Below are 144,179 nucleotides of genomic sequence, written 5' to 3'. Positions count from 1 at the left end.
GGCAGCGGTGGGGGGCACAGGTGGTACAGGAGCCAGGAGAACTCCTACACAGGCCTCCTCAGGAGGGGGACTTGGCAAGGGGGCCAGGGTCGCCTCCGTCCGCTGCCACGACTTCCATAGTCAGCGCCTCCTGCTGGGCTCCATCTGGGGTCACAGCTGAAGATTTAGTAGCATCAGCCCCCTGCATCTTTTGGGGGGGCCTCCTATCCCTCCTCATTGGAGGGAGGGATGGAGCCCACGATTTGTGGGCGCTGCGGTTCCCCCGGACGAGCACCCAGCCCTCCAATATGGAGGTGGAGGGCTGGTCAGCAGGAGTAGGGCCAGGGGGCAAGGGCAATGGTTCTGGGGCTCGGGGTGGCAAGGGCGGGACAGCGGGGAGAAGGGAAACTTACACCTGGGGCAGGCCCTCTCCCTTGGCCACCCTCTCCTCTCCTCCATGGGCCCCACCAAACTGCAGCTGATGAAGGTGAGGCCCACCCGCTCCTCTGGGCGTCATGGGTGACCTGTCCCCACGGTCCGATGCTGGGCTACGGCAGCAGGAGGAGGGGCGGCAGCAGCGGAAGCCAGGCCATCAGGGTCACCAGTGATAACAAGGCCGGCGCCCTCCTGGATGCCCCTCTGTGCCGGGCCAGGGGGCAGTACCTCCGAACATGTTCCATCACCTGGCAGAGAAAGCACTGGGCCTCCCCCATCATGTAATGGACCCGGTAGTGGGCCCCCTGGTAAGACATCAGGAAGGACCCCTCGAGCGCAACCCTGTCACTCACCACCGGGGGCAGTTGGAGTTGGACCTGCCAGCAGAAGGATAGGATGTGACGGAGTCCTTACGGTCTAGCAGGAGAGGGCTGACGATGGAAATGGACTTCCCCATATATTTTGGAGGCCACCGCGATGGCCGTGGGCCCCACCACCCGTGCCAACATCCGCATGTACATTTAGACATGGGGCAAGGTGGGCACCAGGAGGCAGCAGACGCTGTGCCTCCTGGTCAGCAAAGGGAAGGGACCCCAGTCACCAGGGATGATACCAGAGGCGGCAGTTGGGGCGGATGGTGCGGTGGCACGTGGAGAGCCCGCAGCCTCCTGAGCGTACGCTCTAGGCCCTGAGATGAGCGCCCCCAGAGCTGGCAGAAGGAACGGCAGGGAAAGGAGGGCCTGTCCTAGATGTCGGGGCCACTGCAGGGAAGGCGGCCCTGCCCGCAGCCAGGAGAGCAGCCCCACCAGAAGGAGGTTTTGCTTTCCGGGCAGGGCCTTTTCCCTTCTTGTTCCCCTGGCCCTTCTTGCTTCTGCAAAAAGTCCGGGGTGGGGAGGGGGCATAGCAGTGGCGGAGTCTGGACCAGTAGTGGCATAGTGGCTGAGAGGTCAGCCGCAGGGGTGGGAAGGGGCGGTGGCAAAGGGGGAACCACGGGGTCAGCAGGGGTAGGGGTAGGGGCTGGAGCAGGGTCCTTCTCCATTGTGGCAAAAAGCAGGAGCAGCACCTAATATGGGAGCGGGGCAATGGGCAGCTGCTCCTCCCCGCTGAGCAACAAGCAGGGGAGGAGGGTCGAGGAGGAGGGGTTGGAGAGGAAACTGGGTAACCACTCCTCCCTGCTAGGCTGCGGTCAGGGAAGGAGCGTACCAGTGGACAGGGGACTACAGGGGGGACCGGAGGAAATAGAAGAAGCAACCACTCCTCCCCGCTAGGCTGCAGGCAGTGGAGGAGGGCACCAGTGGTGGGGGAGATAGGGGCAAAATAAAAAAAAAGAAAAAAAAGAGTACAAGGTAGGGATACAGGCTGCTCCAGCTGCACTGGGAAGGGGAGGAACTACAATATTATCAGAAGGGCTGTGAACAGCGAGGGGGGCAACTTAAAAGGGGGGCACAAGTGCTTATGAAGTGGGCATGGGCACACAGGTGAGAGGGGCTGAGCTGGGGGGGAGCAAGGGAAAGTAGGGGCCAGGCAACCAAACCAAACCCCAAAGTTTGGGGTGGGGCAGGTAACAAACACAAAGGGCTGGGGCGGGGCAGCAAATTAACAAAGGAAAACTCCCAGAGGGTCTAAACAAAGTGGCAGGCTGCACATGGGGAGGGGTACACTAACACAGGGAGGCTGGGGGGCACAGCAGGGAGGGGGTCCCCACCAGCCTAATGCAGCTAGGGGGTAGGAAAGTCCAAGGTGGGGAGGCACGTGCCCCGACGTGCACTTGTGTAACTCAGTCTTTGCTGCTCACTGCTGCAAACAATCCCAGGTGGTGAAAAGGTGGGAACAACAGCCACAGCAAGGGGCAAAGAGCAGGACCAGTTGGTACATAGGGTGGTGGAGGGGGCAGTGGTGATGGTGAGGGGGGGAACAGATGGGTGAGGGGGAGGGCTCACCACCTCTCCCCCTTGCTCCCCACAGCAGCAAGAGAAACCTCCCCACCCTCAGGAGCAGAGATGTCAAAAGTCACCCAGTTCATGAACAAAACCCCTCCACAAAGTCCCTCAGCAGGAGTCCTCTTCTTCTTCCTCCTCCTCGATGGTGGTGATGGCTCCAATGCAGCGGCAGCAGTTAGCCGGCCAACCAGGAGGGACCCATAGGTGGTGGGGTCCTGGCTTCTCCCTCCAGAAGGGGGGGGGTGGGCAGTATGCTGGCAATGCCCCCCCGCAGCAATAGCGGCAGTCTAGGGAGAGAACTCCAGCTAGCAGCAGCAACCCAAGGGAGGGAGGAAGTGCCCTAGCCATCAGGGTAGCCAGAGAGGGAAAGTTCTAGCCAGAGCAAAACTGACCAGTCTCCGTAGTGAGACAAGAAGCCTCCTCCCTCCAGGCCAGAGGGGAAGGTAGGGAGAACAGCCACAGAAGGAGTAGGTCCCCGTTCCTTGGATAGTCAAACAAAGACTACCCCAGGCCAATCAAGACACCTGATGCTAATTAACCAGTTAAGGTTGTTAGGCTAATGCTAGCACCTGACTTCCATTTACTGGCAAAGGGTCAGGTTAAGGCTAAGGGAGACAGTTGGAACCAATCAAGGTCTCACTCATACTGCTTAAAAGCTCTCCTTCCCCTTGAGAGGGGAAACAGAGTTTGGTCCAGACAGGAGGCCAAACTACACCTACTGAACTCTAAGGAGTAATAGAGACTGTCTGTATTCCATCTTCCCATCTCCCGTACTGGCCTGTGATGAAAGTAGCTCAATAAGGTGTGACCTTTGCTGCTATATTGAGAAAGGGAGATCATATTGAGGGCCTTAGCGTGCTTCTGAGGCCACTGAATCTGCCTGCAAGTGTGCAACCCACCAGTATAGGCTCGGAGCTTTGTCACAACACCTAAAAAGAAAATAAAAACACAGAATTGCATTTTAACAAATATTTTGAATAATCAAAGGATAGCTCAAAATAATAAGTTTCTAACAACCTACTGATCTGCGTTAGTATGAAATTAAAGGGATTTTCAATTCTATATATTTTGTCAACTGGTGGAGTTAAAATTATTGCATTCAGTATTAATATATTGTAATATATGTCTGCTCAGAGTAGTCTAATATTTCTGTATTCTCTAAAGAACAAAAAAGGTGCAGTATAGAACTTAAAATGACATTTGAAAATCTGTTCAAATGTTAACACCTAGGAACAGATAGAACACAGAATTGAAAGGTTTGTTCATATGTATAACTAGAGATAATCTTAAATTGCTGGATTTTACCTTGATAACATGTAGTGGAAACAAATTATGTTTACCACCCCACCCTCAAAAATCCCAAAACCACATTCTGAAGTGACATTTTTGCCTCATTTTCTCTCTCATTAATTTTACGGTAGTAATTTTGTGCTGATTTTTTTTTCATTGTGACATGAAAGGAAAGATTTATGAAACTGCACCAACTTTTTCATCTTTTCACAAAAATTATCCAGAAGCCAAAATTCATCACTTTCAATTCAACTTTTTTACTAAATTGTGTTGAACATGAACCTGATAATTTTATATTATGCAGCCTGACATTTCCCTCAGTAATATTTGAAAAGTAGATATCTGACTGAATACTTTCTAACACAAGAATAGACAGATCCATTTAGAGGTTTCATGCATATCATAATACCTCCACTGAACCTTCTATTACTCAGTGGATTCACAAGTTATCTCCATATTATGCAAAATGCAACATGCATCACAGGTGACATATGCTATTTTGGGCTTTATTACAGTATACCTAATAAACTGGAAGGACACTCATGTCAAAATGAGATTTCAGAATATAAAATATACCCTCCAACCGGTGGCTCATCTGACACAGTGTTCTATTATATGCTTGTTCTGTTGCATTTTGAAGATGCCTCATGAGAGTCAAACATAAAACAGAACACTAAGCAAGACTCTTAGTGAGTACTGCCTGTACATTTGTGAGTCTAATCACATTTTCAGTGTCACTAGCAAATTGAGTCGTGCTGTGTGGATAGACTCTATCATCTGCAACAAAATATGCAATTAAATAGTATACAAATCACATGGCGAAACACAACTAATGCAGCTAGGTGAAAGTAGATGCTTATAAGCTTGCCTTCTGTATCATCTCCTTTTTCATCCATGTGGCTCAATGTATCAACATTCTTAGATTACATCTGGTATGTTAAAGGTGATGGAATGCCAGCACTGGAAACTGAAGTCCTGTGTTTAACAGGTACACTATGGAAAACAGCCGTACATGATTTATGTTGTTGTTGTTTATATGGATTCACTATCTACCCAGGATTCTCAGCAATGAGCTGGAGGGACTGGCTCTCAGGTGAAGAGGATAGTGCAGTTTGCACTGTTCAATGAAACTGCCAGCAATAGTGTTAGTTGTGAAGTGGACACCTGCCTACAGTGAACTATACTTGGATTCAGACAAACTCACTTCACATAGAAAATCAAACACCTCTCTGACAGTAATAACCCTCATCCTATAATGTTTGGGTAAGATTTTAACCAGTGGCATACACAGGGAAGGTTCTATGTCCTTATAACCTTGGGATTAAAATAATTTCTGGGTTGAAACATCTCATGTTAAGTAAATTTCTTTTTGCTATATACTCCAGATTGGAAAGGCAATGAAGGAGAGGAAGGAAGCATTTAATCTAGCTAGTTTTTTCGACTATATATTCTATAGTGTATACAAACAAGAGTGTAATACATTGTGCCTAATCTCAGATGTACCAGAATGAAATAGGATTAACTCCATTGTAGCTAGTGCAATAATTTGTATATATATATTGGTGTCACTGAAAGCAGATTTTTATCTGGTTTGTGTTGTACTGGAGACTCTTTACTTTTTAATTTGTTCTCTTGTTTTGGCAAGACAAATATGATCCAGTCAGAGATTGGGATTTGGGAAAAGCATGGAAGGAGAAAATGGGGGGGAGGGGGAGGAATAATTTCTGAAGTTCAAGTACAATCTCTTTCCATAAGCACAGAACTTCAATAGACATTTTAGGAGGAGGAGGCAGCAGTATCTTCCTTAGACTCAACAAAAATACAGGAAGAGTCAGCAATGGTGCCAGCAGGTTCCAGGTAGTAGTAACTAAACTGTGCCACTGCCAAAGAAACAGTTGTAACTGTAGAAGCAGCACACCACAACTTAATATAGAATTCTGTATAATCAATGCCACATATCTGGCTGAAAGGAATATCAGGAAGGTGGAGGAGCATGATACAAATTCAGGCAGAATGAGTGGAGGACCTGATTGCAGAATGATGTGCTATACCCCTAGCCCTAATTGGTGCCATGCAACAAAGCCTGCCCAAAAATGTTACAAAGGAAAATCATATTGGTCAACAGACAACTTGTCAACTTTTTTGAATTTAAAAGAAGAGACTGCTTTACAATTTAAGAAGGTACAAAACATTTATAATTAGAAACCTGAATAACATAAAGTACTTTGCTAACAGAATCGTGGACTTAAACACAGCTGATGAGTTAGTCACACTTGAATCTGAATATAAAGCACAGCCCCTCCCCTATCTCCCTAGTGCACAGGGATGATAAGCATGCTGCACCATCCACTAGGAAGCTTCTACCTGTGAGTCACTGTGTGCCTAGCCTGTTACACAGGATTGTGGGGAGAGGTCAGGATCTGTGTGTCGAGTGGGGGTAGGGCCATGGTTTTCCCTTCATTATGTATCCTTTGGGACAATGATCCCCTACAGGCTCATGTAGAAAGTAATTATTGAGGACAGGAACTGTGATTCTGTCTCTTGTATGTGGTGTGCAAGGGTGGGAAGGGGCCTGCTTCTCTCTCCCTTGTGCACCCACAATTACAACCTGGCCCCAAATGCTGACTTTAAATGACATTTAGAGAACAGAAACTTATTCATATTAAAGTAAAATTTTTTTTAAAGCCAGTTTGATGTAAATATTTGTACTTGCATCTATTTTTTTTTAACAGTTGGATGAAAAGGAGGAAGTTGTGGAGCCACCCATATTATCTAGAAAAAATAAGCAGAGGGCTTGGAGCCAGGAAGTCTCAAATTTTATTCTTCACAACACCCCTGTAAAGAAAGTAGAGTAAATGTCATTGATCCATTTTAAATCAACCTAGTTCCTTGACTTTAGTTGCTCAATGCTGATTTACCCCAACTGAGAATCTGTCCTTCTAGTTGTAAGAACACAGCTTCTGATTTACAAGGGTCTGTGGTCTCAGTCCTGCACCAATTGAATTCCATTTACATCATTGGATGGTTAGATCAGGCCCTGTGTGAGCTATTACTGAGCATTTGTTCTTACCATGTAAAGAACAGCTATCAATCTTTGTGCTTTACAATATAAACAGACAGAATATTATGATCAGAAGATTTTTCCCACCACTATTATTCTATCTAACTCATGCCAGGTGCATGATTACTTTTATACTTGCTTTTTAATGTGGCCACTACCAGGATACCATAAAAGATTAATATTGGCATCTATTGTGTTCTTGTTGATTGTTGTCAAACAGGAGAAACTGCTAGTACCAAACTTAGTGGGTTTTGGTATGAACAGTACAAAACAAATATTATTTCTATTCAGTATACTATGTTTAATTATGAAGGAAGTGTTAAATCTTTCTTGATTTGTATTGTATTTAAAACCCCTTACGCTTCTCCGAAGATCACACAGTGACACTTACAGACAATCTCAGGCCAAAGCCATAGGTCAATTCACTTCTGTGTTAATAGAGATCAGATGTTGTCTGAATTGTTTTTGCCTATCTATATCTTGTTGTTTACTCTCAATTATATTTACATTATGCATGCCTGGTAACTAAATAATCCTAGATCAAAATGTATGCTAATGTAACAGTGTGTTCAAGTGTTAGAAGTTCATGAAAACTAGTGGAATGTTACCTGTATTGTTTTCACTTATCTATTCCTATTATAATGTAATGGCAATCATTATATATACCTGTGACTAAATAACTCATCGAATGCAAATTAAGATGAATACTCAAGTCAAAGCAATTGGCCGTTGTGTGGGTACAAACACTGATCAGATTGTTGTCTGGAGAAGAAGCTGTAAGTACTGATTCAAAGGAAGATCCTTTATAGACTGTTTGGATTATAACAGGGCAGAATAATTTAAGGAGAAGATAGCAGTCCCCAGAATTATTCTGTGTAGTCCCAAAAAATTTTGGGAAACTGGCAGATTACTACACCTCTGTTATCATTTTGGACTTACAAACTTTGAGTCGCCTGTTATATTTTACCTGCTTTAACCACTCAACTCTCATTCTTTATTCTTAGTGAATAAACCCAGTTAGCTTACTCTTGAATTGGCTGCCAGTGTTGCCTTTTGTTGTAAGATCTGGAAAATAAATTGATCTGGGGTAAGTGACTGGGTTCTTGGGACTGGGAGAAACCTGATGTGGTGTGTGGGGTTTTTTTTAAATAACCTCTTCAGTTTGCCTGGGTGGCAAGATACGGTGGAGAGGCTAAGGGGACAGCCTGTGACTCCATAAGACTGATATAGTGATCAAGGAGTTAACATTTTGTTACTGGGTTGGTGAAATCTAATGATAGAATATATCACCTGTTTTGGGTGTCTGCCCTTTTTTTCCTGACAGTCTGCCCCAAGATAGGCACTCACAGTTGTGAGCTACTCTGAATGGTGAGACACAGACATTCTATTTTGTTGTTGTTTTCAGTAAATTGGTAATATGACCTAGAGTCATCTTACGTCAAATTATCTTAATCTCTATCTTTTTTTTTCCTTTCAATCTTTATGCTAGTAGTTTGATATGTCTTCATGAGAGAGAATTGGGACCTCAGGCTGCCTATCACATTTGATGGATGCATCAAAGATGAGAATGTTGCACTGCTATAGCTTTATAGGGAGATTTAATTAGAGCTTTAAATAGTTATTTATAAACAGAAAAGATGCATGCTAAAAGTAATCCAATTTATATTAACTATATATTGTAAAGTTTTTAGTCCCCCTATGGGTCAGGGCATGAATTCCTAGCCCCCTAGGCATGTTTATACTGCATTGGGAGATGTCATGGAAATACTTCTGACAGATAAGTGAATAGTCACATTGTAATAAAAAAAACTTGTAATATTTTTGAGACCACACAGGACATTTCTGTTCTTACGTATTAGTGCCTCTAAAGACTAGTGTTTTGGAAAAGCTATAGACTTGGAATCATTATTTTATTCATGAGTGTTATGGAGATAACTTTGATTTTGACAATCTCCATGATCATTCTAAAATTACTTAAGTGTCTAAACAGAAGAGAATTGTAGATGATTCCAATAACTTTTCCAGGCACGTTTACGGTCTACGATCCAGTAACTCTTTAAGAAAACAATTCTGCAGTAACTTAAAAAATTGAAAATGTGTTTTAAGCAATTACCATAATATCCCAGCACTTCTATTTTCATAGTTCTCCTGACAGCAGCAGGCCTTTCTGTTTTCACCAAGTGTCTTCTTTCATAACCATCTGGGCGACAGACATAACTACAGTCGAAGGAATTTATGATTCTGTTATGTTTGGAATCAGAAAATAGGATACTTTTTTTTCCCCCTTAAGAGTTTCCCCAAATATCACTGCATTTTGCTCTTAGCAATGAAAGATTTGTCCTCTTGATGATGTGTTTTTTTTTTTTTTTGCAAGTGGGCTGCAAATAAAATATTTTTGAGAAAAGGAACATTGCACACAAATGTAAATGCTAATTAGCTGGCCCCATTGTTACTTGTTTTTTGTTTTAAAATGTATTCCACCCTCAAATGGAAAAGATATTGGGACATCACATAGCTGCTTTCCATCCCTTCTGCATAATACTAGTAGAGATGATTTGAAAGATAGGAGGGGATGCTGATTTGATTTTTACTGTACTTTTTACTGTACTGATCATTATCTGAAAATGCCACTCCAGGAAAAAAAAAAAACTTTTGTCTATCTTATTTTAAAACTACCTAATTAATTAAAGTGCTGTTCTTATGAAGTACAGATTGTCTGCAACTCCCTAAGGCCTCAATCCTGCAGTGAGCTGCATGCAGGCAGACCCCTTCTTCCCACAGAGACCCAATGAATTCAATGCAGCCCCACATGGATGAAGGTGGTCTGCCTGCCTATATCTTGTTGCAATATCCAGGCCATTGACATCAATGGGAACTGAAGGGGGGGCAGGGGGGATGAAAGAAGTAGAAAATTCCTTGTGATATTGATGCTCTGTATATTATAAGGCCCGTGTAATTGTAATTCATCACCTGACCTGACCTCTTGTGCATCTGTGATATATTGTCTTTAATTACATGCTCAGTTACTAGTATTTCCACAGGCCCCCATTTTCATTCAGTACACAGTATAGATGGTGCTCAGTGAATGAATGCCAATGGTGGCAGGTCACTGAAGTTCTGTGCTCACATTAACTGGGGGATAAAATATGGAGAATCTCTCTCTCTCTGATCTCCAAAAAGCTCAGTGAAGATATGTTTTTGTTGCTGTTGCTGAATGTTAGATGTCCCTGAGGTTGCTCATTAAAGAAAAAATATTTGAAACTAACACTTTGTATTTTAACTTCAGTATTTTGGTTTTATCCACAAACTGCTTGCAGTGAAATCATCCTTGCTTAAGCTTTTATTTCTCATTCATTTAAAAAAAAAAAAAAAGTAGTGCCTATAAAAAGTGCCGGATGGATAGAAGGCTGAAATCCGCACACAAGATGTACAGTACCAGTACCATAAAGTCAGTGGCATGAGAACTCTACCCTTCTCTTTTTCCTTGTCCCTGCTAGTGTGTCTCAATAGGTTCTGGAAGGAATTTTCTATGACTGGCTGGGTATTTTAATTCTTATCCATACTGGTTTAGCCTTGCTTTCTTCACTGAGATTGCTAAATAGTGCCAGTTATGATATCTTCAAAAACATTATCAAACACTGGACTGAGGCTCATTTCACATGGACTACTTCTAACAGGGTGCTGGGCAAAGGATTGCTGATTCAGCCCTCTTTCACACCAGCTCCCATTTAGGGGGATAACCAGATCCTAATTGGGGAGGCAGAGGCTACTGCTGCTTAATTAGCCTGGAGCTGTGTAAAAGCCTCAGGGGAAGGAAGCTGAAGGGGAGCAGAAAGAAAGGGAAAAGGCAAGGAGTGGAAGCAGGGAGATAGTTCGTCCCTCCTTGCAGATGGTGAAGGGCCAACTGTATATGGTGAAACAAAGTCTGTGAATAAACTGCACCTGTGGTTACTAACCCTCAGGATCTCAGAGTGACTTTGTGAACCTAGAAGAGGCAGGAGCTAAGGGGACCCTGCCACACTTTACTACACTACTGAACAGCCATCCAAGTTTAATAATTTTGTGATAACTACTGACCCTGACAAGGCTCAAACTAGTAATCTAGAGGTGAGATTATCTGAATTTGTCTTGCTAAAACACTGATTAATCCATCTTCTTTCTCTGTCTAGTATTTGTATGTTTTTAAAATAAATACTGTTATGTTTACAGATACCTTTTGTTTATAGCTAGATAAATGTCACTGGTTGATTTACTTGGTTGGCTTTGATTTTTTTTTTTTTAAAGTCTGCCCAGAGATTATTTTTATTTTCTTTCAATTTCTGGGAATATTGCCCCAATCTCTGCTGCCCTCTGGTGGCCAGTTTAGTTAGGTAGTTCAGGAAGAAGCTGTTATCCATTTCAGGATCAGGATTAAATTGATGACAAAATATGGGGGAGAGAAATAACAAGATAGTAAGAAGAGGTGCATTGCTGATCTTATCTTATAGCATCACTTTTTAGTCAAACAAATATTTTCTGAATTGCAGGGCTGGAGTAAATTTGCAGATCATACATTGAATGACAACACCCAAAACAATGGGGCCCTGATTCTGATTGAGGCCTCTGAGCTCTGTAATAAAAGTAATTAAAATAGTGATTATGATGATGGAGTCCATGCTAAAAATAATTAAATTTTGTTTTGGAAGAAATCACAGTGCTCTTATGGTGGGGTAGTCTTTTACCTTCCTCCCCTAATGCATTGTTAACTGTTGCTGTGAGTTATTAAACAGCTATCACGTACTACTCACAAAAGTTATTGCCCTTCATTAGTAGGTAAGGTTCTGAGCACCCTCAGCTACCATTGCTTGCACTGGGTGTTGAGCACATTCAGTGCCCAGGCTTGGACCTTAATATCCTACAGCCATTTGGCCAACACGAAATACAGACGTGTGAATATTTCTTTAACCAGTTCTTCAATACACAGCTCAAATAACATTTCCACCACTATCAGATGTGTCTTTTTTTCCACCTCAATTCTTGGCCAACCAAGATTATTCTTTAATTATGATTTGAGATGTTAAAAATGAAATTAGACACATTTTGACCAAAAAATTAACCAAAAGTTTGAATTTTTACAAAACTCTCCCCTGAACAGTTCTGATACATTGATTTCCCTGCCCCCTCAATTTTTCTTCAGATATAAATCTGCTCAGAATTATTGGATTTATGAAATTAGGAACATTGGGGGGGGGGGGAAAGCAGTAAAATATATTTTGAAAAATCTTTTTATTTTCTTAAACTGTTTTTCCAACCATCTCAAATTATGGCAAATGCAAAATCCACTCTCCCTTCATGTATGAGTTCTGCATCTTTCCTGCAGCATTCAAGAGTATAGCTACAATAAAACATTCAACTTCTTTACAAAATTCCCCTGTAACACTATAGGAGAAGATGGTGGTTGTTAGAGCATTGGAGTAATACTCTGGAGATCCCTGTCTATTTTCTGTTTCTACCACAGACTTTGTGATCTTTAGCAAGAGATTTAATCTCCCGGTATTTCAGTTCCCCTATTCCTTGTCTTGTCTATTGAGATTGCAGACTCACCAGGGCAGGGAAAAAATCTCTTACTATGTGTTTTGTTTCAGAGGAACAGCCGTGTTAGTCTGTATTCGCAAAAAGAAAAGGAGTACTTGTGGCACCTTAGAGACTAACCAATTTATTTGAGCATGAGCTTTCGTGAGCTACAGCTCACTTCATCAGATGTTTACCGTGGAAACTGCAGCAGACTTTATATACACACAGAAATCATGAAACAATACCTCCTCCCACCCCACTGTCCTGCTGGTAATAGCTTATCTAAAGTGATCAACAGGTGGGCCATTTCCAGCACAAATCCAGGTTTTCTCACCCTCCACCCCCCCACACAAATTCACTCTCCTGCTGGTGCTAGCCCATCCAAAGTGACAACTCTTTACATAATCAAGTCGGGCTATTTCCTGCATAGATCAAGGTTTTCTCACATCCCCCCCCACCCCCATACACACACAAACTCACTCTCCTGCTGGTAATAGCTCATCTAAACTGACCATTCTCCAGGTTTAAATCCAAGTTAAACCAGAACATCTGGGGGGGGTGGGTAGGAAAAAACAAGAGGAAACAGGCTACCTTGCATAATGACTTAGCCACTCCCAGTCTCTATTTAAGCCTAAATTAATAGTATCCAATTTGCAAATGAATTCCAATTCAGCAGTTTCTCGCTGGAGTCTGGATTTGAAGTTTTTTTGTTTTAAGATAGCGACCTTCATGTCTGTGATTGCGTGACCAGAGAGATTGAAGTGTTCTCCGACTGGTTTATGAATGTTATAATTCTTGACATCTGATTTGTGTCCATTTATTCTTTTACGTAGAGACTGTCCAGTTTGACCAATGTACATGGCAGAGGGGCATTGCTGGCACATGATGGCATATATCACATTGGTGGATGTGCAGGTGAACGAGCCTCTGATAGTGTGGCTGATGTTATTAGGCCCTGTGATGGTGTCCCCTGAATAGATATGTGGGCACAATTGGCAACGGGCTTTGTTGCAAGGATAAGTTCCTGGGTTAGTGGTTCTGTTGTGTGGTATGTGGTTGTTGGTGAGTATTTGCTTCAGGTTGCGGGGCTGTCTGTAGGCAAGGACTGGCCTGTCTCCCAAGACTTGTGAGAGTGTTGGGTCATCCTTTAGGATAGGTTGTAGATCCTTAATAATGCGTTGGAGGGGTTTTAGTTGGGGGCTGAAGGTGACGGCTAGTGGCGTTCTGTTATTTTCTTTGTTAGGCCTGTCCTGTAGTAGGTAACTTCTGGGAACTCTTCTGGCTCTATCAATCTGTTTCTTTACTTCTGCAGGTGGGTATTGTAGTTGTAAGAAAGCTTGACAGATATCTTGTAGGTGTTTGTCTCTGTCTGAGGGGTTGGAGCAAATGCGGTTGTATCGCAGAGCTTGGCTGTAGACGATGGATCGTGTGGTGTGGTCAGGGTGAAAGCTGGAGGCATGCAGGTAGGAATAGCGGTCAGTAGGTTTCCGGTATAGGGTGGTGTTTATGTGGCCATTGTTTATTAGCACTGTAGTGTCCAGGAAGTGGATCTCTTGTGTGGACTGGACCAGGCTGAGGTTGGTGGTGGGATGGAAATTGTTGAAATCATGGTGGAATTCCTCAAGGGCTTCTTTTCCATGGGTCCAGATGATGAAGATGTCATCAATATAGCGCAAGTAGAGTAGGGGCTTTAGGGGACGAGAGCTGAGGAAGCGTTGTTCTAAATCAGCCATAAAAATGTTGGCATACTGTGGGGCCATGCGGGTACCCATAGCAGTGCCGCTGATCTGAAGGTATACATTGTCCCCAAATGTGAAATAGTTATGGGTAAGGACAAAGTCTCAAAGTTCAGCCACCAGGTTAGCCGTGACATTATCGGGGATAGTGTTCTTGACGGCTTGTAGTCCATCTTTGTGTGGAATGTTGGTGTAGAGGGCTTCTACATCCATAGTAGCCAGGATGGTGTTATCAGGAAGATCACCGATGGATTGAAGTTTCCTCAGGAAGTCAGTGGTGTCTCGAAGGTAGCTGGGAGTGCTGGTAGCGTAGGGCCTGAGGAGGGAGTCTACATAGCCAGACAATCCTGCTGTCAGGGTGCCAATGCCTGAGATGATGGGGCGCCCAGGATTTCCAGGTTTATGGATCTTGGGTAGTAGATAGAATATCCCAGGTCGGGGTTCCAGGGGTGTGTCTGTGCGGATTTGATCTTGTGCTTTTTCAGGAAGTTTCTTGAGCAAATGCTGTAGTTGCTTTTGGTAACTCTCAGTGGGATCATAGGGTAATGGCTTGTAGAAACTCATGTTGGAGAGCTGCCGAGCAGCCTCTTGTTCATATTCCGACCTATTCATGATGACAACAGCACCTCCTTTGTCAGCCTTTTTGATTATGATGTCAGAGTTGTTTCTGAGGCTGTGGATGGCATTGCGTTCCGCATGGCTGAGGTTATGGGGCAAGTCTCTATGTAAAAGAATAAATGGACACAAATCAGATGTCAAGAATTATAACATTCATAAACCAGTCGGAGAACACTTCAATCTCTCTGGTCACGCAATCACAGACATGAAGGTCGCTATCTTAAAACAAAAAAACTTCAAATCCAGACTCCAGCGAGAAACTGCTGAATTGGAATTCATTTGCAAATTGGATACTATTAATTTAGGCTTAAATAGAGACTGGGAGTGGCTAAGTCATTATGCAAGGTAGCCTGTTTCCTCTTGTTTTTTCCTACCCACCCCCCCCAGATGTTCTGGTTTAACTTGGATTTAAACCTGGAGAATGGTCAGTTTAGATGAGCTATTACCAGCAGGAGAGTGAGTTTGTGTGTGTATGGGGGTGGGGGGGGGATGTGAGAAAACCTTGATCTATGCAGGAAATAGCCCGACTTGATTATGTAAAGAGTTGTCACTTTGGATGGGCTAGCACCAGCAGGAGAGTGAATTTGTGTGGGGGGGTGGAGGGTGAGAAAACCTGGATTTGTGCTGGAAATGGCCCACCTGTTGATCACTTTAGATAAGCTATTACCAGCAGGACAGTGGGGTGGGAGGAGGTATTGTTTCATGATTTCTGTGTGTATATAAAGTCTGCTGCAGTTTCCACGGTAAACATCTGATGAAGTGAGCTGTAGCTCACGAAAGCTCATGCTCAAATAAATTGGTTAGTCTCTAAGGTGCCACAAGTACTCCTTTTCTTTATGTGTTTTGTATAATGCTTAGAACAATAGGGCCCCAGTTTTGTTTGGGACCTCTAGGCACTACTAGAAGATTAATAATAGTAATATGTTTTGCTTAGAAACGTTCAATACCAGTGTTCCTGTTAGTTTTCCAGTAATTCCAAATTAATTCAATTTCCAAAATGAAGTAAGGTTTATATGGGGGGCAGGAAAAGTACTACATTGGAAACATAATTATGGAGGAAATGAAGTAATTTATCTGCATAATGCTATGAAATTAGTCCCTTTCTGGGTCTGACAGAGAGTACTCTTTAGCTCCTGTCTAACCTTTAGAGTGTGCAGTTTTTTGCATAGTTAGTGCCTTATACATTTTCATTATGTGTCGCTGATTAACCTTGCCACACTTCCCTGGCAGCCTCAGAGGTGGGGAGACTTTGTCTGGACTAGGAGGGGAAAGAGAACCATTGACTTCTTTAGTGACTGCCTTTCCTGTCCCCTCATGGGTCCTCAGCTCCATTGTGGGATAAAGAGGGAGGATGTTCCTTGGTTGATTGCTGGATAGAAGAGTGTAGTATAAGCTTATTGGCTCCTCTGCACACAAAGTATTTATAAAAACTTCACACTTCCCAGGTGCCATTCTGCACCCTGAGAAAGAGCTGGGGTTAGAGCAGGACCAGATTTTGGGCTATGCTGTGGGCATCCTGTTGGTTACCTCTTGGTGGTAGGAAGGCATTTTCCCTCACTAATGGATTGGACTGGGTGGGTGAGTTGTTTTTGTGTTTTTGTTTTTTTTTCCCCCCATCTTCCTCAGGAGCCCAGAAACCCAGTGGGTAGGTTAGGTTGTAAAATTCATGTTGTTGCAACTTGGCAGGTGCCCAGTGCAAGTACTCAGTGAGTAGGGCTTCAGTGTCTGGATGAATTGGAATTGGAAGCCGAGTAGGAGAAGGCATTTCCTAAAGCAGTTGAAAATGGGTTTGTGTCCTAATGTCTCTGGTGCAGTGAGGAAACAACCCTCCTATATCCCTGTATTTAATCTTCTTATGAGGGGAGGGAAGTGGGCTCCTAGCAACAGTGCTGGGACCAGATTAACAGGGTGTGCAGCGAAGGGCATCCCTCCGCCAGGTGATACGGATTACAGAAGGAAGGATGACCTGAACTGGACAAGTTATTCACTGAAGGTGACCGTATTTGTTATTTAATAGAGTTGTGGCCTACATAAACCACATTCCCACTGTCCTGTCTCTTCCAGCAGTGAGTGGGACAAGTGTTCCAGATACTAATGCATACATTTACAAACAGGATAGTTTATTTAAATCTGTAACAAATAAGTAGATCTGTGGTTTCTAGTAATCAGAAGAATTCTGTTTTTGCTATAGATGACTATAACATATATACAACACTTTCCATTATCTCTCTTTCTCTTTCTCACTCTTACACATCACACACAAACAAAATGTAATTTTCCAGGTATCTGAATTATTAACTATCTATGGCCAAGGCAGGAGATCTTAGTTGTTATCCACAGATTTCTTATAATGCTCACAATTTTTTTTTTTTTTTAAACCTGAGCTTGCTGTGGCTCTGTCACTGCAGGTTGCTTACAAAGGTACCATGGGCCAAACTGCTGTCCACTTAGCGAAACAATTGAATCACTGCCTGCCCTGTCCCTCTAAGAACCACGGAATTGGGCCCCAAATCATAGACCATCATGATCTAAAAATGGGGCAACGGTAATAGATTTCATGGTTTTTGTTTTGTTTTGTTTTTGTGTATGGTAAAATTTCAGATATGTGGGTATGAACAGTTTCCGAATCATTTTTGTTAACTTTTTTCTTTATCTGATCTCTTTTTAACATAAGAGGAGGAATATAGTAAATATAATGCACTAATATATATAACACCATACATGAGGATGTGATGTGGGTTAAAAGTTCACTTGGCATGAATTTGGATGAATACATCACTCACAAGTGTTAAACTATGAGTGAGTTATGCAGGTCATCACAAAAGTACAACACTTAAACCTTCATAGCATTCTTATACCCCACACATATTGTGTACCTCTTTATAAACTATCTTATGGACATCTTACAGAGCTTATACAAATATAAATTAAGACTAATTTTTTTTAGCCACTTAATTGTGAAACCAACTGTGAACTGTATACAGAGCTCAAATACAGGTCAGAGGTATGTGCTAAAAACTATTTATCACACATTCCTCTAAATTATAACATGGCCATTACCTTCAGGGATATAATGCCCAGTGTGTGTACATATAATAAAATCTGACTCTATTTCTTCCATTTTTGTGTCAATTAAACTAAAAGTATTAATAATCACTGGTACCATACAAAATATAACTATTATTCTAGTTATATCAGTGTGTCTTTTGTACTTTTTCTAGATCAGCAGATTAAGCTATCATACTGTATATCTTTAAAAATAATGGACCATATTTTCTCAATTTCCTTGCTTGTCATTTAAGCTAAAGGTGATTTTCTCTAAATTTGTCAGGTCACTTAATTCTGTGAGCCATTCTACTGCGTTTAATCCCTGTGCAGATTTCCATTTCTGCAGTATCATCCTTTTAGCATTTGTATTTGCTCTTAATAGGAGTTTCTTTTGTGGTTCATTTAAATTCAAGGGACTATTCAGGTCACCTAGCACAAATATTTCTGGATCACTAAAAATGTCACTACCCATAATCATATTCACTCTTTCTTTCTTTCCTCTCAAAAAGAATACAATGGGACACTGCTATAACATATGTAGCACATTCTCATCTTCTTTCTTACAATTCCAGCAGCTGTCACTTTTATGCCATATTTCAGCATCCTAGTTGGTATCCAATATGCCCTGAAAATGACTTTGTTGAATATGTTTTAATATGAAGTCTCATATGGATTTTTAAACTATTCCATCATATTTTGCCCACTTCCTGATTCCATTATGATTGCTTATAGCCCTAGCCTATTCAGTACTTATCTGTGGAGTATTTAGAAAATATTAAATGGCAAACTATATATTAATAATAGCTGAGTAATAATTCACAGAATTTTATTTTGTTCAGTGATCTCCCCCTGCCCTTATTTAAAAACATTCAATTTAATTTCTTGAGTTAATCAAGCTTGATCTTCATGTATTAGGAATTATAAACATTATGACTAAATATTAAGTTTAAAATCTGTTTTAATTATTTTTTCTTTTCCTGGACCTACACAGTGAATCAATACAGCACAAAATTTATATGTTTAGATACATAAATCATCCAGCCAGGGATTAGAAACAATAATGTGTGATTTTCATAACTAACACAGAAAGAATTGCAAATTTTAGTCAAATATTCAGTTCAAATATGCTTTTGGTGAATATTAGGAATCCATACTACAAAGTTGTCATGAGTATTTACAGTAGTACAGTACAAGCTCTTAAATGGTTGTGGAAAAGTGAAACAAGTGTGTCATGAGCATCAGGTAGACCTTATATAATGTGGTGAATATATATTTCCTGTATTGATTTAGGTCCACATCATTTTTCATTTAAAAAACTGGGTTATCTCAGATAGTGACTTACTCATGAAAGACTGGACTAAATTTGAGGAGCTTTTTGTAAAGTGAAACTTGTGTATTTCTAGTATGTTTGTTTTGAAAGGGGAAAAAAGTTTGTGCCTTTTATTTTAACACATGCTTCCTAATAAAACAAAAAGGGAAAGTGGTTTCAGACATTCTACCTCAAAACCTGCTTATCCTGGTATTACTTTGTCACCTAATTCTAGTTTTCCCAAAACATATATTTCCTTTCTGCCAATACACATAGCCACCACAAAAAGACAAAAGCACACTCAATTTATGGTTATAAAATCTCTTCTAATTGTTGTCATCACAATATCTTTCTGGTTAGGAGCGTACTCTTTTGTTATGTTTTACAAAGCCACAAACATCAGATCACTGCCTATGCAAAGTTTGTAACTTTTCTTTGTGTCAGTGAAATCATCTCATCTCCATTTTCAAGAGCTGCTAATTACATACAGCATATTAAATCAAGTCTGCTCTGGGATAGGTTTCCTTAATTAATTTAATTAGCAATAAGGCAGAAGAGGGAGATGTGGTTATCAGGAGATAATCATACTCTTGGGATGCTGCATTGCAAAGATGAGCTTTACTCATCTTTGTATGGTAGTGGGGTAACTACTTTTTATGTAGTTTTAACAAGTGACACCTAACCCTGCAGTTGAAAAAGAAAATTGAAATAGTTGATGTCTTCACATACATCTTTTGAGAGAGCCATCTATAAAATTTCCGAACTGAGGCACATGGACACCAGAACTCAGATCCACCAAGGCATTTAGGCTTCTTGCTACTTGCACAAGGTCATACAGGAAGTCAACAGTGGAGGTAGAAATATAACATAGATATCTTGTTTCCTATTCTTTCAAGGAGGTATAGTGTAACATCCTAAATTCTGAAAAGAACTTGAGTGGTTTATGCAGTTGCCAGAAACTTCTCAATGTATCTAAATTTCAGATCCATGCTAGCTCAGACTACCAAGTTCTGTCCTACTCTGCAGTTTCCATTTTCCTCCTCTACAACTTTTCTCCTTTCTACACTGTTTACATTTCATTCACTGTCCTCTGTCTGTACTGAAAGAGTGACTCTCATTTCCACCACCCTGGCCTTACTGCTAGTGTAACTTACCTTTACAACACTATCCAGAGCTGACTGAGCAAACCTCCAACTGTGCTTTAGTTTGAATCAAATAATTAACAAAAATGTGACTCTCTTTATAATGAATCGTGAGCTTTTTTTTGTTGTTGGGTTTTTTTGGTCACTTGCCAGGGTATTTAACAGTGCAATCTCTATATTGTCATCTAAAGGATTTTAAAGTAGGGGTTCCTCTTCCCCTCACAATAGTACTTATTTTATCCTATTTAGGCAGATTCTAACCTTTCTTGCTTATTTGCTCCATAGAATCAAGCAATAAGGTGGAAGTGTGTGGCCAGTCAGTTCATATCATTAGGACCTTTATTCTCTTCTTAAAAGCACAGTGCTGTGTGTGAGTCTCATTAACATTACTGGGAGATTGAATACTTCATGTGTCTTAAGAAGAGACAAGACCACTATTGCAGATACTAGCAAAAACAATATTGTTTTGGTTTCTGCTTTTGAAAAGCTGGCATGATTTCTTTATATATCTTGCTGCTTGAATTCCTTTTTTAAGTTCCCCATAAGTTAACTGAATGTGTGCCTACAGAACTGCAGAAAACCAGAAAGTCCTGGGAATGGCCTCCAACTACCATGAAATTACAATCTTTGGAGCGTATCAATAATAGGTTAGGTCATTATAACTTCTCACTCTAGTTACATGGTCTTGGTCATGACAATGAGATGTCAAAATTTTAATGCCTGGTATATTCTGTGATTGATGCTATTTTGCTTACTCCTTTAATCTTTTAAATTTATTGTCCACCCTTCTTGATAAGACAACTAAGTAAGATAAGTAAAACTTCAAAAAAGGAAAAAGCCATACTGAAAATTGTTTGTTTGAACTGGTTACTTTATATGGGACTCTCTGTGTGTGTGTGTGGTTCTGAACTTAAGTTAAAATTGTGGGTTGTTTTGTTGGAGAATCCGGTTGAGAGACAGCACCTCCAGTTCAGTTTCCTCCTATTACACATTACTTTAAAGCCTAGTAAATAATCTGAGAATGATTTACATACTTTTAAAAAATATATTTTCTGTTGTAATACATTATATCATTTCAGCACTTGATTCTGAAAATCCTTATTCCTGTGAATATTTTTTTGCTAATATGTGTAGTCCCATTGTACTCAGTGGATCTATTCTTGTGAATTTGCATGAGCATATGGTTATGGTAGGTGTCAGTAGGTGCTGCTGTTTCATATGGTCTTCAGGTGTTTGTGTTGTGTGTGTTCTTTTTTTTTTTCTTTTTTCTCTTTATCTGGGCGAGTTTTTGACACTTTGCAAGATCTGCTGTAGTGTTGTGAGTTTGGGATTATGCAAGGTTTGTTGCAAAGGCAGCTCAAGAGAGAGCTGTATGAGTAGCAGAGAGTATGTTTGCCTTAGGTGCTGATTCAAGTCAATTACTGAGGCAGAGTTCCTCATTGGGGATTGGTCAAGGATTTTGTTTGTGTAAATAAAGTAGGTTATACACACAGTGGTCGACTCCTTGTCACTATGGAAGCTGACCTGCAAGGTCCCTGACATATGCCACCCCTTGGCAGAGAAGCAACAGTGCCATAAAAAGTGGACACAATACTTTATAGTAAATAAATGCAGCTGTGATGAAGTAGCATTGTCATGGTGCTTAGGGTCATCAGAGACACCAGGTCAAGTCCCATACTGTATGCAAAGTGAGTGGTTTACTCAATTGTGCATTAGTTGACACTTTGTATTGTACTATTCAGGGAACTGACTCTACATTCCTGAACTCATATATTGCAGGGTACTCTTTGGTTTGGGGTCTAAAGCCAACAGCTGCTAGGGTTCTGGCCCTATTCTTTATACAACTTGTAGCAGACATTGATTCACCAGTTAGAAGTGAGCAGTCATAGTAGTGCTTCTTAGAAGTGCTGTGAAAAGTGCAGTAGGAAAATAGCCACATAGCACATGTCCATCTCCTGAAAACCAACATCCCAGTGCAGTAGCCCACAGGAACGGGCCACAAGCAACAATGTGTTCTGGATACACAGAAGCAAGAAATAACCATAGCAGCTCCACCTAACTGGAAAGGCAAGATATTCCAACAAAGTGCCCATAAGAGAGATGCTGGTGTCATCAAATGGCATCCTCCAAGCTTTCCTAATTCTAAGGGTACAAAGTAATGGTTACATATGGTGCATATTGGACTGGCAGCAAATGGAGGGTAGCAGGGTGATTAAAGACTTGGAGGGTGCTTTTGACACATTCTTAGTCTGGATTAGACTTGTGTTTATAAATTTTAAGCACATGCTTCAATCCATTAACTTCAGAATTTAGCATGTATTTTAAATTTAAGCAGTCTTAAATACTACTTAATTGGAGCCCTGTAGAGTGTGTCTCATTCCTGTTATAAATCAAACATCGTGTGTATCCCAACATGAGATGAGAGCCACTGCTTTACAGTAGGGCTTGTACTTCAGAATGGGAAAGGTGTGTAAGTCCTATTAATACAGTGTGTCTGTGTATTGGGGTGGGGAGGATGTTAACTGTTTTAAAGCAAAGGCTTTAAATTTTGTCACTTTACTTTAGATCCTCCATAATGTTTAAACTGGCTACTCTTCTTTCCCCCCCCCCCCAAACTGCTCACTCAGTTCTATATGAAGTTTTTCTTGTTCTGAGTGCTTTCCTCTACAATTCTGTTTGTTTTTTACTAAAGCAATCAAACATTATGTAGACTAATAATTCATAAGGCCTATTTTTGTTTCAGGCATTAACTCTGGCATCTTTGGTGCCGTTCTAATTTCTTAACAAGCTTATCTATCTATTTGAATATAAATTCATTTTGTAAAATTAACACATTAAAAGTCTAAATCACTCATATTGAAAAGCTAGCAAAAATGAAATACAACATTCATTTTATCCCAGTTTATAAAGAAAAATGTCTTTCCAGAACAAGAAAATTACATTTTTATATAAACAAAAGTCTGGACTAAAGTGAATTGCCAAGGTATTTGTGAGATTCTCTGTAACAGAATTTCAGGAAGCAATAAATTCCTTATAGCATATTTCCAATTCTGTGAAATGGTCCAAAATTATTTTAAATATGCGTTTTACTTATTCAATCATTGGTATATCTTATATTTTGTATGTCAGTCTCTTGAGGAAGGGAGATATCTAAAACATAAGTTTTTTGGACAGTAATTTTCCATATGTTTGTTGCAGCTAACCATTTTTTCATAGAAGTATTTTTTATCAGGTAATATATGCATTAAAACCTTAAGAGAAGCTTAAGAGAACATGTTAGAAAAACACACAAACCTAAGTCAGCTTCCTACCTTGATTCATCTATTGACCTCCATCTATTTATAAAGACCATCTGTTCTCTGTGTTTTCTGGAGAAAGGGATAAGTGGCTGGCTGGAGATAGCAGGATCCTTGTGTGACAGAATGAGCCTGAATTATTGTTGTGATTTTATAATATTTGTATATTGTCCCAGAACATTAATGGATTTACAGGTTTCGTTTATAATGAATAGCGGTAACCTTTTGGCTGTGTCTCGCATTGTGTCTGAGGTACTCGCATTGGGCCAGACAGTAGTCTGGCATTTTATGTGTTAATTTCAAGCAGTAGTCAGTGAGGAGCTAATTAGCTGAGCCTATTTAAGCACAGGCACTTAAAGAGGGACTGGGTTACTTAAAGATTAGGAAAGGGGAGTAGTTAAGGTGGAGTCAGCATAAGGAGTGCTGTTTTAGTTTTCTGCGGAGTTTACTGTTTGTGAAGGGCATGTGGTGAGGGAGATCTTTCTGTATCTTAGACAGGTTAAAGGGAAAATGAACGGCCATTGCTTAGTAAATCCTAAACCCACTGAGAATTCGGGGAGCAGAACTAGGGTTTGTTAGTAGAAGAAATTCAAACCAATGGGGAGCAGTTTTGCCTACTTAGTTTATTCCACTTTTTAAAAATGTGGACGTGGGGCAGGGCCAGACTAAAATGTGTTAAGAAAGAGAAGAAAAGAAATAGAAAAAGCTTGTTTGAGGCTCAGTTTGGACACTATCAACTTTCTCTAGACTTTTAGCTTTATATCAGGGCTCCGTAGTGAATAAAGTTGAAAAAAAACAAGTAGCTATGTGACTGGATGAAATAATTCTGTATAATAGCCTTAAGCCTTTATTTAGGATTTGATTGTGTCATTTAAAGATGACTTACAGTAAAATGAAGTGCAGGGCTGAATTATCTCCAAGGAAGCAGAATTCCTCCTTGAGCAGTGGTTATGTACCTGCTAGTTCATTTCTTTGGGGGTACTGATTACTTCCCCTTAGGAGCAGCCAGCCAACTCTGCTTAAACCCTAGCCTTGCTGCCTTCTAGCCCCACTTTCACTTCTCTGCAACAGGCTGTTTTGGAGCACCATGCAGAAGAATAGGGAAGAAGCAGTCTGTGCTCTCATGACTTTCCTGCCTAATGCAAGGAAAGGGAGAGGCTCCAAATGCTCCATTCACACCACTCAGCACCAATTTAGGAGCAGGCAGAATCAGTTTTTCACTTAATTGTTTCAAGTACTAAGTAAAATTTTTGTATGGACTTCAAGATTTGGCTGAGAAATATATTTTGCAGAAAAATCAGATTTACAGTAGGGCTGTCGATTAATCGCATGAGTTAACTGCGATTAACTCAAATTAACTGATTAAAAAAATTAATCATGATCAGCTTTAATTGCACTATTAGAATACCAATTGAAATTTATTAAATATTTAGATGTTTTCCTATGTCTTCATATATTCTTTGTTGTAATTGAAATCAGAGTGTATATTTTTATTACAAATATTTGCACTGTAAAAATGATGAAAAATCATTTTTCAGTTCACCTCATACAAGTGCAGTATCTTTGTCGTGAAAGTGCAATTTACAATTTTTTTTTGTTACATAACTGCACTCAAAGGATAAAACAATGTAAAACTTCAGAGCCTACAACTCCACTCAGTCCTGCTTCTTGTTCATCCAATCACTAAGAGAAACAAGATTGTTTACATTTACAGGAGATAATGCTGCCCTCTTCTTGTTTTACAAATCTCACCAGAAAGTGAGAACAGGCATTTGCACAGCACTTTTGTAGCTGGCATTGCAAGGTATGTACGTGCCAGATATTCTCCCCCAAGAAGTTCAGTCAGAAATGTAATTAATGCATTATTATTATTTTTTTTTTACCAAAAACTAAGTAGCAAAGTTAAGATATACAACCTTTAAGATGATCAGATGAACTGCAAATCAAGAATACAAATCTCATTTGCCAGGCAGTTCTGGAGAAACTCTGCAATAATTGAAGAGAACAACCCTATTTGTTAAATTGTAACAATGAATGTTTATTATAGTGAAAGCTATAACAAAGGCTGTGTATGTACTTTCATTATAACCATGTCTCTTCAGTCACTCATAACTTTCTGAAACTTTCTGGCATTTTTAAGGCCTGGTGTCGGCCTGCAGGTGATTAGTTATAAAGCTGGAGCAAAAATGGTTCAGCCATTTTTTTAAAATGTGGAAGTTTAAATAATGAAATAAAATTTAAAATAAAGTAAAACCCTCCACCACTTTCCCCATTATAAATGAGAGAGAGATTTGAACATCTGGGGTTAGCCATTTGTAACTTGACACAACTCATTGATAAAAATGTTCTGAATGTTCTGGTGACAATTGGTTTGGTGCTTGCTGAGTTATTTGGGTTTAAAAATCAGTCCACATAATCTGTTCTCTTCAGAATGACTTTTTAGCCCCATTAGCCAATATTTTAAGCAAAATCTTACCAGATCTGTGCTGTGGATGTTTGAATGTATGTATCAAACTTTTTCAGAAAGCTGTGAGTGATTGTAAATAACAGTTTAAAATGAGATCACCTTGATTCATTGCACAGTAAAGGCCTGATACTGCCCCCAATAAATCAATGGTTTTGCCATAGACTTGAATGGGAACAGGATATGGCCCTTTTCAAGATGAGATGCTGTGAGGTTTATTCATTCCACAGGAAATCTGCCTCATTCCCTGAAGATTAAGGGTCATATTGTGCCCCCATTGTCAGTGAGAGCAGGATCATCCTTAAGTGTCTCAGTATCCCTTTTAGGAAGATAAATATTTGCCCCATGCTTGTAAAGATTTGTTCCTATAGTTTTAACTTTGTCTTAAATATTTTCCCTTTTGGGACTATATATCCATCTGTGAGTGCTCTCTTATTGTCTCAGATACTTTGCACCACTTTTGGCTTACAGAAAGACTAATAGTATGTAAGCAATTCCATTGTTCAAATAGCAGAATGCATGAGATGCTGCCTATAATCTTAATGAAAAAACCCTGTAATTTGCTTTATTTTATGCTCATAAGAGTAGCTGTCATTACTTACCATTTTAATCAATATAGGTATTTTGGGTAATAGCATGTTTTCAAGGCTGTCCTATTCTCTTAGACGAAAGATGCTAATTAATAAATATTCAGACTTCTGAATGAATTTCCATCATAAAAGCATCAATGCCTATGGTATTTACAGTGAAAGTAATATCATTATAGATATTACTCTAAAAATGTAAACACTTGAAATATTTATTAGGATTATGTTTACAGTATCCTAGCCAAACTTTGGTTGTACGGAGAAAGATTGTAAAGGGGGAAATTTCAAATACAAGCTGATCTAGTAAATAATATATATGTTTTCATTGATACGTCCACTCATGAGAGGGAAAGGAGGCAGCCCATGGAGTTCTGCCTCTCCGCTGTTCCTGTCTGAAATCTTCATCTTTCTCTCAGCTCCCTCCTGAGAGGGAGTCTTCACCTCACCAGTCCCCAGCCCAGCTAGCAGTGTGAGTATTTTAAATATCTTTAAATAGAAAAGCCTAGCCATGTGTCTGGCCAGTTTAGGAAAGAAACTTGACTTCCCAGCTTTCTTGTCATGTCTCTGAATAAACATGAAGCGTCTGATTCTCATTTATTCTAAGCCACCTTTACACTGCTTGTACACTCACACTCACTCAGACCAGAGTAAATGGGCCACAGTGTAAATAGAACCAGGCCCAAACTGTAACAGTTATAGGAATTCCTTCTTTCCAGGTGTTAATTGTAACAAGAAGTTTGTTTTTAATTTTTAGGAAAAAAAACAAATGTTTTAAAAATATTGGGCTTCATTTAAACAAAGTATTTGCAGCTACAAACTTAAGGAATCTCTCAGGACTGTCTTGCTTCAGACCATAAAAGCTAATTATTAGGCATTGCATGCTACCTCTTCCTCTGGGAGTAGAATCTGATTGTTCAGGCCATTAGGTTCACATAGGGCATAGCTGTGTGCATGATTCTTGTTTCTAACATATGCACTCTACATAAAAGTTGTGTCAAAACCAGAATCTTGAAACTTAGCATCTTTTTAATATCCAAGTGAGTTAGACAGGCGTTTCAGATTGAAGTCTTCAGATTCAAACTCATCCCTATGGTTAGATATCTAGTTCGGATTAGATTTATTTTGGGGAGTAGATGCAGCCAAAATGTCACAGGGACAGCGCATTGTCACTAGATTCGGGCCCAAAATTGGAGTAAACTTACAATAACAGCTGATCTCAAAAAGATTACCTAAAAGCTCTGCCATTTTGAGTGGAAACTGTGTTTAACAACAATTTAATCTTAACATAATATTTTATTTGGACATGAGTTCTTACCTAGTTGGGATCCCAACACTACTTCTTTGTCCATATCTACTTTTATCTCTCCATCTGTCTAACTTAGATGTCTAAAACATATATTTCCATTTCCGTGCTTGGCCTGTGCAAGTTTCAACAAAATATCTTCTGCCACTTTGGAATTAAGGAAAAAAAAATACACTTTTTTATTATAAAAATAATTCCAGTTACATGCATATTTGAATATGACTAGAAAAAAATGTCTGAAGCTTAAAATTTGAAAAGGACTTTGGGGATTTTTTTGAGTACTTTTCCTGGTTTATGGGGAGGAAAATATAATCGGTTGAAAAATCAATTACAAACTCAACATGCTTAGATCTGGTAAGATTTTTAGAGAAGCTAAAATCTCTCAATCCCTTGGTGATGTCACTTCACATTCTCTTAACCTGGGTACTTAGGCATGGTCATGAGCTGCAGCTAGGATAACATTTGTGAGGAATGTTATAAATGAATATGAATCCAGATACTGATCATCACTACAGACTGAGGGAATGTGAGAGAGATCTCTGGATCTACAGATAAGGTTATAGGATGAAACACGAAGGAGGATTTACATAATGAAGGGATGGGAGCGAAGGACTGTAGATGGATAAGGAAGGAGTGTGGAAGGTAAGAATTGGAAAGCTCATTCATATGAGCTCTCCACTCTGTCAACTTCAATGTTTGTTTGTTTCAAAATTGTTACAGACTTATGAGGCATGCCCACATTATGACCATGTAGGTCATCCTCCCACAGAGCCAGAATATGCTACTTTTCAGACGTGAAAAAGTCTGAGCTGGAAAGACATGGCTATTTACTTCTGAATACAGGCCTAAGGGTGTTTGTACTCCAGAATTTCAGTTCTCAGAAGGAACAAGAAGTATTTCAAGTAAAATTAAAAAAAAAAAAAAAAACCTTTGTGGAGGAACAGGTCCATTTAAAGTGTGTGTGTGTTTTAAATTAATCTTTAAGAAAGTAAAATACTGTTTAGTATTGTATGTAGCGCAGATGGTCTTGAACTGTCCAGAATGAGTAATGAATGTGATAACCAAACTATCACTTTTGCATTGTATTTGACATAAAAGCCTTTTTTTCCTATCCAAACTCCACAATGGCACCATATTTGATTTGAATATTCATATGCTACACTCTAAAATTATTAATTTAAATATACATTTTCTTCATTTGATATTGTAAAAGGATTCACAGTGGGAAATGGAGTATGAAACATAATGAGAAGCATCAGCCTGATAAATTATGTAGGAAGACATCACAAAAGAAAACCCCACACATCCATTTTCTCCATTTTGTGTTTATGCCACATTTACCCATATGAGACAGAAAATAGCTATGTTATTAGCTAATCTTGATTATATATGTATATAAAATGAAAATATGAGGTAGATAGCTTATCTATCTTATCTGTCTTTGTTTAGAGGGTTCAGAAAATTCTGTCTGCCTATTTGTTATGCTTCATATTGATATGCCAAAAATCCACAACTAAAAGTGTTGGGATTAGAAGTCTGATGAAGGCAGCATGCAGAGAAGGGCTAGCCTGATGTGAATTTAAGATAATCTAGCTTGATAAAGCGGATGCTCGAAGACCGGCCTCTTTGAGAGCAGAGATAAGGTTGTGATGTATGCTCTGCAGTTTACACCACAGCTACTGTAGAGACCGTTAAGGTACGTTTCTGGGTGGAAAAGTAGAGGATATGTACTACAAGATAATTTAACTTTTCATTTCCTTGTTTTCATGGCTTTTTGTCAGGTATGTAGTGTGCAGCAAGCTGTGGTGGGCTGTGTACCCCCACAAGGGCCCTAAATGGGCTAATGTGGGTCTGCAAGGCCAATTACATTGCCGGGCCCCCGCAAAGCGTGGAACTCGGAGTGGTTGCCCTGATTCAACGTACCCTAGGGACGTCTCTGTGCAGGGTAGAACAGTCAATGGGTGTCCTAGAAAAGTCTGCCTGAGATTTGGGCGGTGCTGTGCCTCTGCTGGCACCCAGCGAGCTACTGTTGGGCACGCTCTTCCAGCATGGCCAGGGCTTCCACATGCACGCGCAGCTGCCTTTGCTGCCGCCAGTACCACTCTGCATGCACCTAGGAGGCCTGAGGCAATTTAAAAGGGCCTGAGGCTCCTGGCCTTCACTACCACGGCAGCGGTGACAGCCAGGGACTCCTGGGCAATTGCCCTCTTTGCCCCCCATCCCCTGTTGGCAGGCCTGATAAGAGGACACTGGTTAGTATAAAGAGAGGCAGTTTGTAGCATAAAGGAGCTGCAGGGAGAGTCTGCAGTCACTATCTGTGATTAAAGAGATAATGAACATGAAGCCCATGGGGGGGAAAGTAAATTCTGGTCTTCTAGATAGGCTAGCTGAAGTCTGGGAAGAAATGACGGGCTGCAGGACAAGAAAACACTCCAAGGCAGCAGGCCCTGATAGAACAGCAGGATTGAGTGAAGGCTTTGAAGAGAGCTAAGGCTAGGAAAGCTGGCCTACAGAAGAAGGCCCAGACTGAAGGGGAAAGGAGCAATATAGGGGCTTGCAGGAAGAAGGTTGTAACCTTGGACTGTCCCAGAAGGAAGAGGGCATGTGAGGAAGAGGAAGACTCCTAAAGCAGGCCTGGGAGAAGAGAGGTTTCAGAGAAGAAGCCCTGATTGTCAACAGCTCAGGAAGAGCTGGGCATCTAGGGAAAAGTCCCTAGGAAGCAGCCATATGTGATAAAGTGAGAAAGAACTCTGCAGGGAGTGGGGCAAAAAGCTTGCAAAGGATTAGCACTAGGAAGGCTAGAAGAGGTTTTTTTGGTTCATTTGATTTGGGATATTATTACCTCAGAAGGGGACTAAACTGTAGGTGACTTGGCTGCCAGCCTCAGCCATGGAAAAACCAGCAAGAGACAGCCAGCCAATAGGAGGTGCTGGAGAGGAGGATCCTTTGCAGCATAGAACCTAGACCAGTGGGTCTCAAACTTTTTTACTGGTGACCCCTTTCACACTGCAAGCCTCTGAGTGCGACCCCCCCCCCCAATAAATTAAACACACTGTTTAATATATTTAACACCATTATAAATGCTGGAGGCAAGTGGGGTTTGGGGTGGAGGTTGACAGCTCGTGACCCACATGTAATGACCTCGCAACCCCCTGAGAGGTCCTGACCCCCCCCCCAAGTTTGAGAACCCCTGACCTAGACAAAAGGGGCCACTATGCATACACTATCTTACACAAGCTTAACTGGTTTACAACTTTGGGTGTATGTATTTGTATTAATTTTAAATCTATATTATTAGAGGCATTTCTTAATTTTTTTTTTTTTTTACTTTTTAACAATTTACTGATAGGGAAATTTAACATTTTGAAAGCTAAAGTCAATAGAATATTTCTCTGTAACCTGCACTGCAAAATTAATATAAATGTATTATAATATTGTAATTAAACAACCACTTTACATCAACTGACAAGTGAGTGGTCTGAATGGAATTTAGAATGATTACACTAATAATCCACATATGTTCAGGAACTTTAAAATGTTCTAGAGAATAAAACAGAAAACACTCTTCGTTTAACCCTCCCACCCCACCCCCTGACTCCTTGGAAATAATTGACACACACATTTGCTCTTTTTAATTTCAAAATTTTCCTGGGGAAACAGCTTAGGAAGATATGTAGAGATGTCATAAGTTGCATTTGTGAGTGTGGTTGATGACTCTATTTGAAGAATAGTAGGGAAAAATAACCCTAAAAGTAGTGTGCTTTCTCTGAAGTGGTTATTCACATAGTAATTCTTTTTCATTTTAAAATTGATTCTGCACCCCTGCTGTATGACAGCAGTCATTTCTCAATGCAGCTAGCCCTCTTAACCTTATTGTTGCATTTGAAAGATAACAGTAAGTCCTTATCAGACCAAAATTGATTATTGAGTAGTAATCCAAATATAACGTGGGCTGCACATGAAACAGCAATCTGTAGTCATTATTATGCACAAGAATCCATACAATATTTATTTGTATTAAGAAATTGTATTTATTTTGTATCTCAAAATGTATAGCTTAAGGCCTCAATCCTGCAAAGGGATGCACATTGGTATAGGGCTGCTGACATGAATTCCTTTGCAGGATGTCTAAGAGTTTATTTTACATTTGAAATCACATTGCTAATATTTCTAGGTTTAAAAAAAAAATCCCAAACATTTCAGGTGCAATTAATTCCAATAATTATGATGTGTAAATAAGCAGCTATTAAATGTACTAGGCCCAGTTAATACTTCCATGTAAACAAATAACATCATTAAGATGTTACACTCGGTGAAGCTGAGGCTAAGGAGGCAGGAGAGACAATAGCAGACCTAACCTTTCTGTTCCCCCAAACCTGGGGCCACTGCATGTGCTCTGTGAAGTGTATTTTCATCAGGAGCAATTAAAATAAAACATTTCAAAATTGCTCCAACACTTTCTTTCAATCCAGTTTCCGCCCCCGATTTTTTTGTGATTTTTCTGACTGTCCTTATTCAGGATGGATTTTTTTTTCCTCCCAAATCTCAAATTCTCATGGAACAGGAAAATCATTTTCCATCCAACTTCACTGACACTTCTCAGTTGCCTGTTTGAGGAAGCTTAAACTGCCTTCCAATTCCAGCGTCTCACAGGGAATTTAAGAAGGACCAAGGGTCCAGGGCTTTTAGTTTATAGATGGATAGAGATATCAGATACCGGGAGACAAATTCAAACTTATATCCAATGTATAGGAGAGCCCCATGAGATAAAAGAAATAGAACTCTTTCCCCTTAACGTGATTCAGTTCCTTTCCTTAGTTTAAGCAGTGCATATTGTTACATTACTGTCAATTCCTGCCTTTATAAATTAGTGTGCGGGTATAATTCATGAGTATATGGTTGTTTAAAAAATGAATGAGTGACTGGTTTCCCAGGATCTTTACCGACTTTGGATTTGAACACAAACTAACAAAAACAGTCATAATAGTTTCCATGAGGCTTCTCAAAAATATTAAGCCATATATTAACATGTTGAAAAATAAGTTAGGACAGACCATAACTGCCTTTATTCTAATTCTCCTGCAACAAGAACTTTGAAAAATGAACATGTTTATGTAAATTGATTGATATTTTTTCATAAACCAGCAATCCTCCTTGCAGGATGATAGAAACCAAATCTTTTAACTAAAATATTTGAACAATAATAAAAATGTGGAAGCAAATTCATGATAGGCTGGCTACAGTTCAAATAGCAAATGGCTAAGGACGTGCTTGGAATAAAAAATTCTCAATGAAGAAACAGTCAGAGACCACTTCCATAGCACAACCACAGTAAAACTAGCCAATTTGAAACAATGTAAGGATTAAGGGTCCTAAACCTATTGAAGTCTATGGCAAAACTTCTCTTGGCTTCAATGGAATCAGGTACTATTATTTGGGAAAAATGCTCTCTGGCCCTATACATATAAACAAAGGGGTAGGGAGAAGAATTCCCCATTATGCACAAATAGCCACAATCTTAGCCCGTGAACTCACCGCTGTTACTAAGTGCCCTTCTCAAAGATCGGGGGAGGGGGGAGTGAGAGGAGGCTGGAGTAGGGAGGAATGATTCCTCAATTCCCCTTTTCAAAGAGCAGCAAAGATGGCTCTATGTGGGAGGGAACACACTCTACAAGTCTCTTAAGTTTTACAGTGGTTCTCAACCAGGTATGGGTATGCCTGGGGCTACGCAGAGGTCTTCCTGGGGGTACATCAATTAATGTAGATATTTACCTAGTTTCATAACAGGCTCCATAAAAAGTACTAGTGAAGTCAGTACAAACTAAAATGTCATACAATGACTAGTTTACACTGCTCTATACACTGAAATATAAGTACAATATATGTATATTCCAATTGATTTATTTTATAATTATATGGTAAAATGAAAAAGTAAGCAATTTTTTCAGTAATAGTGTGCTATGACACTTGTGGTTTTTTTTTATATCTGGTTTTGTAAGCAAGTAGTTTTTAAGCGAGGTGTAACTTGGGGGTACGTAAGACAAATCAGACTCCTGAAAGGGGTTCAGTAGTCTGGAAAGATTGAGAGCCACTGTCTTAAAAGACATGGCACAGGGAATTTTTCCTGTGCTCTGAGAAGCATTGCACTGCCTGAAGGATACCACCTATGATGGTTCATCTCTGCACTGTCCCTACAGCAACTGAATCCATAATCCTGTCTTTTATTGGCTACAGAAGGAAAGAATGAGTTTTAAAAATCTAGGACTGTTTTGGAATTTTTTTTTGTAAAATATTCTGAAATTTGGCAGAAAAACCTGACAGCTCTATAAACTGGTCAACAATTTTCAACACTTTTTTTTTTTCCATTTTTTAAAATCCCCTATTTTTGACCATTTTTAGAGCTGTAAAAATTTTCCAAAAATTCAGATTTTTCACAAAAAAAAAAAATCCCAAAACTGTTCCTGTATTTTTCAACCAGCTCTCCCCAGGTTAAAGAGTCAATGGCAGTTTTACCTAAGTAAGAAATGAAGAATCAGTCCCCATCTATTTTTAACGGCATACCAGTAATTAACATGACATGTTTCCTTCCTTTTTCATGCATTGGTATCTCCCATACTGTCAGCACAGTTCTGATGATATATGCTAGTTTTATTAAGTAACTTGTATTCCTTCTGCTGTCTGTGGAAGAAAAACAACAACCCTATATATTAAAATATTGTACTTAAACAAGGACTATGAATTTACTTTTCATTTAATATCTAAAGGGAAAATAGTTTACTGTTTAAAAGAAGATATATATTTATCATCCAAAGTATCTTCTTCACTGGTGTGTAACAAATTTTAAAGACCTTTTGTGTTAATCACACAATATTGATGTTTATAAAATGAGCAAAGAATTATGGAAGGAATCACATAGGATCTGTTGCAGAACATTTCCACAGAGGTAAACTTTAGCTTACAAGAATGCTTACCAAAGGATTTAGACATAACCATAAAAAGACACTGTACACTTTAATAATTTTCATGTGAGGATATCTAATCTTTTTCAATGAGTTAAACCTCTGTAGTTTACTACTGTAGTTAAGTAGTATTGCTCCTTCTATTTTACAGATAAGTGAATTGAGGCACAGAGAGCTTTAAAATAAAGCTAAAACTTTCAAACATGGATGAAAGCAAACAGGAAAGAAAGGAAGGGAAAGAAAAAAAAAAGGCAAACAATGTTGGGAATCATTAAGAAAGGGATAGATAATAAGACAGAAAATATCATATTGCCTCTATATAAATCCATGGTACACCCACATCTTGAACACTGCCTGCAGATATGGTTGCCTCATCTCAAAATAGATATATTGGAAAAGGTTCAGAAAAGAGCAATTTTTATTAAGTTATTAGGGGTATGGAACAGCTGCCATATGATGTGAGATTAATAAGACTGGAACTTTTCAGCTTGGAAAAGAGATGACTAAGGGGTGACATGATAGAGGTCTCTAAAATCATGAGTAGTGATGAGAGAGTTAATAAGGAAGTGTTGTTTACTCCTGCTCATAACACAAGAACTAGGGGGCACCAAATGAAATTAATAGGCAGAAGGTTTAAAACAAACTTTTTTTTCTTTTTAACACAATGCACAATCAACCTGTGGAACTCATTGCAAAAGGATGTCGTGAAGGCCAGGACTATGACAGGGTTCAAAAAAGAACTAGATAAGTTCATGGAGGATAGGTCCATCAATGGATATTAGCCAGGATGAACAGGGATGGTGTCCCTAGCCTCTGTTTGCCAGAATCTGGGAATGGGTGAAAGGGTATGGATCACATGATGATTACCTTTCTGTTCATTCCCTCTTGGGCACCTGGCATTGGCCACTGTCAGAAGACAGGATACTGGGCTACACGGACAATTGATCTGACCCATTATGGCCATTCCTATGTTCTTATGGATGTCAAAAGATAGGCACCTTAATACATATTTAGGTAGCTAAATCAGTTGAATAACTTCCAGATATGTTGAACACTCCCACTTGGAAACGTTGACCTGCACAGAGGTCTCTCAAAGTCTGTGGGTAGCACAAGGGATTTCCTGATTCCCACTCATTGTTTAAGACTAGAAGAGACCATCACAATCATCTAGTTTAACCTCCTGTATGTTTCAGACCACAGTACCTCACCCATCCACTCCTATAATAGACCCATGACCTCTGGCTCAGTTACTGAAGTCCCTACATCATGATTTAAAGATTCCAAGTAATAGAAATGAGATGAAATTTAATAGCGCAAACTCATGCACTTAAGGACTAACAAGAAGATTTTTTTCTATAAGCTAGGGACTTATCAGTTGAAAGAGACAGAGGAGGAGAAAGACCATGCTATATTGGCTGATCACAGGATAACTATGAGCTGCCAATGTGATGCAGCCACGAAAAAGGCTAATGCAGTCCTAGGATGTATCAGATGAGGTATTTCCAGAAGAGATAGTGAAGTGTTAGTAGTATTATACAAGGCACTGTGAGACTTTATCTGGAATACTGCATGCAGTTCTGGTCTCCCATGCTGAAGAAAGATGAATTCAAACTGGAACAGGTACAGAGACGAGGAGTGAGTGGGTGAGGTTCTGTGGCCTGAAATGTGCAGGAGGTCAGACTAGATGGTCACAATGGTCCCTTCTGACCTTAAAGTCTTTGAATTTGCAAGGTCCTCCAGGTCGTCTTGTATGATGTTCCAGTCCTCTTCCATATCGGCAATATCTCCCAACTTTGTGTCACTGGAAAATTTTATTAGGACACTCCCACTTTTTGTGCCAAGGTCAGTAATAAAAATGTAAATAAGATTGATCCCAGACCAATCCCTGAGGAACTCCACTAGTAACTGTTAAGGGACTTATTCCTTCACCCACTTACTTCCCTGGTCCTTCTCGCATGAACAGAGAGCAACAATACCCAAAGTCCAAAGGTGCAAACGATTCAATGTTTATTGGGGTGAACTTTCAGTGTTAAGGAAAAGTTAGCACATGTGACTCCATTTTGGTTTGGGGCCCACCATTGTTTAAATGCCAGCACATCATACACCAGGAGGAGTAATCCTTAGATACTGAATCCCTGTGAAAATCCTCCTCCTTGTCTCCAGCCTGCCTTGACTCCCAGTATCTGTTTTTTGTTAGTCTCTAACTCCCTGTCTCTTGGCCTTGATGTGAGGCCTCCCATCCTGATAATAAAAGTTACTGATGCATGGCTTTAGGACCATGTTGTGTAATTAACATACTGGTATAGCACGAGGAATGCACCAAGCAGGGATAGGTGGTAGATAAGACAAGGGTTTGTTTATTGGCTAAGGTTTCCGATGCACGAGGGCAACATGCTTTGCTAAAAGGTATATAACCTTTGTATAATCTGCATTCAGGGTCCCCTCCTGGCTAGCAGGGGGGCACCACGCTCGAGCGTAATAAACTTAGTGTCTTTTGGGAACTCTGCAGTTGTGAACTTTATTTCTGTGCCTCAGCCTAGATTCGAACTGTGCGTGTCCTACAAGGTGTAATTCTTGTAGCACTTGTGTGCGTGTCCTATCAGGTGTAATTCGTAACATCAGCAAGCATGATTCCAGTTTCCTTCCTTAGCATCCTCCTTCCCAGCTCTGACACCACAGAGCCTTACACCTGTGTCCCTGTTCCCATTCCTGCCCTTAGCAAAACATGATTCCAACTTTCTTACTCCCATTCCCTGTTCCCATTTCCCATCCCCACCCCCATTCCCCCTCCCACTTCCTGATTGACTGCAGACTATATAGTAAAACTTGAGTTCTGCTTTGCTATACCTTAACCAATCATTTCACTGAAATTTAACTAACCAATCTTAACATATTGTAACATGATTATTTAACCAATTATATCCCACCACTTTAATTAGTTTACACCCAGCAAAATTAATTATACAGCAGACAGGAACAATCACAGAACCAGACAGAGATTATACAGACAAACAATACCAAAGTGGGAACTATAATGACAAAACAATACAGAAGTGAGGATTTCACATCCCAGCTATTGATAAGTGAATTCTTGCCAGACAGGATGCTATCAAACTAAGTTTCCTTTTACATTTTCTAGGCACTTCCCTTTCTCTGGAGGCCATAGGCACTATCAGGACAGGACTGTATTCCTAAGAGCCCAATAACACCTTCTTTCAATGTGACTAGTTTGGAATGTGAGGACGTGACCATTTGCTTCCCAGTTTATGGCTGCCTCTGTTGCTTAGCCAAAGGCCTTAGCCTAAGAACAGGGCCTCAGACTGTCACAGTAAGAGAAGGCCCTTACACCGGCAGACAGTGATTTTGATTCTCTTTTGTACCTCTATAACTAGCCAAGTGATAAGAATACACCTAAATTCTTAGAGTATAGGCCTTTACAGACAGACCTGAATATCTATATCCTAACAGTAACCTTCCTCCAGCCTGACATTTCAACTTTCAGTATGATCCATTGTAGTCTCTCCTTTAACCAGTTCCTTATCCATCTTTCAATTCTCATATTCGTCCCCATATTCTCCAATTTAACTAATTTCCCATGTGGAACTATATGAAATGCCTTACTGAAATCCAGGTAGTTTAGATCTACTGCATGGTTTTTTTTGTTTGTTTGTTTTTGGTTTGTTTTTTTCCTCCATAAGGTCAGTTATCTTCTCAAAGAAGTAGATCAGGTTGGTCTGGCAGAATCTACCTTTTTAAAAAAACATTATGTATTCTTTTTCCTAATTACTGTTCACCTCAATGTGCTTAACTACTTTCTCTCTCAAAATTTGTTCCAAGACCTTGCGCACAATTGAGATCAAATTAACAGGCCTGTAGTTTTCTGGATCACTTTTTCCCCCTTTCTTAAAAATAGGAACTATATTATCAGTTCTTCAGTCATAGGGTTTGACCCCTGAATTTACAAATTCATGCCTTCAGCACAATATCATTCCCGTCTTATATTAAAGAGATTCTATGACCCTGGGCTCAAATTGAGCTGGTATTCAACAGCATGGCATATCAGCCCTTTCACAGCATTTCATTCAATTACACCCCAATCACACTTCTTACCTGTGCACAGATTATATTCTACAGTGTTTGCTATATGTGTTCCATTGTAAATAGTTATGCAGCTATTGATTCCCCCTCAGCTCAGTGACAAAACTTCTCTGCTCCCCCGTATTCACACAGAGGTGGGAAGCAGATGAGCTAGGCTGCCAATGAACTAAGTGAGGAACTTTACCATCCACATTCCTACTTGGGGAGTATCTGAAGGTAGAGCGTAATGGAGGAGTTCTGAGATTAGAATAGGAACTTGGTGGTGTATTGATTGGGAAGAGTTCTGAGTGGTGAAATACAGATTAAAAGGGTGTCTGAATGGGAGACAAAGATCAGCACTGGATGCATGCAGTGACTCAAAAAAATGAGAGAACAGTGGAGAGTAGGACAAGGGAAGGACTATGAACAATAGAAATTGGTTCCAAACACACAGTAATTTACCTATTGTGTGTGTGACTCGTGACAGATAACCACTCAGAACAAGTTAGTGAGTTAATATTCTATGCCAAACAAAAACATTTTGAGCTGGGATTCCCAGCTTCCACAGACATACCTATCTAGCTTTGCTCTAACTAGCATGTTAACGACAGCAGTGTATCTGGAGCAGCATGGGTGGCAGTTCGGATTAGGAGTCTGAGTACATGTCCACCCACATCTCTGGGGTACATAGTTGTGGGGGAGAAAAAACAGGGTCTCATAACTTGATCAATTGGTAGAAATTTTTCCTACCTGCATAAAAGTTTCCACAACTATTTATTTTTAAGATTGCAAGCTCTTTGGGTTAGGGACTGTTTTTTTGTTTGTTTTTTTCCCCCCTCTAACACATTGGGGCTGCAGTCGTGATTGGGCTTCTGGGCACTACCTCAGTAAAAATATTACTAAAATTTTGTAATGACATAATGTACTTTAAGGATAAATCATAGTGTATGCACTAGTCTGTATTTCTCTTTAGCTTTTATCAGCAATAATACAAGTTAGGCATATGAACTGAAAGGTAAATTGACTTCCAAAAAAAGTAACCAGCAAATGTTTAGTGTATAGGAACTGGACATAACTTTTTAAGTACTTTGTGAGCCCTCTAGTGGCCTTCATTATCTTCTATGTTCCAGAAACCACAAGAAGCAGAGCAGCAGTGTATATAGGTAGCTAGCATTGAATGCAGTATATAGTTAGTAAACATGGTTATTTGGATCCTCGGCCCATGTGGCTCTTTCATATTGTGTAAAGAGCAAAAGACACAACAACATCTGAGTGAAATCCTTCCAGGTTACATTATATTACTAAGACAGCCAATTCACTTTGAATATCAGTTGTGTATATAAAAACCTATGTTAGTAGGCAGGCAGTTCTGACAGGTTCAGCATATGAACTAAGACTTGTAGGGACTAAGATTCCAAGGAAATTTTTTCCTGTAGGATTAGCCTGACCGATTTTGGAGAAGTTCCCACCCACCCCACCCCCCGCTTTTCCCCCACTGAACTTGCTCACCAGATGGGGTTCCCTGAATTCTCTCAGTTTTAAGTCACAGGCAGGAGATTAAATACATGCTTTTAATTTTTACAGTGACTTTTCTACTACAGTAATAGTTTAATAGCTGCCTGAATATATTGTTTCCCAGTTCTTACATTTATTTCTCTCATTAATCTTGCCACCCAGTGCAATTCATCTCCTCAGTAAGTTCCTCCCTCCCCCACCAGCTTCTTAGTTATTTCCTCCCTTAAAGACGCCCATTTTCTTTCTCCATTTCCTCTGCCATAATTATGGAGCTGTGGTTGTAATGCCATAATTGAGCTTGTGACTAGCTTTCCATTTTAGGATGTAGTTTGATCCCACATCCTTCTATAATCCTTTGAGAAAGCTAAATGCTACATAAAATTTCTCATGCGTGTTCTCTGGGCGGATACTTCTCCCCTGCATTGTGGAGATATGAGAATTTGAAAAGCAAAGGGTATCTTCTGTTTTTCCAAAATGTTTGTAAAAGACTTTTTCCACAAACATCTCAATAGTGTATTGATCTAGAAACTCCAAATTCATAGATGCATAGTTTTTTGGTTTGTTTGTTTGTTCTAAGGCCAGAAGGGACTATTATGATCATCAATCCTGCATAACACATTCCTGGGGCCAGCTCACAAACAGACATAAATGCAGAAGACAATCTGCACTGCAATATTATAGGTCATGGAAAAATTATGTAATGGGTTTCCCTTCTTATGGTTATCCGATGCCACATTTACATTATTATATAGCTAGGGTTTTTTTTTTTTTCCTAGTAATACTAGATATATACAATCACAAAACCTGTTAAAAGAACATCTTTTGTAGTAGGATTGTAGGTTGTATAACTAAAATGATATCTCTAAGGAGTTGTCTTCTACAAAAGAGCGAGCCTTTTTATATGCTAGTTAAAAATAATTTAAATCGGTTATATTTAGAAGAATGTTATAATCACACAGATTTAATTTCATCCTTTTAAAATATTTCTCCTCTTCTCTTGTTCCCCTCCTCATTTATGAAACATAATTAAAATGGGTCTATTAACCTACAGTAAATGTCATTAAATAATTATTAAAACTGTAGGAAATATTTATTGTTGGCATAATAACTTCTAAAAGCTAAATTCATTGGCCAACTCATGGTTCTGGCAAGAAAATGATTTGTGAATCGGGCCCAAAAGTTAATCCTAGTTTTAATATTTCTAATTAATTAACCATGGCTTCAGAAACTGTGTAAACTGCTAAGCAAGGGATTGTGTGACTTATCTGTGAATAAAACACATCCATTATTTGAATTAAACTGTTGTCTAAAATTTACTAAAGCTTTTAAATCATGTTTAAATAAAAGTTACTCTAAAAAAGCCTATTTAATTCTCTTAAACTAAAACCCACTCTTAAGTAATAAAACCAACTTTAAACACTATGAGATCCATTTGTGCCTTTACAGACAAGCATTCGGAGCAATGTTTGGACAGAGGGTTAAAAGGATTTTTTTTTATGCAAAACAGATTTCCATTTCATTTTGCATCCTGTCTATCTGTTTTAAGTATATTTGTTGTTTAGCTTTATTTTGCTTTATCAAACCAACTTAGCCAGGTTAGTACTGATCATTTGCAATCAAGCAATTCCACAAAGAAAGAAGGTGCCTTTGTATATGTAGTGAAATCAAAGAATTTAAATAAATGAACTTGTCATTTGTTAGGTTTCAGAGTAACAGCCGTGTTAGTCTTTCTTTGCAAAAAGAAAAGAAGTACTTGTGGCACCTTAGAGACTAACCAATTTATTTGAGCATGAGCTTTCGTGAGCTACAGCTCACTTCATCGGATGCATACCGTGGAAACTGCAGCAGACTTTATATACACACAGAGACCATGAAACAATACCTCCTCCCACCCTACTGTCCTGCTGGTAATAGCTTATCTAAAGTGATCATCAAGTTGGGCCATTTCCAGCACAAATCCAGGCGGAGGGTGAGAAAACCTGGATTTGTGCTGGAAATGGCCCAACTTGATCACTTTAGATAAGCTATTACCAGCAGGACAGTGGGGTGGGAGGAGGTATTGTTTCATGGTCTCTGTGTGTATATAAAGTCTGCTGCAGTTTCCACGGTATGCATCCGATGAAGTGAGCTGTAGCTCACGAAAGCTCATGCTCAAATAAATTGGTTAGTCTCTAAGGTGCCACAAGTACTCCTTTTCTTTTTGTCATTTGTTAGTGTCACAATTCAAGTCTGTAGACAACGTTATACTAAATAATGGACACGAAAGTTTATTCTAACTTATTTCTCAATGCACTTGCATCTAAACCCTGAGGAGTGGATTATTTGCCCATCCTCTACAAATTCTAGCTTCTTCTGATACAGTAATCTGTTGGATGGAGAGCAACAAAAATATTGATTTTAAGGGTCACAGCAAAGGGACTTCTTCCATGAAATTTTTGGTTTTGCGGTTTTCCGTGTATCTTAATCATGGAGTACAGTTATTGCCTGTTCTTTCTGAGCTGCTGTTTCAGAGACAAGAAGTCTGGGGTGGCTCTGTGTGTGTGTGTGTGTGTTTGTTTGTGTTTGTTTGTTTTTTTAAAAGGTTCAGAAAGAAAGCATAGAACAGATGAAACAAGATCCTAGAGCATTAGGCAAGCTGCTCTGATTGATATTGGGAAGGTGAATCCCATGTGGTACATTTTCATCTTTAGATATTCTGGTGCGGGTTGCTTTAGAAACTTGTATAGATTTGGGTGTGCTTTGACAATGGTGATAGGTTGGTCAGACTTTTTGCCACAGAAGAAAAATAGGTTAGATTTCCAAAATAACTCTTTATTGTATGAATAAGTTCTATTACTGAGCTTTCTGAAAAACCAGGGACCAAGCACCAAAGTTGCACTCACTATCTTGGAAAGTTTAATGACAGAAAATGTGGCTACTCTAAAACGGATTTAGAATAAACAATGTTTAAAATGAACTGTTTAGTCTAAAATTAAGAAATGTGCTTGAAAGAGACTTGAAAGATTCCACAAAATCATGGGCACTAGAGGAGTCACCGCAATATACAGCTGCTCACTGTGGATCCAATGCAAAGCCCATAGAAAGATCCCCATTGACTTCAGTGAGCATTGGATTGGGCTTTTTGTAAATGAAACAGCACATATTAGTCACAATTAGCAACATCCAGAATAGCATATAATACATTTGCTAAAAGAAAATCTATACTAAATTCAGATTCTTTATCTGCACTGAAATTGTCTTCAGCGACTATCTGATGAATGCATAAAACCATTAAACTAATAAAAAATCCTACCTCTTAAAAGCAGAATAATAATTACTGTCAGATTCATTAAATGACTTAAATCTACTCTGAGTCAATTTCAGTTATGACTATATATGTGGTAAAAATCTCTTAAAACAGTACTTGATCAAGGAATCCATAATATAGCAGGACCAGCAGCTTCAAGTTCAATTCTACCCTGAAAAGTTGTGGAAAAATAGTTTTTCTTTACCCAGCAGACCTGCTCCCTGTATGCATTCTGAGTTCTAGCCTCTTACTTTATTGATTAAAAATAAGCTATTGTTAGTACTGCAGAGACAATACAAAAATTATCCGGATTCTACTGACTTGCACTTCAGAAACAAAGTCCAGTTTCTGGGACAAAATTCTGCCCTTAATATAACATGGTCAATTCCCCTTAGGACCATGGGACTTCAGGAGATACTGAATTTCAGGTATCAGAACCTCTCTTACTGGTGATGAGGCAAGGCATGAGCCAGAAAGAACACAGTTTGGCCTTCAGATCCCAGGATGAGTATGCGGGTCTCTGCATACACTGCCTGCTCTCCTATACAATGCTACATTGGTGCATGATCCCTTTAATAACTCTGTAGTGGGGTGGACACCCGCACCCGGCCCAAAGGGGTTAAAAGCCAGCCCCTGGAGAGGGCTAGGGCTGGGGTTGGGAGCCTTAGGCTGGGCTGATTGGGAGGCAGCCTCAGCTGTGGCCACACCCCAAAGAGACTCAGCTGACCCTATAAAGGGGCTGCTGGGCTGAAGCTCAAGATTCTCTCTCTAGCTTTTGAGAGGGTGGGACTTGGCTGCAGGAACCTAAGCAGAGTACCTAGATTGGAGCAGGGGTCGGGAATGGCCTGAGGAGCTCCAGCCAGGAAAGCCCCAGGCTGCAGCCTGATATTAGGCCCAAGGGGACAGCCCAAGGTTAGACGGAGGTAGGAGGTCCAAACCCAACCTTGACTGTGATGAGGTGGCTTATACTGCAGTCTGCCCCAGGGTGCAGGGGCTAGCTGGTGACTGGTAGTAGCCTATGACTGAGGTGAGGTAGGGATAGGGGGTGCGGGTTCCCTGGGGAGGGGAGACCTTGCAAGTGAGGGGTTACTGCCAGGAGGCAGCAGCCCAGTGTACAAGGGGCACCGGATCTGGGAGGGACACAGGGGCCTGGCGTAAGCAAGACACCGGCTTGCAGAGGGCACTCCAAGGCTGGAAGTAGAGCTAATTCCCAGGACACCAGCAGGAGGTGCTGCAGGGGTGAGTCCCACATGCTTATGTAAGGGGACTGTTGCCCCCTTACTAACATTCAGTGGGGGTGTTTTGGTTGGCTAGCCCCCAGTACTAAAAGGGGAAGGGTCTGTGGGAAATCAGGACCCTGAGATTGATAGTCCCCAGCCCCAATGCTCCAGGTCAGCCTGAATGACAAGGGTGGGCAGGCTAATCAGGGAGTCAGGAGGCAGGGAGGTCCCATCCTCCGTGTGAGCTGGATTTGCCTGGGTCAGACAGAGTGGGGCCGAGCTAAGGAGAAAACAGGGGCCCGAGCTGAGCTGGGGAGCAGAGCCATGCCAGATCCAGAGAGAGCAGACCCTGTCCTGGGAGCAGAGCTGCAGCCCCAAAGCCAGAGGCACAGCCCAGAGAGAGCAGAATTGCCCTGGGAAGAAAGCGGCAGCAACCAGAGCCAGAGGGGCCAGAAAAGCAGCTCATGAAGCAGGTCAGTGCTGGGAGCAGAGTCACAGAAGCAGGCTGCAGAGCAGACCTGTCCTGGGAGCAGAGCTGCAGCAACCAGAGCCAGAGGGGCCAAAGAAGCAGCCCAGGGAGCTGGAGGCAGAGCAGCAGAAGCAGCGGCCATGCTGGGACAGAGTGGTGGAGCTGGGGCTGGAGCAGTCTGGAGCTGGGTGCAGTGAACAGCTGGGGAGAGCGAGGGGGACCCTGGGCAGCAGGCCCAGCACAGGGAGACGCCTCAGCCAAGGGGCTCTGCAGGCCAGGCTTGGATCATAACCCCGACAGGGCAGGGGCGACACTGGGCAGAAGGGTCCTACCACTTAGAGCCTTAGAGCGTGTGGCCACCACCAGAGCAAGTGTCCAACCCACAGCATCCCTACAGCACAGCCAGGGCCTGAGAAGACGGCCTGGGACTTACAAGGAACAGACTGTGAACTGCCCTGACATTCCAGAGACACTGTTTGTGATGTTCCCTGCCACAGAGCAGGTTGTTTTGTTTCCTTTAACCTTTCTCATTTTCCCTTATTCTTTTTAAAATTAATTGTTGATTAAATAACTTGCATTTGCTTTAACTTGTATGTAATGGTCTGTGGGTCAGAGAAGTGCCGAGTGCAGAGAGAGTACCCCAGAGTGGGGACCCCTAACCCCTATCCTAAGTGACCGCAGCAGGATTGGGGGTCGAGACCCCCAGGAATCCTGGGCCCAGCCTTGTTGGGGTTACGAGGACTCTGCCAGACAGGAGAGTGGAAGGGGAGTCCTCAAGGACAGGGAGACCACTGGGTAAAGGAAGTGGGAGCGAGGACTCAGATCCTTTCGATAGCCCACTTCACCAGGATAGTGCAGAAGCCAGGAAAGTTCCCCACAATAGCGGGACTATTCCCCCGCTTACACTTACAACGTCCTTATACAACTCCACTTGCTCCCATTTTGATTTCTAGCCAAACCCTCTCCCTTAGCTGCCAGGCCCAGAATTATCCTGTGTGGAGACAGATATCCTATGACATTTAGCTGGTTATGCTGCCTTTATGCCATTATGAGATTCCCAAATAACAGAGGAATCTCCAGTTGCCCTTTCAGAATAAATTTAAGGCTGAAATCTTGACTTCTTGCTGCTGGAGAGGTGCAAAGAAAATTTAACATGGGTTCAGGATCTGGCCTTATTTGCATTAATTAATTGGCAAACTATTTGCATAAAATGATTTCCCCTTTTTAAACACTTTGCAAGGAGGTGATGACTCTGTACTGAAGATTGCTGAAAATGAGCAAGTTACTAAACGTTAATTTTAAAGAACAGTTTGCACATTTTTAGTCACTATTTGTGAACATTAAAGAAGGCATTTTTTATTCACAGGAGTGAGGGAATGTCAGTTCTTCATATGCATAGGGTAGAAATATAGGGCTAGAAGGGACCTTAAGAGATCATCTGGTTCATAAGCACCTTGCACTGTGGCAGGATTAAGAATACCTAGAAATAGTGAATCATAAACAGTTACTCCTGAGGGAGTTCTGTTCCACAGAATTCATGTCCCCCACAGATTACTTTTTTCCTCCATAGAAACAGATTCTGCTGGGGAGGTGCTGCAATTACATCTCTCATCAACTAGGGGCTGCTGTGCCACCAGAAGAGAAGCAGCCAGCTCGGGGCTGGAGCAGCCAATTGCAGAGAGGCAGGGGGCAGTGGCTACCTTCCTCATAGTACCTTGCCTATGGGGCCAAGTGAGGAGGCATGGGATATGGGGAGGAGGGATGGACAAAGTGGCTCCTGGGGGAGCTGCTAAGAGGTACATAGACTGGGATTTAGGAGGGCTAGTGGGGGGACAGACTGGGGTGGGAGCATGGGAGCTAGTCATGTAACAGCATTAAGACAGGGGCTGAATGGGAGTGGGGGTGCAAGGCCACATAGGGGACAGAGGATGCAGTAACACATGGGTATAGGGGTTGGCTGAGTGGGGTATAGAGGCACATGGGGATGGGGGGATGAGGGTGCAGAGACACTCAGGGATGGGGCAGATGTATCTGACTGAATGGGAGAGGTTAGTAGTCAGGCAGGGTCTGCATGGTTGAAGTTCCCTAACAATCCCTCCCTCCCACTCACACCCCAACAACCCTTCAGGTTTACTCCCCGGCTCCTTCCCAGCAATTGGGATGATTTAACTGGGAATTGGTCCTGCTTTGAGCAGGGGGTTGGACTAGATGACCTTCTGGGGTCCCTTCCAACCCTTATATTCTATGATTCTATGATTCTATGAATTACTAACCTCTCCTTCAGTTCCTCCATTACCATGACTCCCCGAAGCCTTTGCACTGCTTCTGAGGGGTGTGGGAAATAAATTTCTATATTGTACTTTAAATACATTATTATTTAAAGTTCTATATTAATATGCCTATTAAGGAATCTATTTGTCAAAATATTTCCTAAATATTTTCTGTTGTCAGTATTCTTACAGACATACTTGCTGACCGGTATACTGAAATAAATTACCAAAATATTTGAAACTGGCATGATTATATTGACAAATAAAAAATGCAAAATTTTACAATATTGTGCACAGAATTTTTAATTTTTGGTGCAAAATTCCCCTGGACTAAGCAGTGACGCAAGAAGACATTTTTTTTTTGTTTTTCATAGATGAATACTTTGGTATTCATAATTTTTTCCCCCCACTATTCACCATGTGCAAACATTTCCAGTCTTACAGTTAGGGTCCACAAAACATAATATGTGAATATGAGGTGATCATTCACACACTATGAATAACAAGAGCAAATACTCAGTGAACAGTTCATGAACAAGCTATAGGTTGAAAATGATTAAAACTGTTTGGTGAACACTGTCTACAAATTTGTAATTATTCACCAGGGTAACTGTAAGGGAAAAAAATGGGTTTAATGCCACAGCTAATTAATTTGTAATTAACAATTTGGCCTGTTCTCTATTCTGTACTACTCAATTTACGTTTCTTTTTCTTTCTGCTTATTTGAAACGGAGAGAATTCTTTTGTAAAATCAATACAAATTTCTAAGCAAGGATTTTCAAACCTACTACACAGAATATCAGTATGCACTTAAAATATATTCTCAGAGGGATTGCACTCAACTGTCTCATTGTGGTTCCCTGCAGAAATGCAACATTATCTAGAAAAACCTCTAGAAATGTTTAAGTGAGCCCTGCTTTCTAATTTTTTTTTTATCCACTTAAGAGAGGTGATTGAGCCTGGATCGAAATTCTAAGATGCTAGCAAGAGCAATGACTGTGGACCCAGTAACTGATAGTCTGTGGAAAGTTGACAATAGTATTCATTAATGCACTCAAATGTGATGCTTTTGAATGACTATTAGGAGAGATCTTTTGAACAAATCCCCTATTGGCTGGAGAGAGAGAGAGAGAATGCCAAACATCCACAGTGGGTTGAAGTAAGTCTGATACACAGAAGATAATATAAAAATTGCATGGCTTTTGTTGAGAAGTTTTTCTGTACATATTAAAAGCAATTTACTTGCATTTTCATGACATGATGATGATTTTATGTGTAGACCATAATTAATACAGGAGGGGAGATTCCTGTAGTTAAAATACAAAATAAGCCATCAGAGCTGGAAACAAACCCAGCATTTTATTTCCATACGGCCGCCTGGGTATGAATTTTGCAGTTCTTCAAAATAGCTAGAGTTGGAGGGGTCACAGTCAAGAAAAGCACATTTTGTTAACACGAAACAGGCAACACTGATGAAGGGTTTCACTTGCGTGAAGAGGACAGAAGGAAGGAGGATTTTTTTTTAATTACTTGAGGAAAATCAGAATAAACTACCTCTCGTGCTGCATTAACAAATCTATATCACTTAAATATCATAATTCTCCATTACTCTTTGAAGCAGTAGTGCATGTACTTTAAGAAGTACTGACTACTATAAAAAGACTTGTACTTGGCCATAGTCTGCTTATCATATGGCTAAAGTACCCTGAATAGTAGAGTCAAGCAGGTATGATTTACTCCTATCAATCCGTTGAATGAATTTGTGTGTGTGTGTGTGTGTGTCAGCATGTTTGCTCCTCACTTTAGTGATTGTCAGAAATAATCAGCTCACTGTCTCCCATTTACTCGGGTGCATTTTGAAATACAAGCCATGCTTGCCATGTGAATGCCAAGGGATTCATCTACATAGTACTAGCCATTTAAACAAAGTACGAATAGACCTAGCTGAATGCAGAAGTGTCAACAAATGCTGTGTTCAGTCAAAACTAGATAATTGCCAGTTACCAAATCAGCATTTATCTCACATATTTCCTATAAATATTAAGAGGCAAATCCCATTCCCAATAGTGAAAATTGATTTTTGTGATCTGAGTGATAAATACCCAGAAATGATAATTATCCATTTAATAATGGTCAGATACTCCTAAGTTTTTCTAAACAGAGAACAAGGCTGATTTGCCATAGTCTTCTAGAACTTTAAATAATAGGTTCAGAACGCATGCAGTAGTAATGTCTCCAGATTTGTTTATCCAAACTAAAGACAATGGGCCAAATTATTATTATTTGCATGGTAGTGCCTGAAGGTCCCATCCTGGCTCAGGGCCCAGTTGTGCTAGTCGTAAAGCTCTTTGTCTGTGTAGCATGAAGCCAGGCAAAGGCTGAGAGTAAAGAATTAGCATCTTTTAATGAGGTTTACAAACCCAATACTGAGCATAGGCAGAAGGGAGAGGAGAGTCTCTTTCCTGCTTACAAGCAAGCAGCTTGATCATGCTTCACACAGCTGCCAGAATGGCCAATCATGGGGTCAGGATCCCACAGCTGTGGCCAATAGAGAAAACAAGACTTCCTGTAAATGGGGGAAAGAACAGAGAGGAAGGAGGAGGAAGAAAAGCTTGAGAGAAAAGGGTGATAGTCCTGTATTAGTTTGGCTCTAAGAAAGCAACCAGAAGGAGATTGCAAGCCGAGGAATTGAAGGGCTGATACCCTCAATTTAAGTTGAGTGCTCATGAACTGGCCTGACTGAAAACACACTGAGGAGGACCAGTTAAGAGAAACTGGGCCTCCAAAATAGATCACACCAAGATGTGTTGACACATCCTCATTTTACAGGATGGGGAATGAGGCAGAGAAATGAAGGGTTCAGTCTGGCTACTAACGGAGTATATTGACTCTATTCCAGCAAATCACTTAGGTGTGTGCTTTCTGGTAAATTAGCCAAACTCTGAAGGTTCTTCTGGTCTGTGTTTCTTGTTTGAAAGGAAAATTGGCTCTGCATCTTTGCATGGATTTATTAAAATGAATGAATAAATAAGCAAATATTAAAATCCAACAAACAGATCACTATTGTTAAACTACTATAGAGGTTACTAAAACCATGAATCAAATAACCAACTCTCAAATCAAGGTCACAATTGATACTGATTTGTTGTTTCAGTGGATTAACAGTAATATTGGATTAAATTATCAGTTGGTCAAATCACCACATTAATGCAGCAGGTAATCAAATCATAAGGTTAATGCAACCAATAATCACTTTGTAGCAATGCTACCACCTTTAACCTAGTTTAGTTGTTTTCTTAATAACAAAGTTCAGTGTAGAAGCCAAAACCATGGTAGTTCTGCAGCATTTAGCTGTGTAAAAGTTTCAATATAGAAACCAAATGGTAGTTTATCTCTAGGTTATAACCTTAATTCCAGCTTCCTCCTTAAATCTCGCTGTTGTTATGGTGACTAATATTTATTTTCCCCCCTTCCCACACATACACAAGATACAGGATTTACCAAGATACCATTCTGGAAATCAACTTAACTAGGCCATGACAGCTCATCACATCCTTTCATTAGCAAGAAAATTAGGACATTAGTCATTGTGGCTTAACTGTGTGAAAGGTTATGGCAGTGGTTCTCAAAATCTTGTACTGGGGAACCTTTTCACATAGCAAGCCTGTGAGTGTGAGCCCCCCTTATAAACTAAATACTTTTTAATATATTTAACACCATTATAAATGTTGAAGGCAAAGAAGGGTTTTGGGGGAAGGCTGACAGCTCGTGACCCTCCATGTAATAACCTTTTGACCTCCTGAGGGGTCCTGACCCCCAGTTTGAGAACAGCTGAGTTAGGGCTTATTTCTGGTACTGTTCCTTATAGAACCAGCAAAGCTACTCAACATTCCTTGTCATTGGAGGATTTTAAGAACAGGTTCGAGAAAATGTCAGGAATGGTCTAGGTATACTTGGTCCTGCCTCACCACAGGAGGATAAACTAGATGACCTCTTGAGGTCCCTGTGAGCACTAAATTTCTATGATTCTGTGAATTCCATTTAATATAAAAACTAGCCTTCATACCAAGCCTGTGTCCTCATCTAGGCTATTTCTTGCACTTCCTTAATTTTTAGCTGGGCCTTTGTTGGGTTGAGCCCAAAGTGCTCAGTATCTTGCAAGATTGAGCCCTAAATCACACAGGGAGTCTGTTGAGATCTGCGTATTGAATCCATCTCTTATAAGTCCCAGTCCAGTGCCTTAAACACAAAATCATTCTTCCATATTGCTCATATAAGAACTTGGCTCGTTGCTGTTTGGGACCCTATAGTGATAATCTTTGGTATGCTATCCTATGCAAATGTCACATGCACTTTTATTAGATAGAAAAAATAGAAATGTTCTCTTGATTTTTCATATTAATGGTATGTACTAAAAGAAAGAGTGAGGAACTTATAAACCAAACAGAGATTGAGAACACTAAAAAAGGTACTCAATAATATGAAAACAGATCAAGCCTATTTATAAAGGATTTGGTTTTAATTCCATCTATTTTTCTTTTTTTGAAAAATACCTTCTTGAGAACTGCATTGCCACAGAACAAGTGGTTTAGGATACTGCCTACCACTGTTCTACAAACTTAATTTCATCCTTCAAAAATTAAAATGGATTTTTATGATCTTTCCATATAAAGACTCAAAGTGTGGTCCTTGTGCCAGGATCTGTGATTACTTATTAGCATAATCAGCCAAGTACAGAGAGACATGGATTTTGAGGAGTATAAAAGTTCACTGGTTTTTGGATACTTGTCAGAAATGTATTATCTATTCTGATATGTATCAAAATAACAATAATTGCAGCCTCAGCCTGAATTGACCAGATTAGATATACTTTCACTCTGTACTATAATATTTATTGCTGCATTCTATGTTGCCGAACACATGCAACTTTGCTTCTGACTGCAGTGTGAACAATGGTGTTTACTCTGAGTGGTTGAAAAGAGTATTCTATGTCCATATGTCAATTCTGAAGCAATGTATATGGTTGGCAAATAATCCTCTTACACTATGACAACATGAAGTTGGCTTACATTGGTTATTTGTGCTAATTATCAGATAGAAAACACATTTCTCCACCCAAAAGGGGGAGAGAACATTAACTGTGTACGACACCACATTCAGATGAAAATGCAACTAGGATAAATGGGTTTACTTCTGGAAATATCAATGAAGATGGTATCGTCTTCCAAACACGGCACCTCTAGGACCAACCTTCAGAAAATTATTAGTCTTCAGGTAGTGTCTGAGTAGCCAGGGAACCCAGCTGGTGAATTTGAATTCCGGTCAATCACTTCTGGATCTGTATTGTCCCATGGTTCATTAAACTCTCCATGGCAATGACATTTTAAACCTGTGCTAGACAAAAGCTACAGTATTGGTTAATCAGACACCTTGCATATTTCAGAATTTGTCTACAAAATTAGAAACTACTCTAAAAAATTGATTTATTGAAATAGCAAAACAATGCTTCCCTTTTGTAGGTGTCATGTACTGCAACCCCTACAGAGAGGTTTCCCTCTTTACTTGCTAATGACACAAAAATCTGTATCAGTTTGGAATCTGTCAACAGATTATCCTTCTATGCCAGTATACCCTTAGAATCCATGTGAAGCCTTTCAGAGCATTGGGTGTATCCGCAGGAGAAGCAGTTCTGAACGGCTGCATAGCAGCTCATGAACAATTATGAGCTGAGATAAACTGGCCCTAGGATTTTGAGCTCTCCTTTGTCCCCAGCACCATTACCCAATCCATGCACAAGGCAAATACCAGAGGTTATCATTTATTTGTAAAGTTATCCTGTTTGTTTTCACTTATTAACTTTTGAATAACATACTGAATTTGCCATATAAGATCCTTTTACACTAACTTTATTTTTTTCTCAAAAGGTTTGAAGCTTAAGAAATATGATCACAGACAAGGTAGATATTATATTACTAAAAACTGTAGACAATTAGTCCCAGTGAGCCTTTTCTGAAATAGAGTAAGCACAGGTGTACAATGGCAACAAAATAGTTGCAGGCATGAGCTTTCTTTCCTTTAAAATTTCAAACGAAAAGAAAATTCACTCAAGTCGAAACAGTCCAATAAACAATCCAGCCTGCAAAGCCAGCTTTCACAAACTCCTGGGGCCTAAACTTCACCCTTCCCACCACACCACACTGTCACCTTATTGTGCTGCAGGGTATGAGTAACTCTATTAACTACTCAGAGCCTGTATTGGGAGCACTGGCAACTCTCCTAAGAACAATTAGACTGACTTGAAGCTTGTCAGTCTTTATTTGAACTTCACAATCTCAAGAGTATCAAAGAATACATTTAAAATGTTTAAGTTATGTTAAGCATTAAGGATCCTTAGTAATGATGAACAAATAGTGCTACTGAAGTCCAGAGGAACATTTGTGGAGTAAATGTGCAAATTCCATTGTAAGAGTATCAGAATCTAGACCTAAGTGAACATGATACATTCACTCCCTTACCAGTGACTTACACTTGATAAAAAATTTGCTGACAGATTTTAAAGTAAATACTGTTATCTAACTCACATAAGAAATCTACCATAAACACATCATTTACCAATACCTTAACTTTGAAGTAATTAATTAAACAGTGCAAAAATAATTAATAGCAAATAAGTTCCCATCCCCAAATAATCTTATAATGAAATTACTTAGCAAGCATCTTCTAGAGATTACAAATATGAGGTGTCAACAGCTTCTATATCAGTGGTTCTCAAATCCTTGTACTGGGGAACCCTTTCACATAGCAAGCCTGGGAGTGTGACACCCCCCTCCCCCCCAAACTAAATCCTTTTTTAAAATATATGTTTAACACTATTATAAAAGCTGGAGGCAAAGCAGGGTGTCGGGCAGAGGCTGACAGCTTGTGACACCCGCCCCTGTGGAATAACCTCGCAACCCCCTCAGGGGTCCTGACCATCAGTTTGAGAACCCCTGTTCTATATTTTCTTTCAGAATGTGTAATATACAATTTCATGTTTACCATAGATGGACATAATACCTGCATCACATGCTGTCTAATGCTCTTCTGACAAGACATAACAAACACATTTTTTAACATTTTTCCAATAAGTGTAGCTTTGAAAGGAGCAACACAGGAGAACAGGCCCTGCAGTTTGGGACATGGATGGTCACTTATTCTATGTTTGTACAGTGTTAGCACAATAGGGCCCTGTTCTTGGCTGATCCTTAATTATTAGTGTAACTATTATTGTAACATCTAGGAGCCCTAGTTATAGACCAGAACCCCACAAATATAGAGTGGGGAAAAAGACAGTCTCTGCCCCCAAAGAGTTTATAACTTAAAGAGAAGAAATATTAAATGAAAACAGACTGAGTGGGAGAGTGCAAGGGAGAGTGCCAGAACTCAGTGAGACAGTATTGGCCTGCATGATAGGCAATGGTTTCGGCACATCAGCAGCCTAACTGTTGTCAAGGTTTTTTACATCGGAGAGCAGAACCAAAGTCACAGCAGGTTTTAATGGACAAAAAGTAGGTTTTTAAAAGAATGAATATGTAATAAGTCAGCATGTGTTTTCGAGCATAGTTTCTTCCCCACACCCCCGACAGTACCCTTCTCGTCTTATCTACACCCAAGATGTAAAGTAGATCTCACCCAATCATAGCTGCTTCTTGTGGACAACACAGTTCTTCACTATTTCTTTTCCAATCAAGGAAACAAAACAGGCTGCCTGAGTTTTTGTACATACCTTTATAGAACCATCATATTTTAATAGAATTTCTTATCTAGATCACCTCTTCTAGCTGGATGATGTGCCTGTCTGTCTGTCTCACTTCTCTGTCTGTCTAACACTGAGAAGCAAACATAGAAGAGAGGGAAAATGCGGTATTTTATCCCACATACAACACAGCAGAGCTGACACAAGGAATGGAAATATTAAGTGGTGTGTGTGTGTTTTTAAGGTTGGCTGTTTGTGTAATAATTTACATTGTATTGTAAATCAACCTTTTGGTAATTGTTTAACTCCTAGACTAATTTATCTAAAATACAAATATTTAATATATTAAGTGCTTTAATATAAACAGATTCTTAAGAACTGTTATGAGCATATGGATTTTTCCATCTGATTCACATGTGCACATATGCACATACAAAACTCCTTGTTCAAATCACCTTCCATCTGTGACTTGCAGATAGAGGAATTAAACAGATTTTTTTTTTAAAGGATAAAATGTGACATCTGACACACACAGATGGATAAATCCAACTATATCATTATCTTATAGCTAGACCTGGGGCTTGTCTACACTCCTCTGCGGTTTGGGATATGGGTGTGAATAGCTGTGCTCATCAAATTGCTGTGCTTTAAATACAACACACACACTCCCATGAGGATGATGTGGGTGCAAACTAAAAAGTTATTAGTCCACATTACTTTAGTGCCCCTCACCACATATTAAGGGGTGGGGGCCTTTGTCCAGCTTAATGGAGAAAAGGAGTTGCCACTTTAATTGCAAAGGTAGCTGGACTGATAGAAAAGCAGTCATTTTAAGCCTTTTAAGGCCTCCCCTCTCCCCCTTCCCCCAAAGAAGGCTTACTTGCTCCATATAGGAAACAGAGAAGACTGGACCTGGTGAGCAAGGAGACTCCTTCCCACCCCCTCACTGCAGGTGAACAGAAAGGATGGTAGTATTTATACTAGGGCTGTGCCAACAGAGCCCTAGTATATGAACCAGGTAAGCAGCACCCACCCTTCTACCCAGGGAAGTAGTTAAAATAACAGGTTTCACCATGATCTGCTGTGGGCATCGTGGTAGTCGCCCCTTTCTTGGGGAACTGGGAATTATTTTCTTTGTCACCACCAGATTGGCTGAGATAAGGAAGGTTAAGGGACTAGTGGGATAGAAAAGGGTGGTTGGGCTACAGTGTTGCCGTGCATTATGTAAGTGTGAGGGAGGTGGATGCCAAGTGCAGGTACTCCATGGGGAAGGGGTACTTTGGTAAAATGGATCGGTAAAGCATTTAAAGGAAGCATTCTTAAAATGAGCAGGGAAAGGTGGTTCAGGGCTCCTGCAATTGGTATGGAGGGGAGTCAATGCCTCCTCCTTTACAACACCTTCTTTAATCCTCATGAGAGGGTGGTGGTTGGGTCCCAGCAGCGGGTTGTCTTGGACACGGATGTGTAAGGGGGCAAGTATATGGAAAGAATTATGTAATCACTGGCACTATATCCATTTATCATCTGGGTACTCCCAAATATTTAAGAATAAAGTTGCAGCTTAATTAAAACTATATCAGTGTGTCCTGTCCTCCTTCCAGCATAGGGGGACAATCCCATTTGGGTGACTATGTGCTCTTCTGTATAAAGGTGAAAGCAGTACATGCAAATATGCATGTTTTTATTTACCCCAACAGTCAACAGCATTTGGACCGATATGTAAATATTTGTAAAACCGGCTGGGTTTGAGTTTGCATGGTTTTTATAAATCTATAAAGAAAGGTTAGGCTACTACTGACTGGTAAATTTTCAACCCCCTCTCCCTATGACTGCAAAGCAAATCTATGTGGACAGCCTTTACATTTACTCCTCCTCTGCCCTCTGAAATCCTGTGAATTTTTCCTCACATCCCCCACTGGGCCTATTGAAATCACCTGCAGTATTTCCACTGACTTCAGTAGAGTTAGGGTCTGCGTCCTCAGGGCAATTCATCCTTATGTTAAGAGGACACTGCTAACTTAAATCTGTCAGATATTTTTGACTAGTGTTATTACTTGTAACATCTGAGATCCCTATAACTGAAAGAGTTTGTTGGGATTCCTTCAGAGATCTTTTCCACCTGGCTTATACAGAATACCTTGCCCAGTTCCGGGAGAACATCTAGTTCTCTGGGATCCAAAAGACTCAGCTTGACTACACATTTTATCACTCAGGTTCTTTTATTTTGACATATAACAAAGCTATGCTGAGTAGATTGTGCTCAAGTATAGAGGGTAGATATAGGATGTATCACCCATCCAAGTTCCACAGAAACTCTCTCTCGATATACATTTACACATTGTATTTATTATACGTTACATAACACACATTTTTTGATTGGATTGGTTACTTTTCAGGAACTAATTCCTATGCAGCATGCCCTACGGCTCTACCTCCTCTTTACATTCCTAATTTATCTTGTCCCTTGTTAGTAAATAGTTCTGAGTGTCCCCCCCTCTTACCTTAGCTGGCTCGGATGTTCTCTTTTTCAACCTAATGATCTGTTTACCTTCCTACTTCTACCTTCCAACCAATGAAGCCTCCCTCTAGGTGCTAATTAATCATGTCAGGCCAGGCCTCAGTCACAAAGTTTAGAAACTTTTTTTCTTTCACTTTATGCATTTGACAGTCCTTTGGTACACTTGTTAATTTTTCAAACAAGTGCTTTTGTGCTTTCTCCCATGCTGCTTGGGAGTAACTCCCTCTAAACAGCTGTAAAACTAACTCATATCCTCCTTCCAATCCCTCCTTAAAGCTCTCCTTTTCTGTGATACCTCCAAGAGCCTTGACAATGGTTAGGTAATTAATGTACAGAGACAACTGCTGATCATCCTGAACCATAGTCCTGTTGTTGCCTTGTACTTACCCCTCAGTCTGCCTCTACTAGATTTTAAGCTGTTTGAGGCAAGGATTGTCTCTTGTTTTGTTCATACAGCAACAAGTACAATTGGGAGCTGGTTCATGACTAGGGCTCCTAGGCAATGGTAAATAATAGTCCTACTATTTCACCTGTTTGTTTCTAGCAACAGAGAAAAGAACAACATTTAAACAGTCAAATTTCACAGGACAATGACCAAACTGGGAGGGAGGCTCTGGAGAAACCACATTAAACTTCTAATTTTACATTGATCAGATTCCAGGTTGATGGTGTCCCCTTAAGCAATCTTTCTGTAGGGCGAAGTCAAAGGCTTGCAGTCCTCTAGTCTCTGATGTTTGGAACAGGGGTGAGCTCTTCTCCTGCAGTGTATGATTGGAGCAGTCTATTAGACTTTTGGTTGAAGGAAGATTGTGTGCCTCCTGACTTATAAAGAAGCTTTTAGAAGGGTTTCTGCATGTGCTCCTGTTCTTACCAACTAATTTAGCCTAGGGCCTGAGTTGTTCCAGATTCCAAAATCATTAGTCCTTTGGACTGAGGATAACACCACAACGGGTGCATAGCTTTACAGGATGTTAAAGAAGAAGAAAGATGGTCTTATGGTTAAAGGACTGACTAGGTTCAGTTTGTGGCTCTCCCACAAACTTTCTCTGTGATCTTTGACATATCACTTAATCTCTCTTGTGCCTAAGGTGTCCATCTGTAAAATGGGAATAATAATTCTTCAACCATTTGTCTCTCTTGTCAGAGTATAAGGTCTTTAAGGCAAGATATTCACTTAATATGTGTAAGAACAGGATATAGCACAAAGGGTGCTGATTTCAGTTGGGCATCAGTTGGGCAAATAAATATTCATAAAATGAACAAAATACTTTGATTTTGCTATTTTACAAGGCATTCGGATCTATGACAGGCAGCAGTACACAAGTGTAAGATACATGATTAGTATGAAAATTTAATAGGTAAAATAATAATGAACAGAAATTAGGAGAAAAAAGTATATGTGTGAGAGACAGAAGACCATAGACAGATGTATTTTATCTGATACATCATTGTTACAAATATCAATTAAAAACTGCTTGAAGTAACAAGATTAAAACTTGACAAAATCATACCAAGTGAATTTCAAGCCATATTACTGGTGACACTTATCCCTCATATTTCTGCCTAATGAGGCAGAAAGGTAGCATGGATGTGTAATTATTTATGTGCATGTGGAACTATATTTACACTGTTGGACAGAATTAGATGGAGATATTGCAAAGCAGGGCACTTCAATAGAGGGTACGGAAAAGAAGAGGACAGAGCAGGAGGGAAATGGAGGTGGAGGACACTAACGTGGTAGTTGACTTCACTGAAAGTGAAAACAGGCTGTAATTAAGCCATGATCCATCAAATCACAGGCCCATATATAATTTCAAGGACATGAGTAGTTCTATAGCCTTTACCACGTTCATCAGAATTTGAAACCAAAATGCAGCTAAATATAAAAATGTTACTTAACAACAAAACAAAACAAAACAAAAAATTGCCACCAAAATTCATATATGTGCTTCCTCGAAAATGGAGTTGAAGGAATTTATGATGAAAGAAAGGAGGCTTATTGATAAATGTAGTTCAATTACTTAGACATTTTCTTTAGTGTATAACCATACTATCTTACTCAAATGGAATGTTTTTATGTTGCAGATGGAAGTGAAAATAAAGTGAATGGCTAACAAAGAATGAGGGAAGTAATCCAAAATAATATCAGAAAGAAATGAACTAAATATTATTACTTGTCTCTTACTTGAGCTGGATTTGATTCCTTGAAGAGATTGAAATAAGTCAAAGGACATGGGAAAGAAAAGTGCCAAGTACCTTTCCATCTACTACTAATCTAATTAGTGCTACTAATAATCAGGTGTCACTTTGCACCCAAAAGTTTAATCTTTTAAAATGTCCAGCTCTACATTATCAGGAAATAATCAAGCTGATGAGAGCTAGAATTAGAGAACATATTTGTTCAAATGTCTGCCGTGTTGATGTACATAGTATTAGATAGCCATTTCTCCCTTGTGAAGATGTAATATATAATAGGTAATATGGGTTGTGAAGATCAAATTTGTGCTCATCAGAAGAATTGTAGTTATTTATTTATTAGCCAGGCTCCTAGCATTGTTGTCTTCTCTTCATGTCCTTTGGTGTCTTGATTAATTTTGTTCTCAACATCTCGATTTTGTTCTAAATGATTTGTGTTTTCACCCTCCCCCTTTGTTGTTACACACCTTCCTGTTTAGCGAGTCTGTCCCCTAGAAGATTGCTTCCCCTTCTCCTGAGCTAGAAGCCATACAAACTGTAGAACCTCCTCTCCCTATAAGTGGAACAATATTCCACAAAACCCAAACCCTCTACCTTACAGCACTTCTCTTGCTGGCACTTCATTTCCAAAACCTTCAGTCTTCCTTTGTTTGTGGGACAAGAAGTATATCTGAGAAGATCACTTGGACACTGTTCTCCATTGTTCTCTCTCTAATCTGTGAGGTATCCCATGAAACCGTGATATTGGTGGCAATGTGCATCATCACCAGCGGATCCTTGACCACTGACTTCAGAAGACTATTCAATTTTAGATGTCTCATGTTTTGGCATTGAGAAGATAACACCAATCCTGTTGTCCACCCCTCCTTTGTTCAAGGACAGTTCACTGGTTAGATCTCTAGCCTAGTACTTGGAAGAGAAAGGATCAATTCCCTGCTCAGCCATGACCTTCCTGTATGAAATTGAGTGAGTTACTATGAGGTCTTTTAGTGTCTGTACTTGCTCTTCCAATGCAAGAATCTTTTCTCTCAGTACAGCCACCAACTTGCACTTCATACACAGGAGGTACCTTCTGGCTTCAGGGAGGAAAGAAAATGACTTGTTAATTGCAGTTTACGCAGTCATTGATCTCTTTTGGGCCCTCATTAGAAATGAATCTAGGAAAAAAGTTCCAAAGAACTTTCACAAACTTCTTCCAGAATTGCTGTTTGCTTGTTCAGGATTCTTGGCAAGTCTGTGACCTCATCGGAATGGAACATAAAAGTACAAATAATTACAATATCTCATGATTAATATAGAGTTTAATGAAACATGTGTATCATAAAAATGTGGCAGACTCTAGGATCCTCTCTGTTGAATCACCCTAATGTTAGGTCTTTGCATACTGCAAATATTTAAAATGTATTGATGGGTGTGGTTGTATTTTGTTCGTTCCTATCAATCGGAGAGGTTGGAATATCTCTCTTCGCAAAGGCAATGGGAGTTTTGGATACAGGCAAACTTCATGGAAAACCTTCAGATCAGCCAAGCTGAGGAAAAAAGATTTATGTCTCGTTATTTGATTTACTGGGAAAGGGGAGCAAAGTTGAGTTTTGTTTTATTATATATAATTTGTGTGTGTTTGTACTGTGTACAGAGCAGGATAGAAAACACGCAAGTTTAACCTATAAATATGAAGATCAGTTCAGAAGCTGCAAGTGTGAAAAACATGCTTGTTTGTTTGGAGTATATGACACGAAGACATAATGAATGTGCCTTAGTATAACACCCCATAGTAGTTTGATTTTTTTCACTGGCATTTATTTTGACATTTTAATTCTGAATCTTTCATAAAAAGAGTGAATTCATCTTTTCCTTTCTTTTTTTAACATCAAAATAAAAATACATTGTATGTTTCCTTCAGGGATTTTGTCACTATTTTGCTCCTAATTTTTGTGACATGTTATCTTTTCTTTATGACATTCTTTTAAAAGGCGTGAATTAGCATATAGCTTTTATAGAATCAAAAGTTCAAGATTTTCCCTGTGGACTCAGGGTACATAGGGCAATGTAGTCGGGAGTTTAATATTCTGAGCTGGGAAAATCTGACACTGTCTTGGCTGTAAATAATGTGGATTTTAAAAAATTATATTTATTTCATAGCTCTGAAAAACAAATATTTGAAAGCAGGAAATTCAGAAACAAGCCACTCCAAGCTTCCTTATTTCATTAAATGTATGAGGGATGTTTCAAGGTTTCTTGGAAAAGAAGCAGCTAATTGGTTTCTTTTGGGGCGGGGGCTCAATCTGTGTTCACCAAAATTTAAGGAGCAAATGAGACTTGTCAAGGTTGTTAAACTTCAATATGAACAGGTAGCATCATTTTCCAAAAATTTCTTATCACTTCCAGTTTACTAGGAAACTTTGTCCTTTCCTCCCAGGTGAGCATCTGATCACAGTAATCTTTGCATAGGTTGCCTCCAGGTTGGATTACTGCAACACATTGTATCTGAAACTGAAGGTGAAGACAATACACATGCTCCAACTGCATACCTTCTCCATGGCTTAGGCCACTGAGAGCACATCAGGCCTCTGCTCAAGTCACTCCACTGACTCCTCCTCAATTTTCTATGACAGTTCAAGGCCTTGGTCCTAATTTTTAAAGCATCTAATGGCACAAGCCCCAACTACATCACACAACTGTTTCAGTCTTTGAACCATCATGCATTCCTATGCAGATCACATAATGCTGCATGTGATAGCCGGAGGCAAAGCACTGTTGGTGAAGAGGATCCAGCTATGGAATCGTCTTGTAGAGGAGATCAGGTGAATCTGAAGTCTGACCATATTGAGGAATATTACAAAGCCTTCTTCTAAGAAATCTTCTACCATCAGTGACTTTCACAATATGAACACCCCTTCTGTTTCTAAAACCCTATGGGGAAAAAAACCACCACAAACCCCTACCCCACACAGAGTTTTAATCACAAAAAGGCATAAGAGCCAGAGACTTCTTGGGACTTTACTAATACTGTTGATTTTGTATAGAAGGCACTTAGATATTACAGTGATTGGGTTTCAGCATTGAAACCTGAGGTAAATAGAGACCGAGAAATAGATAAAAGTCCTTCAGAAAGTATATACATACAACAAAATAGTTCTTGTGGCACTTCATCCGATGAAGTGGGCTGTAGCTCACGAAAGTTTATGCTCAAATAAATTTGTTAGTCTCTAAGGTGCCACAAGTCCTCCTTTTCTTTTTGCGAATACAGACTAACACGGCTGCTACTCTGAAACAAAATAGTTGTCTCCCAGCCGCACCTTTCATCTTATTTCTGAGTAAATATTCCCTTGCCATAGGTTGGCAGGAGGAAAAAAAGAAGCAGGATAGCCATGTTTTTGTGTCTTCTGTTGTCATTGATAGTGAGCTGTATTCTGGTTGATACTTCTATCTGCCTTTAAAGAGACAGAACATACGTTTTCTTATCATTCCTTCCTTATTCCACCTGAGATGATGATTGCATTATTGGCAGATTAATGTAGACCTGCCACACAAGACAATACTGGACTATTTATGGAAAAGGCCTGAATTCAGTGTATTGTCACCTTCAAGAAAGAGAGAATTAGAAGTGAATTAAAAACACACATGAAATGTCTCAGCAGATATGGCAGTTATATGGATGTCAGCAAGCTGCTGAGCTCCATTAGATTATGATGATTTTAATTTACATTGGAATTTCTGTAGAAGGACCTCTTAAGAACATAAACGTTATTTTAAAAGTAAAGCTGCGAGAAAGAGATTTGCCTTTTCAGTTTGCTCTGTGGGCAATTTTAACAATTGCTTTTGAGACTTCAGAGGGAAAAGTATCACATTTTTCTAAGCGCTATTCCACCGACATGTAAACAGCTCATCATCACCTATCAGAAGTGGGAGCTGGAATTGAAGTTCAAATCCTAGTTTTCTATGTTACGTGGCCTCCAATCTTCCATAGGGAGTTATTTAGCACACTTACTAAACAGTGTTGTATTTCACACACACACACTCCAAAAAAAGATGCATCTTGGGGGAGCAGGGAGGGAAGTCAATCAAATATTAATGTATATTTTTTTAAATCCTTCCTGTTTATAAATAATATTTATATGATGTCTTCTAGCCTAGATTCTCAATGCACTTTACATATCTTAATTGTATTAGTCTTCTAACACCTCCATAAAATAAGTATCTTTATATCCCTATTTTACAGATGAGGAAACTGATACAGAGAAGTAATATGCCCGAGGTCACCCAGGGAGCTGCAGTAGAGCCAGGAATACTACCCAGTTCACCTGGCTCTGTTCTCTATTTTTTCTAAATGATCAGCCTTATCCGTCTTTCCTCTTATAACTTTAAGTTAGATATATAAGATTCTTTTTTAATGAAAACAAAGTGTGAGAAATGAGAAAGCAAGATGGTTTTAGAGTCTTTGAATGGAGAGGTACAGCAAGAGAAGAAAATAGACTCCTCAAATGGTCCATATTCTTCACACCATTCAGTGTTGTTAAACATAAAACTGCAATAGTTCAAGGGGAAAATATTGATTGTTATAGAGTTGCAAAACATCACTGCATGATTGGGAAAACAAAGAGTCATATAAGGCTGGAGGGGACCTCAAGGGGACTCCTGCAATATTGTGGCAGAATTAAATATACCTAGACAACTTATGATGAGACACTCATACTTTGGTACAAGGAATTCCATGTGCAGAGTTGTGATTAACAAAAGTAGTACTATCTAAAGACTGAGGGTAGAATATGAACTATTATATACTTTATTTTTTACTTGTTAATCATGAGTTTAGTAATATATCATACCTATAATATATGTTGTAGGTATCTTTCCTCATGTCTAATGTAAACAGATTCAGAGACAGCTTCATGTGTATTGGAGTTCAGGAAGAGAGGAGGTGAACAGAAATTTCACATGGCCCCATAGAAAAAAACACTCAAAACTTTGAGGGAAATGGAAGATGAAGGATAGCGTGGTTTTGCTACCTAGATTACAAGGAAGAAAATCAATAGTTCACCACAAACAGACCTTTAGGTGAATATGAATACATGTAACAGATGGCCAGTACTAGCATGTGTTATGCTACCCTGACATTTCACAATAAATGCAAGTGCCAAATGCCACGCTCCTTTATTGATTACCTCCAGAGGAAATAGTGCTAAGCCAGTCCTCCTTTCCTGCCCATTAGAGGAATTTCATTTATAATAATATTAGAATGTCACAGTTCTCTGAATTGAATTGAGTTCTCTATTGTCTCAAATGTGAAGTGTGGTACCTTTAAATATCACTGTCTAAAACTTTCTGTTGAATTCATATAACATTTCTGTTGCCCGAAATATTCCAGTGGGGGGAGTTAGTGAATTAATTTAATATTGATGCATTGTATTTTAAACCTTTCAGCACATTTAATATGAACATGAGTTTTATTTTCAACCTGTATTGACATCTCAAGTACCATGTGCTCTTGCTGACATACTGTAATTCAAGATATTCTAACAGTACTATATTCCCGAGTGGTGAAGAGTGAAGAATTTAGTTCTGATTGATTCAACTGGTCAGACACTCGCATTGATTTAGATAGACTTTATTTACTTGTTGCTATCCCAATGAGCAATTTCTCAGAAACAGCTGTTTCTGATTCCACAAACATGTTTAACAGATGCTTAGTTTAATCTGTCAAAATGCTCACTATTAACAAATAAAAGTCTACTTTTATCACCTCATCACTTAATATCATATTGGGTTTGATTTTCATTGATTCCAATGTATGTGCCTAACCTTGTAAACATAAATGTGAAGAGCTATATTTATATAAGCGGACCCAATTAGAGCTTCTACATTAAAAAAAATCTGTTATTTCCAATTTCAAAAAGCTGTTGTGTGTTACAAAACATAATTTAAAAGAATATGTATGAAAAAAAATCTAGCTAGCAGTAGTCCTAATACAATAGAATAACATATGCATAAAATGCATTAACATAAAATGTTTTCAGAATTGAGACCTTAGTTAGGAACTGTTAGCTTTCATTTTTTAAAGCAATAAATATGATTTGAAAATGTACAGAAATGAAATTGTGAGGCCCTAAGATATAGCCCCTCTTATAAATGAGTCTTTGGCAGTGTTTAAAGAAAAAAATAAGAGGAATAGCTCTATTCTACTGACTCTTGCATTGAAAGATGTCCTAGCCTCCCAGATTTATTTGCTCATGTAACATCCCCTTTTTAATCAACTAGCTGGTTATGTAGTCTCTGAACCCATAGTTTCTTGGCAGCCAGTGCCTGCTGCATCCGTACAAAATAAGGTATAAGTAAAAATCTCCAAAAACTTTGTCCAGTGCACAATTAATAATTCAGTGTTGTCTTTTGCTAATAGAGTATAAAATCAGGAGGAGCTTGAGTAAGAACAATAGGGCTACATAGCAAAAGCAAATTGAGTCGCAAGTAAATTCAAACAAAAAATCATTTTCTCCCAAATGAATTTTCATAACCTCTCCTCTGTCCTCCTTCAAATCCTTTCTGAGGAACCACCTCTACAGTGATTCCCATGTTTGGGTGCCTAATGATAATTACTAGGCAGATGGCTTATTAAGTTTCATTAATATTTCTTGTCCATTTATGTTAACAGTTCTCCCCTCCTTTCTTTTTTAAGTTTCTTAATTGAAATCTTAGTTACAAATTAATAGGCACACAAGGTTGCATTTCTGTACCCCTCGTCTTCCTTCTGCTCTGTTGTTTGATGCTCCCTATTGCATCTTGACCCAATTATGGCCCCAAGCCTACTGCTGTGCCCATGCAAAGCCCCATTGACTTTAGTTGGAGTCCACACAAGCACAACACTGTGCTCATATGAAGTAAGTTGCAGGGTATGGGCCTATGACCATTAGCTACTTGTGGCAGGAACTCTTATTTTATTTTTAATTTGTGTGTGTGTGTGTGTACAGTGCCCAGCACAATTAAGCCCTGATTCTGATTGCCGCCTCTGGCTGCTACTGTAGTAGTAATAATGATTAATACATTGATTAATGTCTGAGATCTGTGCATGGATGCCACTATAGGAAAGGCAAAGTACGTTTATTATTAGGTTATTATAAATTGCTCAATCCCAGATAAAGCAAAAGGGTATATATTGATATCTAGGAATTCAGCCATCCCTCAGATCTAATTTTCTTCATTGTACTGTATGATCTCCCTATATTTAGTTTGGATAAAAGTCAGACATTTGCTTAGTAAGAAAAGTAGGATGCGGGTCACTTTAGACTTATCATCCTCAGATCTGTCACAGGGGGAGTGCTAAAGCCTTTCTTGAATTGACTTTCGCACAGCTGGTCCTGTGAAGGGATTCAGGGCTGCTGTTCCAAAACTGAACTAAGGTATTTAGTATGAGTGAAATAGGAAATGAATTATAAATATATAGGCCCCTTCTGATCTCAGGTTAATATATTCAGAAGTTCCTCTGCCGTGTTAATGAAAAGGAAATCTGCTGTCAGCTTTAACATCTTGCCAAAGATAGGCAAAAGTAAATCTACTATGTGACATATACTCTACATAGAAAGAACCAAGAGTTGTTCTTCCATACCTGTCTTCTCGTCTGCTGATGAGATGTTACATTTCTGAAGCAAAAACCTCCTGCTTGTATCTTTGTTCATCCACAGTGCTTTGCCTTTGGCATTTCAGGGTGTGTCCATTTCAGTTTATTAAAAAAAAATTGTAGAACTATTGAAGGTATCAACCATATGTGTCTTTTGTAGTTTATTGTACTCTGGGGCTGCCATGTTGGGCCGGTCTTTTATTATGCAGTTACAAGACAAATAAGGTACTCTCATCACTAGAGGGAGCACTTGTCCTAAAATACAAGAACTTCATATTGCACAGACCTACATTTCCTGTTTGAGAATCAATCTGATAATGTTAACAAAACAGTTTGGAGTGACCAAAACCAGGAATAAAATGTCAAGAAAATGGGTCCCAGAGAGGTTAAGGATCGCAGATCAGGAATGAAAGGGGACAGGGAGAGAGAGGTTTAAGGGACGATGGCACAGAAGAAGTACAGCTTAATGCAGTTGGCTCAACTTGCAGACGCTCCATTCAGCAGTACCATGGGGAACTGAGGATTGTGATGGGGGTGTGTGATAGGAGAATAGGAGAATGTGAGTTGCAGGGTAACTAAGCAGGGCTAAAGTGGGTTAGCAGAGCTTTATGGCAGCGTGAGAGGAACATCAGGAAGCTGAGCAGATATTTGGGGAAAGAGGTTTGTGTGCTGAGGGAGGGTTGGAATATGGGATTTGAGGCTGTGAAGGTGGTGTGAGGCTGCAGGAGCAAACTTCTTCGGTGCTAAGCCTTGAAAACTTGAATGGCTACTCAAGGACAGCTGTTTCAGATGTCTCTGGTGCAGTGCGGCAGCAGTACTGCATGGGTGTTCTTGATGCACCAGTGCCTCCCTGCACAGACACTCTGTCCCCTTGATTATCATACATATTGTAAGGAGAGTGATCACTTTAGATAAGCTATTAGCAACAGGAGAGTGGGTTTGTGTGGGGGGGGGATTTGTGCTGGAAATGGCCCACCTTGATTATCATACACATTGTAAGGAGAGTGATCGCTTCAGATAAGCTATTACCAGCAGGAGAGTGGGATGGGGGAAAGAAAACCTTTTGTAGTGGTAAACACCCATTTTTTCATGGTTTGTATGTATAAGAACATCTTCTGTATTTTCCACAGTATGCATCCGATGAAGTGAGCTGTAGCTCACGAAAGCTTATGCTCAAATAAATTGGTTAGTCTCTAAGATGCCACTCCTTTTCTTTCTGCGAATACAGACTAACACGACTGTTACTCTGAGATCTGTCCCCTCCCACTTCGTCTCCACCATCTTCCTTTCTCCCACATCACTGCACAACGCTAGCTGCCTCCCCCATTTCTCTCATCCCAGGGGGTGAGAAGCTATGGGGAAGGGAGATTGTCAGATTTGGACATGGATGTCTAATTTTACCTTTGACTGTTTAAAACAGCTATCTTGACTATTCAAAATAAATATTAAAAAAAAGCATTCTGTTACACCATCCATAACAGCAGTAGCTAGTAAATCACCAGCACTGTCAACTGGATTTGACCAGATTATCTGTTAACCTGCCTGTGCATGTGAGGTCCTGCTCCTGACTTCAGTGGCTGCAGGATCAGGCCCTGTGTACCCATCCATATATCTTTCTAGTGAAAATCGCTAGTGGGGACTTGGATGAGCATTTAGAATGTGCATCCCTAATGAACTGGTCAGACATTTCAAGAAATGTCATTTATCATTGCTAGTGTCTCAGACCGCCACTTTATGTTCATTCAACCATACAAGATCCTTGTTATAGGAAGGCCTCCATATTCGTGCACATATTTTAACTGTAGATAATTTCTCTTTCTGGCAAAAGTTAAAATGTTTCATTTATTTCTATTTTGGTCTCATACTTCCTTATTGGTAAAAATGTTTTAAAACATATTTTTTTTCAATTCAGAGTCCTTATATAACAGAAAAAAATTATGCACAGATTAAGGTTCATCACTCTCTTATTGGTAGTTTATTCTTCATATTGAAAATGAGAGCACTGAAGGCCTAAGGGAAAAAAGGAGCAGATCAATTTAAGAACAACTCTATTTTCTGCCCTGGGCTGCATTATCTTTTCCAAAGAAGCTCTATAGTATCAGAGAGTGTGTACCACTTCCTTTCTCATCACCATTACCACTCCTCTTCCCCTCTAACATCCAGGCCTTCTCTCTGTGCAGATCCCAGATACTAGAATAGGCTTCTGTGGGATCCAAAGGTGGAAGACAGACACGTCTGCTCACTTTCGTACAAGAGGGGGGAAAGCCACACATGAAAGGTCTCTCTGATTGCAGGTCTGCAGGGAGGCACAATCTGTAGTGATGTATTTGTTTTTATATATTTTGAAATAGGCTGTAGCTCTTTCCTGTTTGAAGGAGTTGTTGAGGGTGTCTGTTAAATGTACTGAAGTAGTGGTAAAAACAAAATCTCTAGCAGCAAAATAGTGATGCCTAGTGGGACATTCTCCTTAAGCATGTTAAATCTTTGCCAGTTGCTTTATTCCTTTAACATTTGCAAAGTTTTTGTTTCTGTCCTCACAAGTGCAGCTGTTTTCTTGTTCAAGGCTGCAATGGGTAAATGTTGGTGCAAACTCATTTGCATCAACAATACCAAGTTGATCAGAAAGTAATCTAAGGGCAAAGACCCAAGTTTCCAGAACGTATATTTGGCTATATTCTCTTTTAATCCATATTAAATGAGAGTCAAGACCTTGTCCTAGTAATTAAGAGACCACTAAGCTCCTCATGTTTGGTGTTAAACTGTGAGGTTTTTATCTTTTTAAGGGCTTGGAGGTATTTTTAACTACTCATTATTAACTGCTGGAAGATCGTTCACCTCAGGTTTTGTAGTCAGGGTTTTGTTTAATTAAAAGTAAAATGAGCCTAAAACAAAACCCAGCTCCAAACAAACTTGAAGCGATTCTGAATCCAAATTTTATGGCTGGATTTCTATCTGGTTGAATTAAAACCCCAGATCTGAATACTCCGAATTATAAGGTGAGATTGTAACTTGCCCTTTTCACCAACACAAGGAAGAATAGCAGCATAAGGACATAGTGGAGCTTTGGTGTGGAAGGTTAAAAAGAACTGCTTCCATGGAGTTGCAACCCATGCAACCCATGCAGGTGGGTGGGGTGTGGAATGGCTGGAGTCTTTGTGCCACCTCCACAGCGTGCCCACCACTATGGGAGGGGAAGTGATCTGTACCAGATAAGGGACTGGGACAGATTGATTCTTTCCCTAGGACAAGTGTCTGCTCATGAGGCAGCACCTATTGTGCTTTGTGGCAAAGCCATGACTGCCCATAATGAGTTGAAAGAAAGCATTGAACAAAAGAGTTTGCAAGCAAGCCATGTATATTGTATGTTGCACAAAAGCATTCACTGCACTTTTAAAAGATAATTAATGCATTTCTTCTTAAGAATCAGTCCTTTTTCAGATGATTGGCAAACCGAAAAAAATGGTGAAATCAATGACTAGTCTTCTCTGGATTGATGTAAGTAGCTGGCCCACCAATAAGGCTGACTCTCTAAATACTGGAAAACAGACAAAGCTAGTGGTTTATTCTAGGTATCAAATGTATAGTACTGAGGTATAAAGAACAATTTTTCTAGTAAGAGACACATAGTAGGATTGATTATTACACTCTCTTTTTAGGTATCCCCCCCCACACCCTAGATTACCTGAGAAATGAGAATAAATTACCTCAATTCAGAAAGAAAAGAAAAAAAGAAAACCTCATTAGGGCTTTGAGTCACATTAATTTTAAAATATGTTGTGAGAAAAGATGTAGCTAGTGATAAATTGACTGTGGGTGGATTTTACTCTAAATCCACTCTGAAAGGATTTTTCTGACTTATTAAAACAGCAAATATTTTAAAATGGTAATGTATGGCATGACTGTACATGCAATTGAAACAAATCATTATACATTCTCAGTGTAAGGAATAGAGTTTTGTGTCATTGTTGGAATAACTTGTTAATGGCAAAGGTGCTTTTGGAGTAATCAGTAATAAATTACACATACTTTGCTATTTATTATTTGTATTATGGTAGTATAATGTAGAGACCCCCAGCTGGGATAAGGGCCCCATGCTAGGTCCTCTACAAACACTTAATAAGTACTCTAAGGAGCTTGCAATCTGAACGGACGAGACAGATAAAGAATGAAAGAAAAGATGTATTATTTTTCTCCATTTTACAGATGGCGAATTGAGGAATTAAATGAGTTGCACAGAGGGGGATTAGTTGGGTCAAACATGAAATGAAGGGTAGGCTATGATGTCACAACACAGTATGTAAGCATGGGACAGATGTCCAGTGCAGATACTCCATAGGGAAGGGATATGGTGATCCGATAAAATGAATTTGGTAAAGCATTTAAAGGAGATATTATTTAAAGTTGTAGAAGTTGGGAGTGTTCAGAGCTCCTATGATGGCACAGCAGGGAGTCGCTCCCCTTAACTCTCATTTGAGGTGGGAGGAAATTGGCGAGGTCCTAGCAGTGGGCTGGCTGAGGAACAGGATGGGTAAAGGGGAAGGGCGGACAGAAGTGCCCCCTCCCTGGTATATGTAAATGATTACGGAATTACCTGCACTGTACACCTTTATCTGCTGGGTACTCCCTGACATTTAGGAATAAAGTTGTGGCCTAATTAAACCTCATCTTCCAGCACCAACCTTGACTAGCAGGTCACAATCAGTGAACTCCGGGAAAATTGAGCTAAACCTTTGTCAAAGATGCGCCTGTTTACCACCTTGATCTCTGTGAGATTGTCTGTCTGGTCTGAAACATGTTATAGTAACATCTTACAGAGGGCAGTGGACTGCCAACACCAATGGGAAAAATCCACCTGGGACATAGGTAGCGTCTTCACTGACATGCTGCAGGGGCGCAGCTGGACTGCTGGAGCATTTTAAGTTTAGACATATGCAAAGCAATAATTTGTAGCCAAAATGTGACTGGTTACAAAATATGACTTCACACCAGTTTGAACTTACTGATTATATGCTTCCATTTATAATATATATATTTTATAGATGACCTCCAAAAATATTCATGTTACTAGATGGTCATCTAAGCCACAACCTATCATCTCCCATTGGTAGGATGATTCCCAAACCCAGGGAGAGCTTTCACAATTGTGATGTGAATACTTCTGCGGCTAGTAGGATGTTTAGTATGAATATTTCCTTTTTCTGAACTTCATTGCAAGCCAAATTTTGCTAACATGGATATTCATGGAAAATGAATAAAAGGGGTCAGAAATTCTGTTGAAGTTAATTCATGTATTTTTATTTAAATGAACATTAATAAATGTTATTAATACATTTTTGCAGCATTTGCCCAGCTTATCTCATGATTCAAAGGATTCATACAAATAGTACTGTATAAAAATAGCCCTTTCTACTTTGCAAATATTGTATGAATGTGAAAGACTGAAATTACAAATCATGAAACAGGATGAAATTGTGCCCTTTACATCAGAAAACACAATTAATCACTCTTGAAATACATAAAACTGACTTTATTTTTACCCCCAAAACACATTTTGAATCCAACAGGTTGGCTCACTAGGTGCGTGATCCAAAATCCTTTGAAATCAATAGAAGCTTTTGCACTGACTTAAGTGGGCTTTGAATCAGGCTTAAGATACTATATTTTGTGATCTTCCCTCTCTATTCTGCCAGTTCAGTGTTTTACATAGAAGATGTGACTGCTCTTTCCCCTTTCTCTGCCAGGCCCCTACTTTCTCTTATCTGTATTATCACAAAGTTGGGTAAACTGAAGTCCTGTAGGATGTGACCAAAAGACAAGGCAGAAGAATGAATAACCCCATAGCAGATGAGAGAAAAAGCAGGTGTTTGGCTGATAATAGAGAAAGGACAATCACATGAAGAATACAAAATATTGAGCTGGTAGAATTGAGAGAAAAATAACAGGATATTTAACAAAAGGTATCACATGAACAAGCGAACTATTTTGGACCTCATGATGGATAAAGATTAATAGAATTTATAACTGGACTGGAAGCTGGTGGTTGTCGAGGGACCAGTGAGCATGACCTGACTATGGGCAAACAAACGATAATCCCAACCACTTACAAATACGGATTCAAATTTCACAAGATTGAGGAAAATTATGAGGAAAATTGATTGACAGGAAGAACATGGGAATGAAAATTTGGAATTCTTTACAAAAAGTTTTAGTTGTTCAAATAGCTGAGTCCTCAATAAAAAGAGGCCAGCTTCGGCTAAAAGCACATCCCAGTTTAGGGACAAAAAGCAGGCTGTAATGAGAAATTTAAAAAATATATATATTACAAATGGAAAAAGGGAGAAGAGAAAGCAATTGATATTGATATAAATTAGAACTTATGAAATATAAAAAAATGATCAAGGAAGCTAAAGATATTGGGGAAAAAATCCATGGCTTGTGGGCTCAGGACAATAAGGAGGATAATTTAAAAATGTATTATGATTAAGGCTACATTTATGTCATGGAATTTATGGAATCGGTGACTTCCAGAGACCTCCATGACATTCTCTGCTTCAGCCCCAGGGGCTGTGGAACTTAAGCTAGCAGCCAGTCTGGCTCTGGCAGGGTTCCAGCAACAGGTGACAGGGGGACCCCTGCAAGGTTCCAGGGACAGGTGACAGACTCTTGAGGGAGCCTTGAGCACCACACCAGAATAGAGCACTCCTGAGCAGGCTGGGTTGAGCAGCACTTTCAATCTGCCACCCTGATATGTCCCTAGACTCAGCAGTCTGGGTTGAGCACTTCCAAGGTGCCACTCTCATATGTCCCAGGTTCAGCACGTCTCTATCCCCACTTCCATGTTAAAATTGTTTTGGTAGTAACCCACTTGATGAGCAAACCTCACAGGATTTTTGGGTGCTGCAGGGATCTTTTAGCTTAGGTATGTGGAGCATTGCTGCAGAGCGAATGAAGAAACAAAAAAACACCCATGGGGGGAGAGAGAAGCAACCAGCTTAATCATGAAAGTTATTTATCACCAGGTAATAACCATAGGGGAGCCAAACAAACAAAAGTTATAACATTAAATCTAACTTAAATTTGATTATAAAAGTCAGGTTTACAAAACTATAACTGATCACACAAGTCAGGGTCAGAAGCCTATACCGAGAGAGAGAGCTGGGTTCTCACCACTCATAGATTCATAGATTCATAGATATTTAGGCCAGAAGGGACCATTATGATCATCTAGTCTGACCTCCTGCACAATGCAGGCCACAGAATTTCACCCACCACTCCTAAAAAAGACCTCACACCTATATCTGTGCTATTGAAGTCCTCAAATTGTAGTTTGAAGACCTCAAGGAGCAGAGAATCCTCCAGCAAGTGACCCGTGCCCCATGCTACAGAGGAAGGCGAAAAACCTCCAGGGCCTTCCAATCTGCCCTGGAGGAAAATTCCTTCCCGACCCCAAATATGGCGATCAGCTAAACCCTGAGCATATGGGCAAGATTCATCAGCCAGATACTACAGAAAATTCTTTCCCGGGTAACTTGGATCTTACCCCATCTAAAAACCCATCACAGGCCATTGGGCCTATTTACCATGAATATTTAATTACCAAAACCATGTTATCCCATCATACCATCTCCTCCATAAACTTATCGAGTTTAATCTTAAAGCAAGATAGATCTTTTGCCACTCCATGAAGCTTGAATCATTTGGGGGGTCCCAGATGGTGGTAGTAGCTGAGGGTCCAGAGTGCTGGAGACAGTCCGAGACCACAGCATGATCAGTCAGGGGAAGATGAAGTCCCAGTGGAACTGATACAGATTTTGGATCCAGGCATCAGAACGCTTACTGGAGCATGGATAGGGGTTTTTGTAGAGAAACAACAGTGGTTCAAGGGAAAACACTAGATTTGTTTATGTGTAAACAAGGGAGTATACCAAAGTTGTTTTGTTCAGGCTAGACCTTGGGAGCTGATCATTCCTGGCTATGAGTGCTGTTCCTTGGAGGGAGCTCACAATGCAAATTAGGGAACTTCAGTATTTTGGATACCAATAAAGGATTTATTACTAGAATTGGTCTGATAACTGCTGAGCTGGGTGTGTGCAGGCGTGCGTTCATTAACATCTGGAGCAGAGATTCCCCCACGATGCAGTGCTTCCCTGCATTTCTGGTCCCAGAGTTCTGTGCGGTTCTTGCCTTGGAATCTCTGTTCTCCATTCTGTATGCTAATAGAGATGTCTCCTTGTCCCATCTTTTATGCAAATAAGGCCAGGGGAGTTTCTTTAATCCTGTCATACTTATCTCAGGGGTTTAGGTGTGTCTCCCACTGCCTTTCCATTTATTTTTGTAAGTCTTTCTTCTGATGCATATTTGGTTCAAGCAGAGGGTGGGAGTTGGGGGAGGGTCTTTCATTAGTCAGACAGGCTGGGTACTGTGCCCTGGTTCCCGAAGAACACAGAGCTGCTAGGTAACACAGCTCCCAGCCACCACGGTGGCAGGAGAAATCATGAAGCAAGAGCAGCAAAAGTCACAGACAGGTCACGGCTTCTGTGAATTTTTGTTTATTGCCTGTGACCTGTTCATCAATTTTATTAAAAGTAACCATGACAAAATCTTAGCCTTAATTATTATCAAAAGAAATCTTAGCAATGGTATAGGTGCATTACTAGATGGGGATGGTAAAATCATTAGTGATGCAGGAAAGGCAGAAATATTCAAATATTTCTGTTCTGTACTTGAAAAGGAGCAGGATGATATACTCATAGGAGTAGGATGACAAGTTTTCCAGTAATTAAGGAAGTTGTAAAACAGCATTTACTAGGGATATATTTTCAAATGAGCAGGCCTGGATAACTTATAACCAAGATTTCTAAAAAGAGTCTGGACCAATTATGTTAATTTTTAATAAATCTTGGAATGCCAGGAAAATTCCAAAAGACTGGGAGAGTGCTAATGTTGTACCAATACTCCAAAAAAGTAATCTGGATGACCCAGATAATAAGCCAGTTAGCATGACCTCAATCATTTACAGAATAGAAAAGTGACATGAGAGTCAACTGATAAATATATTCCTATCCTTTAATTCTTTATTGGCATTAATTATGGTTTATAGAAAATAGGTCAAACAAACCTGATTTCATTCTTTAATGAGTTTACAAATTTAGCTGATAAAGGTAATTGTATAAATGTAACAGACGTAGACTTTTGTAAGGTGTCTAACTTTGTACTGCACACCAGTCTGATTAAGAATAGCACTATCCAATAGCAACAATGCACACGTTAAATGGATTCAAACTAGGTAATTGACAAACATCAAAAAGTAATTGTCAGTGGGGAATCATCACCCAAAGAGAGCATTTCTAGTGTGCTTCTTCAGGGTTTGACACTATGGCTGATACTATTTAACATGTTCATCACTGATCTGGAAGTAAATATAACATCACTGAATTGGGGAATGACACAAAGACTGAGTGTAAAAATGGGGACAGGGCAGTCATAGAGAACAATCTGAATATCATGTTAAATGTGACCTATTAAAAAAAGTGTTTTAATACAACCAAATATAAAGTTATACATCTAGGAATGAGACCAATACTGGAACACTTCATTCACTTCTGGTGTCCACATTTTAAAAATAATTAAAAATTAGGGTGCAGAAAAGAGCCACACAATGATTTGAGGGCTGGAGAAAATACCTTAAAGTGAGAGACTTAGAGTTCATTCTCTTTAGTTTGTCAAAATGAAGTTTTGAGAGGTGATTTAATTACAGTGTATGAATACTTTTACAGGGAGAAATACTGGGTACAAAAGAGCTGTTTAATCTAGTAGTCAAAGGTATAACAAGCACCAATGGCTGGAAGCTGGAGTCAGGCAAATTCAAATTAGAAAAAAAAAAAGGAAAAAAAAAAGAAAAGACAACTTTTCAGCAGTGATTATTCATTGGAACAAACTATCAAGGAAAGTGGTGGATTCTTATGCCTTCAAATCAAGACTGGATGCTTTTTATGGAAGGAATGCTTAAGACAGCACTAGTTTATTGGGTTCAATACTGGGATAACTGAGTGAAATTTAAGGTCTGTGATATATATGAAGTCCTACTCAGTGATCTAATGGTCCCTTCTGGAGCTAAATTCAATCTATGAAGATCTAGTTAAGGCTAGATGGTGCCATTAAATTGCAGTCCTGTATTCAAGGCAGTGTGGGCCTTCACTGTCCAAGCAGGAGCATAGAATGCCTCCCTGGGGTCCTAGGTGCACAGAGTAAATGTTCACCCTTTTAAGAAGTCCAGTAGACTTTCCACATGTAGTTGGCTAGCACATGTTGTGGAGTGGAGCCACAGCTCTGCCTGCTCTCCACTTCATTCTGCTCTTCCCTACGCCCTTTGGTTTGAGTAGTTAGGGATCAGAGTGCTTATAGGACAAAAAGAAAAGGAGTACTTGTGGCACCTTAGAGACTAACCAATTTATTTGAGCATGAGCTTTCGTGAGCTACAGCTCACTTCATCAGATGTTTACCGTGGAATGAAGTGAGCTGTAGCTCACGAAAGCTCATCTGATGAAGTGAGCTGTAGCTCACGAAAGCTCATGCTCAAATAAATTGGTTAGTCTCTAAGGTGCCACAAGTACTCCTTTTCTTTTTGCGAATACAGACTAACACGGCTGTTCCTCTGAAACTTATAGGACAAAGGCTCCTTACACCTTTCCTTCCCCCAAAGTGTGCACTGTCAATTAGGGTTAGGCAAAGTTTGGCGTTCATGTGCTCCCATGCTGGTGTAAATATCAATCTCCCTTGTTCTTATTACAAGAACTCATAGTCTCTTAACACAAAAAGCATGACTAGCATCTTGTACAGATGTAGAAAATATCAATTTGATACGGTAGAGATTCTACCTGCCTCTAGAATCTAGGGCTACTTCACAGCATTATGGAATTTACTGGACCAACTAAAAACTACTGAAGAATGTTAAGGGACGTGTTCCTGAATATTCTAAATCAAAATTGTTTAAAGACTGGGAAGAAGCTTAAACTACTGGGCACAATTGATAAAGCTCCAGAAATAATTTAAAACTATAACTCATCCCTTCTTAATCAAGCCTCAGTAAGTTTGCATTTCTGCTATTACAAATAATTATAGAAGATTTCGAGAGGCATAATGCACCATGCAGGCCTTGTCTGTCTGATTTATTACACTGATACATTATCAATACATCATAAAAGCAATGTCACTCCCATGAAATACTGTTACTCAGCAAGATCAGCAAAAGCCATCAGTCAAGGCCATGATTTGAGATTGTGTTTTGTTTATAATTGTATTTATGAAAAGTTTATTTAATAAATGAATTGCTAATCCAGAGTAAAAAGATAAGGACAGTTTAGTTTAGTAACTTTTAATTCTCTTTTTCTTTTTCCTGTACATGTTTATTCATAAAGGGTTAGAAAAAAAATCTATTGAAATAATTGTTGTAACAAAGAAGCATTCTGAAAATATTAATTCTGTTGCTTACTGATGTCCTAGGACATTTATGAAATATTAAATGGAAATTTATGCCTACTAATAGTGTTTAAATTTCCAAGAATTTCATACTGTTATGCACAACATAGTATAATGTTATATTCACCCTGTACATTTTCTATTAAATCTTTTCTTGTAGTATGTGAATATGGTATAGGAAAGTTGTGTGTGCACACGCACGCTTGCAGTGATCTGTAGTCAAGCACATGCTTGACCAGAAAGGTATGATTTGCTACATGCTCTGATGTAGAGGGACTGTGGTCCACATCTGGGAATGCTGCACTGCAATGCGTTACTTCCAATCCCCAGACAAATTCATTGGGGGACTGGCAGTAGTGTAAACAACATGATGGTGCAGACGGAGAACCATCTCTAAGGTTGCAATTTCTCTATGTATCTTCATAATATTGGTATATTGAACTGGATGAATATCTAGAACAGTTGTTCCGAAACTTGTTCCGCTGCTTGTCCAGGGAAAGCCCCTGGCAGTTTGTTTACCTGCTGCGTCCACAGGTTCGGCCGATCGCAGCTCCCAGTGGCCATGGTTCGCTGCTCCGGTCCAATGGGAGCCGCTCTAAGTGGCGCGGGATGAGGGACGTACTGGCCGCCACTTCCAGCAGCTCCCATTGGCCTGGAGCAGCAAACCGCTGCCACTGGGAGCTGTGATCAGCCAAACCTGCGGACGCGGCAGGTAAACAAACCGGCCCGGCCCGCCAGGGGCTTTCCCTGCACAAGTGGCAGAATGAGTTTTGGAACCACTGATCTAGAAGAAAAGAGAAACAATTTACCTCTAACAGTCTCCTATAAACCTCACAGTTATTCATAAGATGGCATAGAAATGGCACTAGTTGAACGGGTAGACAGCTATCAAAATGGACAAATATTCTTATTCATGCTGCTAGGTCTCTGCTTAATTCTGCAACTCTTACTCATATTAAGGAATATTTACTCACATGAGTTAATCCCATTGAAGTCAGTGGGACTATGGGTATGAACAAGTACTACTTAACATAACCTAGGAATGTTTGATAGAATCACCATTGTGTCTGTGGAGAATATTAGGATATATGTTTGCATATGTTTTAGGTATGTGGAAAGTAAGATATGTGGGTGAAAGTGAGGTTACAAACCACTGTCTAAGGACTCTGTGAGTGTCCAATTGGTTTCTAGAAGCCATCACACAATGTTTGAAAATATAGCAGTGGGAAGACTACCACTGCTGGAAGGAGTGTGGAGACTTGCTAGCTGGAGATAGCTTGGTCCAGGCTTGTTGATGTTGTCAAGAAAGGTCACTCCAGAGATGGGTCCATCAAGTCTGGGCTGTCTAGAGGGGGTGGCAGTGAGACCAGATTGAAAGAACAACAGAATCCCTAGGGAGATGAAATAAGATTTTTCAGGGCTTGAATAGGCACTGGGAGCTTCCAGACGATCAGTACCAGAGTTCATTCACAGTTTTTACTCCTTAATAATTGTAAATTCATTTATTTAGTCTGGAGTGGGGCTGTGGTGAATGGAATTTTCTAAGCAGCCTTCTCAGAACACCTACCATACCTGTTAGGGGACTTAGCTGCTGGGGATGGATCCTTATGACAAGGGAGCAGAGTGAGTGGTGCCTTGAGGTAAATCTTTCAAGTGAGAAGCTTGGTGGAGTCAACAGTTATCCAAGACTGGGTAGCAAGAAAACCAGAGTCATACATTGTACTATTACATTTTGTTAAACCCCTTGAAGAGAATTTTACGCTGATTCCAAGGCCAGGAGGACCACTGAGAGCATCTAATCAGATCTCTTCTTCTATAACACAGAGCTATAGAACATCACCAAAATAATTCCTAGCATATATTTTTTTAAAACAAAACAAAACTTTGATTTAGAAAATCAGTGTTGAAGAATCCTCTGTGACACTTGGTGAATTCTTCCAATGTTTAATTATACTCATTAAAAATGTATTCCTTATTTCCAGTCTGAATTTAACTAGCTTCAATTTACAGCTAATGTATCTGAATCTGGTACCTTTTTCTGATAGACTGAAGAATCCATTATTAAGTATTTGTTCCCCATGTAGGTGTCACAGAGTCCCTGGGCAATGCTCTGGAACTGCTCCCCACAAAGCCAGTCAGGACTCTGGGGAAGTCTCCTTTCTGTGAGCGGACTGTTTTTAGGACACACAGCTCACACAACTTCCACCTTCCTGGGTCTGACCTCGGAGCCTTCAGCATCCTCTTCCCCTCCGTGTGCTTCCCACAGAGAGTCCACCCAGGTGGGGTCCTGGGGAAGCCAGAGGGTCCTGCACCCCAACTTCACAGTCAGACGTGACTCTCAGCCAGCCAGTAAAACAGAGAGTTATTAGATGACAGGAGCATGATCTAAAACAGAGCTTGTAGGTGCAGAGAACAGGACCCTTCAGCTGGGTCCATTTTGGGGGGCAGTGAGCCAGACAACCACGTCTGCACTTCACTCCATGTCCCCAGCCAGCCCCAAACTGATTCCCCCTCCAGCCCCTCCTTCTCTGGGCTTTGTCCCTTTCCCGGGCCAGGAAATCACCAGATTCCTTTGTTCTCCAACTCTTTAGCTCTCACCTTGCAGGAGGGAAGGGCCCAGGCCATCAGTTGCCAGGAGACAGAGTGTTGGCCATTTATGTCCCCTGGCCCTTTGCTCTGCAACAATTACACTCCCTTTTCCCACCACCTAGAGACTTAAGAAATGCATAGGGGAAACTGAGGCACCCTACAGTATTCAGAGGAAACATTAAGAACAGTCACGCTTCATCACAGTAGGTATTTATAGACTGGTCAAGTCACCCCTTAATTTTCCCTCTGTTAAGTTAAATTGAGTGAGCTCTCTATAAGGCATGTTTTCTAATGGTTTGTTTAGGTCTTCTCTGAACTCTCTCTAATTTAATTTATCAATGTCCTACTTGAATATTTGACACCAGAAGAACATAGTATTCCAGTAGCAGTCACATCAGTGCCAAATACAGGTATAAATCTCTCTTCTCTCTAGGAACCATTAGAAAAGAGATAAGACAGAAAATATCATAATGCCATATATAAATCCATGGTATGCATACACAGGGAATACTGCATGCATCTCTGGTTGCCACATCTCCAAAAATATATATTAGAATTTGAAAAGGTACAGCGAAGGACAACAATAATCACTAGGGCTATGGAAGAGCTGTCATATGAGGAGACATTGAAAGGACTGGCACTGTTCAGCTTGGAAAAGGGATGACTTGGGGGATATGATAGAGGTCTACAAAATCATGAATGGTGTGGATCAAGTGAATAGGGAAGTGTTATTTACCCCTTCCCATAACACAAGAACCAGAGGTCACCCACTGAGATTAGTAGACAGCAGGTTTAAAACAAACAAAGGGAAGTACTGTTTTACACAATACACAGTCAACCTCTGGAACTCATTGTCAAGGGGTGCTGTGAAGGCCAAAAGTATAACTGGATTCCAAAAATAATTTGATAAGTTCATGGAGAATAGGTCAATCAATGACTATTAGCCAAGATGGTTCTATACCCTATACTCTGGGTATCCTAAGCCACTAACTGCCAGAAGCTGGGCATGTTGGACAGGGGATGAATCACTTGATGATAATTGCCTTGTTCTGTTCATTCCCTCTGATGTGGCATTGGTCATTGTCAGAAGCTCGAATACTGGGCTAGATGGACTATTGGTCTGACCCTGGATGGACATTCTTATGCTAAAAGTTGTCTCCTACAGGACAGGTATTGACAAGTTCTTAGGCAGAGGGGGGTGCCCTAAATAGGAGTCCCTATGACACAAATTGGGTTAGGTAGTCTGTGTTGTTGGGGACGGGGCTCTTGGCTCCTATTCCCATAGTCCCTTTTGTCTATTCTCAGATTTTATAACTCCAAAACAGATAGAGGGTAGCAGCACCAACCACCTAACTGGCTCGCCTTGGGGCTTGCTGGACCTATCTTGCTCGGCCAGTATACCAGGGTCACTGTCTCCTTGTAAGCATGGGTGGGGAGGCTGGTAATGGTCTTCCTGAGGGAAGTTTCCTTGAAGGCTTCCAGAAGCTGTGGAGCCACCAGTCACTCTCTGCCAGACTTGCCCAGTAATTGATGGAACTTTTTGTTGTTAAACCTTTATTCCACCCTTGACATGATTGACAGGACTGGAGGTGCTGGGACAGCCTTGCCCACAGCAACTCCTTAACCCCTTCATCTCCACTGAGTAGGTTATACACCCTGTCACACTCCCCCAGTTTATCAGTAATGCTTTTCTTTTTCCTTCCAGGTCATTGATACAAATATTTAATAACATGGGGTCGAGGACTGATTCCTCCTTGACCCCACTAGAAACACACCCAGTTGATGATTCCCATTTATTGTTATATCCGTGAGGCAGTATTTCATCCATTTCATGTGTACCATGTTAGTGTTGTACTGTTCCAGTTTTCTAATCAAAATGTCATGCAGTACCATGTCGAATACCTTACAGAAGTCTATCACATAACACTTACTTTGATCTTTATCAAGTGTGAAATTCTAAATGGTAAATACATCTGTGTAACCTTTAACAGATTCCAGACTGGTTTTGGACAAATATCGTAATTTGGCATTTTCTTTTGTATTGTTCCAGGAAACAAACATACAGGCTTTATAATCTCTTTTATGGATAAAGAATTCATTGACACACTACAGGAAAGCCTAAAGTAATACCAGGGAAAGTATTAGCAACAACAATGTAAGTAAAAAGATAGGCAGAGAAGTGCATCCAGAAATAAAGGTGATCAATACTATTGTGATGAACTTGGGATAAAATTCTCAGAGGCTAAATGCAAATATAGGATGAAATTTCTTTGGGATATGAAACAGAGGCTGCAAACTAGTACCCAAAAAAAGACACCAGTGGATTTCAGGGGCTTCCTTTTGCCTTGGAAAACTCCAATACTGACTACTCACCAAATCCAAATGTGCTTAGCTGATAGAATCTGATAAGATCACAGGGAGTACCACTGCAGGCCAGTAATTTTTTTTTATTCTTGTCAGGCATACTCAAATGGTAAGATCATTTGCTTTTCAGCAATTAGATACTCCCCTTTCAATTGTAAGGTACTATGAGTCACATAATTTAGTTATCCCAGGATGACTACATACATTGGCAATAATGTGAAAATTGGGCCAGCTGAACCTGGCTCAGGAAAATGCAATGATTCACCTATCTCCTGTTCACTCCAATCCCCAGCAGCACAGCTAAACAACTATTCTGAACACTCACGCTTACCCTTCCCTCTTCCAGTGCATAGAGCCTAGTGTGCACAATGGAAAGTTGATATAGCTCACTTTCATCAGAAGCTAACCAGACCCATTAAAAACTGGCTTAAAGCTATGTGCTAGCCCCAGAAGGTTCAACCACAGCACACCTTAGATGTAAGGTGTTGATCCTAGGTTCTGTAGAAACTTGGCAGCAGTGAGAAGAAATACATGTCCCAACAGCCATTGAAGGATGGCAGAGAACTTGATAATTCAGGAAACAACATAAAGCAGTTTGGATAGAAGCTAATAGAAAGTAGTTGCCGAGTGGTCCAGGAAGCAACAGAAGGGAACTGTGCAAGGAGAAGGATGCATTTACTTTAGGATACAGAATAGTGCTGAAACATAATTTACACATCATGGATGAGAAAGAGCCACATGAAGGACTCAGGCTATTGGCAGATTGATGAGGGAGGACTCTGAACCATGAACACCAGCTAATCCTCCAGCAAATAGCTAAGGCCATAATCCTGAAACTGTTTATATATAAAAGTATAAAGCTGTTAATATGTCCGAAATGCTAAACTTCTGTGCATATATATGTGTAAAATACACAAAGCATGATTGGAAGAAGTGTCAGATTTCTGTCTGAGCTAAAACAATCAGTGTTTAGATACAGTTAAGTTGTTCTGATGATTGGCTTCATTCTTAATCCAATCACATTTTCCCTTTAATTTGAGTTTCACCTCTTTCTCTGCCATTTTCTCTACTCCTAAAATTTATCCTCTATAATACATTTGAGTTTTTTGTGCTGTTAGTTCCCTGTGCATTCTTCAGGACTTTGAAAGATGGTCAGAAACTCAGGTTATGGAGGAGTACCTGAACAGATTACATTGTATAATGCTCTACAGATAATCCATTGAAAAGATAAGGAGGGTTATTTTGGCAGCAAAAAAAAAATATTGAATGGTGCTTATCCTGCCTAATAAATGAAAATTATTTAGAGGTTACATACAGTTGCTGCATGCTTCCAGTGGTCAAATTATCTTCCTTGCAGTTGAAAAGTCAATTAATATCCCTTGCTGTTATTAACATGCTTAAAGCTGGGGCCAAGTTTTCAAAAACTGGCATCTATGTTGCACCTGAATAATTTTGAATGCTCCCATTATGCCTGTGAACAAGCATCTGTGCATGAAACATAGTAATTTCTTGTGTAAGTGTGTGATGTGACTTTTAGCTAAGAACACAATTTGCTACAAGGACTATTTTAATGCAGCTGAAGATACATCTGAGGTAAAACCCTAATCCCAAACCCATATAGTTTGAAGAAATTCTGACACAAACCCAAAACTAATCTGAATTCTGCGGCTGCCCATTGTCTCTGTAATGGTCTGAATCAAACCTTGTATCTGAGCATCCTTTCAGTTTGGAGAAGCTCAGATCCAGATAACCTGGCCTATTTTGGCCATTCTCAGATCCATTCAGTGTTCACTTTCTGTGAACATTTGTGCAATCAAATTTTATTGATTAAAATATTCATGGAAAATGTGAGTGCTGAAATCAAATTACATTTTCATTTACGAATATTTTTGAAGGAAATATTATCTAAATAGGACCACTGGAGGGCTTATATCACTAATCAGAATTAAGCATCACTCTTCAAATAGGACTGGGATCCCTTCTGGAAGGGACTGAATATAGCTGAAGTCAGTCTTGCAGATCCTCAGAGGGTATCGGCATAGCTCCACTGAAATCCAGGGAATTATTACAAGTGATAGTATGAACTGGAGACTACATTTCTGACTATACCTACCACTGTATTATTTCAGAGAAAAATAAAAGTGTGTGTGTGTGTCCTGTTTTATGTAAAAATGCATTTATCAACAATACTATTAACAGGGAGAGTAATTGCGAAGATTACACAATTGTAGATGTGCATGTGTGATCATGAAGTACTATATAGCCTACAGTTCCATTAAGAGTGAATTTTAAAGAAAAGAAAAAGACTATGTCGTCTTATTTCATCATTTTCCGTCTGTTCAAAAGTTAGATGTTGATAATTCCGTAGGCTCATGATTTAGCACTCTCTCATACCTGATGCTTTGAATGCACCCTCAGGCAGCCATCAATTGCGGTGGAGGCTGGAATTTGTCTTGCTTTTGGTGAAACATAGTGATATTTACTGAAATATTAAACAGGAGAACAGATTGCAAAACCCCAGGCTACACATCATAGGGAACTTCAGAGACATCTTAAAGGCATTTTTTCTACCTCTCTTCAGAAGTAGGATAAGGTAAACACCTATCCTTTATGAGAAAACATTGCTTCATAGAAACTCAAAGGCAAGGCACTTATAAAAGAAAGGGAAACCTTAATAGAGATGTGATGCATATTGGAGAATTACACTAGTTTACTTTTAGTAAATTAGTTCATTTTCAAGGGTATTCAGTGAGCTTGCTTCCCATACCTCACTTTGAAAATATATTCCATTTAAAACTTCCAGCAAAAAATTATTTCTGGTTACAACCTAAAATGGTTTTGTGTTGTAATCTTAAATATTAACAATACGATCACATTTTTAGGCTGAGAATGGTTAAAGGTTTTTTGTTGTTGTTGTTTTTGTTTTTTGTGAATAGAACTGCTTACCTTTCCAATTGTCTTCCTTAGGGTCATCTCTTTTATTCTGAACGCTTATGCTACATGGGCCATTATCCTGAAACCAAGGATGAAGATTTGAAAAATCATAATCAGCCTTCTATATCCCTTCCCTTTTCCTTCATTATATTTGCTTATCAATTCTTATAGGAATGGGAAAGAATTCTAAGATGATGAATAGTACTTAGAGGTAGGGCTGGCTGGAAAAAAAGAATTCCATTTCATGAAAAATTTTGAGATTTCAAAACTTGATTTTGTTCTGCATCGCAACCCACTCCCATTTTCAAAAGTGTCCCTAATAATATAACTCCATCTACAGTTGAGAATTATCCCTATGTTGCTGGTTATACCGTTTCTCCAGCTGGACAGCCCACATGCCTTTGATCTACATAATAGCTTGATTCTGGATACGTTACAAGCTGTTGCCCTTTATTGAATATTTTCATGTTTGTAGCACATGCCAAATTAATTTTTCTGAAGTTATCTGAGTGTGATTTTTTTGGCAGGTCTGCTACTTTGTACATCTCTACCTTGCTATTCTGGTAGAGTAGGCATTTGTTTTACATTCGTTTCATAAATGACCTAAAATTAGAAATGGCCTCAAACTGGAATATCCGTTCTGAAACACATTCTATCACCTCCAATTTCTGTGGAAGTTCTTATCTAATCTAAATGCCATGGTTCACTCATTCTCTGTAATGACTATGGTCTGAAGTCCCAAAATCAAACACCTCAGTTATAGGAGTTCAGATCCAGAGAAGCTATCTACAGCTGAACTTTGCATCACAGGTCCAACTCTATCCCAACAGATATGAACTTGATCTTACAAAGTACTGAACACCCCCATGAGTTTCCTCAACTCCCTCTGACTTCAGCAGAAATTCAAAGTTCTCAGAGCTTCACAAGACTGACCTCACAATGGACAATCCTATACCTCATGCACCACCCCCACCCCCAAAAAAGTAGAACAATTTAAAAAAAAATCCTATCTCAGTATTTCTTGCCTGTGGCTGAAAAAGTATATTTTAAAAGCAATGTTAGTAGTCCCAAAGAAAATAATAATACAATGCTATTTAAGAATCTTGAGTTTTATTAAATTATTAGAAGAATTACTATACCAAGTGCATAGTATTTTACACTCATGATCAACTGTGCCATCTGGAATTTCTTCAGCAACCAGTGACAAAGTATACCTGCAAAATCTCTTATACATTCTTCAGTTCAGAAAATAACAAAAGGTGAGTTAAACTACAACAGATAAATGTATCAGTAATCAGAGATGTATACACTAAACCCATAATAATATTGGAGAAAGACAAAAACAGGTGGTGGTTTTGAGAGAGACTCATTGAGTTAAGGAAAAACAATGAGGAGTCATTGTGGCACCTTAGAGACTAACACATTTATTTGCGGATAAGCTTTCATGGGCTAAAACCTACTTCATCAGATACATGAAGTGAAAAATACAGTTAGCAGTATATATATTACAGCACATGAAAAGATGTGCTGTAAAACATATATGCGGCTTACTACATTTTTCACTCCACTGGGCCTGAAATCTGGTGGAATTTGAATAATTTTTTAGTGTAGGCCCATCTCTAAATTATAATCATATTACACTGGGGGTGAAAATGAACTTAAAAGAACATTAAATCAAGCATTTTAAGTTTAGGAAATGCCAGAATTAAGGGCACCTGTGCAACCTTGTGAGTATGCATATGATGCATGAGGACATACTGAATGAGCCCATACTATTTTTTCCACAGGACCCCCATCTCAGCCAGGACCCAGGATAAGTGGTGTTCACTGAATGGGTAGTACTTCAATATTTCTTTTCATCATCATCATCATCATCCAGTGCATTCCCCCAGGCCTTGTTTGCAGCACACCATTCCTACCTTATTCTGAATACAGGATTATTAATTTCATCATAGGTTTTTTCTAGAACACTATTCACCCTAGTATTTGAGTGGCTCACAAACATGAATTAATTTAGCTTTGCAACACCCCTGTGAGGCAAGATGATATTATTATCCTCATATCACAGATGGAAACTGAGGCACAGAGATATTGAAGTCAAAATTGTCAAGTGTTAAAAACACATTACAAAGCATATTTTTAAAAGTAATATATCCATATAATTGGATGGATGAAAGATAAAGCTTTTTAGAGGCATCCAGACAGATATTATAGCACATTTATTTATAGACATAGTATTTCCTGCTCTCATTCTTTCATGTTAGAAGTAAGAAGATATTTTCCCTGTACCAAATGGGAGCTATCAAAACATCTCTGCTTTGCTGTAACTACTAAAATACCATGACTTCTGCTATGAACATTTATGTACTGCAAATTCATTTGATTAAATGAAACCCATCATTCACGTAAGTGTTGGTAAGGCTGTCATTCTTCATTTTTACAGATGACTGACTAATTTATTTCCTCTTCTATCTATGGTAAAGGTGCATTGTCCAGATCTGGCTTTGACTGTGCTTTGTGGAGAAGGGTGATTGCTTTGCTTGTGATTAAATATAATGATTCAGGGAAGTTAGCCATTTTATCTTCTTCAAGGTCCAAAGTGAAAAATACCCCCCCTTTTGACATTTGTCCCACATGAGAGAGAGAGAGAGAGAGAGAAAATTGCACAAATTGAGGCATTTACTTTTAATATCAGCATTTGAAAAAGGATTCACATAATGCAAAATTAAATGTTCTCCCTTTTGCATGAAGAACAGAGAGGAAACCTGAATACTGACTGGTTTGAAGTGCCAACTATTGACAGTGGAAATGGGAGAGTGGGTCATACATTTTGGAACCATTTGTCATTTCAGAAGTTTCGCCACACTTTCGCTACTTTCCAATAAAGAGGGATGACGGAAAATTACTATATATGTAGTTCTGAAGATTTCAATTACAGTTTTGATGAGTGGCTAATTTCATTAACCATTATAATAAGCTTATCTAAGATGTTTTTGGAAATTATTATTATTATTGTGAATGTTTGTTTTACTTGTGACATGCCATCAATATTAATTGGGCTCAGTTCAAGCCCTGCAAGAGTTTCCCTGAAAACAAGCACACAATAAGTGTTTGGTCACGTTATTGGCAGCCCATATCCTCAGTGCTCATGGTTCCACACACAGCCCAACACACAGATTATACTTACCAAAAAAGAAGAAGTGTGTAAAATGTAGCATAGCTAAGTATTCTATTCTCATTGTTATACAATGTCTGTGGTGGGGCAGATCCCTACCCCAGTCAGGCAGGAGTTGAAGTGCTCCTTTGGCCACAATCAGCCTCAACCCAGTGCATCTGTGAGACTTGTCAAACTTGGAGATTGATAGGTCCTTAAAATGGAGGATCTCATCTCACTGCAGGTCAGCCCTCTGAAGGAGTAGGATTGCAACTCAAAACTCTGGAGAAGTATGGGTTGCTGACCAGGGAAATGGCTTGAGACTCTTGGCTGCTTAGGCACTTTCAGAAAGGAGAAGGTCTGTTATCCTCCCTCCCACCCCCACATTTTTGGCTTCTTGGATGCCTATGATCTGTCTTTTGTAGGCTACAGAAGTGTACTGATTTTTTGGGCTACTTTAACTCCCCCTGAAAGAGTGCAAATGCTTGGAACAGCACACCCAGGGGGTCCTACCCTGGACTTTGAGACAGGAATAATGTCTGTTCTCTTCAAGGGCTCAATAGACAGGTGTAGCCTACTACAATGGTTATCACTCTGACATGTGCTTGCTCAGAACCATATAGCAAGATGTTCAGTGTGACTGCTTTTTTAAATGTAATATTTTAAATTTAATATTTAATATAGACATTTGGCATACCAATGTGTATCTTCATTCAGGGTAGACTTTCAACAATGCTGAGCCTTAGCCTAACTACTCTTATTTTTATTTTTATTTTTTTTGTAATCAATGGAAGATAAGTTGGGCCAATGATTGGTTCCTTTTTGAGGGTCACATTAAATATTTTCAATAGTCATATTAAATAGTTCTATTAAATGGTTCTGGAAAATGTTTAAAATATTATCCCTTCTTCATTTGTTCACCCTTCATCTGGAAAAAGTGTCATTCATAACATGAGAATTGTGTGATACACAGTCTCATGTAAGGAATAAGCCATACATATCATAAATTATACATAGTTTTTGTGTCTTTAAAATAAAACTACTCAAGAAACAATTGTGGTTATTAGTGGATTTGTTTGTACATGGTTTAAGATAAAGGCATATGCTGAGGAAAGCATTAAAAAGTGAATATTGGAGAGTGAGGAAAGATTAAGAAAAAAGAAGAGATTGGCAGGAAAGGAGACAAGATAACTAAAGATGAGCACATGCATACACCTGGAAACACAGACCTACTTGTAGGGGTATCTAGCTACCATGTGAAGGAAACTGTAACAGTAACTTTGAAGTACTGATATGACATTTATAAAGCACCTGCATTTGCAGTGCTTCCATACCACTTTCCCCGCAGTATTTCACAGTTTGCTAAGGATCACTTTGCACATGAGTGACATACCAGTCACCTCCAAATAATTGTGCACGTTGGGGTGGCAGGATGGCTTTGTTCATTGAGTTTGCTGTTGGGAGCCCATTGCTGTACTATCTAGGTGTGTGTCTATACAGTCTTGGCAGCAAGCCTCCTAGCCTGAGTCAAAAGCTTTGGGTTAGTGGGGCTTCTAGAAGCAGCTGCATGGCCAGTGCTTTGAAGTTGTGGCTCAAGATAGAGCTCACAGTCTGAAGCCTAAGGAGGGAGGCTCGCACACACAGGCTATGTAGATGTGCCTTCTGTGTTATATACAATCAAAGGCTTATTCAGTTTTATTTGCAGTGCATCATTACTTTCTTTCACCATCCTAAAAGTCATCACCTAAAGCAAGATAAATCTAGTTGGTAATCTCTTAGAAGAGAGAGGGGAAGAGCCATTCTGCATATTCCTTACTGGAAGAAGACTTGAAGGTGAGGGCTGTCCCCTGGAAATTCCCTGATCCTGACATTGCAGATCTGGGGAGCTATTTGCTGAAGTGTGTCTGTGAAACGCAGAGAGGAGTGTGGAGAGAGTAGTGGTCTGAGATAACTCAGTAATATTAACTGAGGGCTTTAACTATAAAAGGACCAGGACATTGAATTGGCAGTGGAACTGGATTGAGAGCCAACATAGGACACAGATCACAGAAACAATGTGCTCTTATTGGTCAGCCTTACTCTGAAGGCAGGGACAGGGTGCTGAATCAGCTGTACCTTAAATCGTGTTTACAGCGTAAAACCCTTACATAGCTCTCTCTGGTTTTGTCCTTTTCTGAAAGGAATTGATTTAGTCCTAAGAAACATCATTCTTTCTTTTTTCACCCTGAGTCTTGCTTCATTTTACTTTGAAGAGATTGCACTATCCCTACTGAAATCAGCTTTGGAACTTGAGTGCGGTCTTTAATTATGAGACATTTAGATACCACAGAAATAGGCACTTTAGAAAAATCAGAGATGAATAGATGGATAGATAGACATTGTTATAGCAGATGTAACATGAAAATTAAATGCTTTATCCTGCAAGACTTATTTATGTGAGTAACCTTTTAGTCCTTACTCCTGCATCTAGCCCAATGGGCCTCAATGGGACTACTTGCTTGAGTAAGAACTATTTGTGTGAATATGGGTTTGCTGTTCCAAACTCTAAAATTGTACCAGACTGTTTTTAAGAACCTGTGTTAGTGATGTAACTAGCGATTCTCTTATTAGCTGAAACCTACTGACGCCTATTTAAATTTCACAGGGCAATGTCGCTAATACAGTGGGTTTTTTAAATTGTTCTTCTATTTAGAGAAAATGTAATCCTAATTTAAAACCACCTTTTTTTTTTTCTAAATGTGCATCAGATTGTATAGATACATGGTGGAGTCCAGCATAACTTAAGTGATTGTAAAATGAAATGCCTTGCCACATTTATAAAATAAGTCATAGTTTTGCTAAATTTGTCCAATTCATTTACTAAAACTCAACAACAATAAATTAAATGTTTGTGTCAAAACAGCAGTTGAGGTTAATGAGTGTAAACTGAAACAGAATTTTGCCTAAAAATACTTACAGCTAGCATCTGTGTATCATGCTGGCCAAGACAGTAAATATTTTGCTTATATTTGTGGGCATCTTATAATTAAAATACTACAGCATACTACTTCTGTACACTACCTCAAATCACGGTGACAAATTTTGATTCTGTTAGTCATGTTGTATACTATGTTACTCCACTTGTGTTCCCACTGGAAGTAAATGGGACCATATGAGAATTAAGGTAGTACACAATAAGAGGACAGCTATCAGAATCTGACCCATAATCATTACATATTGGCTATGATATGTTTTTCCTTTTGAAATGATCTTATTGTAATGGATTCCACACAAACAATATAGTATATAATAAACCACTAGTTACATGTCTGTCATGCAGTGGCATTATGCATTCAACTATGGTTGGTGTAATGTAGCTAGCATAGCACTATCTTGTATACAACCACTCCTTATAAACACAAATACATACTGTATATGGTGGCTTTATCTGAGAAGAGCACTCTTTTCTAGAACACTGAAGTATGTTACATATTTTTCAAGCATCTTTAATGAAATATTTACCATGCACAGCTACCATGTGGATTTCTGCTTTGTTTCCCATCTAGCAAATATGCAGTGTTGTTGTAGCCGTATCAGATATGGAATTTTAGAGAGACAAGGTGGGTGAGTAAAGCATAATAGTTTCAAAGATAGGAGTACCTTTCCCTTCTGGCTTATAAAGACCAAATTCATCCTTGGTGTAATCAGGCACAACTCCATGGATTTGTTCAATAGAAGAATTAATAAATGGTAAGATCCTTGGGATAGGGACTGTCTTCTTTACTGTTTGTACAGTATGCACAGTAGAGCTTTTATCCTAATTCTCACATCTGGTTGCTTCTGCAATATATGTTCACTACAGCCAACTACTGCTAGTATAGCGTTGTCTCCAATTACTCTTTGGGTGAGATCCTAACCCCTACTCCACCCCCTTTACACCATTTATTAGGGTTACAGTGATATAAATAGGTTCTAAAGGACAGTGTGGCACTATAGAAGAAACCATAAAGGGACATGTAGACTTTGGGGGCAGGGCTGGAAACAGGACAAGTCGGTTATAGAGAGCAGGTTCTGACAGATTCCAGGCAGCCTGGGATGACTACTGTAATTTAGATAGGTCCCCAGAGCTGGTGGGCAGTATTCTCATTAACTCTTATATAAGTGCAAAATATTTTTATTATTGTGAAGATTACGTGGGTCCTTCACATTCCACAGTAGTTCTATATAATAAAGTGTGGTCCTTCTCACTGGAAGGCATTTCTTATGCGTGACAAAGCAGAGAGATTTCTGTTCAGTCCTTTGCATATTTCCCTGTCAGGAGGGTAGGTATACTTCTTAACAATAGTGCCATCAAATACAGAATAATAACACTGAGAAGCCCTGTAAAAGCTCACTGAACTTCTGTGGAGTTTGTCTGTTTCGAACCTCCCCATAAACTAAGCCGTGCAGAACACAATGCCATCCACAGCCTCAGAAACAACTCTGACATCATAATCAAAAAGGCTGACAAAGGAGGTGCTGTCGTCATCATGAATAGGTTGGAATATGAACAAGAGGCTGCTCGGCAGCTCTCCAACACCACTTTCTACAAGCCATTACCCCCTGATCCCACTGAGGGTTACCAAAAGAAACTACACCATTTTCTCAAGAAACTCCCTGAAAAAGCACAAGAACAAATCTGCACAGACACACCCCTGGAACCCCAACATGAGGTATTCTATCTGCTACCCAAGATCCATACACCTGCAAATCCTGGACGCCCCATCATCTCAGGCATTGGCACCCTGACAGCAGGATTGTCTGGCTATGTAGACTCCCTCCTCAGGCCCTACGCTACCAGCACTCCCAGCTATCTTTGAGACACCACTGACTTCCTGAGGAAGCTACAATCCATCGATGATCTTCCTGAAAACACTATCCTGGCCACTATGGATGTAGAAGCCCTCTACACCAACATTCCACACAAAGATGGACCACAAGCCGTCAGGAACAGTATCCCTGATAATGTCACGGCAAACCTGGTGGCTGAACTTTGTGACTTTTTCCTCACCCATAACTATTTCACATTTGGGGACAATGTACACCTTCAAATCAGCGGCACTGCTATGGGTACCCGCATGGCCCCACAGTATGCCAACATTTTTATGGCTGACTTCAGCCAAATCACCTTCAGCCCCCAACTAAAACCTGTCCAACGCATCATCAAGGATCTACAACCTAGCCTGAAGGATGACCCATCACTCTCACAGATCTTGGGAGACAGGCCCGTCCTTGCCTACAGACAGCCCCCCAACCTGAAGCAAATAGTCACCAGCAACCACACACCACACAACAGAACCACTAACCCAGGAACCTATCCTTGCAACAAAGCCCGTTGCCAACTGTGTCCACATATCTATTCAGGGGACATCATCATAGGGCTTAATCACATCAGCCACACTATCAGAGGCTCATTCACCTGCACATCTACCAATATGAGATATGCCATCATGTGCCAGCAATGTCCCTCTGCAATGTACATTTGTCAAACTGGACAGTCTCTATGTAAAAGAATAAATGGACACAAATCAGACGTCAAGAATTATAACATTCAAAAACCAGTCAGAGAACACTTTAATCTCTTTGGTCACTCGATTACAGACCTAAAAGTGTCCATTCTTCAACAAAAAAAACTTCAAAAACAGACTCCAACGAGAGATTGCTGAATTGGAATTAATTTGCAAACTGGATACAATCAATTTCGGCTTGAATAGAGACTGGGAGTTGATGGGTCATTACACAAAGTAAAACTATTTCCCCATGTTTATTCCCCCCGCCACCCCACACTGTTCCTCAGATGTTCTTGTCAACTGCTGGAAATGGCCCACCTTGATTATCACTACAAAAGGTTTTCCCCCTCCCCCGCTCTCCTGCTGGTAATAGCTCACCTTACCTGATCACTCTCATTACAGTGTGTATGGTAGCACCCATTGTTTCATGTTCTCTATGTATATAAATCTCCCCACTGTATTTTCCACTGAATGCACCCAATGAAGTGAGCTGTAGCTCATGAAAGCTTATGCTCAAATAAATTTATTAGTCTCTAAGGTGCCACAAGTACTCCTTTTCTTTTTGCGGATACAGACCAACACGGCTGCTACTCTGAAATCTGTCATTGTTCCCACATTTTTGTTCCCAGCATGAGGCTCATGAAGCCCAGCGCCTGAGAAAATAATCAGTATTTTATCTAAATTAAAATCTAAATTAAATCTACTGTTCTTTATGATCCAGCTTTGTTTAGACTATTTCATTATTGCAGTGAATTCACTGTTCCAAAAAGGTGTAGGAACATTAAAATCTCTGAAAGAATCATTAAAAACAAAGACATCCCATTCAATGGAGAAATTGGAAAAAAAATAGGGGGGAGCATATTGAGGATGTCATATTAGCTTGGTTTTATCCTTTGAACTCCTTTTAATTAACAATATGACATGACAGGGATACTGGATGCCCATTTCTAGAGGTTTTTCAAAAATAACATCAGAAACAGATGTTGCTCTCTCCTGCCAATTTATTGAATTTGAAAGGGTCGCTGAAAGAGTATAAGTAGCTTCCATTTATCTGGTGTTTGGCCTTTTGAATGGAAAAATACAGGTTACATTTTGAATTTGAAGGCAACCTCCTACAGATATGTTGATAGAAAAGAACCTCAAACTTGCAAACCTCAGACTTCAGTATAATGAATGAAACGTAAGAGAAAGTGTGAGCAACGTTCCTTGGAGCAAAGGAATAGATGCCATAGATAATATTTAAACATCTGGGGCAAGATTCTGATCTCATTTATACTGGTTTTAGACTGATGTAGATCTGTTAGGTCAGGCCTCAGGGGGTCTGTCCAAGGAGTCTTAATGCAAATTTGGAGGGCTGGGAAGTAGTTGTGTGATTCCTGGTTTCTCCAAGAGGCTATTATAGCAAGCAGCTAGGGATTACTAGGGCACAAGAATGCCTAGTAATACCCCTTTTCCTCTGGCCATACTTCCTGTGCTGACTACAGTAGCTCTAAGAACACAAGAAGCTTACTACATTGGGGGCTCCTTGTGTGGCTCGTTAAATCAGCTTTATAGTAGCTTCATGACATCAGCATGATTCGAAGCTGCTGGAGGATCTGTGTCATTGACTTCTAGGCTTATATCAGTGTTAAAGTAGAACCCTGCTCTTATTTGTTCCCACAGTATAGTCAATAAGTGCCCTAATAGTGTGTGTTCTAGGCATTCAATATTCACTGAAATGTGAGGTGTAATGGAAGAAAAAGCTTATTTTTCTCCCCCTTTTTATATTTGTTTCTATGTATAATGGATCCAGCTTGTCATGAATTTAGATCTAGTGCATCTCTCTTTATAGAGGAGTATAATGAAAGCCCCACATTGTCTCAGTACTTTGCAATGTGCTATTTAGGTTACAGTGACCCTATCTTTCTGGTGAAGATTTTTTTGTCAAGCATTTATAGATGAATAAAAAATAAACAAGCAACCCCAAACAGAATACCACAGATAGTTCAAGGCGGAATAAAAGAAAAGAAAGAAAAAAAACCTTTAGTGGGTTCTGAGCAGCCTGTATTCCTGCCTGGTTTATGTTACAGCCTTTAGTCAAAAACCAAAAGGAAAAAACCTACTACAACTAACTTTGCATTGATCTACTGTTCAACCGTTAAAAAATAAATTTTCAGAAGCCCTCAAATGTTTTCAGTTTTAAGCCATACTGGAACACTCTAATAATTGCACCTTGGAATTCTGTATAAAACCTACAGTGAGGGAATAAACCTTGGCTCATAACTTTTTGAGATCCTTTTTCATGCTGTGTTGATATACAAATACAATACCTATTTCTGAGTTTTTAGTGAGCTTTTAGGGGCAAAACAAGTTTTCTGAATACATTGCTACATTAAAACCACACAAATTAAACACAGTTTCAAGAGGCAACAAAAATACAGTAGACCACCCATGGCATTGAGGATTATTGCCAAAACTCAGCAGTAAAGTACTCAAACAGCTGAAAATATGATTGTGAGGGATGCATCTGTAATATTATGATTAGATCTAGAATTATATGAATAAATGTGATTCTTCTCCTTCAAAAACATAGTGCAGGAAAAGTTAGCTATTAAAAGACCAATCAGGTAGTGTGGCAACAATGGTTTTACAGCTGGAGATATATCCTAAAAAAGGATTGCAGGCATTTAAAAGGTTATAAAATTACTGGGAAATGCTCACTTTTGGTATAAGGAAGCACAGCTCCTCTTAAGTCAGCAGAGTTGAGACCAATTCCATCAAGAGTGTATTTGGCCAACTCTCTCAAACCTTCAAATTCATATTTCAAATGTGGAATTTCATCTTTCAGGTTTACTTTCACACTGGACTTTGAATATATATATTCTCTCTTACTTTATGGAAAATAATCTCATTTAACCAAGTTAACTGTGAAGGCTTTGGAAACTTGGTTCTAAACATGCACTTTTTAATGTCTGCAGATGACATTGCAGAGAAGTTATTCCTTGGTTTAGTGAAACTGTCATATATAGCAGCAGTCTAATATTTTTATATTGCTGTATATTATGTGGTTATGCTGGCATAAAATGACTCAAATTTGAGCTGTTTTATTCTGTACTTAAAAAGTTTGAATAACTTAAGTGAACTAATGACTGATTTCTATGCAACTTGAGGGTTGGAAATCCAAGTGGATATTGAGCAAGAAGATTAGAAAAGGAAGAGAGTGTTTAGTAGCCAGCCAAGACTCACTACATGATATCCCCTCATTTACATTTGCAGGTTATAAAACATCCAAGGAGTGGGCCTGAGAGAATATTTTAGAAGGATTCAAGTCACAGAGGGACAGACTCTGTTACCCCCTACTCATTTTGAGTATTTATATTATGCCTTGAAATGTCCAATGCACTGACTGCTAGAGTTACAGTACTGCTCAGTTTGAGTAGGGTATCAGAATCTGGCCGAGACAGGATTAGATGGTGAAAACTTGTAAGGGATATACTAAGAATCTAGGAAGAAGATCACACAGATTATGATCTGCCTTGAATTGGTTTCAGAAAATTAAATGCTGCTTCTTTTCCTAAAATTCAGGTTATCGTTGGAGCTAGGTGCAGGTTTGAAGCAAGTCCTTCGATCACCATCTTCTAAACAAATGAGTAATAGCTGAACAAAAACTGAAGCACTGGAAGGTAAATTATGACAAAACGTCTCAATCGTGTGCCCATCACCCTAATATCTAGTTAACCCTTAAAACAAGATTTGCAACAACTTCTCTTAAAAACAGGACATAAGCTTTCCTAAGCATCATTCCCATATTTTAACTATTGACAACTGTTAACTTGTGCTTTCCCTTATTGAGGGAAAGGCTGTGCAAAAAGTTGAGTTTTGCTGCATGGATTAGATATAGCAAGGCTTGTATTCATCTGATCTTCAGTGGTGAATTCAGTATGCTTTGTATAAGTATTTTTGATTATTCAATATCTAAATTATTTTGTGACTATTAAAGTTCAAGTTGAAATGGCTACATTTTGCTTTAATTTGCAAAGGAAGTGAGTGCGCTTTGAGAACTTAAACCTAAAACTAGCAAAAATAGTGCACAGTACATTTAACAAACTGGAATGTAAAACTATATAAACAAGAATTAGCCTGACAGTAATTAGACCTTTCATTTATTACAGGGACATGTGAAAGCTACCTACTATGTATGTGATACCTATTAATTATAATTTTGTTTGGCATTCTAGCCAAATACCAGCCCTATATACTGTGCTAGTTGGCTGCTAGGAAATCTCATGAAATCTCCAACAGCCTAATCATGGCTTATTAAAAGGCCAGTCTGTCATCATGACTGAGAGGGGTGGGGAAAGTAGGAGGAGGCTGAGATCATTTGCTCTTTCAGTGGGGCAGCATTTATTGATTTGTGGATGAGATTTTAGAAAACTAGTTGGCTGTTCAGGTCTGCCTTGTGATCATACATTTTGCCACAGGTATTAACTTCATGACTGATTTCAAGCACAGCACAGTAAGTAAATCCATATGCAAGTATAATGAAGCCATACTAACTGGAGCTGGCAGAAACTGGGAATTTTTCACACTCAAATTTTCAACGAAAATCCCCATTTGAAGTTTTCCTGTGGTGGGAAAAAATATTATATACATAAAGAGAAAGGTTGAGAGCAGGAGATTACTTTTCCCTTCTTTTTTCCAACTTTTGTCAGTTTTTTTCTGTGCTCCTACTTTCTGACTTTTCCAACTGGAAAATGTCAGAGTTAATTTCTCTCAGTTAAGAAGAAAGAGAGTGTTAAGAAGTGAGAGAAAGTGTGACTTTTAAGAGTGAAAATACTACTTTGTCTTTTAAAGAGCTATTCAGTACTTACCATTATTAAACAATGGAAGATTTCCTTTTAAAAAAACAAAAAGTAACACTTTTAACAAATGAAGTTATTCCTCTATTTAACTCTTTTTAACTCTTCCCCCACTTTTCTAAGAGAAGTGAGCATTTTCCTTCAGTTACAAAATGGACAACTAGGAAAATACTCATTGAAAAAAACCCTTAGGCTACAACACAGTTTTCCACAAGAATGTTTGTTTTGACATTTGTTTGCGATGAACACTGAAAACATACGCTTCCAAAATAACATTTTTTTTCAGTGAAACTCCATTTGTAAACAACAAAAACAAAAATTTGGATTTCTGTTTGACCCGCATTATACTCCATGGAAGGGCATGGGTATGGTAATTTGGTAAGTGCATAGCTTGTCATGGAGCTAACTTTAGCTTGTTTCCTCACTAATGATAGTTTTGTTTTGTTTTTTTTTCCCCTGTGTCACCTGACACATTGGGTAATCACTGCTTCACTTCTTGTATTCTGTGGTACTGCTGATCTGGAACAACTTGCGTTCCTCATAATGAACTGCACAAAAATGAACTATTTTCAAAGACCAACTATATCTGAACTCTTCCTTAAGCTATTTCATATGATGTCTAGGATATGAGTACTCTGCCGTTTACCTTCTCCTCCACTGTTCTGCTGCAGCAAGACTGTGTCTACTTTCCCATTTCCACTTTCTATAAGGAACTATAAGAAAGTGGATGCATTGTCTTTCAGTCCCCTCTGCCCCATAGTTTTATCTTGTTTTCCTTGTGTTTTTCACAGCAGTAAGTGCACCAGGTTAACTGTTCTTGCCCACTTGGTCTCTCTTATAGCAGAGTGAGTAACTGATTTTGTGGGTCTGTGGCTGAACTGGCAAAAATAGTGTTTCCCCAGCTAAAAATGTTTTCTTGGGGAGGGAGGTTCTTCACTGAAACAAAAATGCTGAAAAAGTCATTCTGATCAAATGAAATGTTTTGAGTACTGATTCAAAATGACTGATGTAACATATCAGTTCAAACGAAAATGGTCAAAACAGTTCTTTTCAAAATTTCAAAACAACATTGATATTTCTGATTTTTTTTAAAGTATTTTTTTTGGCTGAAACTATTTGCCAAATTCAGCCAAATGAATACATAGTTTAGGTGACCCAAAATGCACTTTTTGGTGAATTTACCATTTGCTGGGGGCAAATGGTGAATGGTAGCCCAAATCAGCTCTGCCCCTTTTGGTGCCAAGACATCTCACTGACTCCGATGTTTATGTGGTGTTGAGCTCTCCTAGGTGCAGAATCCCCACTCCCGAGGGGAGGCAGGGACTGATGTGACCCTCAGCTTTAAAAATCTATACATTTTGCTGGTGGGGGCTCAGCTAGAGTCTACTCTGGTTAGAGCCATGCCTGGTATATGCTGACCCCAGCTCTATACCAGGTGGAAATGCCAAGGTGACCTTTTATGGCAGCTCTTACAGAAACTCTCCAAGTGCAGATTTATACTCAAATAGCACAATCAAACATTCCCTTTCGATGAATTTTTCCTTTTTGATTCCTCCACACATGGTATGTAGCTACTACTAAATTGACAGGTTTCAGAGTAGCAGCCGTGTTAGTCTGTATTCGCAAAAAGAAAAGGAGTACTTGTGGCACCTTAGAGACTAACTAATAAATTTGTTAGTCTCTAAGGTGCCACAAGTACTCCTTTTCTTTTTACTACTAAATTAACATTTAAATCAGTCAATCAGTTTCACAAGTTCATGTGTTCCATGTACTAACTTGGTCAGGGCTTAATTACAGGGCCAGGCAAGTAAACAACTCCAGCAGTCCAAATGGAAAATTAAAGTAAGATTCTGAGAATTTTTTTTCCTTGATAAACATTGGTGGGAGTATCAGAAGCTGAATATAAAATGTGACAAATATTGCTGAGAAATCTGGGTTAAATAGGGGAAATTTTATGAACACAAATATTTGGACCCATGCACATCACAGTCACAGTACAGTAGCATTGGTAAAGTAAGGGTGGGTAATCATTATCCTCCCCCCTCACTTTAACAACATTATTATCACTGGTGTGTGTGTGTGTGTGTATATACACACATATATAATAAAACAAACACAGTAATCATTTCCCCTCCTCATTTTACCAATGCAACACACACATCCCAAAAGTATTAACAACAGTAGAGGAAGGTTCAGCTTTTGGCACGGGAAATTAAGCTTTTATAATTTAGGACCAGATGTGCTTGATTATTACATGGGTCTTCACTGGGGGCCATAGAGGGCAGTCACAAAGATATCTCTCTCCTTGCATGGCCTGCATAATGGGCAGATAGAATTGTCCATGGCCAAGGGAGTGAAGGGACTACTCTGCCCCTATTCCCCCAGAGGCATATGGCACCCAATAAGAGCTATAGTGCGTCTCCCATACATGCTGATGGATCAAGATTGACACCAGTGAGGAGCAGAAGTTGGTGTATTCCCCATGAATGTTGGGGAGTTCAGCTCAGCGCACCCTTGAGGTCAGTGAAACTTTGCACCACCCCTTACTGTGGGTTGTGCCTCAGATTTGATGTAGATGTTTTAGGGACAAGAAAATAATAATCCTACTCAGGGCCAGATTGTGACTCTCTCACTCACATTTGGGAACAGTTGCACACATGAGCAGTCTATTGAAATGAACAGTGAGTCCAAGGCAAGTAAGGAGGTCACAAACTGGTTCTAAGCAAGTACACCTCTCTTTTAAAATGCATTGTAAACCAAACTGTTCCATTATTCTAAATCAAAGGGAGGATTACACAGCCAGTTAAGAAAAAGTAAAAATTAACTTCTGTGCTAATTGGACTCATGTATAAATGCCATACAGTATTGTAAGGGGAATGACATATATTGGAGCACAATGGCTATATATAATTCTCAGCTGCATTTGTGGTGTTACTTGTTTGAAGTGGCTTGTTTGGACGCTAACAGCTGTACCACATTTGAGAACAGCTAATGATAAAAGGATTTCCTGGCAAGCTAGGTTTTTTTCTGTTAAATGGGGAACGTGATGTGTTTGGCATTATAATTTAGCTAATTCGTACATGAAACACATTACTTAACCAGCTGTAGATTCCACTGTTGCATGATAAAGATTGCAACCCATTAATCAATTTACAGACACAAATGCATTATCACTCAAGAAAAAAAAATCACAAGGATTTAAACACCACTGAATCAATGAGTATAATTAAAACAATGGTGTGTTGCAGTCATTTATTTGATTGTCCTACAGCTGTCTCGTGAGATTATTGAAGCACAGAGCCAAACAGCTAACACTACATTTAGTTTCCTTTATTGAAATAATGAAAGTGTATTAATGATACAGTACAAAAGTGTGTAATAGAAATTAATGTAGTGTGAAATAAAATTGTGTTTGGAAATCAAGGAGAGTACAGTAAAAGTTTAAAAGTCTTTAAATGAACATTGTATAAAACACATTTGGAAACAGCTTTTATTGTTTTAATAAAATGGTGACTGCAAGCTACATGCAAAGAAAAAAAATAGGAATATGTTCTAGATACAAGGTAAATTAAATCAAATTAGTTTCATGAAAAAACAATTCTAAACTTGCTTCTTGCAATCATAGCTGTAGACCAAGAGCATAGGTGTATATATTAACTTGGATTTGCATTTCAATCTTTTGTAAGGAAATTCTACATACTGCTCATTAGGAGTGCCATCTTGAAAAGTCTTTCAGTGGGTCTTTGTGTGTGAATGGTAACTGACGAGTATATTAAAGGCATCCTAAAATAAATACACATTTTAACTTCAATTTATGAGCAGATGTGAATAAGTTAGAAGAACAAGTAATCAAACTGTTCAGTCTCTTTCAAAGTATTAATGGACAAATAAAAGAGTTTGTAATTAAAAGGGTTTATAACTCAACAAAAAGAATACAATGACATTAAATTATTGGCTGATTTCCAAGAAGATTATAGTTTACCAATTGACAAGTATAATAAAATGTCCATTTGTCATCTAATTTACTGCATAATGCATACTAAACACCATCAAAAACAGAATATGCCAGGGTGTGCAAATATACAAGATAATTATAACAATGCTATTGGACACTCCACATTCTGAGTAAACTCTTTAGAGCTTGTAATCATTAGTTCATCTTATCTGTGTTACTAACCATAAATATTAAGAGAGTATATAAACCTAGGCTAAAGACGGGCCTGAAATAGGATCCTAATGCCATACTCCCTGTCTGATTCTCAAAATGCTGAGCACTTTGATGGCAATGGGAACTGGGCACATAGCAGGTGCCTCAATACTTAGCATAATGTTAGGCTTGAGCTCCTTACTTTCAATAGTCTAGGCTTAGTAAATTTTTCCCCTTAAAGGTGTGTTGAGCAGGAAAAATAGGGTAACTGTATCTTTCTTTAAAATATACTCCTCTCTCCCTCCCCTGCCCTGTCCTGCCATCACTCTGCGATGATTTCTTGGTCAGGTTCCAAATTTTACAGACTACTTTAGGCAGCATATCTCACATTATTTGCTTAAATGGATAGTGGTGGTAGGATATACAGCATTTTGATATATTTATTAAAGACATGGAACTGCTCACCATTTCCAAGAAATAATTCCTGTAAGGCAGCACTTCAATATCTTTTTAATATGATAGTGATGGTAATGAGTATGATGATATACAGTAATAATATAGGATCAATGAAATATCACAGAAGCTTCAGAGATCCTGCTAATAACTAACCTATCATATATAAGAGTAACTGGTAATTCTACTCTATCATCATCATTTTATCTTACATGGGAGTTTTGATTGCTGTATTCTTAGTCCCTGAAGCAAAATTACTTTATTTCAAACAGGCCCAAAACTTGATGTGGTAGAATAACTGAATCTGATGCGTGCAAATAGCCCTGCAAAGATGCACGAGGCTTATTCATACTCCATTAAAGATACACTTTATATAGAACTGTTACAACTTGTTACTGTTTCAGGTCAGAAAAACTACAGATTTCTTAACTTTGATGGCTAGTAAAAGTAGTTTTTGGGGGGAGCAATGTTACATATCTGATGTAGGGTAATATTACATTATGTTTATAAGGGAGTGGCATGAGACTTTTAAATTTCCAAAAGTGTAACCCCACTCTTGTTATTTTCTTTATTATAGCTCCTTTCCATGTTTGGCCTATTAATGGGCGCATTCTTCTGTGGGGAGAAAGGAAAGTCCAGTGGTTAGAACACTACCATGTATTTGGGAGACTTAGGGTCAAGTGCCTGTTCCATTGCAGACTTCCCGTGTAACCCTGGGTAAGTCACCTATTTCTCTGTGCCTTGATACCGATCTGCAAAATGGGGATACTAGTAATTCCCTATTTCACAGCGATGGATAAATGCATTAAAGATTGTGAGATTCTGAGATGCTATGGTAATGCGAGCTATATAAATACCTAAGATAAACGTCATTGTCCACTAGAAGGTATATAACATTTTGTAGTACAACACCTATATTAGGGTGTAACATAAATCTAAATATAATCTCACAAATGGGAAAACTAACCAGAGAGAAATTAAGGATAGTTGTGTTACATGCATACACCCCACATACAGTTAAGGAGCAGAAAAATGAAGAGTTTAAAAGAAGTAAAGAAAAAAAAAGGCTGATATGACTAAATAATTGTGGAACACTGTGAACAAAAACTAAGTAGACAACTGAAAACATTGCAATTCATGAATCCAGAAAAACTGAAGCAAAGACTAGGCAATGAGCATGACATGAATCCAGAAATATGAAAGAACAGAGTGCAATTATTCCTATTTTTCAAACTCATGTATCAAATGTGCTGCACAATGCATGCACTGGGCTACTAAGGCCTGCTGCAGCCAAAAGTGGATTTGCACTAATCACACAAAAGAATGTTTGTACCACCACATTCCAATGCAGATTCCTCTGGAGGAGGATAACTTTAACGTTATGGGTGGAGCACAATAAGAATCCTGCTAATACAAACTGCTTGGGAGGATGTGATGCTTCAGTATTAGCAATGGCCACTTTGGGACACTGCACCAGTTGGTTGCAGGCTCCTTGGTAGAGTCGTAGTTTTGAAAATGCTAGATCACAAAAAATGAATGTCTTGGAGGATATTCCAACACTCCTAAATTATGCTGATTGTCATTAACATGAACTGGAATCGACTGGAGGCCCATTTGTTCAACCTATTTTGATTTAAAAATAAATTAAATACAAAATAAAATACTCAAGAGTTTTAAAACTACGATAAGAAAAAATAAAGTAAAAAGACAAAAATTAAACCCAGGAGAAAAATAAATGAGAATGGAAGCTATCTTTCTACCATGTTTGCGTGACATAGTTTATTATTATTTATTATTTGCATTTGAATAGCACCCTAAGACACAAATCAAGATAGGAACCTTCTACCCCCATTGGCACTGTACACATACACATAGGTAAAGACACAATTTGTTTCCCCCAAAAACAATTATATTGTCAAGTTATGAAATTGAAGGAATACTAATTGTGGTATGTAACCAATTGCTGGAACAAGCCTCTGTACCAGATGACTGGAAGGTAGCTAATGTAACACTAATTTTTAAAAACATGCTCCATAGAGATCCTGGGAATTTCAGGACAGTGAGCTAATTTCAGTACCAGGCATAATAGAAACTATAGTAAAGAACCTCTATCAGACAGATAATCACAATTTATTGGGGAAGAGGCAACACAACTTTTGTAAAGGGAAGTCATGCCTATTATGATCTATTACAGTGCTTAGAGGGTGTCAACAAGCATGTGGATAAGGCTGATCCAGTCAATATAGCATACCTGGATTTTCAGAAAGCACTTGACAAGGTCCCTCATCCAAGGTTCTTCAGTAAACAAAGTAGTCATGAGAAGGTCTTCTCATGGATCAGTAACTGGTTAAAAGATAGGAAACAGAGAGTAGGAATAAATGGTCAGTTTTCCCAATGAAGAGTAGTAAATAGTGGGGTCCTTCAAGGATCTGTACTGGGGCCTGTGCTGTTCAACATGTTCATTAGTGTTCTGGACAAGGAGAAAATATGTTACACCCCCCCTGAATAGTGAAGTGGCAAAGTTTGCAGATGATAAACAACTATTCAAGATAGTTAAGTTAAGTCCAAAGCTGACAGCAAAGAGTTACAGGGGATCTCAGAAAACTGGGTAACAAAATAACATGAAATTCAACATTGATAAGTGCAAAGTAATTCATATTGGAGAAAATAATCCCAACATATGCGCGCACAGACATACTTACATATATACGGGGGGCTTGTCTACGCTACCAAGTTTTGTTGACAAAACTTATGTTGACACCCACATGTCAACAAAACAATCACCAAAGGGTGTTCACACTTGCTCCCTCTGTTGGCAGATCATGTCCACATTGGGGATGCCATCATCCCCAATGCCAACAGGGTGAGCAATGCACCGTGGGTATGTATTTATATAGTTTTATGTAGTTTTATATAGCAATAAATGGTAAAAATGACAACATGTTAGTGAAACATTATATTTGAGATGCTCAGATGCCACAGTGGTGACTGGAAAAAAAAAGTATCTGTGTAGAATAGAACTGTAAAAGTAAATATGCACAAAAATGAAAATTTAAGCTTGAATGTTCTTTGACTTATCTTCCTTGTTGGATACACAGTAAAAGTGTGTTCTCTCACTTGTGCGTTCTTTTCCATGGAAGTTTTATGGAGAGGAAAATTGATTTTTCTGTCTCAGGGTTTCTCAATGTTTTTCGCATTGCAACTCCCTTAGCAGGACCCTACACAACCCTAAAGGGACCACCTACCACTTAGCAATTTTGGAAATACAGGGCAGTTGCAACTCCCTAATACTTGTTTGTGATCCTTGGGTTGAGAGCCTCAGTTTAACCTAAATATAATGTGAACCTGGTAAAAATATCTTGCAGTGTGTGCTAGCACATTTCCTTTTTCAGTAGAATGCCCAAAAAATCCTGAATGTACCTTTACACTTCTTCAAGAGCTCATGGAGGATGGGTGAGGTCTCAGAAGACTGGGAAAGGGCAGACAGTACTATCTTTTTAAAAGAGGAACAAAGAGGACCTGGGGAATTATAGATAAGTCCGCCTAATTTATATACCTGGGAAGATACTGGAACAAATTATTAAACCATTAATTTGTAAGTACCTAGAGGATACTAGAGTGATAAATAATAGGCAACATGGATTTGTCAAGAACAAATCATGCAAAACAAACCTAATTTCTTTTTTGACAGGATGATTGGTCTAGTGGACTGGGGAAAACTGTACATGTATACATCTTGACTTCAGTAAAATGTTTGACTGTTCCCCATGACACACTCATAAGCAAACTAGGGAAATGTGGTCTAGATTAAGTTACTGTAAGGTGGGTGCATAAGTGGCTGAAAAACCATACTCAAAGAGGACAACAACAAATAGGATGGAAGTGCGATGAGATCCCTGGGGTGCAGCCTGAGACTGTTGGACCACTGTGCCCCCTTAACTCTCTCCAGCCTAGGCTGTCCCTCACAAGGCTTTGCTAGTGACAAGCAGCAAGCCCCTCCAGGTGCTGTTGTCACTCGGCACAACCGCATGTGGAGGCCCACACCCAGCAAGATTGCATGAATGCTCCCTGAGTCACTCATGAATCACACCGAGAATGGCACCAGCAAAATCCCCCCCAGTTCCCAGCTTTGTACCTCAGGAATATACCATCTTGCACTGCTCAAGATGAGCAGTGCCAATTTATTAATTGGTTCATGACTTCATCAATGGAAAGTGGATATACACCAGCCTTTGCAAACCTGAGCAGTTTTGCCACACACTTCAGGCAAACTCACTGGTAAAGATAAACAGTAAAACAAACGTATTGACTACAAACAATGGATTTTAAGTGGTTATAAGTGATAGGGAAAAAGTCAGAGTTAGTTACCAAAAGAAAAGAAAATATAAGCATTCAGTCTAAATGTTTGACTGTCCCCCATGACACACTCATAAGCAAACTAGGGAACCCTATTAAAGTGGGCAACAATTAGATTAAGGAGTTTTTCTCACCCCACTGGATATTGCAGTTCTTAATATACAGGTTTGTCCCTTAAACCTGGGAAGTCTCTTCTTTTGGAGTCTTCAGTCTTCTTCTGAGTGTCTTTATTGCTTGCAGCATAGGTGACGGGAGGAGAAAGGTCCAGCATGGGCCACCCTGTGTTCTGTTTTATACCCTCAGTCCCATGTGCTTAGAGAACACAAGTCCAGGCATGTCTGGAAGGCATTGTTGAGTCCCCAGGCAAGGTTGAGCAATTCCCCTGTAGTAGAGGTGAGTCACTGAATTTTAGCTCCCTTGCTGGACAATGGCTGTTGATGGCTGTTTGAAACCCTGCCTGGGTGTTGGTTACTTTCCTTGCTGTTGTCTCTGGGGAGCTAATATCTGGCTGATTCCCCAACTTACAGAATGTTTTAATGACAACTATACAACACAATCTCATAACTTAATATGCACTAAAGATATACATATTCAAATAGAACAGTGACTTTCAGCCAATCATAACCTTTTCCCTGATAGTTCACATGGCCTGCTTTTTATGTAATATAATAATTATATGCAGATGAGGAATATGAGGGTTACAGTGTGCTTCCCCCAAGGTATAGAATGTCACAGGAAGTTTTAGAACACTTTATCTATGAGGAAGAATTTTTTTTAAATCGTATATGTAGTTATGAGAAAAGAACACTGAGGAGGGACCAAATAGCAGTCTTCAAGTATGTTAGAAACTGTTATAAAGATGACAGTGATCAATTGTTCTCTATCTCCTCTGAAGGTAGGACAAGAAGTAATAAGCTTGTTTTTCAGCAAGAGAGATTTTGGGTAGGTGTTAGGAAAACTCTATAAAGGTAGTTAAGTACTGAAACAAGTTACCAAGAGAGTCTGTAAAATCCCCCATTATTGGAGGTTTTTATGAACAGTTTAGACAAACACCTGTGTGGGATGGTGTAGGTATAGTTGGCCCTACCTCAGGGTGGGGAGGATATACTAGATGACCTCTCCAGGTCCCCTTCCAGTGCTACATTTCTATGATTCTGTGAATGATTTTAATAGGCAATGTCTGGCTACATGCAGTACAGCTCTTTGGAGGGAAAATGTTTCAAACATATTGTTTAATGTTTAAAATAAGGTCAGTTTTTGATTGTTAAACAGCAAAATGGAAACCAATTTTTATCTGAGTCTATGCCCACCTAGTGCTAGTGCCACAAGTGATGCCCCCTTCCTCAGTATAGCAATGTGATGATCCCTAGCAGCTTCTCAAAAAGCATATGCTAATCAAAAGCTTCTCTTTTCATATGATTTCGGGTTTCTACATGGCAAAGAAGTGCTTCCACTTATGTGAACTTTCACAGCACTGCACTGAGAATAATGCTGCAGGCCATTGCAGTACAGTAAAGGAAATTACCAGGTTTTGTGTTTGCTGCATTGCTGTACGAGTGCTGGTTTTGTGAGAGGGAGAGGGTGTCTTTGTTTATTTTTATTTATTTATTTATTTATTTGTTTTCTTTTCTTGTGGCGTGCCTTCCAAGATAAGCAGACCATGAAAATCTGAGAAATAACTTGCAATGAGGCTTATTACACTTGCATAAATCTGATTTGTTTGGTGCCCTAACCGTGACTTTCACTTATTGAAAGTAACAGTAAGAAGCTAATGTGAACTTGCACGTGGCATAGAAGGCTGTTGCTGTAAAGTATGTTATAGTCTTTACTTCTGAGGAGGGTGCTGAAGACTTTGGCCCTTAATGTGTATCAATGCTATAGTCCTAGTATTCATTTTCAGAAGGCTGGTGAAAAGACTTACGGAGCTCAAGAAAGCTTCAAAAATAGATAGATAATCCTTCATTAGAATTGTAAGTGATTTGTTGCAGGAGGTCATAGAATCATAGAAGATTAGGGTTGGAAGAGACCTCAGGAGGTCATCTAGTCCAACCCCCTGCTCAAAGCAGGACCAACCCCAATTAAATCATCCCAGCCAGGGCTTTGTCAAGCCAGGCCTTAAAAACCTCTAAGGATGAAGATTCCACCACCTCCAGAGGTAACCCATTCCAGTGCTTCACCCCCTCCTAATTAAATAGTTTTTCCTAATATCCAACCTTTACCTCCCCCACTGCAACTTGAGACCATTGCTTCTTGTTGTGTCATCTGCCACCACGAAGAACAACCTAGCTACATCCTCTTTGGAACCCCCCTTCAGGTGGTTGAAGGCTGCTATCAAATCCCACCTCACTCTTCTCTTCTGCAGACTAAATAAGCCCAGCTACCTCAGCCTCTCCATGTGCTTCAGCCCCCTAATCATTTCCGTTGCCCTCTGCTGGATTCTCTCCAATTTGTCCACATCCTTTCTGTAGTGGGGGACCCAAAACTGGAGGAATACTCCAGATGTGGCTTCACCAGTGCCGAATAGAGGGGAAATAATCACTTCCCTTGATCTGCTAGCAACACTCCTACTAATGCAGCCCAATATGCCATTAGCCTTCTTGGCAACAAGGGCACACTGTTGACTCATATCTAGCTTCTTGTACACTGTAATCCCCAGGTCCTATTCTGCAGAACTGTTGCTTAGGCAGTCAGTCCTCAGCCTGTAGCGGTGCATGGGATTCTTCCATCCTAAGTGCAGGACTCTGTACTTGTCCATGTTGAACCTTATCAGATTTCTTTTGGACCAATCCTCCAATTTGTCTAGGTCACTCTGGACCCTATCCCTACCTTCCAGCATATCTATTTCTCCCCTCCCCCTCTACCCCCTCTGCAAACTTGGTGAGGGTGCAATCCATCCCATCAACCAGTAAAGGGAAAATCTGGCGATTAGTTCTATCCATCTCTAACAGACAAGAGAGCTTATGGTTGAAATACTCTGAGAGCTGCATAAGAGATATGGGTGTTCCTTTGGACCCCAAACTGACACTGGCAGACTTAAATAGAAATAGGAAAGCACATGATAACTATAAGGAGAAACAATGAAATAGCTTTCAAATATGTTCCTAAAAGGTCATTTACTTCTGTACATTTTGAATATTTGTGGCCAAATTTTGCCTTTCGATACACATACACATCTCCCATAAAAGTCAATCATAGTTGCACACATACCCAGGGTAAGAATTTGACCTGTGAAGTTGTATGGATTTGTAACTTACCTTCTGAACTGAAATCTGCCATTTTCGTTAAATTGGCTCCTTTAAAGTGGGTGTCTACATGGATGTAGCTAAGGCACAAATTCTTGATCCTAGTTGTTCAGTGTGCATAGTTCCTATTATGGTCAATAGGATAAGTGCTTGGGAAAAGTCTTCAGCATTAGGCTACAGCAGTATATCACAAAGCTTACTTTCGTCAAACTGGCTCAACCCATATTCTGACTTTAAAACTGCTGTAGCCTAATGCTGATCCTACATGGGAGAACTAGAAGAGAAACAGGGAAGGGTCCCTTTGCTCTCTATCAATTCCCCAATATACCAATTAGTAGAGGAGTCAACTTCAAGGTAGGTCTGACAGTATGTTGGGACCCAATTTGCAGCTGTATTCAAACTTGTATATCCAGGGACTTTCTCAGGTTTGAAGAGCTCCAGAATGCACTGTATGACTCTCACCTACAGAATCCTAGATATAAAAAGGCATTGTTATCAGACTGTTCCCATTTTGAACAACTTACTTTTGTTTCACCACTCTAATTGAGAGAGATTCCCTGTACATAAAATAGAGAATACTGCTTGAACCAAATGGAGGGAATGATTTAAATGTAACCTGCTGCAACACATTTAAACTATTTTTCAGAGGAAAATTTTTACTTGAGTTCTGTTGTTTTTTTTACCATCCATATGACATAACGGCACCCATAACTGCAATATCTAGGTAAAAGATAACATGTATATGTTTCACATAATTTAATGGAACTTCTCCTAGTGTCTTCTTAACTTCCCTGGGAAGGGCTCTCATCTTTCTCCAGAGTAAACTCCCTGTGGAATGGACTTCTCTATCTAGCATTTTTCCAATAAAAAGAAAATGTCCCCCAGGCAATTTGAAAGGTACAGTCATCCCCCCACACTCTCATTAACTCCTATGTGTCTCACTGCTTTCAAACAGTCAGATCCAAGTAGATAATCTTTCTATTGACTTCAATGGGCTTGGGGGTCTGGCCTCTGCATCCAAAAATTGTGTTACTAACTCTATTACTACACATAAAAGACAAGAAATAGCTCACCCTAATGGAACTATAGCTTCCATTATTACTATACATACCTAAACCATTAAATACAAAAAGAATCCCTCTTTTTTCCAGCGCTCTACACACCTCATCTCTAATTATAGGGATGCAATATGTACATATAAAAATATGCTTTTAATATACAGAACTATGTAATTCAAAACAAATGTGTGTCTGAATTTGTGTCTTTTTCTGTACTGCTTACCATTTACAAGTATTTATTTCCAATTGACATTCATAGTTGAAAACCAAATGCTTAGTGCACAACAGACCGTATGGTATTGCCTAATATAGTGATATGCTTCAGGTGCAAAGTGAGGCACAAAATGATGCAGAGCTCTTCCAGCATGCTGAAGAAGTACTGTGTTATTATTCAGCCTGGCTGCACTGTCGAGAGAGTTTTAATGTGACTGTAAATTGAGAAAATGTTGAATATAAATTAAGAAGAACAAAAAAAAATTAAAGGGGAACTGTCAAGATAAAATTATGTGGCAGATAGTCAGTATAAATCAGCATAGCACCATGAGGTTGTACTTTGGTTATGAGTGCCTTATAAACACTGAGAGAGGAAGAGTCAGCTTCTGATGTTTTGTTATGAAAGCAGATATTTCTGTAACACAAAATAATGAGCCCGTTTTTTCAGCCCTTACTAATGAAAATAATTCCATTGATAACGATGTGAGCAGTCACAGGGGTAAGGAATGCAAGATCAGTCTTGAGAGACCAATAGAACAACATTATGTAGCATTACATAGCCAACACTGTAGCATCTCATTTCTGTGTAGTTCCCCTTTCTGAAATTAAGAGGTTAGTTAAACATAAATTAAAGGGTATAGTGCCAAAAATGAAATCTCTGCAAGCTGCATGGAAACTTTTTAAAGACACCATAATAGAGTCTCAACTTAAATGTATACCCCAAATTAAAAAAAAAAAAAAACATAGTAAGAGAACCAAAAAAGAGCCATTGTGGCTAAACAACAAAGTAAAAGAAGCAGTGAGAGGCAAACAGGCATCCTTTAAAAAGTCGAATTTTAAATCCTAGTGAGGAAAATAGAAAGGCGCATAAACACTGGCAAATCAAGTGTAAAAAATACAATTAGGAAGGTCGAGAAAGAATTTGCGGAACAGTTAGCCAAAGACAAAAAAAGTAATAACATTTTTTTTTTAAAGTACATCAGAAGCAGGAAGCCTGCTAAACAACCAGTGAGGCCACTGAATGATCGAGGTGCTAAAGGAGCACTCAAGGATGATAAGGCAATTGTGCAGAAACTAAATGAATTCTTTGCATCAGTCTTCATGGCTGAGGATGTGAGGGAGATTCCCAAACCTAAGCCATTCTTTTTAGGTGACAGATCTGAGGAAGTGTCCCAGATTGAGGTATCATTAGAGGAGGTTTTGGAACAAATTGATAAATTAAACAGCAATAAGTCACCAGGACCAGATGGTATTCACCCAAGAGTTCTGAAGGAACTCAAATATGAAATTGCAGGACTGCTAACTGTCATCTGTAACCTATCATTTATATTTATCATTTAAATCAGATTCTGTACCAGATGACTGGAGGATAGGTAATGTGACGCAAATTTTTTAAAAAGGCTCCAGAGGTGATCCCGGCAATTACAGGCCTATAAGTCTGACTTCAGTATTGGGCAAACTGGTTGAAACTATAATAAAGAACAATATTGTCAGACATATAGATGAACATAATTTGTTGAGGAAGAGTCAACATGGCTTTAGTAAAGGGAAATCATGCCTCACCAAGAATTCTTTGAGGGGGTCAACAAGCATGTGGACCAAGGGGATACAGTGGATATAGTGTACTTAGATTTTCAGAAAACCTTTGACAAGGTCCCTCACCAAAGGCTCTTAAGCAAAGTAAGCTGCCATGGGATAAGAGGAAAGGTGCTCTCATGGATTGGTAACTGGCTAAAAGAAAGGAAACAAAGGGTAGGATAAATGGTCAGTTTTCAGAATGGAGAGAGGTAAATGGTGGTGTCCCCTAGGGGTCTGTTCTGAGACCAGTCCTATTCAACATATTCGTAAATTATCTGGAAAAAGGGGTAAAGAGTGAGGTGGCAAAATTTGCAGGTGATGCAAAATTACTAAAGATAGTTAAGACCCAGGCAGACCGTGAAGAGCTACAAAAAGATCTCTCAAAACTGGGTGACTGGGCAACAAAATGGCAGATGAAATTTAATGTTGATAAATGCAAAGTAATGCACATTGGAAAGCATAATCCCAACTATACAGATAAAATGATGGGATCTAAATTAGCTGTTACCACTCAAGAAAGAGATTGTGGAGTCATTGTGGATAGTTCTGAAAACATCCACTCAATGTGCAGCGGCAATCAAAAAAGTGAACAGAATGCTGTGAATAATTAAGAAAGGGATAGATAATAGGACAGAAAATATCATGTTGCCTCTATATAAATCCATTGTAAGCCCACATCTTGAGTACTGTGTGCAGATATGGTCGCTCCATCTCAGAAAAGATATATTGGAATTGGATAAGGTTCAGAAAAGGGCAACAAAAATTATTAGGGGTATGGAACGGCTTCCATATGAGAAGAGATTAAGAAGACTGGGTCTTTTCAGCTTGGAAAAGAGATGGCTAAAGGGAGATATGATAGAGGCCTATAAAATCATGACTGGTGTAGAGAAAGTAGATAAGGAAGTGTCGTTTACTACTTCTCATAACACAAGAACTAGGGGTCACCAAATGAAATTAATAGGCAGCAGGTTTAAAATAAAAGGAAGTATTTCTTCACACAACGCACAGCCAACCTGTGGAACTCCTTGCCAGAGGATGTTGTGAAGGCCAAGACCATAACAGTGTTTTTAAAAAAAAAAAAAAAAAAAAAAGAACTAGATAAATTCATGGAGGATAGGTCCATCAATGGCTATTAGCCAGGATGGGCAGGAATGGTGACCCTCGCCTCTGATTGCCAGAAGCTGGGAAATAGGGGCAGGGGATTGATCACTTGATGATTACCTGTCCTGTTCATTCCCTCTGGGGCATCTGGCACCGGCTGCTGTCAGAAGACAGGATACTGGGCTAAATGGACTTTTGGTCTGACCCAGTAGGGCCATTCTTGTGAGTTTACACTAGCTAAAGATTTGGCCCTATATATTAAACATCGCAAAGAGTATCATTGCTGTAAATGTTTTAGATTACTAAAAGCAAAACTAAAATTCAATTTACTTTTCAAATTATATTTTTTGTTTATCTTCTGTATATCGCTCATCTTGTGTCATATGCTGGTTCTTATACATTAGCCCTTTCATGTTATACTTGGGTTTCAAACACCATAGAGAAATGTTGAAGTTAAACAAGCAAACATAATTATATTCATTTAGATTCAAAGAAAAATTGTGAACATACTACTACTTACACTAAATTTTATACCTTTTTGAAGGCGTATTTGTAATGTCAACATAATTAAAATAAAAATACAGCAAAATATTTTTCAATGGTAAACAATAAGTAGATTAGTTGTATTTTAACATCCTTGATACCGTGCTGTGGCTATCTGCTAGTTTCTAATGAGGCTCTGTTTTCTGATAAGAATGCTTGCTTTATTAATTCAGCTGAAAAGGAACACAAAGAGTGAAATTGTCAAAGGAAGGAAATTAAGATGAATGGTGAAATTTGGATAAAGGCCTTTGGTGCAGTGATAACCTGCATTTTTACATTCAGAAAACAGAACAGATATCTGAGTCAATGGATTACATTTAATACATATTTCCATAGTAATGGGAATTTTAGGTATACTGTAAGTATATATTCTTTTCTGGGTTCTTTGCAGCTATTAGGGGTGCCATGAACATGGGGAAATGAAAAGAGTTTAAAAATAAGGGACCAGATTTTGGTCTGAGGTGCACATAGACAATGAAAGTTGTAGCCAGGAATGGAATAACAAGGCCAAAATGTTCAACCACAATTCAAACTCACGTCCAGACATATGGAAATGCCACACTCTGAAGTCTGAGTTCTGTTCTAGAGCAGGTTATAGGGATCAGAAGCATTTTTTGCCTCCAAAGTTATGCATATTTCTATTAAAAGAAATTTGCTTGCAGAGGGATGTGAAAAGGTCCACAGCCAGAGGGCTTGAGGGAAGATGTGGAGAGCCCATTAGCTGTTGCAATGTGCTACTCCTTGAGCTATTCTGACTCATTCAACCTATATTGCTCAAGGGACTCCTGCTGCTGCAGAGGCTTCCTTTTCCTCACTCTCTTCTCAGTATAACCCTCCAATTTATTCAGACAAGACTCCCATTGGGATCAATGGCGTGAGTGTGGTCAGAGGAATTTAGCCCAAAGACAGACAAGTTATGCACGCAGCATGCTACTTTAAACTTCAGTCTCTCCAGCTTACATTTAGTGAGACAGGCTGGCACTATGTGCTGGGAGTTGATGTCTGAGTGCCCACGACATGGTGCCTTCATATAATTCTTTTTCATATATCTTCTCATGTTGGATAAAGGACACGGAGGGTTAAAATGAGCAAAGATTTCATGTTGACTTTCTTCTTTATGGGATAAAAGTGTGTAGTTGTGTTTACAGCAGCAACAAACTAACACGAACTATAAATGAATTTTCTTTTTCATCCCCAGTTTTTATTGAGTTTCATCTTCCTGTTCACTGCCATGGGATATTATTCTGTACACTTGCACTCAACCAGAAATGTAATGAAAAAGAATCAATGTCAGAAGAGAAAGTTATCATCAGCCAATTATATTGGGTCACTTTCATGGGCTTTACAGTATTTCAGCCAATTGCCAAACACCTTACTATTATAAACTCCGTATCCTCAACTGCTCTTGCTAGTGTGTGTGTGTGTGTGTGTGTGTGTGTTTATATAATCACAATTGTGCTACCCAGAAGATCTAGAGTTTGAGTTTTCAAAATAGGGGATTCATTAGGACATCATGTGAAAACATGTGTATTTGTGTGCCCAGGATAATTTGTCTAAACTTTGATGGACAGGGGAAGAGAACAACCATTAGTTCTTGTACAGTTGGGTAAAAAATCATAACACATTCATATTCATAAATAATGTATTCTATGAAATTTACCTTCTTTTCTTGTTCAAAATTGTCTGTGAACAGATTGTGGTTTTTCTCAGATTGAGTTGTTTTAAAAATACATAGTCACTGGAACAGAGAAAGTCAGAGCCCATTAGTTGAGACAATTACCTGGAGTTGGGAGATCTACATTCAAGTCCTTGCTCGTTGCAGCCAGTGTGGGGATTTAATCTATCTTTAATCTAGCCATACTCCAGTTGAGTGCCCTAGCCACTAAGCTATTGGATATAAGAGGGGAGGGGGGCATTATCACATCCCTTTGTTCTCTCTTTAGAAAGGGCTGACCTGGGCTAAGTGTCATCTAACTCCAGGAGATGGTCCATGGTTGTGAATTGGGAATGGAGGGAGGTGCCTCCTTCTGGCCTGGAGTTAGGTGCCTAATTTCCTTTGATCCAGTACTGCTCCTTCCTTTGCTTGGTCTCTGTGTGGGATCTGTAAAGCCCATTTCTGTGAATCCCATTCTGAGGAACTGTAGCCAGCATGCTAGGTGCCTCACTGCCTAAGGTAGCCAGTGGGAGGAGTGTGTCCTAAGCCCTACCCTGGCAAAGGAATTTGACACCTAAATCTGGGCTAGAAGGAGGTTGAAATTCACTCAGTGGAGTCACTCTGGTTTACACTTGTTTAACTGGAAGAGAATTATGTCCAGTATGCGTGAAGATATTTTAAAGCAATCTTTTAAACTGAGAGCTTTCCTAATAGTGTGCTGTCTTGTAAAAGTTTCCTTGTAAAATCAATGTGGGTAGCTGGTTGTTTTGCCCCAAATTCAATGATTATGTACCAAAGGTATGAGATCTAGGAACACAGAATTTTTTTTTTTATCTTCACTGACTGCTGCTAGTGTTTCAGCCAGGTAAACTTCACAGCTGCTTTGGCGTTTTAGGGCCTTTGCCAGAACATGGTTTCTCTTCTTCTCACATCACCTCCCATTCTATTCTTCCTCTTCTAAAGCAACATCACCAATCCAGTGACAACATGTTCCAGCAAGGGACAAGACATACACTGAATTTTAGACATTAGATGGTGATGGTGGCATAGTGCTAAGAAAGAGGGATAGTTGAATGGCTTGCCCCAGAAATATAGGACAATGATACCTGACATTTACGTATTAATTTTGCCCTTTTGAAATGTCTGACAATGTTTCCTGATTTTATTTCAACAGAACAATATGATTTTTTTAAGACCACAAAGAATTAGACATTGATTACATTTATTGTATTGATTACAATTATAGCTTCATTGCTATAGCATGTCCCTTCACTGGTGCAAGCTCTAGAGCAAAGTGTGTTCCAAATACCTCTTATACAGCACACCCTTGAAATCTTCTTTACATAATGAAGGACAGGTTTTCTGGGATAGAGGAATTTCTGCAGGACACACAATAAAATGATGTCCAAAACTGTAAATCTGCTTAATGTAATGTACTACTTTACTTTATAAAATAAGCTGATGCTATAAGATTTTTTTTTTTTTTTTGGCGACAGCATTACCGATAAACAGCTTTTTCCAGATCACCATTAAAAAAGAGGATGAAATAGCAAAGTACACATGTGCATTCTGCCATTTGATTAGTCATTTCTCTTTCTCAATCTCTGCCTGTCTGTTGTGTCTTTACCCTTTCAAGGTTTTGTAACTGGATCAATACTTGGTCTAATTCTCTCTGAGGTTTTTTTTTGTTTGTTTGTTTGTTTTGTTTTTTAAAATACTGTTCTTGTTTAAATAAAATCAGGAAATGCAATTAATCGAGTATCTCAAAAAGGTACCATTCATGTGTAAATTTCAGGTGTTACTTTTGAAATTGTCCATATTTTAGTCTACAATACAGCAGATGACTTTCCCATATGTGTTTATTATTAAAAACTCAATTTTTGCATGTCAGTACATATTCCCTTTAGTGTACTCTGTTATCCAGTCTTCATTTACTTGGCTATGGAAAAAAATGTCACCTTGTTGCCATTATGGCAAGCCCTTGCTTGTAGAAACAGAAGGAGAGGTAGTAGGCAAGAGAACAGCATAGCAGGGTTTCTTGAAATCTTTGTAACCCTGAAAATGTTATCCAAGACAACTCAGTAATGTGCCTCAGTAATGTGCTCCACTTTTTTAATTAAGACAGTAAATGCTTTCTGATTCACATCTTATTCTCATCCCATATTCCTTTCTGAGGCTACTTAGTGATGCCTTCAGCTTAATGAGCTACCATTTGGCAACCACTGAGCAACTTTGATTTAGTGATGTGCCACTCTCAAAAGGAATCTGCAGTAAATATGTTCAGAGCTGCCTGCCTGCTTTCTGGAATGATTGAAGGTACAGTCTTCAAACAAAAGCAGTTGCTTTGTTACTGTCATGAAACTTCACATTATTTTGTACTAGCTATATTGTATGTCAGCCTCTGTCAGTGTGGAATACTTTGCCATTGTCACACAAAATTGGCCTAATATGCTGGATTCCATCCAAAATTTTAAAAGAGATTTCTTAGAGAGGATACCTGGAATGCAGTTCAAGATTATGGCAGACGTTTAATGATGAATCCAGAGTTATCTCTAGAAATATTTCCTCTAAGGCACTTACACATCTCAATACCTTGAATAAACATCTTCACATATGAGATAGAGATAAAGCACATAGGTTTTGAAAGCCTCTTGAGTTATTTAGGAGGTTGAAAATTCACCAAACTACAGTATTTCAAATTTGCAAACTTTTTCTATTTTAAATCCATACCTCTTTTCTGTAGTGGTGATGCAATGTAAAACAAAACAACTCTCTCTCTCTGTGTTTTAGTTATTGGGAAACTGGAAACTGTGTCCTGTATGAAGGACAGAATATGTTATTCCAAATACTGGATACTTACATATGGTACATATGAAGTATTTTTATCAGAGTTTTCTGCCTCTCCTTTTCTGTATCTTTATTCTGTTTCTTATTTTTCACTTTGTCCTCTCCCATCTTAACTTTTCAGTTCCTGTGTTCTTTCTAGGCCTGCTCTTTTCCCTATGTCAGTCTTTCCTAATTAAAAAAAATGCTAACTTAATAATGTTCAAGTCAAACCTTTAAAACATTGGCTTTTGTGTTCATTCAAAATGAAGCAGTGCCTATTCCTCATCATAGAAATAGCTATTTTAATAGTTTCAGAGTGGTAGCCGTGTTAGTCTGTATCAGCAAAAAAAAACCTAGGAGTCCTTGTGACACCTTAGAGACTAATAAATTTATTTGGGCATAAGCTTTCGTGGGCTAAAACCCATTTCATCGGATGCATGCAGTGGAAAATACACTAGGAAGATTTATATACACAGAGAACATGAAAAAATGGGCGTTGCCATACCAGCTGTAACAAGACCAATCGATTAAGGTGGGCTATTATCAGCAGGAGAAAAAAAAACCTTTTGTAGTGATCATCAGGACGGCCCATTTCAAACAGTTGACAAGAAGGTGTGAGTAACAGTAGGGGGAAAATTAGCATGGGGAAATAGTTTTTACTTTGTGTAATGACCCATCCACTCCCAGTCTTTATTCAAGCCTAATTTAATGGTGTCCAGTTTGCAAATTAATTCCAATTCTGCAGTTTCTGGTTGGAGTCTGTTTTTGAAGTCTTTTTGTTGGAGAATTCCATCTTTTAGGTCTGAAATTGAGTGACCAGGAAGGTTGAAGTGTTCTCCGACTGGTTTTTGAATGTTATAATTCTTGACGTCTGATTTGCGTCCATTTATTCTTTTATGTAGAGACTGTCCAGTTTGGCCAAAGTACATGGCAGAGGGGCATTGCTGGCACATGATGGCATATATCACATTGGTAGATGGGCAGGTGAAGGAGCCTCTGATAGTGTGGCTGATGTGATTAGGCCCTTGGATGGGGTTCCCTGAACAGATATGTGGGCACAGTTGGCAACGGGCTTTGTTGCAAGGATAGGTTCCTGGGTTAGTGGTTTTATTGTGTGGTGTGTGGTTGCTGGTGAGTATTTGCTTCAGGTTGAGGGGCTGTCTGTAAGCGAGAACTGTCCTGTGTCCCAAGATCCGTGAAAGTGATGGGTCATCCTTCAGGCTGTAGATCCTTGATGATGAGCCTGAGAGGTTTAAGCTGGGGGCTGAAGGTGACGGCTAGTGAACTTCAAAAACAGACTCCAACGAGAAACTGTAGAATTGGAATTAATTTGCAAATGGGACACCAGTAAATTAGGCTTGAATAAAGACTGGGAGTGGATGGGTCAATACACAAAGTAAAAACTATTTCCCCATGCTATTTTTGCCCCTACTGTTACTCACACCTTCTCGTCAACTGTTTGAAATGGGCCATCCTGATTATCACTACAAAAGGTTTTTTTTCTCCTGCTGATAATAGCCCACCTTAATTAATTGGTCTTGTTACAGCTGGTATGGCAACGCCCATTTTTTCATGTTCTCTGTGTGTGTGTGTGTGTGTATATATCTGTGTATATATATATATATATATATATATATACATATATCTTCCTACTGTATTGTCCACTGTATGCATCTGATGAAGTGGGTTTTAGCCTACGAAAGCTTATGCCCAAATAAATTTGTTAGTCCCTAAGGTGCCACAAGTACTCCTCGTTTATTTTAATAGAGGTGAGCAATGCTTAGAGTGCAGACAACAGCCATGCAAAGGTAAATTCAGTGCCTTTGTTCCTGCCTATGTAACAATCCATGGGAAAGGGATTAGAAGGAAGAAAATGTGAGAGTTTCTTCCCAGTTGTTCTGTGTGTGTGTGTGAAACATAATTTGTTCCTCATGAAACAGACCTTGGGCCACCTCACAAATCCCTTCACACGTGATAGGCCGTGGCTATTATCATGGAGATCCTAAGGCTCTGAGCAAGGTCTGGTTCTCTGGCAGCCTGCCCACTTGGCTGAAAAGCTACAACTGAACCATGCTGAAATGGCTCCTACAGCCAGAGGTTGCCCTGGGACACTGATTCCCCATCTCCACCATTTAAAGGGGTGTCCCTGGAGCAGTGGTGCCACAGAAAGACAATACAAACTGAGGTTTTACTAACTTTCTTTCACGAAAGCTCATGCTCAAATAAATTGGTTAGTCTCTAAGGTGCCACAAGTACTCCTTTTCTTTTCATAAAAATGTTGGCATACTGTGGGGCCGTGTGGGTACCCATAGCAGTGCCACTGACTTGAAGGTATATATTGTCCCCAAATGTGAAATAGTTGTGGGTGAGGACAAAGTCACAAAGGTCAGCCACCAGGTTTGCCGTGACATTATCGGGAATACTGTTCATGATAGCGTGTAGTCCATCTTTGTGTGGAATGCTGGTGTAGAGGGCTTCTACATCCATAATGTCTAGGATGGTGTTTTCAGGAAGACCAATGGACTGTAGTTTCCTCAGGAAGTCAGTGGTGTCTCGAAGATAGCTAGGAGTGCTGGTAGCATAGGGCCTGAGAAGAGAGTCCATATGGCCAGACAATCCTGCTGTTAGGGTGTCAATGCCTGCGATGATGGGGCATCCATTAATCTCTGTCTCTAAGTGGTCACGGTGCTGCTACATGGCAGAGAACACCACACCCAGGATGTGTGTGGGTTACATTAGCACAATACATTTACCCCTTTTAGCATAGACTCCTCTTAGGGCTTGTCTACATTACCAGCTGGATCGACGGACAGCGATTGATCCAGTGGGGGTCGATTTATTGCATGTAGTCTAGACATGATAAATCGACCACTGAGCACTCTCCTGTCAACTCCAGTACTCCACCAGGGCGAGAGGCGCAGGTGGAGTCAAAGGGAGAGCATCAGCTGTCGACTTACCACAGTGAAGATACCACAGTAAGTAGATCTAAATATGTCGACTTCAGCTACGTTATTCATGTAGAGCTGAAGTTGCGTAACTTAGATTGATTCTCCGCCCCACAGCGTAGACCAGGCCTTAGAATGCAGAAGTTATGCTTCCTTCTCTCTCAGGTAGGTACATATAAATAAAAGCATTTCCTTCTAATGTTGGAATTAGCCATGTACATACTGAGAGTTTTGTTTTGTCCTGTCTGGACAAAGAAATTTCACTGGATTTTGAACATCTCTTCCAGATCATGTGGCTACTGGAGTTCTCAATGTGAATGACTTTGCAGAGTGGAAACAGCTCAACAAAGCAGAGTGCTGCAGCCCATGACTACTGATAAGACTAGTGCAGATGAGACCCCCCGACCACCATCCCAACCCCATTATAGTTGACTCAACATCAAAGACCAACTACTAAGCAGAACCGGTCCTTAAGATTCCTTTGAGACAGTCAGCATTTTCTTCACCACCCGCTGTACCTATCAGGCAGAGTTGTTCATTAAATACTTAAAAAAAAAAAAAAGAACAAGAACAGATTGAATACATTCTAGACAACAGAATAGACATACATAGTATATGCACTAGAAAGATGAAGGTAGTTCACCTTATCCCTTGTTGTGCCCCACAGTCAGTTGTTCATGATTTTTTTTAAAATTCAACATTCTTACCTCAGAAAATGCTAATTCATCTAAACCAACATTTTTTGCAAAAATACATTTGTTTTGATAAACCTTTTATTGCAAAGTTTTCTCAGGTCCAGGATGGAATTTCTATTCAAATCCACTGGGGGGAGAAAGAGAAAGAGAGACCCACTCCAGAATAGCCTAGTGGTTAGATACAGAACAAAAAACATTCTGAAACTTGTCATTTTTTGCAAACTAAATTTTTGTTTTCCGGACAGCCCTTCTCACACTGTCCCCAGTGCAGTCATATAGCGATACTATCCATCTTTGCAAATGAAAACTCTGTGTTATGTTAGCCTTACTTATTCTTTTCTTTGAGTAGATTGCTGGTTTGATAACAAAATTTTATATTTCCTTTTCTTAAATATTTTCTTTTGTTTTGCTATTCTGTTATGTTTAATGCTCCTTTATTAATGAGAACATTGTGGTTCCTTGAGTCTGATCCCTAACCCTAACACAGTACAATATAATTATTTTGTTCTTATTTTTTATCCTCTGCTCTTTGTTTCTTGCTTTTCTGCCCTCATGTAACAAAGATTCACCATAATAGAAAGCAGACTCTGCAATAATTGCCTGTTACGTTTTTGCTTAATGTAGTGTACAAAATTAAACAAGGGTGAATGTTCCTAGATGGAGCAAATATCAGTGTGTCATTATTTCCAGTTGTATCTTAATATAAAAATAACAATAAAAAATGTTACACAAAAGGTAGAAAACAAGCTGAATTTCTAAGGGTCAGAGGTTTTAACTACTTTCCTCCCTTCACCCCTTCTTAAAGGGGTCAAAGAAAGAAAGCAAAGAATAACGAAGCCCCAAAACCTGGAGCACTTTTTGTTTTCAGATGTATTAACTTATTAAACAGATTACTGAATATTCATGATGGAAATAACTTCTTGAGTATACATTGTAGAGAAATAATTTCCTATACATGAGATATTTAAAATTCATCTTCATATCTAGCCATTTTAGTCAGAGGCACAAATAACTAAACTAAGGAAGGGAACATCGTCAGTGTTAATGTTAAACATTTATTGCAATCCCAAATCCTTCTATTAATGGAATTTTTGCATGCATGCTGAAATCTATAATCACTGTGAAATGTGCATGTTAATTTGTACATTGCTAGGCATTTTGAGAGAATGATTGTTTTACTATAAACACTCTTCTATGTGAATCTATTTTGTATACATTCTACCAAAAGAAAGGTTTCAGAGTAACAGCCGTGTTAGTCTGTATTCGCAAAAAGAAAAGGAGTACTTGTGGCACCTTAGAGACTAACCAATTTATTTGAGCAGAGCTTTCGTGTAGCTCACGAAAGCTCTGCTCAAATAAATTGGTTAGTCTCTAAGGTGCCACAAGTACTCCTTTTCTTTTTACCAAAAGAAAATGTGTTTTACACTTTTAGCCTGTATGTAAAATCTCTAAGTCTATTACTTTCATTCTTATTGTCATGTAATCCAGATTTAGCTGTGATAGCTTTGATCCACAGATATACTTTAGTAGTATCTGCACACCAATTGGCATTGCATTGCTCATCTGAATTTAAAGCAATCGTGTCTAGGTTTATTAATTACCCAGTTCTCGCTATCTTTAGTATTCAAAGGCAAGATGCAGAATAGCGTGTATTGATTTTTCCAATTTCTGCAACTGTATGTGTTTACTGTAAATCAGTATATTTCAATCCTCAAACTGAGATGTGTTGTGTTAAATGTAAACAAAAAATAAAATAATTTTTTGTCTTCTGCTATGACAACAAATTCTAGGTTTTGTTGCATACCTAGCTTCAGAATATATTCTGAAAAGAAAATATGTCTCTTTAGGTGTGAAAGCTACAAATATACTAGAAAAGCTGCCAGGTAGACTGACGTTTAAATAATCAAGTGTGAATTTAATATAGGAGTAGGGAAATACTTTTAGTATATTTAAATTAGACTTCAAGGGCCTACTTTTCAAAACATCAGAAGCTCAGGGCTGTACAGTTATCATCACTGCATATACCTCAAGTAAGGAAAAGGTTCATACATTGGATTTATACCAATGTGTTTAGACTTCATGAAAGGCATGTAAATTGCTGGAGGCATTAATCTCACTTATGTCTTGATCACATGATAACTTAAGTTTTTGCTTCGTAACTATTAAAAATGTTCTGAAACTGGGAACCCAGTCGGCGAGGATCATCTCCTAGCCATCAAGAAGGCCTGTCAAATTAAATGGGCAATTATGGGACATCAAAATACAAAGACTTTCTTAATTGCCCCCTTACACTTCTGAAGAAGCTGCATGCAAAGAGGCTCATCCCATAAGCTTGAATTCTGGAAGAAGGACATAAAAATAGCTGACAAGATACTTTTGCACATTTTGCTGTTTGGACGTGCACACGACCTGAGCTATGAAACAGAAGCAGAGATCCCCAGAGCTAAACTGAGTTTGCCCTAAAAGAAAATTAGACCTGACAGATTACTAAAATTCTGTCACCTCTTGAAGCCATAGACTGTAACTCATTTGTGTATGTATGTTTACCTGCTTTAACCTCGTAATAACTCTCATTTCTTTCCTTAGTTTTCTATAGGATTGGCTACAGCATTGTCTTTGGTGTGAAAGCTAAGGTACAAATTGATCTGGTCTCTTGGGACTGGAAGCAACCTGAATAGTTTGTGATCTTCAGTGTATAGCAACCATTTACCACTAATGACAGGTTTCAGAGTAGCAGCCGTGTTAGTCTGTATTTGCAAAAAGAAAAGGAGTACTTGTGACACCTTAGAGATTAACACATTTATTTGAGCATAAGCTTTCATGAGCTACAGCTCACTTCATCAGCTGTAGCTCATGAAAGCTTATGCTCAAATAAATCTGTTAGTCTCTAAGGTGCCATGAGCTGTAGCTCATGAAAGCTTATGCTCAAATAAATTTGTTAGTCTCTAAGGTGCCACAAGTACTCCTTTTCCATTTTCCATTTACCACTAAGTCCATCTTGCCTTGGTGGCAAGATAGACTGGAGTGTCCCTTGTAAGACTGTTATAGTGCTTTAGGAGTTCACACATTTTACTGGGTTGGTGAATCTAATTATAGAACATACCAACACTTTGGGTTTTCTGCCCTGCTTTTTGACAGTCTGCACTGAGGTTGGTACTCATGGTCATGAACCACTCCAGAGAGCATGACAGGCAACAGCGAGATAGATATGACTCCTTGATTCTGGGGACCACCCAATGCCTTAATACCACTCAGAGCTGCTTTCTGGAAGCTTTAAATTGTGCCACTGATGTAGGATTTTTAATGGACCCAAAGCCAATGGAGGATTAGCATAGCTCTGCACAGCTCTACCATTCCCACTCCCCATCCCTGATATGCTCCTACACCAAAGGTGTAGGGCACTGATCTGCCATAGGTATTCTTTGCAGAAAGCTTCTTTACATTAGGAATTTGCTGGTGAGAATTTGCAGGTGATTACAGCTTCATTATGTCTCCTGAACACAACAAAAGGCCTGGATCAAATTAACAAACCTGGCCTAAAGTGATTATTAGTCCTTCTTCTTACAGAAAATGCAATTACTTTTGGACCCCAGCACTTTCCATATTCTTACTAATAACCAGCTTCTTCCTTCCAGACCATGCCCAGGAATTCCAGTGGGAGGGTGATGTCCTCATTATACAGCAGAATTGAGCCCTACAAATTTGCCCATAGAAAAGGCAACAGACATATTGGCAATGCCATTTAAACTTTATAGAGTTTCTCAATATTTAATATTCCACCATGAGGGAAGAATAACATAGTTAATATAGTGAACTCAGAATCTTAAAAATTCTTTCAGAGAGAAAAGAAACTTTACCTTCCTAATAAAACAATAAAATTAGCTACCCAAATGGAATATTTTAGGCTATATACCAATGTTTCTGCTTAGTGCTGAATTTTAACATTTCTTTTAAAGGTTTTCTCCTGAGATGCTGTTAATGAGCTATACCCTCGCCCCAGCTCTTCAAGGAGATGAGAATGTAAAATGTACTGCTTATACAGGAAAATGTTCTATGAAGTACTTACAGAATATTTTATTCTGATTCTTCAAGACTTTTGGTCATAGCTACTTTTTGAAAACCCAAATCTATTCCCACCTATGAAACATTTCCCAAGCATCTTATCAGACATTTATAATTAATAGGAAATCTTACCATCTATCTTCTTTCTAAATTATAACCCTTGCTATACGTTATTTGGAGAAGGAAGAAGCTTGTTCTAGGCATGGATGCAGGAGTGGGGTAGTAGCAGAAGCCAACAGTGTGGTTACTTGCATCAGGAAAACTAGTGATGTAAGAACCTCAAAAGGTTTAGAGTTTGGGCTTGATTCAGGTAGGGAAAAAAGGCTGAAAGTCTCATGAAAGCTAGCCTTCCTTGGAGAATACTGATAGATTGTTGGTCTGGAAGTACCTCTCTCTTCCATCAGCTGCAGCACAAAAGGTAAGAGAGCTGTGTCTGGGCCAGCAGGGAAAGGAAAACCTTTGGCCCTGTCAGGGTTCCTTCCCCCACTCTGAACTCTAGGGTACAGATGTGGGGACCCGCATGAAAGACCACCTAAGCTTATTCTTACCAGCTTAGGTTAAAAACTTCCCCAAGGTATAAACTTTGCTTTGTCCTTGAACAGTATGCTGCCACCACCAGGTGTTTTAAACAAAGAACAGGGAAAGAGACCACTTGGAGACCTCTTCCCCCAAAATATCCCCCCAAGCCCTACACACTGCCTTTCCTGGGGAGGCTTGAGAATAATATCCTAACCAATTTGTTATAAAATCATCAAACACCCAAACCCCTAGATCTTGGAACAATGCAAAAATCAGACAGGTTCTTAAAAGAAAGGTAAAAATCATCTCTATAAAATCAGGATGGAAAATACTTTACAGGGTATTCAGATTCAAAACACAGAGGATCCCCTTCTGGGCAAAACCTTAAAGTTACAGAAAACAGGAATAAATCTTCCTCTTAACACAGGGAAAATTCACATAAAACAAAAGATAAACTAATCTGCCTTGCCTGGCTTACCTATACTGGTTTCAATATTGGAGACTTGGATTAGGATGGGTTGGAGAAGATGGATTTCTGTCTGGCCTCTCTCAGTCCCAAGAGAGAACAACCACGTAAACATAGAGCACAAACAAAAGCCTTCCCCCTCCCCCCAAGATCTGAAAGTATCTTGTCCCCTTATTGGTCCTTTGGGTCAGGTGCCAGTTAGGTTACCTGAGCTTCTTAACCCTTTACAGGTGAAAGGGTTTTGCCTCTGGCCAGGAGGGATTTTGTAGCACTGTATACAGAAAAGTGGTTACCCTTCCCTTTATATTTATGACAGGCCCATTTAAGGATTATCTTTCCTTCCCTCCTCATAGGCACTGATAAGTCCTTCCCTTTGCTTGCAGCACCATTCTGTGCAGGGATGAAAAGCTGCATGTAGGCAGGAGGCAGCGGAGGAGCCTGCCATGGTTGTATGCAACTATGCCTCCTCCTCCACCCACTATTGGGTTAGGCTGTCCCCAAGAGCAACTGGGTGACCAGCAGGATCCCAGCAAAATTTCTCCTAGAGGCTTAGCAGAAGGAGCCAGGGTAGCAATAAAGAGCATGTGTAGTGAGTGGGCAGTCCAGTGGCAGCCATGACAGCCCAATGTCTGGATAGCTAATATATGTCAGGAACCAGAGCTTTAACTTTTTGGTGGTGACAAAGAACCCTGTTTGCCCCCCGGCAAAAGCAGAGAAGGATGGCAGCAAGTGCAGGTGTTTTCTCTTGGTGAAGGATTCTTCTTGGCTGGGGGTGGATGCATATTACCTTGAGGGGTATGGTTGTTGTACCCTATCTGAGCCCTCCCTAGTAACCTTCCCTTCCAGACCTGGGAGCAGGACAGGAAGTGGGAGAGACTTGTGAACTTTCCTATGGGCTGAAATTATTGACCTGTTCATAGAATCATAGAATATCAGGGTTGGAAGGGACCCCTGAAGGTCATCTAGTCCAACCCCCTGCTCGAAGCAGGACCAATTCCCAGTTAAATCATCCCAGCCAGGGTTTTGTCAAGCCTGACCTTAAAAACCTCTAAGGAAGGAGATTCTACCACCTCCCTAGGTAACACATTCCAGTGTTTCACCACCCTCTTAGTGAAAAAGTTTTTCCTAATATCCAATCTAAACCTCCCCCACTGCAACTTGAGACCATTACTCCTCGTTCTGTCATCTGCTACCATTGAGAACAGTCTAGAGCCATCCTCTTTGGAACCCCCTTTCAGGTAGTTGAAAGCAGCTATCAAATCCCCCCTCATTCTTCTCTTCTGCAGGCTAAACAATCCCAGCTCCCTCAGCCTCTCCTCATAAGTCATGTGTTCTAGACCCCTAATCATTTTTGTTGCCCTTCGCTAGACTCTCTCCAATTTTTCCACATCCTTCTTGTAGTGTGGGGCCCAAAACTGGACACAGTACTCCAGATGAGGCCTCACCAATGTCGAATAGAGGGGAACGATCACGTCCCTCGATCTGCTCGCTATGCCCCTACTTATACATCCCAAAATGCCATTGGCCTTCTTGGCAACAAGGGCACACTGCTGACTCATATCCAGCTTCTCGTCCACTGTCACCCCTAGGTCCTTTTCCACAGAACTGCTGCCTAGCCATTCGGTCCCTAGTCTGTAGCGGTGCATTGGATTCTTCCATCCTAAGTGCAGGACCCTGCACTTATCCTTATTGAACCTCATCAGATTTCTTTTGGCCCAATCCTCCAATTTGTCTAGGTCCTTCTGTATCCTATCCGTCCCCTCCAGCATATCTACCACTCCTCCCAGTTTAGTATCATCTGCAAATTTGCTGAGAGTGCAATCCACACCATCCTCCAGATCATTTATGAAGATATTGAACAAAACCGGCCCCAGGACCGACCCTTGGGGCACTCCACTTGATACCGGCTACCAGCTAGACATGGAGCCATTGATCACTACCCGTTGAGCCCGACAATCTAGCCAGCTTTCTACCCACCTTATAGTGCATTCATCCAGCCCATACTTCCTTAACTTGCTGACAAGAATACTGTGGGAGACCATGTCAAAAGCTTTGCTAAAGTCAAGAAACAATACATCCACTGCTTTCCCTTCATCCACAGAACCAGTAATCTCATCATAAAAGGCGATTAGATCAGTCAGGCATGACCTTCCCTTGGTGAATCCATGCTGGCTGTTCCTGATCACCTTCCTCTCATGCAAGTGCTTCAGAATTGATTCTTTGAGGACCTGCTCCATGATTGCCATGTTGCCAGGGTGTGGGGAAGAAGAGCTAGAAGGTCCCATCTCAGGGACCTCGGTGGGAGTTCCTGAAGCTGTGGTAACCATAAGATTTCCTTTGGGGTTAGGGACATCTCTACAGAAAGACTGGGTGTTGGAGGGTTTCCCCTTTTCCCTGGATTCTCCAGGAGTTAGAAGTAGCCTGTACTCCTTGCTATGATGCCAGCAGCTGAGCTGCCAAACTAGGATGTGTAACCCCCATTGGAGTTTACCAGCTCCTGGAACTCTAGACTGAGCCTACCATATGGACAACAACAATAATGACTACCAGAGCCCTCTGACACTATTTCTCAAAACGTGTAGAATCAGTGGTGGGGACAGGATGGACTAGAAATGCATGCAGAGTCCAATAGGGAGACTTTTGCATGATAGCAGTTTCTTGGGCCAGGGCCGCTCAGTCCTCTCAGTGGGAGGGGACAGCCTGACTCAGAGCCAAAGACTAGTTTTAGTTAGTTTCAATTTTGAGCTTTGAGTCCAGGAGCTGAGAGAGAAGCAGAACAGTTCAGGGAGTCTGATTAACTCCCACTCCACACATAGGGAGTCTTTGAACTGCTGTGAGATGTAGTGCATTGGTCAGTCGTGTGGATACCGGTGTCCTGAGAGGCAGAGACTTGACTCACCTCTGGTTATTGAAAGCCAGCAGAGACTTCCCTAGGCAGTTTGTTCCATTGTCCTACTGTTCCTAACTGTAAGAACAGTAGGACAATGGAACAGACTGCCTAGGGAAGTCATGGAAGCTCCTTCTCTGGAGGTTTTCAAAAAGAGGCTGGACTAATAGATTTTGGGGTTCATAGGCAATTCCAGATCTCACACATACACTCCACCACACCTAAACTGATCAGCTTGAAATGAAAATTTTCATATTTTTTGGTGAATTGAAATGTACAAAAAAATCATTTTGGGTTGAACTAAACATTTTGTTTTGACAAAATTGACACATTTCATTTTGATTTCAGCCATTTAAAAATAACATGTATGGAAAATTAGAAACAAAAAGTCATTCCAAACCAAAATTTCACCCACTCTCCTGTCCAGGTGGGTACTTTAGTAACCCCCAGATACACAGTGTCCAGAAAAAAAGTGACAACTTCTTTCCATTAAAATTAACCGAACAACTATATTCTTGATGATTTCATCCATATTTTCCCCCATTTCTAGAATATTTCAGTTCATTAACATGCCAACCAATGATCTTACCAGGAACCTCAAGACTCTTAAATAATACTTCTACATTAAACATATCCAGTTTGTAATCGGGTAACTGGTCCGTTAAATGAAAGCAGACTCAGGTTTCCTGTTCCAGTCTAGGTACTCCTAGTTGGGCCAATTAAGAGGATGAGGAGCACCTTGTGTGTTTATGAGAGTTCTAGTGAGAAAGAAACCCTGATAGGCGAATAAAAGTATTGCTGGAATTTAATTGGAGAGCGGGTGAGAAAGCACTGATGATGCTTTATAGAAGCATTAATGAAATCATAGATTATGGATGCTCAGCCTTTAGTTATTCATCCAGATTGGAGCTCAAAAAGTTAGAAACAATTCAAGCTTGAGTGCTACAAACTTTATGTGGGATAATTCTTATGACATCACTGTGTGTAATGCCTGAAGAAATGCCTATTAATTTAACAATGAAATTGTTAGATCTGACATTTTTGACTTAAGTCCAGTGAAGTAGTGCAGATAAGAATATGGGACAAATATATGAGTTATGTTGGGAATTAAGTGGACAAAATATAGCCAAACAACAATAACTTCCTTCATACTCTTAGGGTTAAAATGTGGGTAAAAGAGAAGTGAAATGAAAGGACCAGAAGAGATTAAAATCTAGAGTTATGGGGCAGTAAATTATATCTGGGAAATGGTCTCTCTGGATGTGTATTTAGAATTATGTAATGAAATAAAGAGAAAGAAAGAGTTATCAAATATACATATGTATATATCCTATATATATACAAATAAAGCTTAAGAGGTAAATTGAGTCACCTTTTCTGAATATATACTGACAAATCTAAAAATAAAAAAATAGGTAGAGTAGGAGCAGCCTTTTGCTTCTCTGAGATTAGAGTTCAGAAATCTAAAAGACTATCTAATTTGGTAGCAATTATGACACCTGAATTTCTGGGCATAATGTTAGCATTAGACTGGATAAGGGATGTACAGCCTATGGCATCTTTTATCATTTCAGATTCATTATCCGATATACGGTAATTAAAAGGAGTACCTCAGAAAGCAAATGATATAAAAATGAAATATTGTTTTTCATAACAGAATTATTAGGTTCGGGTGTGAACACAGTACTAGAATGGATTTCAACACATGCTAGGATACCTGGCAATGAAATGGTGGATAAAGTAGGGAAAAATGCTTTAACACATAGAGAAACTGATATAAAGATTCCTTTGAGTAGGTAGGAATTTTAAAGTTTGGTTTTAAAAGGATTCAATCAGCAATGGCAAGAATGGTGGACCAAGAAGAAAAGAGGAAGCAAATTCCATGAAATATGCCCCAAATTAGAAGAGACTGTGCTAGTCCAAAGTTATAAAAGGATCAGTGAAGTATTCATATTTAGACTATTAATTGGTCACTGTGGATTGAGTAACAACATATAGTTATTGAATAGACAAAAGGATGCATTATGTAATACATGTAAGATTAAAGGAAAAGGGGATCACTAGAGGGAATGTAGACAATGTTCCCAGGGAAAAGAGGCTCTTTATGAAGAATTTGGACCTTTTAAGGTGACAGAATAAACTATGAGTAGTTTAGTGAGAGTACTGGAAAAGTGGGGTAACATTAAACAAGCTCTACTATGTTTTGTTTTGTTTTGTTTTGAATGAGATAGAGGAGGGTGAGAGAGTTTAGTGGCATGAATGTACAACAAATATAGTAGTGGTGGTTATAGACTACATACAAATGTCTGCTTCATGATAAAGCAGAAGAAGACGATCCAGAAGAAGACGACCCAGGGAGCACAAACTGGTTCAGTCAGGAAGGATAGGAGATGAGAGCTGCCAGAAGCAGAAGGTGGTTCCTAGGAAAGACTTGAAGACAAGAAAACAGCAAGAAAGGTTTGCTCACTGGTGTCCCCAAGCTAGAGAGCCAGGACCAGAGAAGACTGATGGCAAGAGGAGTAGCAGATGGAGATGCCTGCTGGTTCTCAGCAGAGAGCCAGAGCCAAGGGCCAAAGAGGGCTGAATGAAGGGGGAGCCGCCCAGGGGTTTACCTGGTGACATCTGTTTGCCAGAGAGCTGTGCCCCAGAGGAACCTTGAGCGGGCCAGGCAAAGTGAGGGATGCTTCTCTGGCAAGAATGCTCCCAGCAGAAAGACTGTGGGAGTTCCCACTGAGAAAAATGGGGTTACATGTCAGAAGGAAAGGCTGTGGTGGTTGTCTTGGCAGAGGGACAAAATAGGACTGACAAAGAATCTAGGTGTGGTGAGAACAAAGCTGGGTTTTAAGGACTACATACACTAGGTGGCGGGGAGGGTGATATGGGCTATGTTTGGGGACTTTTAGATTATGGTCTTTTCCACTATGTTTAGTTTCTGGGGACTCAACAGGGAAACTGAGAGAAGGGACCCCCCCCCAGGACTTCCCTGAGGCCACACATTTACATACCAGTATTTTTTTCAACGTTTGGTAATTTCTATAAACACGTTTATGTAATAGACCGAGTTGGATTTTTGTTACCTTGGACACCTTAGGCTATGTCTGCACTTGGAGATAAGGGTGGGAGTCCCAGATTGAGTAGAAATACTCATTTTAGCTTTCATTGAGCTAGCATGCTAAAACGAGTAGTGTACTGCAGTAGCATGGGCAGTGGCAGCACAGACTAACTGTCCCAAGTGCAAATGTGCCCGGACCCAAATGGGCACATATTAGAGGCAGCTAACCTATGTCACCACTTGCCGCTGTCTAAGCTATTGCACCTACACTACTGTTTTTAGTGAGCTTTCAATAAAAGCTAGGGCAAGGATACTTATTCAATCTGGGAACCACTCCACGAGCTGCAAGTGTAGATGTAGCCTTTGAAGGTAGGACTCAGCACAGTATTACATTTAAATGGTTATCATGTCTCCCTTAGTCATTGTATGACCAATCCATATTGAGTTATTTTAATCCTTTGACACATTCTATCCCTTCCAGACCCTTAATCATTTCTGTTGTTCTTCTCTTTGATCCCCTGCAATATGCTGACATCTTTTGGCAGTTTAGCCATTATGCTTAATAAAGGCCTGCAGATAAATAGAAATGGACAGTTCTGAATGTACTACAAGTGCAAATAAATAGAGACAGCTCTCAGTATATGATAAGGAATAGAGCCATATGGCCTAATGTATGTATTTTTATTGCCAGATTTTAAAAGTAGCTTCAAGCTGGCCCATATTTGTGCCTACACAACTATAAGCATGATAATTACTTGCACACACAATTTGTACAGTATCATTTGTGTATTCATGGGATAAAATTTACTAATACAAACCCCATTTTCACTCAGAACTGAAATGCTTAGAAATGGTGTATGCAATTTACTATGAAGTTATGCATTCACAAAGAGGTCATACTTTGAACGTGTGCCCTGTAAAGAATTTAAAGCAAAATGAAGTATTAAGAGCTATTTTAGACATTATGGAAATATATCTATGATATATGATATATTTTGTTCAGTTTTTCCCATATGGTATCAAAATATGATCATAACATGATGTTACCATAACTAAAATAATAAATCATGATTTGACAAAGGACAGTAAATCGGATTAAGATTACATTGACCATAAAAAATGCTGTATAAATATGTTACTGTTGTGCTTGGGGAGCGATGATGAGAGATGTTTAGAAAAGCTCCAGCTAGAGACAGAGAAAGCTAATAACATTTCATTTAAAAAAATCAAAGATGAAGAGGTTTTTGTCACGTTTCATATATATTAACATAAAATTATGGTCATGAATAAATTACTTCTTGCAAAAAATGATACATTCCAATTATGAGACAGGAATAAATTCAGGTGACCACAGCTGTCAAAATCTTGGGGTTCATTAAATAACAAATCAGCGAATGAGAAAGGAATAAAACTAACTGAAGAGCATCGTTGGTGAACAGCCATATTGTATTCCCAATTCCTACCTCCAGGGCACAGTTCCAAATTCCTATGCTCATAATACTATCCGCTAGGAGGAAGCATCTCTAAATTATAATTTTCTACAAACATATCTCTACAATTGCTGTAGTAAAAGGACCATTAATTTCCTGAGTAATATGAGTGCAAATATCATCAGTATTTTCCAAACTTAACTTAACCCTCTGTTTACTTAAGAAAAAAGCCTAAAAAATTCCTTGACTGCCCAGCTTTTATCAAATATATCTTATGAACGCCCTTCTTAACATAAAAAGGGCAAACTGGTGCTCAGTAGTGAAAGGACATCGTATAATAATCTAATAATTCAACCCCTCAGGAAATTCTTAGGTTCCCCAAGAATTACTGCCTGAAGGCCAGCTGACTGTACAGAAGTGTGTGGCAATGATCAGCTTGTTCCAGCCAGCTTCCACAAAGCCCTGACCTAAGGAGGAACAGATAGAGGAGTTTCCAGTCTTAGCTCACTTCCTCAAGGTCATCAAACACTGTGGAAGTTGTAGTTCTGCTCCCTGTAGTTTCTAAATTCCCAGTCATCTGACAGTTTTGAGTACCAGATAATCAGCTTTTTATTGTAGTAAATACAGTTTTAATTGATGAGCTACAAAATTATCTTTGGTCTATTATAGTAATTGGTACTATTTTATTATATTAACTATTGTTAATCTGGAGTAATTTCATTGGTGTCAAAATAGATACTCCTGATTTACACTGGTGTAACTAAGAGCAGAATCTGGCCCATTAGCTACATTTACACTTCAAGAAAAGGAGTACTTGTGGCACCTTAGAGACTAACCAATTTATTTGAGCATAAGCTTTCGTGAGCTACAGCTCACTTCATCGGATGCATACTGTGGAAAGTTTAGAAGATCTTATTATATACACACAAAGCATGAAACAATACCTCCTCCCACCCCACTCTCCTGCTAGTAATAGCTTATCTAAAGTGATCACTCTCCTTACAATGTGTATGATAATCAAGTTGGGCCATTTCCAGCACAAATCCAGGTTTTCTCGCCCCCCCTCCCCCCCCCCCACACACAAACTCACTCTACTCTCCTGCTGGTAATAGCTTATCTAAAGTGACCACTCTCCTTACAATGTGTATGATAATCAAGGTGGGCCATTTCCAACACAAATCCAGGTTTTCTCAACCCCCCCCCCCACCCCATACACACAAACTCACTCTCCTGCTGGTAATAGCTTATCCAAAGTGACCACTCTCCTTACATTGTGTATGATAATCAAGGTGGGCCATTTCCAGCACAAATCCAGGGTTTAACAAGAACGTCTGGGGGGTGGGGGAGATAGGAAAAAACAAGGGGAAATAGGCTACCTTGCATAATGACTAAGCCACTCCCAGTCTCTATTCAAGCCTAAGTTAATTGTATCCAATTTGCAAATGAATTCCAATTCAGCAGTTTCTCGCTGGAGTCTGGATTTGAAGTTTTTTTGTTGTAAAATAGCGACTTTCATGTCTGTAATCACGTGACCAGAGAGATTGAAGTGTTCTCCGACTGGTTTATGAATGTTATAATTCTTGACATCTGATTTGTGTCCATTTACTCTTTTACGTAGAGACTGTCCAGTTTGACCAATGTACATGGCAGAGGGGCATTGCTGGCACATGATGGCATATATCACATTGGTGGATGTGCAGGTGAACAAGCCTCTGCTAGTGTGGCTGATGTTATTAGGCCCTGTGATGTGTCCAGATGATGAAGATGTCATCAATATAGCACAAGTGACACTTCACGCATAGTACTGTGTTGTTTTTCCTACCCATTTTAGCGGGAGGAGGGATTGTGGGAAAGGAAGAGGTGAGGGTATGAATGAAATAGATAAATAGACAAAAAGGGTTTCATTTTGGTCTGACCTTCGTTTGAGATTCATGCTAACTAGATGGATGTTTGCTCTTTGAGACAGAGAACATGCTTTTACTTGTTGTTTTGAGCAACTAGCATATTTTTGGGTACTCAAATGAATAATAATATGGAAGAGAAAACATTAAGTATTGTGCAAAGAGAGTCTTGTTGCAAAAGCCTGCTTGAAAAGGTATTTATTGGGAAAGAATCAAAAAGGTTTTGTACAAAGGGATTTTCCCTTGAGTATTAAGGTAAGTGATGGATATGAATCTGTATCCAAATTGTAAGACAGATGTGAACCTTAGTGTGTGCATACTCTTGCTTGTTCCATAGGTGTGCTTATGTGCAAAAGTCTTGTTGAATGTCCACATATGCTACTATGTACACATCTGTTTGAAAATCTGAGTTCTAATTTACAGTGTGCTAGCTGTTTCTCCTCAGAAGAACCTGCCTCTATGACAGTAGGAAATCATGCATCCACTATAAGGAATATTTTATATAAATGGTTACTCATATGTAGCGGGGTGGTTACCCGGCTCCATCCCTGAAGCGATTAAAGCAGCCCTGGAGAGGGCTGCAGCTAGGGAAAAGCCAGGCTGATTGCGGGAAACAGCCACAGCTGGGGCCATGCCCCAATCAGGCCACTGCTGGCCCTATAAGAGGGCTGTGGGCCAGAAACAGAGGAGTCTCACTCTATTCCTGGAGTGGGAAGGGCTAGCTGTCTGAGAGCGAGGGACCTTAAGCTGGGACAGAGCAAAGGGAGCTGAGGAGCTCCAGCCTAGTAAACCCCCAGGCTGCAGACCTTGGTGAAGGCCTACAAAAGTACTGGGGCTGCAGAGGGGCAGCCTGGGGATAGGCAAAGGCAGCAGATCCTAACCCCTTGCGAATGATGAGTGGCCATTACACTGCAGTCTGCCCCAGTGAGGGGGGGGGGGGGCTAGATGGTGACTGCCAGTAGCCACTGAGGCAAGGTGGGGGCAGAACCCTGATGTAGAGGGGCACCGGGGTCCAGGAGGGACACGGGGGCCAGCGGCAGGTGAGACACTGGTCTGCAGAGAGAGCTCTGGAGGCTGGAGAGATAATTCCCAGGACGACCAGCAGGAGGCGCTGCACCAGTGAGTCCCGCCTTGCTATACCATATGTAAAATTTGTCTAATAGCAATGAGTGAAAATTTGATCTCAATTACACCACTGTAAACCTTAAGAAAATGTATTGCAGAAAACAGAGATACTCCAATTCACACTGGTGTAATTGAGATCAGAATTTATCCCAAGGACTGAACCTCTATATTGAACAACTTTAATCCTTTTAATCAAAAAAGCAAAGGCTAATTTCAGTTGTCACACATAGATGAGTAATCCCCATTTTTCTCTTTTCTAAGTGACAGGCAGAAGGATGACTTTGGCCCTTTATCTTTATTCAGTAAAACACTGTATTTGGTAATGTCCATTAAAATTACCAGTTCTGATTTCCACATGTCAGCTCTAAAACTTAATCTAAATTCAGGAGCCTAAAAAGTGATCTCTCCTTTGACTGTTGTAGCTCTATGATTAATTTGGGGTGCAAAATGCCCTTGTCATTTCTTTCTTTGTTTCTTTCTTTAGTGGCTGCTTAGAGATTAACTAAGAAGATGATTGGTGAGACACATGTAGAGACCTTATCAGTTTTACTAATACTATGATCAATATAAGCAAAATGACAGAACTAGAAAACAAGATAAGAATAACAACAGAATCCGCATCACATATACTCACAAATCTGTAGGACAGTGGCTTCTTCTCTTAAAGTGAGATTGAGATTTAAGGTTGTCACCAATCTTCTACCACAAAGTCCTGCTGAAGATGGATTTGATTCCCCCTTTATGCACCTATTCCTTACACCCACATATCTGCAAAACCATATCTAGTTAAGTCTTGGCCTCTTGTCCATATTTGCCATTCCTGCTGTCCATTTTGGGGGTTCCAACAATTATCATAAGCATTTGCACAGAGAGGACATTCTCTATACAATAAGGTTAAGAAAGTCTGGCTGAATAAAGCCTTCACAGTCTAGACAGTTTATCACAAGATATTTATTGCTAAATCTTCAGACCCAAGTTTATTTACTAATATTAACTTCTATTAGATTTAATGTGGCCTCGTGCTAACTATTACTACCACTAGGCCTCAAATAAATACTAGGATTAAGACTTATTCCAAATCACATTTAAAAAAAACCAAACAAACAAAAAAAACTTTGTTTCTTTGCTTACTCCTTTGCATTATAGCTTTAGTTTCATTTGCACTAATTTAGCAAGCTGTCATAACTCTTTTTAAGATATAAATGATTATTTACTTGATTACCTGTGCTCAGTGTCACACTGTCTGGAGTGTCTCACGACCATCAGGGCTGCTCTCCCTACTGTCCACAGACAAAGAAGGAGAATCAGAAACACACTCTTTGTGGCTGCAGGTAATGACATTAACATATTTAGACATGGTTAGATATCAACAGGAAGCAGGTTTCTGACATCCACAATAATCCCTCCTTTAAAATCCTCCCACTCAAGGTGGACCTTAGCCAGAGGCACAGTTACGAAGAATTCAATCAAAGCTAATATAGCTAACTCTGACCAGGAAGCTAACTCTGACCAGGAAGTGTGTATTCTTTCCTTGCCAAAACGTCCTTGACTAAAGTGACTTGGGATGCTCCATCCCTCCGGCCCTTACAATTCATGCCATTTACTTTAGCATCCTTAATGAATTCTTCACTACCTTCGCAAGACTCCGTGCTAACATAGTTCACTGTCTCCTGCAGCATCTCTAATGCTACCTCTAGTACCATGGTAATAGTACTCACATTGGGAGTTCTGGATCATGGGGTCACCTTAAGTTTTGTGCAATTTGGTTTTATATGGCCTGGAGCCCCACAGTGATGGCAGAGTATCTACCTTCCCTTTGTGTAGGGAGTTTTTAAAATCTGGGCTCCTTTGGGTTTTTTTACTGAAGTTGGGGATAGGTTTATTATTTCCAGACCCCTTCTCCCTCTTAAACTGCGGGACAGAGGAATTTCCTTTCCCCTGGGATATGTGCCTTCCACCCCACCCACAAATGAGCCCTTGATTCAACATATCCATTAGCAATTTCTGCAGCTTCCAGAACTGTGGAAGGTTTTTTGTCACAGATGGCTGCCTTCACCTCACCCATAACAATTGTTCCTTGGCCATCAAATCAACCAGTTTTTCATAATCCCCTTCAGCCCATGCCCCCATTATCCATTGTCTCATAAAATTACACATTTTATGTACATACTCAACATGAGTAATATTGTCAAACATGTTGACATTTCTTTCTATACTTCAATAATTAGGGGTAACCTTAAACCTTTTCAATACATTTTCTTTAGATTTTCTATACACTCTCCTCCCAATCATTAAAAAGTTGTCTTGCCTTCCCAATTAATCGGGTCAAGAGGATAGGCATCCACTTGTTCTCTGGGATCTTGTGGATCCCACAGAGTCTCTCAAAGATGAATAGGAACTCTTCTATACAGTCAGTCTCTTTATAAATTGTGCAGTCTTTCTCCCATTCCCTTATATTCACTGACTGGGGAAGCTCCTTTTGCTGCTCCAGTACTCTGAGCTGCAATGTGTGAACTCCCTCCCAGGTTTCTTGTTGCCCCATGAGTCTTTGGTGGGCTTTCTCCTCAGCCTCTTTGATCTCCTTTAACCACAGTTCCACCATCAAATTGTGGGGTACACCTCCCCAAGTGGGTGTGGAGGAACGTGGGGTGGCAAGCAGTAGGATGACCAGATGTCCTGATTTTACAGGGACAGTCCTGATTTTTGGGTCTTTTTCTTATATAGGTGCCTATTACCCCACCCACCCCCCGTCCCAATTTTTCACACTTGCTGTCTAGTCACCCTAGCAAGCAGTGATGCCAGGAAGCTTATGCCAGCCCCACACAGAAGTGTCCAGGCTAACCCCCAGGGGGGCAGGAAGGGAGCAACACCTCCACCCCGACTCACCTCAGCGGACCACCCAGCCTCTGGGTTACATTCTTCCTGGGCTGCCCGGTACTGCAATCAAGCCAGTTCCACTGCAATTGTCTCTATGGCACCTAGGGCAGGAGGGTGCTTGGATGCCTAGTCAGAATTTATGAGGAAAGCCCTCAGCTCCTGATCTGGAGTTTTCTTTTTAGTAGATAGTCCCCTCTCCTTACATAACTTTACAAGGTCTTTTATCTCAAGACCATCATATGACCACTCATTGTGTCTATTTTTTAACTTTTAAAAACTCTCAGTATCCAGTTTAAACTTTTAACGGCGCTGGGTTATGATCCATAAATCCAATTTGATCTGTAGTATGTGAATCCTGCCAAGACTACGCCAGATGTCATGCTGATTAGGGTGGCTCACGAGTGAGAATACTAACCTCTGGGCAGACTGTTAAGAAGCAGAGCACCAACTACAAACTTGTTTTGAGTTCTATACTTGCATTTCACCAACAATTAACAAGTGTAAACTCCTCAGGCACTATACAGCCTTAACATGGACTCACAGACA

Source organism: Caretta caretta, chromosome 4 (assembly GCF_965140235.1).
Source record: "Caretta caretta isolate rCarCar2 chromosome 4, rCarCar1.hap1, whole genome shotgun sequence".
Classification (NCBI taxonomy): Eukaryota; Metazoa; Chordata; order Testudines; family Cheloniidae; genus Caretta; species Caretta caretta.
Note: the sequence above shows the minus strand (reverse complement) of the source record.